Below are 144,179 nucleotides of genomic sequence, written 5' to 3'. Positions count from 1 at the left end.
TGCATCTTAATGGGGAGGGTGCAGCTCTGCTGGGGCAGAAAATGGCTAGAAGGTTGGAGGAGTGTTTAAACTAGGAATGCGGGGCGAGGGTATTCACTTTATAGAAGGGGAATGTAGTGCAGATAGTGACCAGGGCACAAGTAATGAAATTGGGGGTGGTACGGGGGGAAGGGTTAGGACAGTCAATACAGTAAGCAATTGTAGAGCTGTAGGGGGAAAAAGCGCAATAGGGTCTTACCCGGTATAAGTTTTACGTATATATGTATGCATCTTCATGAATGTTTTTATGTATACATATGTTTATTTATTCATATATATGTATATATATATATATATATATATATACATATATATGTATATATTTTTCCCTTTTTAATACCCCCCTCTTCATTTATGTGTTGTTTCATTAACACTCATTGTCTTTTATACCATTTTATATCAACCTATAATATTACATATAATTTTAATATCATGACAGCCCTGTATTTATTCATGTTTTTATCATATGCTTCTATTGCGTTTTTATCTATTCCTTTCTCTTTCCTCCAGCTTATTGTCTACACATCCCCAACACCTTCATTTGAATCACTGTAGATTTTACTCTATAGTATTCCATGTTTTGTTTTTTTATTTTTCCATACTCATTTGTGTGCTTTCGTGCACTATAAGGAAGCAATTATTTTTCTTCGATTGTTTAACGTAGGTGCAGTAAGTTTATTTTTCACGGGTATGAACTCCTGCACTTCTTACTGTTTCGAACTCACATCACCCCATCATGCACACGCTCTAGCAGTCCTCTCTCTTTCACAGGGAACCGCTCCTCTTCTCTACCTGCTGAGCACAGGTGTAGTGAGCTTTTTTTCCCACGGTTATGATTTTTCATTACCTTTCAGTCTATTAAACTCTTGTCACCTTCCCCACGCATACGCTTTAACAATTTTCCCGTTCTATAGAACCGCTCCATAGTGGAGTGGATTCTTTGCCCTTAAATATCAATTACTTTTAATCTAGCGATTCCCTATACACCACTAATATTTTTTTGTATGTATGTATGTATGTATATATATATATATATATATATATATAAGTGTGTATATATGTATATATATGTATATAATTTTTTCTTGCAACTCAAGTTTAATAATAAAAAAGTTTTTTGTTTTTTTTTTTTTCTCTTCCTGTCCCTCTCACATGTAAATATGCCGTTTTTATATATTCAAAAGACACATAAGAGAGATTTATTTTAGCAAATATGCACTTTCTATGTATTTTAATTCCACCACCTTGTGCCTGTTCCACATATTATTTATGTTCACTTTCCCCAAGTACAAATCCACAGTAACCATATTCCTGTTTAGTGTAGAGGTTTGGCCTCCGTGCTATCACCTACATTTTCTGGGTTCGCACACCATCTGCTTTTCTTTTACCCTCGTCCCCACTTTTTTCTTTTTATACTCTTTTATTAAATAACACGCAATAATTATTATTTTTATGTTTTTTATTGATCCTTCACTGATCCACTAATTTTCTCCTTGAGATGTTCATGTTATTTCACGGTAATTCCTTCGGTTCATTTGTGCTGATTTAATGTGTGCTTTCCCCTTTTTTTTTTTTTTTTTTTTTTTTCTCTTCTCCATGCGGCGCTGAGTCATCGGCTCTGAGTCATATGGGCTGTTCACTTTTCAAATGCATATGTGGCTACTCGTCTTCCTTTATATAGGCTCTGTTGCCCCTTTTTTGTAATATGATTTATTTTCCTGAGGAAGGAGACGGAGATGTCTCTGAAACGCGTAGAATTATGAAATAAAGGAAATCTTTTTCATCTACAACATCAGTGGTTTTTAGCGCGGCATTTAAACCGGTTTTCTCTTTACCTGACCTATATTTTAAATACAGTAAGCAGGAATACAGGTACAGAGTCATACGTAACGTGCATGTACACTAATGCCCGAAGCCTCACAAATAAGGTGGAGGAATTACAATTAATATTGTTGGAAGAAAATTATGATATAGTGGGGATATCAGAGACATGGCTGGATGAGAGCTATGACTGGGCTGTTAATTTACAGGGTTATAGCCTATTCAGGAATGACCGCACAAATAAGCGAGGGGGAGGTGTGTGTCTATATGTAAAATCATCCTTAAAACCCATCCTGCGTGACAACATATGTGAGGGTACTGAGAATGTAGAGTCCCTATGGGTGGAGATAAGGGGGGGAGAATGAATAATAAAATACTGATAGGGGTGTGTTATAAGACGCCAAATATTATGGAAGAGGTAGAGAATCTCCTCATAAAGCAAATTGATAAAGCAACGAGTCTCGGAGAGGTAATTATTATGGGGGACTTTAACTATCCTGATATAAATTGGGGAACAGAAACTTGCAGTTCCAGCAAAGGAAATAGATTTTTTGATAACAATGAAAGATAATTACCTTTCACAAATGGTACAGGACCCCACAAGAGGGGGATCACTACTAGACCTTGTACTAATAAATGGGCCAGACCGCATATCAAATATACAAGTTGGGGGTTACTTGGGGAATAGTGATCACAAAATAATAAGTTTTCATGTATTTTTTAGTAAGATGTATAGTAGAGGGGCTACAAGGACACTAAACTTCAGGAAAGCAAATTTTAAACGGTTGAGAGATGATCTTAGTGCAATAAACTGGGATGATGTACTAAGTAATAAAAGTACACAAAGCAAATGGGAGACTTTTATGAGCATCCTGAATAGGGCTTGTGCAGAAAATATACCCTATGGGAGCAAACATGCTAGAAATAGGAGGAAACCCCTATGGCTAAATAGAGCTGTAAGGGAAGCAATAAAAGAAAAACAGAAAGCCTTAAAAGAATTAAAGAGGGTAGGTAGTGATGAGGCATTATATAATTATAGAAAATTAAATAAAATATGTAAGAAGCACATTAAGTTAGCTAAGTTTGAGACAGAGAGACTCATTGCGAGAGAAAGTAAAAATAATCCTAAAATATTCTTTAACTACATAAACAGTAAAAAACTGAAAAGCGATAGTGTTGGCCCCCTTAAAAATAGTCTTGGTGAAATGGTGGAAGGGGATGAGGGTAAAGCCAGCCTGTTGAATGACTTTTTTTCTACGGTTTTTATACAAGAAAATGCCATGGCAGATGACATGACCAGTGATACCATAAATTCACCCTTGAATATTACCTGCTTAACCCAGCAGGAAGTACGCCGCCGCCTCGAAATCACTAAGGTTGACAAATCTCCGGGCCCGGATGGCATACACCCCAGAGTACTACAGGAATTGAGTTCTGTGATAGATAGACCATTATTTTTAATCTTCTCAGATTCCTTAATAACAGGGTCAGTACCGCAGGACTGGCGCATAGCAAATGTGGTGCCAATATTCAAAAAGGGGACAAAAACTGAGCCGGGAAATTATAGGCCGGTAAGTTTAACCTCTACGGTTGGTAAAATCCTTGAGGGTTTCTTGAGAGATGCTATACTGGAGTATCTCAAGAAAAATAACCTTATGACAGAGTATCAACATGGGTTTATGAGGGATCGATCCTGTCAAACTAATTTGATCAGCTTCTCTGAAGAGGTAAGTTCAAGCCTGGACCAGGGAAATGCAGTGGATGTTGTGTATATGGACTTTTCAAAAGCTTTTGATACGGTGCCACACAAAAGGTTGGTACATAAAATGAGAATAATGGGGATAGGGGAAAATATGTGTAACTGGGTTAAAAATTGGCTCAGTGATAGGAAACAAAGGGTGGTTATTAATGGTACGTACTCGGACTGGGTCTCAGTTCATAGTGGGGTACCACAGGGGTCAGTATTGGGCCCGCTTCTTTTCAACATATTTATAAATGACCTTGTTGGGGGCATGCGGAGTAGAATTTCAATATTTGCAGATGATACTAAACTCTGCAGGGTAATCAATACAGAGGAGGATAATTTTATATTAGAGGGAGATTTATGTAAATTGGAGGATTGGGCTGAGAAGTGGCAATTGAAGTTTAATGTAGATAAATGTAAGGTCATGCACTTGGGTAGAGGAAATAACATTTATGATTATGTACTTAATTGTAGAACACTGGGTAAAACAGACACAGAAAAAGACTTGGGTGTATGGGTGGATGGTAAACTTCACTTTAGTGGACAGTGTCAGGCAACTGCTGCCAGGGCTAATAAAATAATGGGATGTATTAAAAGAGGTATAAGTGTTCATGAAAAAAATATAGTTCTACCTCTGTACAAGTCACTAGTGCGACTGCACTTAGAATACTGTGTACAATTCTGGTCACCGATATATAAGAAGGACATAGCTGAACTGGAGAGGGTCCAGAGAAGAGCGACCAAGATTATTAGAGGAATGGGTGGGCTGCAATACCAAGACAGGTTATTAAACTTGGAGTTATTTAGTTTGGAAAAACGAAGGCTTAGGGGGGATCTAATCACAATGTATAAATATATGAGGGGACAGTACAGAGACCTTTCCAAAGATCTTTTTACACCTAGGCCTGCGACTGGAACACGGGGGCATCCGCTACGTCTTGAGGAAAGAAAGTTTAATCATAATCACAGACGAGGATTCTTTACTGTACGAGCAGTGAGACTATGGAACTCTCTGCCGCATGATGTTGTAATGAGTGATTCACTACTAACATTTAAGCAGAGCCTGGATGCCTTTCTTGAAAAATTTAATATTACCAGTTATGTATATTAGATTTTATGACAGGGTATTGATCCAGGGAACTAGTCTGATTGCCGGATGTGGAGTCAGGAAGGAAGTTTTTTCCCCATTGGAACTTGTTTGCCACATTGGGTTTTTTTTGCCTTCCTCTGGATCAACATGTTAGGCTACGGGTTGAACTAGATGGACTTAGAGTCTCCCTTCAACCTTAAAAACTATGATACTATGATACTATGATATAAAATGACTTCATGTTATATGGCTATCTTCATTTTGTTCCTAAGGCCCTGTGCGCACTTGCCGGATTTTACTGTGGATTTCCTGCGGTTTTGCTGCATGTTTCGCTGCAGAAAATGTTCATAACTAGTGTTGAGCGAGTATGCTTGTCACTACTCGGTACTCGCACGAGTATCACTGTACTCGGGCTACTCGGCGGGGACCGAGTAATCTCGCGATACTCGTGCTGTACTCGTGGTCTTCATCCCTGCATGTTGGCGCTCTTTTGAGAGCCAGCCCTCATGCAGGGATTGGCTGGCAGACCACTGCAATGCCACAGCCCTGTTAGTTGTGGAATTGCAGTGATTGGCCGGCCTGCACAGCGTGACCGAGCCTTTATACCGGCGGGCGCCATCCAGACAGTCAGTGCAAGGAGAGTGTTGCTGCTTCAGGGAAAGGTTTGCGGCCCTTTATAGTTATTTCCGTAGCAGGGCTGCAAACAGTGTGACCAGAAGTCCTTCTCAGGACTATTGTAGTTGTATACCGGCAGGCAGGGTATAGCCAGGTCGGAGTACAGGAGCAGAGTCCTTCTCAGGACTATTGTTGCTGTATACAGGCAGGGCAGGCAGGGTATAGGCAGGTCGGAATACAGGCTAGTGACCAGAAGAGTCCTTCTCAGGACTATTGTAGCTGTATACAGGCAGGCAGGCAGGGTATATAGCCATTCCTAGTGGTGACCGTATACCAGCCTTCATCATATCTGGGGCTGGTGTACACAGTCTAAAACAGTCCTGATAGTGTCAGACTTCTCAGTAATTGTCGCTCCTAAAAACCTGTTAGGTTCTTAGTGCGTCCGTGCTTGCATTTAAAAACCGCACGTGTGTGCCTGTCGGTGGCAGCGTACAGGTGCACGTTTTGCACAAACTAGTATATAAAGCACAAGTCTAGTGAATAATACACGTCAGTCAGCAGTGTCTGATAGTGTCAAACTTCTCAGTAATTGTCGCTCCTAAAAACCTGTTAGGTTCTTAGTGCGTCCGTGCTTGCATTTAAAAACCGCACGTGTGTGCCTGTCGGTGGCAGCGTACAGGTGCACATTTTGCACAAACTAGTATATAACGCACAAGTCAAGTGAATAATACACGTCAGCAGTGTCTGATAGTGTCAAACTTCTCAGTAATTGTCGCTCCTAAAAACCTGTTAGGTTGTTATTGCGTCCGTGCTTGCATTTAAAAACCGCACGTGTGTGGCAGTCGGTGGCAGCGTACAGGTGCACTTGTGTGCATTTTGCACAAACTAGTATATAACGCACAAGTCTAGTGAATAATACACGTCAGCAGTGTCTGATAGTGTCAAACTTCTCAGTAATTGTCGCTCTTAAAAACCTGTTAGGTTGTTATTGCGTCCGTGCTTGCATTTAAAAACCGCACGTGTGTGGCAGTCGGTGGCAGCGTACAGGTGCACTTGTGTGCATTTTGCACAAACTAGTATATAACGCACAAGTCTAGTGAATAATACACGTCAGCAGTGTCTGATAGTGTCAAACTTCTCAGTAATTGTCGCTCCTAAAAACCTGTTAGGTTCTTATTGCGCCCGTGCTTGCATTTAAAAACTGCACGTGTGTGGCTGTCGGTGGCAGTGTACAGGTGCACTTGTGTGCGTTTTTCACAAACTAGTATATAACGCACAAGTCTAGTGAATAATACACGTCAGCAGTGTCTGATAGTGTCAAACTTCTCAGTAATTGTCGCTCCTAAAAACCTGTTAGGTTCTTATTGCGTCCGTGCTTGCATTTAAAAACCGCATGTGTGTGGCAGTCGGTGGCAGCGTACAGGTGCACTTGTGTGCGTTTTTCACAAACTAGTATATAACGCACAAGTCTAGTGAATAATACACGTCAGCAGTGTCTGATAGTGTCAACCTTCTCAGTAATTGTCGCTCCTAAAAACCTCTTAGGTTCTTATTGCGTCCGTGCTTGCATTTAAAAACCGCACGTGTGTGGAAGTCGGTGGCAGCGTACAGGTGCACTTGTATGCGTTTTTCACAAACTAGTATATAACGCACAAGTCTAGTGAATAATACACGTCAGCAGTGTCTGATAGTGTCAAACTTCTCAGTAATTGTCGCTCCTAAAAACCTGTTAGGTTCTTGTTGCATCTGTGCTTGCATTTAAAAACCGCATGTGTGTGGCAGTCGGTGGCAGCGTCAGGCTCCACATTGTCCCTGGATAGAGACGTGCATGATGGCCTGCAAACCTGAAGTGCCCATTGTAAGGAAGTGGGTCTATTGTAGTATAGCCCTTAGGCAGGGCAGCCAAAAATTGGGAGGCTCCACATTGTCCCTGGATAGAGACATGCATGAGGGCCTGGAAACCTGAAGTGCCCATTGTAAGGAAGTGGGTCTATTGTAGTATAGCCCTTTGGCAGGGCAGCCAAAAATTGGGAGGCTCCACATTGTCCCTGGATAGAAACGAGCATGAGGGCCTCAAAACATTGTTCCCATTGCAAAGGAGCGGGTCTCCTGTCATTGTAATGCCCATTCTGAAAGAATGGGCGAAAAAATTTGCCACTAAGGGTATACCTGAAACAACGGCCTAACTATTGTAACGGTCATCATGGTGGCGCATGAGGAGAAGGAGGAGCAGTCCAGCGATTAGCCAAAGTCCAGAAGTGTGTACCCATGGGTGAGTGGAGGTACATGGCAAATTCCCGTTACAAACTTTAAATTCCGCTGTCATTTGCTGGTGAAGTCTGGCCCAATCCAACCCTTGTTCATCTTGATCAGAGTCAGCCTGTCAGCATTTTCAGTTGACAAGCGGGTGCGTTTATCTGTAATTATTCCACCTGCGGCACTAAAAACACGCTCTGACAAAACGCTAGCGGCAGGGCAGGCCAGGACTTCTAAGGCGTAGAGAGCCAATTCATGCCACGTGTCCAGCTTGGATACCCAATAATTGTAAGGCACAGAGGAATGTTGGAGTACAGATGTTCGATCTGCAAGGTACTCCTTGAGCATCTGGGCAAACTTAGAATTTCTTGTGGCAATACCCCGCACCTCAGGGGCTGTGGTATGTGAGGGGCTGAGAAAACTGTCCCACATCTTAAAGACTGTTCCCCTACCTCTGGCGGATTGGACTTGTGCCCCTCTTGGCTGTACGCCTTGGTTGTCCACTGATTCCTGACCTATGCCGCTAGCGTTTTGTGAGGGGAATGCTTTGCCTACTTCCGTGACTATGGCCTTCCGGAACTGCTGCATTTTGCCTGACCTCTCCGCCTCGGGAATAAGAGACATAAAGTTCTCCTTGTAGCGTGGGTCTAACAGTGTTACCAACCACTAATGATTGTCGGCCAAGATGTTCTTAACGCAAGGGTCACGAGACAGGCAGCTTACCATAAAGTCAGCCATGTGCGCCAGACTCTTAACAGCCATCACTTCAGTATCCTGACCAACACGATGACTGAACATGCTGTCCTCCTCCTCCTCCTCATCATCTACCCTGTCCTCTGGCCAGCCACGCTGAACCGAGGATATGACTGCATGTCATATCCTCAATTTGGCCGGAGAGTTGCTCCATGTTTTCATCCTCCTCCTCGTCATAGTCCTCCACTGCACGTTGTGATGAGACGAGGCTGGGCTGTGTGTTATCACCCACACCCACTACTGTTTCTTGCTCCAACTCATCGCGCTCCGCATGCAATGCATCATGTTTGTTTTTGAGCAGAGACCATTTTAGAAGGCAGAGAAGCGGTATGGTGACGCTAATAATGTCGTCAACGCTGCTCACCATCTTGGTGGAGTTCTCAAAGTTTTGGCGGATGGTACATAGGTCGGACATCCATCTCCACTCCTCAGGTGTTATGTGTGGAGTTTGACCCATTTCCCGACGGCTTAGGTGATGCAGGTACTCAACAACTGCCCTCTTCTGCTCACATATCCTGACCAACATGTGCAGAGTTGAATTCCAACGCGTGGGGACATCACACGCCAGCCAGTCTATGAGCCGGAAGATGCAAATGGCGCTGAAAGCCGGCAAGGCCGGCTGAAGCAGTAGGTGACTTTCGAAAATGTGCAGACAGGTGGCGAACTTTTACCAGCAGATCAAACAGCTCTGTGTATGACTTTAGAAACCGCTGAACCACGAGGTTGAGCACATGGGCCACGCATGGAACATGTGTCAGCTGGCCTCACCTCAAAGCCGCCACCAGGTTCCGGCCATTGTCACACACGACCTTTCCTGGCTTTAGGTTCTGAGGTGTGAGCCAGTGATCTGCCTGCTGTTTCAGAGCTGTCCACAGCTCTTCTGCATTGTTGGGTTTGTCACCTATGCAGATTAGCTTCAGCACAGCCTGTTGCTGCTTCGCCGAGGCAGTGCTGCAGTGCTTCCAGCTTGGGACTGGTGTGGAGGGTAAAGTGGATGAGGATGCGCAGGAGGAGGAGGAGGCTGAGGAGCATGACATTCCGGAGCTGTAGAGTGTAGGTGAAACCCTGACTGAGGTAGGGCCTGCAAACCTTGGTGTGGGAAGGACGTGTTCCGTCCCTTGCTCAGACTGGGTCCCAGCTTCCACAATATTAACCCAGTGTGCCGTCAACGAGATGTAGCGGCCTTGCCCACAAGCACTTGTCCACGTGTCTGTGGTTAGGTGGACTTTGGCTGAAACAGCATTGTTCAGGGCACGTGTGATGTTTTGTGACACGTGGTTATGCAATACGGGGACGGCACACCGGGAGAAATAGTTGCGGCTGGGGACCGAGTAACGTGGGACAGCTGCCGCCATCAGGTCGCGGAATGCTTCTGTCTCCACCAACCTAAAAGGCAACATTTCCAGCGCAAGCAGTTTCGAAATGTTAGCATTTAGAAGTGTGGCATGTGGGGCGTTGGCAGTGTATTTGCGCCTGCGTTCAAAGGTTTGCTGAATGGATAACTGAACGCTGCGCTGGGACAAGGACGTGCTTGATGATGGTGTTATATCTGCGTGGGCAACTGCAGGTGCAGGGCCGGAGGAGGCTTGTTCGCGGGCAGCATGGAAAGGGGATTGGCTCGCATGCACAACAAGCGAAGACACAGCAGTGACATCAGCAAGCACTGCTCCTCGACTCTGTTGTACATCCCACAAAGTCGGGTGCTTGGCTGACATGTGCCTGATCATGCTGGTGGTGGTCAGGCTGCTAGTTTTGGTACCCCTGCTGATGCTGGCACGGCAGGTGTTGCAAATGGCCTTTTTAGAATCAACTGGAGCCAACTTAAAAAACTGCCAGACTCGGGAAGACCTAACATTTGTACAGGCACCTTGTGTCGTGTTGTTGTTCCGGGGAACGGTTGCCTGACTTCTGCCTGGAGCCACCACCCTGCTTCTTACTGCCTGTTGGGATGCTACGCCTCCCTCCCCCTGTGCACTGCTGTCCTCGCTCTGCATATCCTCCTGCCAGGTTGGGTCAGTTACTGGATCATCCACCACGTCGTCTTCCTCTTCCGCACCTTGCTCCTCCTCCTGACTTCCTGACAATTGTGTCTCATCATCGTCCACCCCTTGTTGAGACACATTGCCAACTTCGTGAGAACGTGGCTGCTCAAATATTTCGGCATCTGTACATACGATCATTATCATTAGCATTATCCGCTATCCAACTAACAACCTGTTGACACTGGTCTTGGTTCAAGAGCGGTGTACTGCTGCGGTCCCCAAGAATTTGGGACAGGATGTGCGAGCGAGTAGATGTGGCCCTCGTGGACAACGTGGAGCCTCCCAATTTTTGGCTGCCCTGCCTAAGGGCTATACTACAATAGACCCACTTCCTTACAATGGGCACTTCAGGTTTACAGGCCATCATGCACGTCACTATCCAGGGACAATGTGGAGCCTCCCAATTTTTGGCTGCCCTGCCAAAGGGCTATACTACAATAGACCCACTTCCTTACAATGGGCACTTCTGATTTACAGGCCATCATGCACGTCTCTATCCAGGGACAATGTGGAGCCTCCCAATTTTTGGCTGCCCTGCCTAAGGGCTATACTACAATAGACCCACTTCCTTACAATGGGCACTTCAGGTTTACAGGCCATCATGCACGTCTCTATCCAGGGACAATGTGGAGCCTCCCAATTTTTGGCTGCCCTGAGAAAGGGCTATACTAAAATAGACCCACTTCCTTACAATGGGCACTTCTGGTTTACAGGCCATCATGCACGTCTCTATCCAGGGACAATGTGGAGCCTCCCAATTTTTGGCTGCCCTGCCAAAGGGCTATACTACAATAGACCCACTTCCTTACAATGGGCACTTCTGGTTTACAGGCCATCATGCACGTCTCTATCCAGGGACAATGTGGAGCCTCCCAATTTTTGGCTGCCCTGCATAAGGGCTATACTACAACAGACCCACTTCCTTACAATGGCCACTTCTGGTTTACAGGCCATCATGCACGTCTCTATCCAGGGACAATGTGGAGCCTCCCAATTTTTGGCTGCCCTGCCAAAGGGCTATACTACAATAGACCCACTTCCTTACAATGGGCACTTCTGGTTTACAGGCCATCATGCACGTCTCTATCCAGGGACAATGTGGTGCCTCCCAATTTTTGGCTGCCCTGCCAAAGGGCTATACTACAATAGACCCACTTCCTTACAATGGGCACATCTGGTTTACAGGCCATCATGCACGTCTCTATCCAGGGACAATGTGGAGCCTCCCAATTTTTGGCTGCCCTGCCTAAGGGCTATACTACAATAGACCCACTTCCTTACAATGGGCACTTCAGGTTTACAGGCCCTCATGCACGTCTCTATCCAAGGACAATGTGGAGCCTCCCAATTTTTGGCTGCCCTGCCTAAGGGCTATACTACAATAGACCCACTTCCTTACAATGGGCACTTCAGGTTTACAGGCCCTCATGCACGTCTGTATGCAGGGGCATTGGTGAACCTCACAATTTTGGACTGCCCTGGCAAAGGAAAATACTACAAAGACTCACTTCCTCAAAATGGGCACATTAGACTCAAGAGGCCTTCATGTACGTCTCTTCTCAGGGACATCGGAGTGCCACACAATGTTTTCACGTAAAATCTTTCATGTAATCTCCAAAAGTAACATACACCAGCTCTATCTCACTATTGGGTATGTGCCCTTAACATTTCCGCCATGAAAATTCATTTTGGTGTCATTTTTGAAGGTTTTCTGGTGAGTCCGTAAAAATGGCGTAAAACGCGGACAAAATTGTTCACAGCTGTGACTTTTGAGTGATAAATGCTTCAAGGGGTCTTCCCCATGCTATTGCCATGTCATTTGAGCACTCTTCTGAGACTTTTGTGACATTTTTACGGTTTCTACATGCTGCCGGGGGGTCATTTTATAAAAATACTCGGGTCTCCCATAGGATAACATTGGTCTCGTTGCTCGGGCCGAGTACACGAGTATCTTGGGATGCTCGGCCCGAGCCTCGAGCACCCGAGCTTTTTAGTACTCGCTCATTACTATTCATAACATCTCTGCAGTGATTCACCAGCAAATCCTATGGGAAAAAACAATTGCATGTCACTTCTTTTCCGCAGATAGCTGCGGGATTTCACTCCATTGACTGTAATGTAATTGTGAAATTCCGCAGGGAATAACACAGGTAGCAAATTCTGTGCAGATCATTGCGTTTTCCTGCGTTATTCCCTGCGGTATTTTGCATTTTCGGGACATAATGTTCATTACTGCGCTACGTTTTACAAGGAAATGATGTCATTATGACAGGAAGAGGACGCGGAGCAGAGAGTAAACACACATATCACACTCACACACAGACACAGACATATAGAATACACATATAATCAAACGTACATATAAAAATAAAAAAAAACAAAAAACGTGTCCTCTGCCGTATTTTTAATGTCCAGCCTAGGTGAACACACAACGGCGGCCCGGTATTCTCAGGCTGGGGAGGGCGAGGGCCAGGGTTAATGCCCCCCCCCCTCCTGCAGCCGAGAATATCAGACCGCAGCTGCCCCGAGAGTGTTGCATCCATTATGTGACAGTCCCAGAGTGTCCCCAGCTCTTCCAGATTGCCATGATGCAGTGGCAATCCAGGTAATTACAAGTTAATGGGAGCGGATTGCTGCCACTAAGTCCAGGCTTAATCATGGCAGTGTCTATGAGACAGCTTTCATGATTAACCCGTAAGTAAAGTGAATAGACACATAGACCGAAAAATCCTTTATTTTAAATAAAAAAGCAAAAAAGCCCCCTCTTTCACCCTTTTATTAACCCCTCCCAACACACAGCTCCGGCGTAATCCACGCAGGTCCCACGATGCTTGCAGACTGCTGCAGCCGCGTCTAACACACTGTACTGAATGCAGCCTCGTAACGAGCCTGCAGAGGTAACCAGAGGTCATTTCTCACGGTCGGTAATGTGAACACACTACCGCTCGTGAGAACTGCAGTGTGTCTTTGGTGCCCTGGACAAGCCAGGTCGTCACAGGTACTACACCAACACACCCTACATCCCGGCTAGGCACACCGAAGCCAAACACAAATCCTTGTTGCCTTCCTCCAGGGGCTGATGTCCACACCAGGGGGTGGGCCAGGCGGTTGGTCCCGCCCACCGAGGAGTTCACAGTCCTGGAGGCGGGAAAAGGAGTCAGATGAGTGAGAGAGAGTGAAGTGGTAGGAGAGGAGACTTACCGTGTCCGGGTGTGTGGCCCGGGCACCCAGCAAGTTGGCAGACGGTGGTGACCGTCTGCAGGAGAGGCTGATTGAAGTGAACCGTACGGACCGGGGACAGGCGGTGGCCCGCCGGTACCAGATCGGGGAGCGAAGAGAAGCCAGCACCATTCGGCAGGGCTTACGGACACCCCGACCAGGCTAGGAGTCACCGTAAAAACGGTCAAATCCGTTAGCGAAGGGAACCTCCGGGGTTTCCCAGCAGCCAAGACCCGATTGAAGGCAAGCGCTCACACCGTAAAGGGAAACACAGTCACCGCCAAGGCTACAGTTCCCAGGGCCAGAGCCTGCGGGCAAAAGGGGCTCCCACAGCATCCATCCAAGCTGGGGAGTGGGTTACCGGTGGGAAGCCATTGGAACCGTAAACACAACACAGGTGCAGAGAAAGGCAGTCACCATCAACCTACCAGGAGGAGAACAACCGCAGCCGCCTGTGGGACCCGTCCATCCAGCCATTTGTTTGACCAGAGACTCGGTGTGAATTACTGGCTGAGTCAGTACCACCGTGCTGTGCGGCACAGCGCTGCCCCCGCGACCCTGCACCTCACCAGGCCCCGTAACCCGCCTGTTACCCCCAAACCCTCACCGGGGCCCCGGGACAACCAACCCCCTACCCACGGAGGGGAGAACCAACATCCAAGCTGCTCCCTGTCATCGCTCCCGGGATCCCCGTCCAGAGCAGCGGTGGTGTCACAACTTCACCACAACCGTGGGTGGCGTCACGGACAATATCCCCAAACCACACACCACCCCCCTTTCACTCATGGGCGAGGAATGCCGCTCGAGTCCCCGGGATCCGGCCCACCGCTCGAGCCACCACCGAGCAGCAGCATCAGCAGTAGCCGGACCCGAGCAGTGGGTGAGCGCAGCATCCCCTCCTCCGCCCGCGACAACTTGGCGTCACAAACAGGATCTTACCGCTCTGCCGTCTGGTAGAGGTGCGCCTTGTGACCGCCGGAGGTGTCCGGCCGAAAAATTTGAGAAGCCGCCATTTTGGGCGCGAAAAGTCCCCTCTCGAGCGTCTTCCCGAGTAGTGGAGGCGCAAAAGCTGAAACCCCGCCCCTGTAGAGGAGGAGCCGGAAAAAGACTAAGGGGGACGCGGATGGAGAGATGGCGGCGTCCTTGAATTGGAGCACGGGAGTACCCGCCACCGGGGCGTCTAAGCTCTGGGGGAACCGAGGAGGAGTAGCATTTGAAGACTGCGGTCCGGGTGAGCTCCCCGCCGGGACCGCTGTGTGGCTGGAGCAGGAGCTGGGCCGATTCTGCTTGAAGGTGAGGGTGCAGAGACTGCAGCAGCTGCTGGATTGGAAGGCGGAGATGCGCAGAATGGTTGCCGCAGTGGGGGCCCGTGAGCAAGGGGCCACTGCAGCCGTGCCGCGTCGCGATCAGTCCACCCAAACTCCAGAACCAGCCCTGATTGCATGGGAGCCGGGGGCCAGCACCGCAGCCGGAGGTCCAGAGAGAATGCCGCTGATGGAGGAGGGGGTCCCGAGTACGCTGCCCCCGCCACCATTCCTAACGGCCGTCAGTGGTTCTGGGCTGAACTGCCTATGGAAGGAGAACCCAATGTACTGCCCGGTCCCCGAGTGGGCCGACCCCCTGCGGTGGTACGCATCTCGAGTCCCCGGGATCCGGCCCAGAGCTCGAGCCACCACCGAGCAGCAGCAGTAGCCGGACCCGAGCAGTGGGTGAGCGCAGCGTCCCCTCCTCCGCCCGCGACATGTCCTCACAGGGACTCTATCTATTGATTGATCTGTCCTCTATCTATTGATTATCTATCCCTCTATCTATCTATACATCTATATATCTATATATCTATCCATTATCTATCTACCTATCTATCTCAGAAGGAAATTACCGTATTTTTCGCTTTATAAGACGCACCTGATTATAAGACGCACCCCCAAATTTGGTGAAGGAATAGAGAATTTTTTAATAAATGCGGTCCGTCTTATAATGCCAGTGTCCGTCTAACAAATAATATAGGGTATATGTCCCTCATAGCCCCCTCATCCTAAAATTAGCCCCCTTAATCTGGATATGGCCACCTTATATTGAACACGTCCCCCAGTGATGCCACATTTCCGCTATGGCTGGCACACATCCTCTATGGCAGGCAGACAGGCCCACTGTGGCAGGCAGACAGGGCCACTGTGGCAGGCAGACAGGGCCACTGTGGCAGGCAGACAGGCCCACTGTGGCAGGCAGACAGGGCCACTGTGGCAGGCAGACAGGGCCACTGTGGCAGGCAGACAGGGCCACTGTGGCACGCAGACAGGGCCACTGTGGCAGGCAGACAGGGCCACTGTGGCAGGCAGGCAGGGCCACTGTGGCAGGCAGACAGGCCCATTGTGGCAGGCAGATAGGGCCACTGTGGCAGGCAGACAGGGCCACTGTGGCAGGCAGACAGGGCCACTGTGGTAGGCAGACAGGCCCATTGTGGCAGGCAGATAGGGCCACTGTGGCAGGCAGACAGGGCCACTGTGGCAGGCAGACAGGGCCACTGTGGCAGGCAGACAGGCCCATTGTGGCATGCAGATAGGGCCACTGTGGCAGGCAGACAGGCCCACTGGGGCAGGCAGACAGGGCCACTGTGGCAGGCAGACAGGGCCACTGTGGCAGGCAGACAGGGCCACTGTGGCAGGCACACATCACCCTCTGTTACATATCGCCCCCATGTTGCTGCTTTTAGTATAATAAACTCTTTACCTTCTGCAGCACAGTCCTGTCTCGTGTGTCCCTCCTTGGGGTTGAACTCCTCCTGTCTCCTGCACTTCCTACTTCCTAGTTCTAGTGGAGGTCATGTGATCGGAACAGCAGAGAGAGATATCTCTGCATGCCTAATCACAGCCAGCAGGAGGGAGACGGGCAGACGCTGGAGGAGGTGAGTAAAGAGTTTATTATTTTACTATGGGCAGCACGGGAGGCCATATCTAACACAGGGGGAGGGGGGTTCCTGTGCAATCAAAGGTAAGCACAGGCAGATAATATGCACAGCTCTCCCAGCCCATCAGCGCAATGCAGTTTCAGCACCACGCTTCTGATGGACAGCGGCTGTGCATATTATATGAGCGGGAGCAGGAGATCAAACGCTGCCGCTCCCAGCCCCAAGCAGTCCCCAGCACCGCTCCAGAGCTGCCCGCACCTCCACTGGACTCTGTATATATATATATATACATATATATATATACACCCCCCCTCCCGTATATTCGGATTATAAGACGCACCCCCTACTTTCCCCCAAAATTTGGGGGAACAAAAGTGCGTCTTATAAAGCGAAAAATACGGTAGCTTTTTTTTTTTTTTTTTTTTTTCAATGTGCTTTATTGCATTGAATGCATTAAACACATGTACCAACCCGCAGAAAAACCGCACCAAAAGCGCAACAAAATGCTTGTGGATTTTGGTGCGTTTTTTTGCGTTTTTTTTCCGCAGGTGCGGAAGTCTTTCAGAGCCTGTGGAATTTTCTGAAGAAAATTCCATTTTCTAGTGCATTTTCTAGTTTCTAGTTTCTCATACAGTTTGGTATATGGAAACTTGGCAGTCTTCATTTTGTTGTCTGTGATTGTCTAAAAATACCGGATGTCTTGTGATGTGAATACCTCTGTATAGTACATAATGTGACAACTGATAGCCGCACTGTATAGATGTGACATGGAGACTGCTCTGTTTTTGTTGCATTTTATTTATGTTCAATGTTTATATTTGATGAACATAATGAACATAATAAGAAATGTATCACTGATGTGCCCATAACAGTGCGGGATTACATAGACAGAACTGCCAGGACTGATGCAACAAGTGACGCACGGCTATTGGCATACATGATTTTCGATGGCACTTTGCAGTCCTGCAGTATTGTAATTAGCATTTTTATGGTGTGACAACAGATTGTGCGTGTATGGAGCACAGAAGCGTCTAATTTCCATTACAGATCCGGTATATGTAGGGTTTGGTATCTCATGCCAGACTTCAGGTTGTTTACCATTCATGTATTTTAGCATATGACCTGCTCAGCTATACTTCTTTTGTGAAATTGTTGGTATCATACAGTATATAACAAAAGTGAGTACACCTTTCACATTTTTGTAAGTATTTTATTATATATTTTCATGGGACAACACTGAAGATATGATATTTTGATACAATGTACAGTAGTCAGTGTGCAACTTGTATAACAGTGTAAATTTGGTGTGTCCTCTAAATAACTCAACACATGCCATTTATGTCTAAACCACTGGCAAAAAAGTGAGTACACCCCTAAATGAAAATTGCCAAATAGTGCCCAGTTAGCCATTTTTCCTCCCCAGTGTCATGCGACTCATTAGTGTTACAAAGTCTCAAGTGTGAATGGTAAGCAGGGAGGTTAAGTTTGGTCTTATCAATCATACACTCTATCTTACTGGTCACTGGAAGTTCAACATGGCACCTCATGGCAAAGATTTCTTTGAGGATTTGAAAAAAAATAATTTTTGCTCAACATAAAAATTGCCTAGGCTATAAAAAGATTGCCAACACCCTGAAACTGAGCTGCAGCACGAAGGTCAAGACCATACAGCAGTTTAACAAGACAGCTTCTGCTCAGAATAGGCCTCGGCATAGTTGACCAAAGAAGTTGAGTGCATGTGCTCAGCATCATATCTAGAGGTTGTGACGCGCCCACGGGGCTTAGGGCTACTCATTACCGGGTCAGTGGTATTTGGGGTTGCTGTGAATAGCCTGACCTGGCTCCGTGGCTCCATCAGTGTCAATAAAAGGTACAAGGTGACCAGTATAGGGGATGATGGGGGTTTGCTTTGCAGTGCCACCCGTGGTATGCGGCCAACGATCAGCCGCTGCTGCGAAATGTTGCTCTCCTCTGGGGTGGATGGTAACGCAGCTCAGATGGTCGGCCCCAGGGAGGATAATAGTGGAAGATAGCGGCCATTGGCGCCGGAGCACGGGGAAACGGCAATGGCAAGATGACACCAGGACTGCGGACAGAGTTCTTTTCCTCATGATCAGGTCGTCACCCTTGGAATGCTGGCTTCTGCCGTGATGGGCCCCAGCTGATCCAAGATGATTCAGAGGCCACCACCGGTATTGTGAAGCTATGAGACTTTCCTGCCTTATGCTCTGTAGTGTGGATCCCCGTGGCGTGAAGCTACTTATGGACCCCAGTGTCCTTGGGTTTTGTTCCCATCTGTTAGGGCCAGGTGGACGGGCAGACCCAGGAGGTGGATCCACTGGGCTGAACACCTCACCGAGGGCAAGGTGCCCGGTAGCCGGAGCACTAGCAGGACAGTCCGTTCAGAGGAGTGGAGTGAAGAAGTCCCTGGGACCACGGGGTCTCTGATGGTAGTCCGGGTGACGGAGCTCAGGTTCGGAGGCCGAGATGACGTCAGGCAGAGTCCGGAACCAATGGAGCGAGAAGGCGGGTCACCACAGGGATCAGAGATGGTAGGAACTGACGGGATGGCAGATCGTCACCGTTCGGGGTTCGGGGATCGTCAGGACCGGTTGGCGAAGCAGGAACGGCTCTACGAGAGAGATAGGTGAGTATATCACAAGACACAAGGAGACCTGACTCCTAGCTTAGAAAACACGAAGAACAGGCCCCGCCCACTTGGAAAGGATCCCCCTATATACCCAGTACCTGATCCTTCAATATCCTGTTGGAGGACACTGGCCCTTTAAGAAAGGGTCAATGACCGCGCGCGCGCCCTAATGCGCATGCGCGAGGCCCGGGTGCCAGAAGCCAGGGCAGGGAGTGGTGAACAGGAGGCAGGAGAGCCGGGCTGGAGCAAAGCTGCCGACGGGCGCCGGGAGCGGGGACCGGGCCGCCTGGGGACCGCAGGTGATGGGGCCTGGAGGCTGTGGAGCGGGGGACGCCTGACAGAGGAGCCGGGGAGCGAGGCAGGGAAGCCGGGGAGTGTGGCAGGGGAGCCGGGGAGCGAGGCAGGGGAGCCGGAGAGCGCGGCAGGGGAGCCGAGAAGCGAGGCAGGGGACCCGGGGAGCGTGACACCATTCCATCTGCAGGCAGCGCGAATCAGATGTGGAGCCGACCATGGTCTTGACTCCTGACTCTATGTGCTACTGTGCCCCGGGACCTTTGTGGTGGGCAATGGGACATGAAATCCCCCTTCTCTGCAGATTCTGATGGTGGAACATCGAATGTATGCCACTCAGGGTCTGCACCCTGACTGTGCCGGTCCCGAAGGGGCTGTTAGGCTCACCCCTCAGCTACCGTGTTGCTCCTCTGTCTCTCCAGCTCACTCGGTAAAGTCTTGCTTATTCCAGTCTGTCCGGTCCTAACTAAGGAAGCTCTGAAGCACTCTCCTTAGCAGCCGAGTTTCTGCGAGTCCCTGGATGTTATGGTACTCTTCTCCTTCTCCCTCCAAGGAAGATCTAAAGCACTTTCCTTAGCTGGTCTTTCTGAGGAAGCTCCAAAGCACTCTCCTTAGCATCCTTCTTATTCCAGTTCCCAGACTATTCTGAAGGAAAAGTCTGCATCTTCTCTCACTTCCCTCATGCTGCCCCCACCTTCCTGATGACTCACTAGTGCTGGGGAAGTCCCGTTGCTATGGTGACCACCTCTAACCCAGTTCCAGTGGGAAAGCACCTGAGCTGTGTGTGTTGTGTAAGTAAACACCAGTGGTTAACCTCTTCCTTACCCGGGATGAGTACTGCACCTTAAGTGAGATACAATATCTTTTGGCGACAGCCTCAGAAGCGCCACAGTTGTCTTTTCAAAATAGATTTATGATTTCTGCCAGCATTGTTGCAGAGGACAAAGGGTTGTTTAGTCAGACTGTCAATGCTGAGATCATACTGCATCAAATTAGTCTTGGGTGTCATCCCATAAGGAGGCCTCTTCTAAAGATGATGCACAAGAAAGCCCAGAAACAGTTTGCTGAAAACAAGCAGAGTAAGCACAAGGATTACTGGAACCATGCCCTGTGATGGATTACTGATGAGACCAAGATAAACTTATTTGGTTCAGGTGGTGTCAAGCATGTGTAGTGGCAACCAGGGGAGGAGTACAAAGACAAGTGTGTCTTGCCTACAGTCAAGCATTGTGGTGGACGTGTCATGGTGTAAAGCTGCATGAGTGCTGCCAGCTGTTGGAAGCAACATTTAATTGGGAAAATCATGAATGCCAACATGTACTGTCACATAAGAAGTAGAGCTTGATCCCTGTACTTGAGAATATGGATCACAGGGCAGTATTCCAACATGATAACGACCCCAAACATACCTCTAAGATGATGACTGCCTTGCTGAAAAAACTTAGGATAAAGGTGCTAGAGTGGTTAATCATGTCTCCAGACTATACCATATTGAACATCTGTGGAGAATCCTCAAACAAAAGGCAGAGGAAAGCAAGGTCTCTAACATCCACCAGCTCTGTGATGTTGTTATGGAGGAGCGGAAGAGGATTCCAGTGGCTCCTATGAAGCTCTAATGAACTCCATGCCCAAGAAAGTTAAGGCAGTGATTGAAAATAATGGTGACCACACAAAATATTGACACTTTTGGCACAATTTGTTCATTTTCACATTAGGGTTGCATTCACTTTTGGTACCAGCAGTTTAGACATTAATCGCTGTGTGTTATTTAGAGGGCACTCCAAATTTACACTGTTACAAGCTGTACACTGACTACTTTGCATTGTATCAAAGTGTCATATTTTCAGTGCTATGAAATGATATAATTAAATATTTACAAAAATGTGAGGGGTGTACTTCCTTTTGTGAATATTGTATATGATGTGAAATATACATTGATTCTTCTCATACCTTTTGTGTTATCATTGCCTTTATTTAATGTTGCATATGTTGCCATGAAGTCTTCACTTTTCACATCTCTGCAGAGGTAATAATAATGCTAGAAAGAAGGGAAGGGGTTATTTAGGTCTGGCAGATTGTCAGCTTCAAATAAGAAATGCTAATGGGATCAATAATAAATGGCAATTAGTTAAGAGATGACATGTTGCTTTATGTCACAAATCGACATTATACCATAAAGACGTCTGCCCTTTCAATTTGCATAATAGAGAACAAAAAAAAATAACCATTTAACATCTAATTCAGCAATTCTTTTCTTACTTTTAGCACTGAAGATATGAGAAAAAAACAATGTATCCGCCACGGTCACAGTGATATCCAATGTCATTTTCATTTAGAAATTATGTGCCAGTATGCAAAAATATAGAAAACTAAACATGAGGCTCTAACATTCTGATCAGACTGTATCAAGCCCACTGATATGCAAAAAACCACAGATATAAGACAGGGGGAAATGTCTAGCATAATCATGTCTATTTCTAAATTATTCCCTCTCTATGTAGTGGATAAAATAGGTTAGAAAAACTCCATTAGTACAATTATTTAGAAATGCGTGTAAAGAAATACACACACAAGGAGTGCTACATTCAAAGTGTATAAATGTTTTTATTAATTACAAGAAATTCACAAACAAAATTACATTAAAAACATCATCAAATTACAAGAATGATTGTTTTAGGGGACTCTAGAAAGGGGGAGGAGAAGCCGCCTACGCGATACGCGCGTGCAGGACGGGTTGGTACTGTTCCATCGTGCCCAGCTACTAGATTTCTGACTGTCTCTTCCCATGGGTGAGTTTGACGCATAGGGCACTTAACCCTTCACTATTGAATGTATTCATTTTTTCAATGAACCACCCATAGAACATCTTTTTGTGCTTTCAGCCCAGGCTAGTCATAGCTATATTTAACACTGAAGCACCATATTCATATATAAAAGACAGCTTCTTTTATTGACCATCTTTACATTCAGTACTGAACACTTTGTGATCCTCCCCCTTTCTAGAGTCTCCTAAAACAATCATTCTTGTAATTTGATGATGTTTTTAATGTAATTTTGTTTGTGAATTTCTTGTAATTAACTCCTTGTGTGTGTATTTCTTTACACGCATTTCTAAATAATTGTATCAAGTCCACTACCTAGTCACTGTAAACCTCACAGTGGGTCCCTAGTCTTAAAGGTGCCACACCTCGCGCCAATCATCACTGTCATGACAGTGCACTAGCAAGATGGGTGACCTGATAACCCAAAGCCCCCATGCTGCAAGGCTATGTCCCCATGGCATGAGCAAACGTGAATGGTAAAGTCCATGTCTGAGTTGAAATGCTGTTTGTATGCTGAATAAAGCTTGTTATAAGGCTGCAGCACAGCCAATCAACAAGCTTTCAGCATGGGAAAGATACCTGGATGCTGCTGGGAACAAAATAACATTTTTAAAAAATGATGTAGGGTCACACCTATTTTTGAAAACCAGCAAAGGTAAAGCAGACAGCTTGGTGCTGTTATAATTAGGCTGGGAAGGCCTATGACTATGTGGCCTTTCTCATCCTAGAAATAGCAGCCTGCAGCCATCCCAGAAGTGCTGTATCCATTGCCTGGCTCTGCCCTGGTGACAATATAAGTAATATTTTGCAATTGATGTCAGCTATGAATTGAAAGCTGACATGTAACCCATTGTTCATCAATTTATTAATTAAAAAAAATTCTCGAAATTCCAATGTAATTCAATAGTGTAATGTCCCATGACGTCCATCACATCCTATGGAGCCTCGTTCTGAGAACAAGACTCCATAGGTCATTCTCAGTCAATAGCAGGCACAGAATGTCTCACGCTCATGGCTTGGATTACATCAGAACCTCAATGATTTTTTAAAATTAATAAATTGATGAACAAGGGACTGTGAGAGAGTCTTTATTCAAATAAACTATTTACTATTTTTTCCAGTGTGTGTATATTTTAACTGTACACTTACTGGTTTAGTAATGGGGGTGTCTAATAAATACCTCTCCATTACTAACCCCTGGGATTGAAGCTAGCTGTCAATTCACAGCTGCCATCAACCTCAAAAGTATTATCCAATTGCCACTGTAGCAGGGCAATCAGGAAGAGCCAGGCAAAGTGCCAGAATTGGGGCATCTAATGGATGCGCTACTTCAGGTGCAGTTGCAGGCTGTTATTTTTAGGCTGGAAAGGGTAAATAGCCATGAGCCTTCATAGTCGGAGAATACCATCCCTCAGCTAACTGCATTACCTTGACTGGTTATCAAAAATAGGGAGTACCTCATGTCATTTTATAAAATGATTTATTTATAAATAAAAAAAATGTAAAAATATGTCATGGAATGCCCTTTGCTTTTAATAACCAGCCAAGGTAAAGCAGACAGCTGAGGGCTGCAGCCTGCTGCTTTCTGCTTTCCCTTGGCTTTTTACCAAAAATAGGCGTGACCCCAAGTCATTTTGTATTTCCTATCCATATTTGTTTGCAGGGCAATTGTCCTGCTCTTAACCCTATTTTGCTTTCTTTTGCAGCCCCCTAACCCTTGCTATGATCATTTTACTGTACCAAAGTTTGTGTCCCCATTGACTTATATAGGGTGTGGAGTCCAGGGTCAAGTTCGGGTCAATTCCAGGTACCAAACCAACCTTTTAACTAAAGTCCAGCCAAACCATGAAAACCCCCAAAACACAGGTCCGCTCATCCCTACTCATGACTTCAGGCCACACCATTCCACAAGAAGAAAGTACCAAAAACTCACATTTCACTTATTCTCAGATTGAGCTGAGATAAAAATACAGCAGGTGGTCCAAGTAAAACAAAAAAACTGATGAGACAATAATGCAAAATGACAGAATTGTTGAGACATGGACCGCACATCTAAAAATCAAGAAGGGTTCTTGCTCTGAATTGACAGTCTTAGAAAATGTTGAAGGTGGGTTTTTTAGATCTATTAACTCGATGGTGGTCCTCTGTTGTGGCCACTGTTTCTGTGGTGTTGTGCTTGTTCAGTGGTATGGCATGGAATCATGGGTACTCAGCCGCACAGTATGCGTTCTGTAGGTAACCAGATCCCCCACCCTGCTAGTGCAATATATCTGTGGTGATGGTTGGATCATGGTGCCCGACTTTTAAGGTCAGGGACCCACTGAGAGGTTCACCGTGACACGGTAGTGGGTGTTATATAGTCTATTCATAATACTTCATGTTTAGTTCAGATTACTGTTGGATGTTATATAGGGACAACCCTGAAAAATCGTATCAAAGACAGTCTAATGTCAAGCACTTTTAATTTCTGCTCATATTTTGGTTTCTATTTTGCATGTGAAATTATTTTGGTTCAATAAAATCTATTCTAAGGTGAAGCATTTTTTTCAGATATGTAGATTACTGTTTTCTTAATGTGGCCAGTATATTTCCTATACCTTATAATAATGTTGCTGCTCCATGGAAACTATTCGTGCTACAGAAAAACTATATATATTTTTGAAATCAGGACAAAAAGTTGATTCAGAAAAGAACAAAGTCACCTGCAATGATTACAAAACAATATTTTTTGTAGATCTGTGTAATAGTTCTGGAACACAACATATCACAGTAATTCTAAGAAAGAGGGTAAATTTGAGTTAATTAAATTTGCATTTATGAAAATATCAGAAATTTGGTGAAAATTTGAGAAAATTCGCAATTTTTTAATTTGAATTTATTTAACCTTTACCCCTTCACCCCGCGATCCCTTCTTTTGTTTTTCCCCTTCCTCTGAGAGCTGTAGCTTTTTATTTTTCCATCAGTCTTACCATATGAGGGCTTGTTTTTTGTAGGAAATTTTATACTATTAAATAAAACCACGAGTTTTACCATATAATGTACTGGAAAACGGCAAAAAAATTCCAAGTCTGGAAAAATTGCAAAGACTTGTTTTTGGATTATTTTATTCACTGTGTTCATTATATGGTAAAACTGATGTGTCAGGTTGATGCGTCAGGTTGGTATGAGTTCGTAGACACTAAACATGTATAGGTTTATGGCCCCGTCACACTAAGCAACATCGCTAGCAACATCGCTGCTAACGAACAACTTTTGTGACGTTGCTAGCGATGTTGCTGTGTGTGACATCCAGCAACAACCTGGCCCCTGCTGTGAGGTCGTTGGTTGTTGCTGAATGTCCTGGGCCATTTCTTAGTTGTTGCTGTCCTGCTGTGAAGCACAGATCGCTGTGTGTGACAGCGAGACAGCAACAACTAAATGTGCAGGCAGCAGGAGCCGGCTTCTGCGGAGGCTGGTAACCAATGTAAACATCGGGTAACCAAGAAGCCCTGTCCTTGGTTACCCGATATTTACCTTTGTTACCAGCCTCCTCCGCTCTCACTGTCAGTGCCGGCTCCTGCTCTGTGCACATGTAGCTGCAGGACACATTGGGTTAATTAACCCGATGTGTGCTGTAGCTAGGAGAGCAGGGAGCCAGCGCTAAGCAGTGTGCGCTGCTCCCTGCTCTGTGCACATTTAGCTGCAGCACACATCGGGTAATTAACCCGATGTGTGCTGTAACTAGGAGAGCAGGGAGCAGCGCTCAGTGTGCGCTGCTCCCTGTTCTCTGCACGTGTAGCTCCGTGCACTGGTAACCAAGGTAAATATCGGGTTGGTTACCCGATATTTACCTTAGTTACCAAGCGCAGCATCGCTTCAGTGCGTCGCTGCTGGCTGGGGGCTGGTCACTGGTTGCTGGTGAGCTCACCAGCAACTCGTGTAGCGACGCTCCAGCGATCCCTGCCAGGTCAGGTTGCTGGTGGGATCGCTGGAGCGTCGCAGTGTGACATCTCACCAGCAACCTCCTAGCAACTTACCAGCGATCCCTATCGTTGTTGGGATCGCTGGTAAGTTGCTTAGTGTGACTGGACCTTTACTCTTATCTAAGGGCCTCTTTAGGCCATCTTCGTCCTCCTTCTGAAGCCTGTGTGCATGACGCATCTACTACATACACACTTGCCGATCCCACGCATGCGCACTACAATATTTTGATCTGCCCTGAGATCAAAGTGCGCCTGCTCAGGACCTGAATGCCGGCGAGTGTGTATGACGTCAGACACGTCATGCACTGCGGCTTCAGAAGATGGAGGACGAAGATGGCCGAAAGAGGAGGCGCCGGCACCAAAGGACGAAGACGCCCATTTGAGCGACATCCACCGCAGCGACCGATTTAGGTGAGTATTATAAAGTGTTTTTTATGTTCTACACAGCGACCTGGGCTCTTATATACAGCATGTTAGAATGCTGTATATAAGAGCCCACTGGTGGTGGGCACAGCTTATAGGGCAAAAAATTCGTGACAGGTTCCCTTTAAATAGATTGCGGCTGCCATTTCACATTTGAGGAGCCCTTGAGGTTCCAAAACAGCAGAAAAAAATGACCCCATTTTGGAAGCTGCATCCTTTTAGGAATTCATCTAGGGGTGTAGTAAATATTTTGAAACCACGGGTGATTCACAGGATTTTCCAGCATTGGGAGGTAAATATGAAAAATTACAGTATGTTGTTTTCAATTTTCACAGGGGTGATAGGAAAAAAAATGCCACCCACCCCCCCTTATTTATTACGCTGTTTACTTGGAACCCAGCAGTAACTACTGTTTGGGCACATGGCAGGGCTTGGAAGACAAGGTGATATATCAGTGTAAAGCCTCACTTAGATGTCTGTGATGCATGAATGTCTGAATGAAGCGTTACTTCATTATCTGCACTGTTACTGGCTAATGAATTCCGTATATTGAAGTAGAAGGTGCAGAGCCAGTGATATAGTGATCTCTTCTGATGTGCTTTTCTGACACATTAGCAAACTCTCATTCAGAGGTATCTGCATCACAAAAATCTGAACGGGGCTTTACATCAGTGTTTAGAGCACATCAGCGTGATGATTACATGGCTTCCAACACTTTGGTGGTGAGAACATGTTCGCAGCATGGTATCATACTTTTAATGGCAGGCTATTCACTTGTTCTCAGCTGAAGAAGTCACAACCGTAGCACTGTACTCACCGCTCAGAGCAGATCCGCAATGGTGACTTCTTAAAGCTGTGAGAAAAGGTCAGTAGGCTGGCATTAGTAATTTTACAACCAGGCTGACAAATAGTTCACACTTCTGATGATTGGTGCCCAGATCTTTTGTCACTGCTGTAAGGGTGCCTTCACACTTTAGCGATGCAGCAGCGATCCGACCAGCGATCTGACCTGGTCAGGATCGCTGCTGCATCGCTACATGGTCGCTGGTGAGCTGTCAAACTGGCAGATCTCACCAGCGACCAGTGACCAGCCCCCAGCCAGCAGCGACGTGCAAGCGACGCTGCGCTTGCACGGAGCCGGCGTCTGGAAGCTGCGGACACTGGTAACTAAGGTAAACATCGGGTATGGTTACCCGATGTTTACATTAGTTACCAGCGCACACCGCTTAACTTTGCTCTCCTAGCTACAGTACACATCGGGTTAATTAACCCGATGTGTAATGCAGCTACATGTGCAGAGAGCAGGGAGCCGCGCACACTGTTTAGCGCTGGCTCCTTGCTCTCCTAGCTACAGTACACATCGGGTTAATTAACCCGATGTGTAATGCAGCTACATGTGCAGAGAGCCGGAGCCGGCAGCACAGGCAGCGTGAGAGCTGCGGAGGCTGGTAACTAAGGTAAATATCAGGTAACCACCTTGGTTACCCGATGTTTATCTTGGATACAGCTTACCGCAGCTGCCAGACGCCGGCTCCTGCTCCCTGCTCGCTTCATTTGTCGCTCTCTCGCTGTCACACACAGCGATCTGTGTGTCACAGTGGGAGAGCGCCTTTAAAGAAAACGAACCAGGGCTGTGTGTAACGAGCAGCGATCTCGCAGCAGGGGCCAGATCGCTGCTCAGTGTCACACACAGCGAGATCGCTAATGAGGTCACTGCTGCGTCACAAAAAGCGTGACTCAGCAGCGATCTCGGCAGCGAGCTCGCTGTGTGTGAAGCACCCCTAAGTAGCAGTTGCGGGTGGGGGGGCAGAATCAATAAATGGAAATGTAAACAGCTCTCCGTAGTGTCAGAGTGTGGGCTCAATTGTCTACTAGGACTCGCTATGGTGAGAGGAAGGAGCCCCAGGGTGAGGATTATGAGGTCCATACTCTTGACTAGTGCAGGGCTTTGCTTTTAGGTTGCAGCAGCAGTATGACTATAGAAGGACTTTTTTGCAATACACCCTGCCTATATGCCTGCTCTAATCCCAAACTATCTCAGAGCAAAGTACTGTAATGCACAGGTGCGAGGAAAGGTCAAAGACCGCCCGTGCCTGCGCACTACAATACTTTGAGCTGCCCTCAACAGGGTAGATCAAAATGCACTTGCACAGAAACGCCATTGAGGCCTCTGTGTGGATGACATAGGATGCATCATCCACACTGAGCTGAGAAGGAGGACGGCGATGGACGAAAGAGAGATGCCAGACCTAAGACCAGCGACACCCATCAGACCCAACCGCCCCTAGGTGAGTATAATAAAGGTGTTTTTTACGTTGTACAGAGGGGCCTTGGCACTTATATACAGCATTCTAGAATACTGTATATACAGGCTTACCTGTGGCGGCCACAGCTTATAAGAGAAAATCCAGGTGATAGGTTTCCTTTAAGATTAATCCCTTTAGGAAAATATTCAGCCTATTTTAGTAAATGTTTTCAGGGATCCCTCTACATTTAATGTATTTCAGGTGGCTTCTGTCCTCTATGTCTGCTGTTTTGGTTCCAAAGGATTTAATTTCGTCTCATATCTTCCTGAGAAAATGCAAAAATGGTATGATTTTCTGAGAATTCGTTGATTTTCGATTCCCAGTGCTCCAGTTTTTAAATTATTTCTTCCACTGAAGTGTGAACATGGTTAAATTGGGCAGCCATGTCTGTGTTAAGAGAAATTTTAAGGATCCATGAAAAAAAATTTGAAAAATTATCTGATTTTCATCAAGAAAACCTGGACAATTTTCATCTGTATTGTCATCTGTATTCAACCATGTGCAATCCTTCTGTCCGTTTATGACATCCATGTTGGATCCCTATTTACTGTATACATCAACATTTTAAAATGTGCATGCTCAAATGCAGTTTCCTAGGTTTATAATGGCAATGTATTTGTAAAAAAAAATTGGATGCAGTACGGATGATACTTTTAGATTCTGATTTCTTTTGCGCACCCATAAACTTGCATGGGTAGGTCTTATCAAAAATACAAGACAACAGAGCATGTCGAGATTTTTTCACATTGACAATCAGTCAACCTGAGAGACCCTGATATCGGAGATATGTTACTTATTAGACTGTGTACATATTTTTTCAATGCAATAGGTGTTTTATCAGCAGGACAGTATCACTATCTGACTAGGTCACATGCGCCTCCTGATACCCCCATCATTCTCAGTACTAATAAGCAGCTCACTTTCAATGGACAATGTACACAGAGAGCTGTGGTGTGGGCAGGGTTAGCTTTCTGAGCTGTGATACATGCTACATATAAAAACTTTGATTGTCTCACAGCTGCAGCGCCAATTAAACTAAGTGACACATCGCTGGAATCTCTTTTCCTACATTATGCTGTTCTCAGATGACAGCAAAAACCTGGAGACAGATTCCCTTTAAGCAGCTTGAGATAGAAACTCACATAAAGTGGTTGTCCACTACTAGGACAATTCCATTTGATTCCACATGTTTCCCCATATAAAATAATAAAGACTATACTAGCCTCCTGTACCGGTGCAATTCCAGCGGTGTCGGAGAGTACGGTACCGGGGCTCACGTGGGGTTGTGATGTCATGGTAACCCTGGGTACAATCAGCATCGGCTTCCTTCTCCCCGCCTTTGCACCAAACAAGTTAAAGGGAACCTGTAAAGTAATTTATGTGTTCTAACCTACAAGCAGGGTGATGTGTGGCCTAGAAACCCCTTCCTACCCATGCCTGTGTTATAATATTGTGTAATAGGATTTTATAAAAAAAAAGTTTTATAACTTACATGTTCCCTATGTAGATGAGCAAAGGGTCTAGTCCCCTGGGCGTCGCATTGTCCCGTGGGCATTTGCATGCGTTCCATGGTATCACGCCTCTGTGGGCGAGATGCCATGGATTTACATGAGTGACGTCACCATCAGCTCCTGAAGATCCCCCACTTACCATTCCCACAGCCTTGTTATCCGGGTGCTTGCTTGTCGGTTTCACAAGTGTACTGCGCATGCTCAGAAGACTCCTGATGTTCCGACCATGCCGGACACCCGGATAAGAAGGCTGTGCGAATGAGAAGTGTGCATGCGCGGGATCTCAAGGAGCTGACGGAGACGTCGCTCATGTAATTCCATGGTATCACACCCACAGGAGCGTGATACCATGGAACACATGCAAACGCACACGGGATGATGCAACGCCCAGGGGACTAGACCCTCTGCTCATTTACATAGGGAACATGTAAGTTATAAAACATTTTTTATAAAATCATATTCCACAATATTACAGCACAGGCATGGGTAGGAAGGGTTGACTAGGCCACACATCACCCTGCTTGTAGGTTAGAACACATATAGGACCTGACAGGTTCCCTTTAATCAACAGGAAGTGAGCGCTGAGCCTGCACTCACTTCCTGTTGTCTGTTTGGTCCGAATGTGGGGAGAAGGAAGTCGGCACTGATTGGACGCGAGGCTCATGTGACGTCACAACCCTATGTGAGCCCTGGGAACTTGAGTCCTGATACCGCCGGTATGGGAGGTGAGTATAGGCGTTATTATTTTACCTGAGGAAACATGTGGAATCAGAAGAGGTTATCTTAGTAGTGGACAACCCCTTTAAGGATTCTAAGGCATGCATGGCACTGTGATCTCTCAGGTGCCAGGCTGGATACTACCTATGAAACAAACAGGCTACGTTCACACAAGAGTATATTTGGTCTGAGTGCTGTCTGTGAAAAAAACAAACTGACAACAATGTGATTCCATAGCACTGTTCAGATGACAGATTTTTTTTAAAGAATGAATGTTCAAAACTGCTCAGATTTTGCATGAGACCCAAGTCTATGGATGAGCAAAAAACCTCTGTCATAGGAATGAACTAGCATCCGAAATGTAAGGATCCATCTCAGCTCCTCCAGAGGAAGCAGTGTTCGGTCTTATTGCCATCATATAGATGAATGTAGTGGGATCTACACAGGCTTGTGCCACCTTCATTACACCAGCCTAGAGCTCCAGCCCTGAAACTTCAAAGGATTAGTCTGGATTTAGCACATTTCCAAGGATCGCACACAAGGAGACTTGTACTTTTCCCAGAATTTTCTCCAGAGGGGGGAGAGAGGGAGGAGATAATAGGACTCTGCCCAGGTCAGCAGAGCTCGGCACAGCACATGTGGCAGAGGAGCTGCTCTGTTTATACCCAGATCTGTCTGCAGGAGGGGGCAGAGCGCTGTCACCAGAGCAGTCATGGATCGCCGGCCATAGGGAGGCGATCACACTGCGCACAGCCGAGGACCGACCCCGGGACACGACACATGGCGATCGGGCTGCACACAGCAGCCCGCAGGGAGGAGGGCAGGGCAGGCAGCCCGGCGGCCGTGGGTCAGAGGCGCTCCACCTGCAGCACCTGAGGAGCCCCGGAGCCGGCAGCATGTTCTGCACCAAGCTCAAAGACCTGAAGCTGTCGGGGGAATGCCCCTTCTCCATGCTGACCCAGAGCCAGGGATCAGAGGAGGCGTACGAGGAGGTGCCGGCCAGTGCCGCAGCTGCTGCAGCACCCATCTGTACTGACAGCGCTGTCCGGCAGAGGAGACTGCCCGAGGAGCCGCAGAGGAAGAGCAGCCGCACCAGGGTCTATCTGCACACTTTAGCGGAGAGCATCCGCAAGTTACTCTTCCCCGAGGTAATGGCAGTGTGTGCGTGTGAAGCCCGGACCTCAGGTGTGGTGACGGGCGAATGGCGCAACTTTGCCTCTGTCAGATATGTCGCACAGGATTTTATAAGCTAAAGACAACTAACATAACCCACAATTGTCCTCAGCTGCTCGTCACTTTTATGCACTTGTAATGTAACAGATTGCCACTTACTGTGAGGTGTCAGAGCTGGGAAATGTGACGGATTACTTACTGTATGTGATATAGGACAGGTCATTACAGTATGTGGGGGGGGGCATAAGGCTGGACCTTTATTGTGGGGACATAAAGCTGGACCTTTATTGTGGGGGCATAAAGCTGGACCTTTATTGTGGGGGCATAAAGCTGGACCTTTATTGGGGGGCACAAAGCTGGACCTTTATTGTGGGGGCATAAAGCTGGACCTTTATTGTGGGGGCATAAAGCTGGACCTTTATTGTGGGGGCATAAAGCTGGACCTTTATTGTGGGGGCATAAAGCTGGACCTTTATTGTGGGGGCATAAAGCTGGACCTTTATTGTGGGGGCATAAAGCTGGACCTTTATTGTGGGGGCATAAAGCTGGACCTTTATTGTGGGGACATAAAGCTGGACCTTTATTGTGGGGGCATAAAGCTGGACCTTTATTGTGGGGGCATAAAGCTGGACCTTTTTTGGGGGACTGGACCTTTGTGGGGGGGAATAAAGCTGGAACTTTATTGTGGGGACATAAAGCTGGACCTTTATTGGGGGGGCTGGACCTTTATTGGGTTCACATAAAGCTTGACCTTTATTTGGGGGAGCTGGACTTTTGTGGGGTGGGTTATAAAGCTGGACCTTTATTGTGGGGACATAAAGCTGGACCTTTATTGGGGGAACTGGACCTTTGTGGGGGGGAGGCATAACGCTGGATCTTTATTGGGGGGAGCTGGACCTTTGTGGGGGGGTTATAAAGCTGGACCTTTTATTGTGGGGACATAAAGCTGGACCTTCATTGGGGGAACTGGACCTTTGTGGGGGGGCATAACGCTAGACCTTTATTGGGGGGAGCTGGACCTTTGTGGGGGGGCATAAAGCTGGACCTTTATTGTGGGGACATAAAGCTGGACCTTTATTGGGGTAACTGGACCTTTGTGGGGGGGCATAATGCTGGACCTTTATTGGGGGGAGCTGGACCTTTGTGGGGGGGGGGCATAAAGCAGGACCTTTATTGGAGGGAGCTGGACCTTTATTGGGGAGCATGAAGCTGGACCTTTATTAGGGGGGCTGGACCTTTGTGAGGGGCCATAAAGCTGGACCTTTATTGGAGGGGGAGGGGTGCAAAAAGCTAGACCTTTATTGGGGGACATAAAGCTGGATTTTTATTGCGGCGACATAAAGCTGGACCTTTATTGGAAGATATAAAGCTGGACCTTTATGTGGGGATGACGTAAAGCTAGACCTTTGTGTGGGGAGGACATAAAGCTGGACCTTTGTGTGTGGGGTGGTACATAAAGCTGGATCTTTATTGGAAGACATAAAGCTGGACATTTGTGTAGGAGGTACATAAAGCTAACCTTTGCGTGTGGGGTACATAAAGCTGGATCTTTATCTGGGCAGATCTTTGTATGTATTGGGGGGAGCATAAAGATGGATTTTAGTGGGGGGATGGATATAAGGCTGGACCTTTGTAGGGAGGGGGGACATAAAGCTGGACCTTTGTGACTGGGTGAGGGGATATAAAGCTGGACCTTTGTGAGGAGGGGGATATAAATCTGGTTCATTGAGGGGAGGAGGATATAAAGCTGGATCATTGTGGAGAGGGGGATATAAAGCTAGACCTTTGTGACTGAGTGAGGGGACATAAAGATGGACCTTTGTGGGAGGGGGACATAAAGCTGGCACCACTGCAGGGCACTGAACATTTAATATAGTCACGTGTGAATAGTCAGTGTGCATTGGATAACATTTATTAAAACTTAAAACTAGTGCAAGAAGTGGAGCAGTTGCCCATAGCAACCAGTAAGGTTACCACTTTCATTTAAGAAATAAGAGGTGAATATTTACAGCTGGGTGGTTGCTACTGGCAACTGCTCCACTTTGCACTTGCGGCAGTTATGATAACTCTCATATATTTTTACATATATACGGTATATAGATATATCATACACATGTATATTTCCTGTATACCGTACGATGACTTAACCACACGCCCCATTTCTTATAAGGACTAAGATAAAAAAAAATTGTAATGTCCCCCATGTGGCTAAACAAATGACGCCATTTTCAGACACTTCCTTGATATTTACCATTCTTGTTAGGATGGAGCGTAGATTATAAGTCGCAAAGTTGACCAATGTCTGAATTATACACTATTATCAATAATAATCTATAAATAATGATATGAATATAATATTTGTGCTGTAAGAATTGAGCAACATTTCAAAGCTTAAGATAAACCATAACCTGGTGGCTGTGACCTCCAGTGTACGGTATTGTACATGAATCCATATAAAGGCCGTATCAGTAGGATCATTTCCTTGCGCACTAGCTCTGCTGACAGCTCGCTGTACGGACACTTGGCAATCTTCTTGTTGTTGTGACGTGTCTGTGATTTCAATGTCTCCGGATTGTGCAGTGATATCTATAGATGTGACATGGAGACTGCTCTGTTTTTGTTGCATTTTATTTACGTTCCATGTTTATATTTGATGAGCATAATAAGAAGCGTATCACCAATGTGCCCATAACAGTGCGGGATTACACACAAATGCCAGGACTGACGCAACAAGTGACGCACGGCTGTTGGCACACTTTGTTTTCGATGTCACTTTGCAGTCCTGCAGTATTGTAATTAGCATTTTTATGGTGTGACAACAGATTGTGCGTGTATGGAGCACAGAAGCGTCTAATTTCCATCACACATCCGGTATATGTGGGGTTTATCTCTGGTATCTCATGCCGGACTGCCGTCTTTTGCCATACACGAATACCTACTCAGTTATACTTCTATCTTACCTTACTTGTGTCCTTCAATGCTATATTTTATATTTTTATGATACATTGATTCTTCTTCCTTTTCTGTTATCATTGCTTTTATTCACTGTTCCATATGTGACCAATGCAGAGGGATGGAGTCATGCAGGTCTGGCAGCTTCACATAAGAAATGTTAATGGGATCAATGATAAATGGGAGCTAGCGAAGAGATGACATGGTGCTTTGTATGGCACAAATTGACATTATACCGTATGCGTAAGCAGGCCTACCCATTCAATTTACATAATAAAGAGCACTTAAAATCAAAGACGTAATAATCAGTAAATAAAGTAATTTACAATCATTATCAGTAATTCAATTGTTACTATTCGTGCTGAGGATATGGATGAAAACGATGTGGCTTCTATGAGCCACGTTGAGACTAAGGGGTGCTTTGCACGTTGCGACATCGCTTCTGCGATATCGTCGGGGTAAAATCGAAAGTGACGCACATCCGGCGCTGGTAATGACGTTGCAACGTGTAAAGCCTAGAAGCACCGATAAATGATCGCAAAAGCGTCGTAAATCGGTGATCTATGCAGGTCGGATATTTCCATAATATCGCTGCAGCGACAGGTACGATGTTGTTCCTTGTTCCTGCTGCAGTACACATCGCTGTGTATGAAGCCGCAGGAGCGAGGAACATCTCCTTACCTGCCTCCAGCGGCTATGCGGAAGGCAGGAGGTGGGCGGGATGTTTACATCCCGCTCATCTCCGCCCCTCCGCTTCTATTGGCCGCCTACCGAGTGATGTCACTGTGACGCTGCATGACCCGCCCCCTAGCAAGGAGGCGGGTCGCCGGCCAGAGCGACGTCGCAGGGCAGGTAAGTGCGTGTGAAGCTGCCGTAGCGATAATGTTCGCTACGGCAGCTATCATAAGATATCGCATGTGCGACGGGGCGGGGACTATCGCGCTCGGCATCGCTACCATCGGCTAGTGATGTCGCAGCGTGCAAAGTACCCCTAAGAGCTACGTTGGGCCAGAAACGCGTTACCACTACCTGTCTTGTATCAGTTTATAATTTTTCTCCACCTACCTTCTTGTTTTTATGCCTTTTTGCATTGAATAAATTTAATTTTTTTTAACATATTTATGCTAGTAATATTTCTACTTTTGGATTCTTCCATGGGCACAGTGATGGCCAATGTATTTGTTATGTTCCTGAATATCCAGTCTCCCTAATTAGTGATATTACCCAATGCTAGATTGCTGAATGGTTGATTTGTCCCTCTCGAATCTGTAAAAGAACGGGTGTCAACCCCCGTAATGATCACCTAATTTTCCCAACAAATAAACCAATAAATACATTTTTAAAAAAAACCTATGCTGCTAACATGCCCAATTGTTATCCATTTGTAATCGGTCCTGTTTAAAAAAACAAAAAAAACTGGATCCTTGAAAAAAGTAGCAAATACAGCTGTAAAATGAAAACATTGGTTAGAATCAACTTTCCATAAACTTCATTGTTAAAGAAAAAAGAAAAAACAAAAAAAAACAACAGATCCAGTTGCTGTATTTTTTTTTTTTGTTTGGGCAAAAATGTTGTGCAGAGTTTGTTTTTTGTTGCAGATATGCAAATTGCCTCTTCAGATAGGAAGAGGGCTTGACTTCTAGCACCATCTATTGGAAGTAGCAATCCTAAAGGGTACTTTACACGCTGCGATATCGGTACCGATATCGCTAGCAAGAGTACCCGCCCCCGACGGTTGTGCGTCACGGACAAATCGCTGCCCGTGGTGCACAACATCGCTAACACCTGTCACATGGACTTACCTTCCCTGCGACGTCGCCCTGGCCGGCGAACTGCCTCCTTTCTAAGGGGGCGGTTTGTGCGGCATCACAGCGACGTCACACGGCAGCCGTCCAATAGAAGCGGAGGGGCGGAGATGAGCGGGCGGAATATCCCGCCCACCTCCTTCCTTCTTTTCCGGTGGACACAGGTAAGGAGATGTTCGTCGTTTCTGCGGTGTCACATGTAGCGATGTGTGCTGCCGCAGGAACGACGAACAACATTGTACCTGCAGCAGCAACGATATTAAGGAAAGGAGCGACGTGTCAATGATCAACGATTTTTGACGTTTTTGCGATCGTTGATCGTCGCTCCTTGGTGTCACACGCTGCGATGTCGCTAACGGCGCCGGATGTGCGTCACCAACGACGTGACCCCGACGATATATCGTTAGCGATGTCGCAGCGTGTAAAGCACCCTTAAAAGTCAACATCGACCCCTTAACGAGTCTTACCGCATGACTTAGGATATAAGCCAAACCAGAATCTCAATTTACAGAAATGGTGTTTTTGGGTATTGCTCCTCATCAGTACAAAGTAGGAGATCTGATTTGGCTAAGCACCGACAAAGAGCAATACCCCAAAACATGAAGTCTGCAAATTGAGATTCTGGCTTGGCTTATATTCCAAGGCGGGCTTTGCACGTTGCGACATCGCAAGCCGATGCTGCAATGTCGCACGTGATAGTCCCCGCCCCTGTCGCCGGTACGATATCTTGTGATAGCTGGCGTAGCGAAAATTATCGCTATGCCAGCTTCACATGCACTCACCTGCCCTGCGACCGTCGCTCTGGCCGGCGACCCGCCTCCTTCCTAAGGGGGCGGGTCGTGCAGCGTCATAGCGACATCACACGGCAGGCGGCTAATAGCGGCGGAGGGGCGGAGATGAGCAGGATGTAAACATCCCGCCCACCTCCTTCCTTCCGTAGAGCCGCCGGCGGCAGGTAAGGTGAAGTTCCTTGCTCCTGCGGCGTAACACACAGTGATGTGTGCTGCCGCAGGAACGAGGAACTACATCGTACCTGTCGCGGCAGCATAATTATGGAAAAGTCAGAGCCTGCACCGATGATACGATAACGACGCTTTTGCACTCGTTAATCGTATTATCTAGAATTTACACACAACGATGTCGAAAGTGACGCCGGATGTGCGTCACTTTCGATTTGACCCCACCGACATCGCACGTGCGATGTTGCAACGTGCAAAGCTGCCCTTAAGCTGGGTTTACACACTGCAACATCGCAAAGGACATCGCTGTAACATCACCGGTTTGGTGACGCAATAGCGACCTCCCTAAGTCTCTGCTAAGTCTCTGGTGAGCGTTCAAACAGGCAAACCTGGCCAACAACGCAACAGCGATCCGGACCTGCAGAGCGACCTAGCTGGTTGTTGGGGACGTTGATAAGCAGCCTTTTGAAAGGGAAGTTGCTAACAAAGTCGCTGCAAAGTCTTCACACACTGAAACTTCATGCTGCACAGCGGGGAACAAAGGACCTAGGAATGGTCCTGAACGATTTGTAACGATTACAACTTCACAGCAGGGGCCGGGTCGCTGATAGGTTTCACACACTGGAACATCGCAAACAACATCGCTATTGCGTCACAAAACCGGTGACGTTACAGCGATGTCGTTTGAGATGTTGCAGTGTGTAAACCCAGCTTAAGTCATATGGCACAACTCGTTTAAGGGTTGATATTGACTTTTAGGATTGCTACTTCCAATGTTAGCACTAGGGTTTAAGTCCTCTTCCTCTTCGAAGAGTCAGTTTGCATATTTCATTTCCCAGAGGCGCATGCAAGGTGTTTAAGTCTTCTCATACTGGCATGTTATTCTCCACATGGACAAATCTTATCCCTTTGATGCAGATAGCAACTGGAAAGGTTCTGTAGAGACATTTTATGCCACTTTTGTTTCCAATTATATGAATTGTAATTGCACATTTTATTTACTTTTTTATCAACCCAAAACGGATCCAAAAATAAAAATCACTACTGCACATGTGACTGAGAAAAAATCTGAGCAAAAAATTCTCTTTTAATAAGTATGTTGGGCATAGAGGATGTATTTAAATACTTACCCTTGTCTTCTCCAGCTTCCACCACCAACTTTCCAATCATCTTCTGAACCAGTTGACCACAATTCAGACTAGTCACCTAACATAAGATTTTCTGTGTAGCCCGGAAGTCACTTTCTCAATATAAGTCTATGAGAGCCTCGATGTGATTCTTGTAGGCTTAGATTGGGAAGGCAATTAGTGGTCCACACAGGAAACGCTAAGTTGATTCACGGTCACAAGGTGTAGAAGAGGATTGAAACGTTTGAGGGAAATTGGAGACAACAGCGCTCAGGAATTATTTAAACATATCCACCCTCCAGTAAATACTTAGTAATAGGGGATTAGAGAATATAATGTTTGCTGGGAGCACTTTTTTATTCAGAATATCCAGGCACAGAGAAAATATTCTTTATTTTATCATAGTCTCTTCTAAAAGCCACTTTCACAACTCAACTGATATAACTGCATCAGCGAATTCCAGACATCCTCATTTCAGTGTCTGAGATAATGTCACTGTATTTGACAGAACATTGGGAATATACAATATGAAATGTGTGTAGGTGTTGGGTAAGGGTCTTGTGGCTTTTCTACAAATACATTGCTCAGTCACCGTTTCCTTCCTTGGTGTGTTTCTGATCTGTTTGACAGCTGAAGGAGGACCTATAGATGACCTGTCATCTCTGGTGACCCTTCCCATCCTTTATCTCTGATATCTTACTTTCTTTCATTCCAAATATAATGGCCCCAATTCATTAACACTGGCATTTCATATGTCGGAATGGGTATGTCGGAATGAGAAGCGCAGGCCATTAAGATGTGCGCAGGGCGCACAACTTATCAGTGGCATACGCCTACATCTTATCATTGGCATATGCCGACATCTTATCAGTAAAAATATAACTCTGGCACACCGGATATGAATATGAGATGTCCCAAATAAGGAGTATGGGAAACTTGCTTTCTTTAGTGTTGCTTTAATGTATAAAAGTTAATAATAAAACAGATACAGTCCATTCAGTCCGACGTTTCGGCCTTCAAAATGTGTCCTTCATCAGGGATAAAATTATCTATATGAATAAGGCAAAATGAGAGATATTCATATCTAGCAAAAAATTATAAAAGAAAACTGTACACCGTGTGCAGAATTATTAGTCAAGTTGTATTTTAGAGGATCTTTTTTGTTATTGATCACCAACTACGTTCTCAATCAACCCAATAGACTCATAAATATCAAAGCTTAATATTTTTGGAAGTTGGAGTGTTTTTTTTTTAGATTTGGCTACCTAAAGGTGACTTTATACGCTATGAGATCGCTAAAGCGATCTCGTTGGGGGTCACGGAATTTGTGACGCGTATCCGGCCGCTTTAGCAATGTCGTTGTGTGTGACACCTATGAGCGATTTTGAATCGTTGCAAAAACAGTCAAAATCGCTCATCGGTGAAATCCCCCCCTCTTCTCAATTATCGTTGCTGCTGCAGTAACGATGTTGTTTGTCGTTCCTGCAGCAGCACGCATAGCTGTGTGTGACGCCGCTGGAACGACAAACATCTCCTTACCTGCGTCCACCGGAAAAGGAGGAAGGAAGGAGGTGGGCGGCATGTTCCGGCCGCTTATCTCATCCCCTCCTTTTCTATTGGGCAGCGATTCAGTGATGCTGCTGTGACGCTGAACGAACCGCCCCCTTAGAAAGGAGGCAGTTTGCCGGTCACATCGACGTCGCAGAGCAGGTATGTGCGTGTGACGCTGCCGTAGCGATAATGTTCGTTACGGCAGCGATCACCACATATCGTGCCACCGATGGGGGCGGATGCTATCGCACGCGACATTGCTAGCCGATGCTAGCGATGTCGCAGCGTGTAAAGGGGCCTTTAGGAGGATATCTGTATGTGCAGGTAACTATTACTTTGCAGAATTATTAGGCAACTTAAAAACCAAATATATTCCCATCTCACTTGTTTATTTTCATCCGGTAAACCAATATAACTGCACAAAATTTAGAAATAAACATTTCTGACATGCAAAAACAAAACCCCAAAAAATTAGTGACCAATATAGCCACCTTTATGATGACACTCAACAGCCTACCATCCATTTATTCTGTCAGTTGCTTGATTATTTACAATCAACATTGCGTGCAGCAGCCACCACAGCCTCCCAGACACTGTTCCGAGAGGTGTACTGTTTTCCCTCCCTGTAGATCTCACATTTAATGAGGGACCACAGGTTCTCTATGGGGTTCAGATTAGGTGAACAAGATGGCCATGTCATTATTTTTTCATCTTTTAGACCTTTACTGGCCAGTCACGCTGTGAAGTATTTGGATGCATGTGATGGAGCATTGTCCTGCATAAAAATCATGTTTTTCTTGAACGATACCGACTTCTTCCTGTACCACTACTTGAAGAAGTTGTCTTCCAGAAACTGGCAGTAGGTCTGGGAGTTGAACTTTACTCCAACCTCAACCCAAAAAGGTCCCACAAGTTCATCTTTGATAATACCAGCCAATACCAGTACCCCACCTCCACCTCGCTGGCATCTGAGTCGGAGTGGAGCTCTCTGCCCTTTAGTGATCCAGCCTCTGGCCCATCCACCTGGCCCATCAAGAGTCACTCTCATTTCATCAGTCCATAAAACCCGGATCTTTCCCTGCACATGTCTGCTGATCTGACCAGTTGACATGTACCTCTAAAAGCTGCAGGTGGATCGGAGCTCTACCCATAGCTGTTAACCAGTTAAATCCCGCTGTCAGTCTCTGACAGCAGGATTTAACACCCGCCGATGTGAAGCGTGTCATTTCCCACTCCCATCGATGTCCTCGTGACATGATCGCAGGGCGTTGATGGGTTGTCATGACAGCCAGCTGATAACCCCTCTGTCATAACGAACTTCCCTGCGCATGCTATCGACGAACTTGCGTTCATAAAAGATGATTAATTTTGGTGTACAGAGAAGTGCTGAAGTATTGCTCTGTACAGCACAAGTGATCATAAAATTGCAGCTTCAAGTCCCCTAAGGGGATTAATAAATACAATAAAAAGTGAGAATTTTTTTTTAAAAAAATTAAGAAAACACAAAAGTTCAAATCATCCCCTTTTGCCCAATTTGAAAATAAAACAAAAAAATCCACATATTTGGTATCGCTGCATTCATAAATGTCCGATCTATCAAAATATAAAATAAATTAGTCCGATTGATAAACAGCTTAACGAAAAAAACCCAAAAAAGACAGAATTACATCTTTTCGGCCACTGCAACATTATAATAAAAGAAAACATTTTGCATCAACTAAAATATGGTATCAGTAAAATTGTCAGCTCCTAAGCTCAGAAATTAAGCCCTCACACCAGGGCATTGGATTCAGTAAGCCAAACCTCCGATTCAGACTCCTCAGGTTCCCTGATTCCGACTCCACGACTCCGACTCCCTCATACATGACTCATGTTTGTGATAAATGTGCTATAAGAAAATGGTTACATCAGATCGTTAATCGTAGTTATGATACAATAATCAAGCTGTTTAGACAGAAAATAAAATATATTTATTGGAATACAAGTTTATAACACAAAATAGTTTAATAAATTGTAAATAGACAATACACTATGCAATAAATGGGGAAAAACAGTTTTCAACAAAAATGTGTGGAATAGGGCAGTCTATAAATTTGTTTGAGAAATAGAATTGCCTCCATCAGATCCTCCTTCATAGATGACCTCAAATCTGACCTAATTAATTTAAGGCTAGAGAACAACCTCTCTACACTAACTTGGGTTGGGGCAACGCAGTGACCACATGGGCAACATCTCTAATAATCTCAGGGTATAAAGGAATTGCCTCATGCACAGTCAGTTTTGATGAACGGTTGAACTCTTCTACTTCTATGAGAGCAAGTGAAACATTTTGCTGAAATATGGTCAATCTGTTTGCTTTGGGAGTGGAATTTTTTTCCCTGCGGCAACACTTTGCTGCTCCATATTGTCCAAATACTTTTCATAATTAAACTCCTCATCTGATGAGGGTGAAGATACGGCAGTAGTAGCACTGGCAGGATCCAACTCCTCTAGCCCTTGGCAGTCCTGTAGCCCACTCATCCTAACTGCTACCTCTGTCAGAGCTTCTTTTCCTTTAGTAAGCTGGTGATCATCCAGCAATATACAATGAGTTGGGTCCACATACACAGCTGCTAGAAGAATTTTATTTTCTAATAGCAGTGTCTCTTTCCATTTCATTGAAGCACCAATGCCATCTGCGATTAAACCTCCTCTTTGGGACAGGCAGAACAGCAGGTTTTTCCACTCCTTTATCAAAATGGCGAGAGGCAATTCCTTCAATTCAACTACCTGTGTCCTTTGACCTTCATTTAGTGTTACCTGAGGGTTGGCCATGTCTACAAGAAAGTGTTTCAGCTCAAGCAATCACTCAATCATTAAAAAGTTCTGCCCCACCGAGTGGCTTGACTGAAAATTGCCCCTTTTTCACAGCACGTCCCTTCAAGATGGAATCAATTTTAGGGCTTCTAACAGCAATAACCAATTTCCGCACTTTGCCAATCAGAGTTCCAGCATGACCCTCTTGCAGACTATCTCTTATCGCCATCTGAATCGTATGCACAACACAGCGCATGTGATAAATAGGAAAGAGATGTGAAGCAGCTTCAACAAGATCATCTAACTCTAAAGGATCATTTTACTGTTTATTGAAAGTTTAGACTAAAAGCCTAGATCCTTTGATCAGGAATAGAACAGACATTTATAGGACATTTTATAACTTTTCCAAATTCTTATGAAAAAATATTCATCACATACTGCATTGAACCGCTGTACCCAATTTATGATATATTTTAAGAGTCAGAGTCGGTCTATTTTATACTGACTCCAACTCTGACTCCACCAAAATGGACTCCAACTCCACGACTCCACGACTCCACAGCCCTACCTCACTCAGCCCCAGATCCCAAACATGAATACGTTATGGTTTTCGGAAAATGGAGTCAAAAGCAAAACTTTGCTTGTACTAACTTCGGAATTTTTTTCACCAATTAAATAAAAGAAAAACTATATATGGTATTTACGTACTCGTACTGACCTGGAGGTCAATTTACCATATACTGAATGTAGCTAATGCACCCACCAAAAAACATCCTGGAATCACACTGTTTTTGCAGTTTCACCGTACTTGGAATTTTTTCCCCATTTCTTAGTACACTATATGGTAAAATTGATGGTTTCATTGAAAAGTACAACTTGTCCTGCAACAAAAATTCCCTCATATGTCTATGTTGACAGAAAAAAAGTTATGGCTCTTGGAAGAAGGGGAGGAAAAACTAAAATTAAAAACGGAAAATAAACAGGTGTTGAAGGGGTAAAAGAATGTAAATCATCCATGTAGCGGCCATACCATTCAATACACATCAGAAATAGATTTGCCAATTTTCCATTCACATACAGTGTATATATACATATATATATATATATATATATATATATATATATATATACACACACACACACCGTGTGAAGAATTATTAGGCAAGTTGTATTTAAAGGATTTTTTTTATTATTGATCAACAACTATGTTCTCAATCAGCCCAAAAGACTCATAAATATCAAAGCTTAATATTTTTGGAAGTTGGAGTGGTTTTTTTTAGATTTGGCTATCTTAGGAGGATATCTGTTTTTGCAGGTAACTATTACTGTGCAGAATTATTAGGCAACTTAATAAAAACTAAATATATTCCCATCTCACTTGTTTATTTTCACCAGGAAAACCAATATAACTGCACAAAATTTAGAAATAAACATTTCTGACATGCAAAAACAAAACCCCAAAATATTAGGGACCAATATAACCACCTTTCTTTATGTGACCCTCAACAGCCTACCATCCATAGATTCTGTCAGTTGCATGATCTGTTTACGATCAACATTGCGTGCAGCAGCCACCACGGCCTCCCAGACACTGTTCCGAGAGGTGTACTGTTTTCCCTCCCTGTAGATCTCACATTTTATGAGGGACCACAGGTTCTCTATTGGGTTCAGATCAGGTGAACAAGGGGGCCATGTCATTATTTTTTCATCTCTTAGACCTTTACTGGCCAGACAATCTGTGGCGTAATTGGATGCATGTGATGGAGCATTGTCCTGCATGAAAATCATGTTTTTCTTGAACGATACCAACTTCTTCCTCTACCACTGCTTGTAGAAGTTGTCTTGAAGAAACTGGCAGTAGGTGTGGGAGTTGAGCTTCACTCCATCCTCAACCCGAAAAGGTCCCACAAGTTCATCTTTGATGATACCAGCCCATACCAGTACCCCACCTCCACCTTGCTGGCATCTGAGTTGGAGTGGAGCTCTTTGCCCTTTACTGATCCAGCCTCTGGCCCATCTATCTGGCCCATCAAGAGTCACTCTCATTTCATCTGTCCATAATATCTTTGAAAAATCAGTCTTAAGATATTTCTTGGCCCAGTCTTGACCTTTTATCTTATGTTTCTTGTTCAAAGGTGGTCGTTTTTCAGCCTTCCTTACCCTGGCCATGTCCCTGAGTATGGCACACCTTGTGCTTTTTGATACTCCAGTAACGTTGCAGCTCTGAAATATGGCAAAACTGGTGGCAAATGGCATCTTGGCAGCTTCACGCTTGATTTTCCTCAATTCATGGGCAGTTATTTTGCGCCTTTTTTACACAACACGCTTCTTGCGAGCCTGTTGGCTATTTGCCATGAAATGCTTGATAGTTCGGTGATCACGCTTCAAAGGTTTGGCAATTTTAAGACAGCTGCATCCTTCTGCAAGACATCCCACAATTTTGGACTTTTCAGAGCCCGTCAAATCTCTCTTCTGACCCATTTTGCCAAAGGAAAGGAAGTTGCCTAATAATTAAGCACACCGTATATAGGGTGTTGATGTCATTACACCATACCCCTCCTCATTACAGAGATGCACATCACCTTAATTGGTAGTTGGCTCTCAAGCCTATACAGCTTGGAGTAGGACAACTTGTATACAAAGTATCATGTGATCAAAATACTCATTTGCCTAATAATTCTATATATATATGGAAAATTGGCAAATCTATTCTGATTGTATATATACATATATACAGTACAGACCAAAAGTTTGGACACACTTTCTTATTCAAAGAGTTTTCTTTATTTTCATGACTCTGAAAATTGTAGATTCACATTGAAGGCATCAAAACTATGAGTAACACACGTGGAATGAAATATTTAACAAAAAAGTGTGAAACAACTGAAAATATGTCTTATATTCTAGGTTCTTCAAAGTAGCTAACTTTTGCTTTGATTACTGTTTTTCACACTCTTGGCATTCTCTTGATGAGCTTCAAGAGGTAGTCACCGGAAATGGTCTTCCAACAGTCTTGAAGGAGTTCCCAGAGATGCTTAGCACTTTTTCGCCCTTTTGCTTTCACTCTGCAGTTCAGCTCACCCCAAACTATCTCGATTGGGTTCAGGTCTGGTGATTGTGGAGGCCAGGTCATCTGGCGTAGTACCCCATCACTCTCCTTCTTAATCAAATAGCCCTTACACAGCCTGGAGGTTTGTTTGGGGTCATTGTCCTGTTGAAAAATAAATGATGATCCAACTAAACGCAAACCGAATGGAATAGCATGCCGCTGCAAGATGCTATGGTAGCCATGCAGATTCAGTATGCCTTCAATTTTAAAAAAATCCCCAACAGTGTCACCAGCAAAGCGCCCCCACACCATCACACCTCCTCCTTCATGCTTCACGGTGGGAACCAGGCATGTAGAGTCCATCCGTTCACCTTTTCTGCGTCGCACAAAGACACGGTGGTTGGATCCAAAGATCTCAAATTTGGACTCATCAGACCAAAGCACAGATTTCCATTGGTCTAATGTCCATTCCTTGTGTTCTTTAGCCCAAACAAGTCTCTTCTGCTTGTTGCCTGTCCTTAGCAGTGGTTTTCTAGCAGCTATTTTACCATGAAGGCCTGCTGCACAAAGTCTCCTCTTAACAGTTGTTCTAGAGATGTGTCTGCTGCTAGAACTCTGTGTGGCATTGACCTGGTCTCTAATCTGAGCTGCTGTTAGCCTGCGATTTCTAAGGCTGGTGACTTGGATAAACTTATCCTCCGCAGCAGAGGTGACTCTTGGTCTTCCTTTCCTGGGGCGGTCCTCATGTGAGCCAATTTTTTTGTAGCGTTTGATGGTTTTTGCCACTGCACTTGGGGACACTTTCAAAGTTTTCCCAATTTTTCAGACTGACTGACCTTCATTTCTTTACTTAGCTGCTTTTTTCTTGCCATAATACAAATTTGAACAGTCTATTCAGTAGGACTATCAGCTGTGAATCCACCAGACTTCTGCAAAACACAACTGATGGTCCCAGACCCATTTATAAGGCAAGAAACCCCACTTATTAAACCTGACAGGGCACACCTGTGAAGTGAAAACCATTTCCAGTGACTACCTCTTGAAGCTCATCAAGAGAATGCCAAGAGTGTGCATAGCAGTAATCAAAGCAAAAGCTGGCTGCTTTGAAGAACTTAGAATACAAGACATGTTTTCAGTTGTTTCACACTTTTTTGTTAAGTATTTCATTCCACATGTGTTAATTCATAGGTTTGATGCCTTCAATGTGAATCTACAATTTTCAGAGTCATGAAAATAAAGAAAACACTTTGAATGAGAAGGTGTGTCCAAACTTTTGGTCTGTATATATTTTTATATATATATATATATATATATATATATATATATATATATATATATATATATGAGAATTTCAGCCTCATTGATGTTCCAGAAATCTGGAGCTAAAATTCATGGTTAAGCTGGATAAAACAATATTGCAACAAATAAAAATTAGCATGGCGTAGATAGTATCGTAAATCTATACAAAAATAATTTTCAACAAGGAACTATTCTTGTACTTCGATCGTTGCTTCACATGGAATGATGGTGTACAGTGATGTCACCATCTGCTGTAATCTATGTATATTGTTTTGACCATATTCTGTCTGTGCTGGGTGCATTGATTAGAATGGAAGTAATAATTAGATAGGTGGTACCAAATTCCAGGACCAAAGGTTTCCCAGCAGGACATTTCACAGAGCATCACACTGCTCTCATAGGCTTACCTTATTCCCAAAGTGCATCCTGGTGTTATCACTGCTCCAAGTAAGTTATTCAATAAATAAAATAACATACATTTAAATATTAAAAACTTTTCTAAATACTTTATATATAATAAAATGGTATGCTTTATCTACTGCACTCTGTCAGGATTCCTAAATGGCAACTATCATCAATGACAACCCATCCTAGAGGACAGACTGCGTGAAGCACGAGACCTAAAACAGAGGTTACATAAGAGCAGCGTCCTATCAGGAATCATGAACTCTCATTCCTCTGTTCAGTCTTTCTGACAGGACACTTGAGTGGACTGGATTAACGGAGAAGAACACCTTTCTGTAGCTGACAATGACCATCCAGCTCAGTCAGCCTGACAGGTTTAGTGCATCTGACTCGTGCTTCACGCAGTCTGTCCTACTTTGTGTCCTCGCAGTTGCCATGTTTAAAATCCTTACAGAGTACAGTAGATAAAGCATACAACCACTTTTATTTATGCTACAGTGTTATTAAGTATTGGCTTGGTTCAGACAGGTTATTTGTTTTAATATTACGACTGATCAGTGTATATAAAATTGTCTGCTTCGGTAAATCTTTCCTGATTTAAAAATACTAATTAACAAGCTCTTGTTTGCTTCAATTTTCTTCTGACAATAAACAGTAAAGTCATCTCACAGCAAATTATCCAGTTTGTTAATTACTTTGCCTGTCTTGTTAAGAAAATAATGATGTTAATATTTGCATATATTTCTCCTGAACAACATATTTGACTGTACAGGAATGATACCAAAAAAATATTATTCATTAGTGCAGTATAATATCATTGTGTAGATTATTTGCAACTAAATTCAAACTATAGTTTATTAATTAGTCATACCGTATTAGGTGTCGTTCTTATGTCCATTTTTCATGTACATGTTCTAATGTTTTTCACGGTTAGAACATGTATTCATTATAGTTTATGGGGCTGTTCACGTGACGATGGTTTTTTTTTTGTGGATTGTGTGTTTATAGCATGAGCTCGGATTAAAGGAGTTGTCCACTACTAAGACAATGCCTTCTGATTCCACGTTTCCTCCAGGTAAAATAAAAAATGGGATGTATTCCATCTGTCTAGATTTTGGCGGTTGGTGACTGTTCACATTAAGTCATCAGGCTTTGTCCACAGGCTATTTACTTCATGCAGCATTTGCTTGGACCTGTCCCGCCCACAGCCATGACTCAGTCATAGGTATGGGATTGAAATAGACCAGGTGAGTGCTGCTAAGAGCAGTTCTACTATTCATATGTGAGGCCGTATGGCACATTTTATAAAAATATTTTAGTGTAGGACTGCCTCAAATGAGATTTGCCGTGACGTGGCGAGGCAGCTCAAGAAATTGCAATTTTTTGCCAAAAATCTCAAAATTTTTATAAGTACAGTTTGGAATGTTTAGTGCTGAAGTGCACATTTGGTGCTGGCTTTTTGTTTTTTCTTCATGTATTCATTATAGTTTATGGGGCTGTTCACGTGGCGATGTTTTTTTTTGTGGATTGTGTGTTTATAGCATGAGCTAAGACAATGCCTTCTGATTCCACGTTTCCTCCAGGTAAAATAAAAAATTGTAAACTCACCTTTGTACTTGCACCATTCCAGTGGTATCGGGACTCACATTCCCGGTGCTCACGTGATGTTGGGGCATCACAGCAGCCTTGCTTTCAATCACCACTGACTTCTTTCCCCCATCTTCAGACAAATGAGTTAATGAACAGGAAGCTGTCGCTTACTTCCTGTTGATTACTCCTGTGTCCAAAGCGGGGAGAAAGAAGCTACCGGTGATTGGATGCAAGGCTTGCTTGACGTCACAACGTCACGTGAGCACCGGGAGCATGAGTCCCGATATTGCTGGAACCGCATTGGCACAGGAGGTGAGCATAGGCTTTTTATTTAACCTGGGGAAGACGTGGAATCTGAAGAAATTAGTAGTGAAACAACCAATTTAAAATCTGATGTAGAAATATGGTAGAGTAGACACTTGGTTGTGGTTTCTGAAGACTACGTGTTAGGGCCAGGTGGACGGGCAGACCCAGGAGGTGGATCCACTGGGCTGAACACCTCACCAAAGGCAAGGTGTCCGGTAGCCGGAGCACTACAGGTAGCAGGACAGTCCGTTCAAAGGGGTGGAGTGTAGAAGTCCCTGGGACCACGGAGTCACTGAAGGTAGTCCGGGTGACGGAGCTCAGGTCCGGAGGCCGAGATGTTGTCAGGCAGAGTCCGGAACCGACGGAGCGAGAAGACGGGTCACCACAGGGATCAGAGATGGTATGTACTGACGGGATGGCGGACAGTCACCGTTCGGGGTTCGGGAATCGTCAGGACCGGATGGCGAGGCAGGAGCGGCTCTAGGAGAGAGATAGGTAAGTATACCAGAAGACACAAGGAGACCTGACTCCTAGCTTAGCAAAACACGAAGAACAGGCCCCGCCCACTTGGAAAGGATCCCCCTATATACCCAGTACCTGATCCTTCAATATCCTGTTGGAGGACACTGGCCCTTTAAGAAAGGGTCAATGACCGCGCGCGCGCCCTAATGCGCAAGCGCGAGGCCCGGGTGCCAGAAGCCAGGGCAGGAAGTGGTGAACAGGAGGCAGGAGAGCCGGGCTGGAGCAAAGCTGCCAACGGGCGCCGGGAGCGGGGACCAGGCCGCCTAGGGACCGCAGGTGATGGGGCCTGGAGGCTGTGGAGCGGGGGACGCCTGACAGAGGAGCCGGGGAGCAAGGCAGGGAAGCCGGGGAGCGAGGCAGGGAAGCCAGGGAGCGTGGCAGGGGAGCCAGGGAGCGAGGCAGGGGAGCCGGAGAGCGTGACAGGGGACCCGGGGAGCGTGACAGTACCCCCTCCCCCACGCCCCCCTCCCCGCAATCGGGACAGGAAGGCACGTATCAGGGGAGTACCCACATTCTCCCAGGGTTCCCAGGACCTATCCTCAGGACCATACCCTGCCCAGTCCACCAGGAAGAACTGTCGGCCCCGTACGGTTTTCATGGCCACGATATCCCTTACCGCATAGATGTCATCATCAGCAATAGGAGGAGGAGCAGAACTGGCAGCAGCGGAGAAGGGACCAAGGACAACCGGCTTGAGCAGGGAGACGTGGAAGGAGTTGGGTATTCTCATCGTGGCCGGGAGCTGCAGCTTGTAGGAGACCTCATTTATTTTGCTGAGGACTTTAAACGGCCCGATGTAGCGAGGGCCCAGCTTGTATGATGGTAGCTTCAATCGGACGTACTTGGAAGCAAGCCAGACCAGATCTCCTGGAGAGAAACACGGAGGATCCAGACGCCTCTTGTCTGCGTGTCTCTTCATCCGCAGAGAAGCACGTCCAAGGGACGTCTTGACAGAGTCCCAAATTGTTGTAAAGTCACGGACTACAGCATCAGCGGCAGGGACATCCGAGGAAGAGGATACAGGTAATGGGACGGAAGGCTGAAGTCCGTAAACGACATGGAAGGGAGACCTGGAGGAGGACTCACTGACGTGGTGGTTATGGGAGAATTCAGCCCAAGGAAGAAGCGTGGACCAGTCGTCGTGATGGGCGTTGACGTAGTGACGTAAGAAGGAGGTCAAGATCTGATTGACTTGTTCCACTTGGCCATTCGACTGAGGATGGTAGGCTGAAGAAAAGTCCAGAGTCACTCCCAGATGTTTGCAGAGAGCCCTCCAGAATCGGGAGGTGAACTGAGTTCCTCTGTCGGACACAATGTGTGATGGAAAGCCATGCAAGCGGAAGATGTGTTGTATATAGGCGTCAGCGAGTTCCTGGGCAGAGGGCAGTTCAGCCATAGGGACGAAATGAGCCATTTTGGAGAACCGATCCACCACGACCCATATGACTGTGTGTCCGGAGGACAGAGGCAAGTCCGTAATAAAGTCCATTGCAATGTGTTGCCACGGAATGGAGGGTATAGGCAGAGGCAGAAGACGGCCATATGGCAGGTGTTTGGGCGTCTTGTTCCTGGCACAAGAGGAGCAGGCTGAGACAAAAGAAGCGACGTCCGTGCGAAGGGATGGCCACCAGTAGTGACGTACAATTGTACTCCATGTTTTCTTCTGACCAGCATGGCCGGCTATTTTCGAGGCATGGCCCCAGTGCAACACTTTTTGCCTGTCAGTCTCAGAGACATAGGCCTTCCCGGGCGGTATCTGGGCCAGGGTGACAGGGGCCACCGGAATGATTTTACTAGGGCAGATGATGGGCTGGGATGTCTCCTCCTCCTGCTCCATGGGCATGAATGACCTGGACAAGGCGTCTGCTCGTACATTCTTGTCCGCGGGTCGAAAATGAAGCTGAAAATCGAACCTGGCAAAGAACAAGGACCACCTGGCTTGCCGTGGGTTCAGTCGCTGAGCGGACCGCAGGTATTCCAGGTTCTTGTGGTCCGTGTAAATGATCACGGGGTACACTGCTCCCTCCAGAAGGTAGCGCCATTCCTCCAGAGCCAGTTTGACTGCCAATAGCTCTCGGTCACCGATGGTGTAGTTGCGTTCAGGCGCTGAGAAGCTCTTGGAGTAGAAACCGCAAGTAACCATCTTCCCGGAGGAGGACTTCTGCATGAGCACTGCTCCGGCTCCCGAGGAGGAGGCATCCACCTCCAAGGTGAACTGTCGGTTTAACTCAGCACGGTGGAGCACAGGGGAGGAAGCAAATGCCTGTTTCAGGGAGCCAAACGCGGCGTCGGCCGCAGGTGACCAGTCCTTTGGATTAGCCCCCTTCTTGGTCAAGGCGGAGAGAGGTGCAGTCAGAGCAGAGAAGTGAGGGATGAACTGACGGTAATAGTTTGCGAATCCCAGAAAGCGTTGGATTGCCTTCAGTTCGGAAGGAGGGGGCCAGTTGAGAATGGAAGAGACCTTCTCCGGGTCCATCTGCAGACCGGTATCGGAGATTACGTAACCCAGGAAGGGAAGAGAGGACTGCTCGAAGACACACTTCTCGTACTTGGCGTACAGACGATTCTCTCTCAGTCTTTGTAGTACCAGCTGCACGTTCTCTCTGTGGGTCTGGAGGTCCGGAGAGAAGACCAGGATATCATCAAGATACACCACCACACAGACGTAGAGAAGGTCCCGGAACACGTCGTTCACCAATTCCTGAAAGACTGCTGGTGCGTTACACAGGCCGAAGGGCATCACACAGTATTCATAGTGCCCATCGCGAGTATTGAACGCGGTCTTCCATTCGTCCCCAGAGTGGATGCGGACCAGGTTGTAGGCACCCCGAAGATCCAACTTGGTAAACACACGAGCTCCTCTAAGCCGATCAAACAATTCGGGGATGAGCGGCAGGGGGTATTTATTTTTCACGGTGATTTGGTTCAATCCCCGGTAGTCAATGCATGGGCGTAGGTCGCCCTCTTTCTTCTTAACGAAGAAGAAGCCTGCTCCAGCAGGAGAGGAGGATCTCCGAATGAATCCCCTTGCCAGGTTCTCCGTGATGTGGGTAGACATGGCCCTTGTTTCAGCAGGAGACAGCGGATATATCCGTCCTCGAGGTGGTGTAGTTCCCGGAAGTAGGTCGATGGCACAGTCGTAAGGACGATGTGGCGGCAGTACCTCTGACTCCTTTTTATCAAAGACGTCCGCGAAGGACCAATAGGCCGAGGGCAGTCCCGGTAGGCCGAGGTCGTCGGATTGGCTGTATAGTCTTCAGACAGTTCTCGTGGCAAGAGGAGCCCTATCGGGTGATTTCACCAGTACCCCAGCTGACTGACGGTTTGTGTGTCCGTAACCAGGGGAGTCCCAGCAGGATTTGATGAGACATGTGTGGGAGGACGTAGAGAGCGATGTTCTCGGTGTGCAGGGCACCGATACGTAGTTTCACCGGCTTGGTGATCCACGAGATGGTGTCAGAGAGGGGTCTCCCATCTACAGAGGCAATCACGAGGGGTTTGTCGAGTGGAGTAACAGGCACCTGGTACTTGTCCACCGTGGCCTGCTGGATGAAATTGCCTGCTGCCCCGGAATCGAGGTATGCCTCGGCCGTGAACCGCGTCTTTCCCGTTGTCACTTGAACAGTCCACGTTACCGGGTCTGAGAGAGTCCCAGCACCAAGGGTGGCCTCTCCTACCAGCCCTAGGCTTTGGCGTTTCCCAGCCTCTCTGGACAGCAGCGTAGAAGGTGTGTGCCCTCTCCGCAGTAGAAGCAGAGGCCCTTGGCGAGCCGTTCTGCTCGGCGTTGTTCTGACTGCCGCAAACGGTCAATCTGCATGGGCTCGTGGACAGAGACACCAGACGACGTTGACTGAAGTACAGCGGGCTTCTGCGGAGGAGAGGAATGCCGTATCGGACGTCTCTCACGGGACACCTCTTTGGATCGTTCCTGGAATCTGAGGTCCACGCGGGTGGCTAGTGCGATCAGGGCATCCAGAGTAGAAGGAACATCGCGGCCTGCCAGCTCGTCCTTAATACGACTGGAGAGTCCTTCCCAGAAGGCGGCGGTGAGGGCTTCATTGTTCCACCCCAATTCTGAGGCCAAAGTGCGGAAGCGGATGGCATACTGCCCCACCGTCATGGTCCCCTGACGTAGCCTGAGGAGTGATGAGGCGGATGCGGCGGCACGTCCGGGTTCGTCAAAGGTGGTTCTAAACGCCTGCAGGAAGTCCTGGATGTTAGTGGTTACAGGGTCCTCCTTTTCCCACAAGGGGTTCATCCAGGCCAGTGCCTCACCCTCTAGATGGGACATCACAAACGCCACCTTGGCTTGGTCGGAGGCAAACAGGTGCGGAAGCAGCTTGAAATGGAGGGAGCACTGGTTTAAGAATCCTCTGCAGGTCTTGGGATCTCCGGCATATCGGGGTGGAGAGGCCAAGCGGAGTTTAGAAGCTTCCGAGGGAGCCGCCACGGGAACCGTGACCGTGGACTGTGCAGTGGTAACCTGAGATGCCAGGGACGTGGCAGTTGCTTGCAGCGTGTTCAGGCGGGTATCCACCGAGGTCATGAAGGCCAGCATGCGGGACTGAGTCTCGCGCTGTCGTCCGAGTTCCTTCTGCAAGTTGCCCAGCTGGGCCGCTAGTGCTTCGGCGGGATCCATGGCCTGTTCTTACTGTTAGGGCCAGGTGGACGGGCAGACCCAGTAGGTGGATCCACTGGGCTGAACACCTCACCGACGGCAAGGTGTCCGGTAGCCGGAGCACTACAGGTAGCAGGACAGTCCGTTCAAAGGGGTGGAGTGTAGAAGTCCCTGGGACCACGGAGTCACTGAAGGTAGTCCGGGTGACGGAGCTCAGGTTCGGAGGCCGAGATGTTGTCAGGCAGAGTCCGGAACCGACGGAGCGAGAAGACGGGTCACCACAGGGATCAGAGATGGTATGGACTGACGGGATGGCGGACAGTCACCGTTCGGGGTTTGGGAATCGTCAGGACCGGATGGCGAGGCACGAGCGGCTCTAGGAGAGAGATAGGTAAGTATACCAGAAGACACAAGGAGACCTGACTCCTAGCTCAGCAAAACACGAAGTACAGGCCCTGCCCACTTGGAAAGGATCCCCCTATATACCCAGTACCTGATCCTTCAATATCCTGTTGGAGGACACTGGCCCTTTAAGAAAGGGTCAATGACCGCGTGCGCGCCCTAATGCGCATGCGCGAGGCCCGGGTGCCAGAAGCCAGGGCAGGGAGCAGTGAACAGGAGGCAGGAGAGCCGGGCTGGAGCAAAGCTGCCGACGGGCGCCGGGAGCGGGGACCGGGCCGCCTGGGGACCGCAGGTGATGGGGCCTGGAGGCTGTGGAGCGGGGGACGCCTGACAGAGGAGCCGGGGAGCGAGGCAGGGAAGCCGGGGAGCGAGGCAGGGAAGCCGGGGAGCGTGGCAGGGGAGCCGGGGAGCGAGGCAGGGGAGCCGGAGAGCGTGACAGGGGACCCGGGGAGCGTGACACTACGGTAGGTGACAGGTTCTCTTCACATTTTTTATTTGCTACTGTGAGACTGGCCAGATTGTAAACTGTGGCCGAGAGTCAATTCAAACACATCTACACAATAAATCATCGGCTTGGCGCTGGCATTGTTTCAGTCATCGCTCTGCTCATAATGAGTGGCGGCTGTAACCATGCCCCGGCATGGACGGATAGAGCTGGCTATCAGTCAGAACTGGGGGAGTGGTTAAAGCTGCCAGTCTCCATGCACAGAGCAATAACTAAAGCCACTCCGGAGCCACCCCCATGACTGAAAGCTCGAGGCTTCCAGGAGGAATAAAGTTAATTTCCTCCCGGCAATTGGGTTCTCAGTGTGGGTGCTGGGCAGCTTCAGAATGTTATAAACTTGCAGATAACCCCATATCTGCAGGATAATAGCAATTTTTTTTATATGACCGGTTCCTTTCACCTTTCAAAAAGTCATAAATCAGCATAAAAAACATTTGGAAGTAAAGATAGAAGGCATACAGAGCCTGCTCTCACAACAAGCTCACTGACAGATTTCTGTATCTACTGTAATGCATAGTCTTTAAATGAGACAAGTGGTTAGATGTTAAGCTGGTCTCAGGAAAATCCGCTGGTCCAGTCTCTGCCCTTTCACAGTATTTTACAAAAGTGAGTACACCCCTCACACTTTTGTAAATATTTTATTATATCTTTTAATAGGACAACACTGAAGATGTGACAATTTGATACAATGTAAAGTAGTCAGTGTACAGCTTGTATAACAGTATAAATTTGGTGTGTCCTCTAAATAACTCAACACACAGCCATTAACGCCAAAACCGCTGGAAACAAAAGTGAGTACGTCCTTCGGTGAAAATGGCAAAATTGTGCCAAAGTGTCAATATTTTGTGTGGCAACCATTATTTTCAATCACTGCCTTAACTCTCTTAGGCATGGAGTTCGGTAAAGCATTACAGAAGCCATTGGAATCCTCTTCCATCCGCCAACAACATCACGGATTTGGTGGATGCTAGAGATCTTGTGCTCCTCCACCTTCTGTTTGAGGAGACCCCACAGATTCTCAATAAGATTTAGGTCTGGATACATGCTTGACTAGTCCAGCACCTTTACCCTTAGTTCCTTTAGCAAGGTATTGGTCGTCTTGGAGGTGTACTTGGGGTGGGGTCATTATCATTTTGGACTACTGCTCTGCAGCCCAGTTTTTTAAGAGACAGGATCATGTTCTGCTTTAATATGTGACAGTATATGTTGGCATTCTTGGTTCCCTCAATAAGCTGTAGCTCCTCACAGCTAACAACATTTGTGCAGCCCCAAAGCATAATACTCCTACCACCATGCTTGACTGTAGGCAAGACACTTGTTTTTGTACTCCTCACCTGGTTGCCGCTACACACGCTGACACATCTGTACCAAATATGTTTATCTGGGTCTCATGAGACCACAGGACATGGTTCCAGTAATCCATGTCCTTAGTCTACTTGTCTTCAGCAAACTGTTTGCGGGCTTAGTTGTGCATCATCTTTAGTAGAAATTTCCATTTAGGACAAAAGTTATACAGACCAATTTGATGCAGTGTGCGGTGTATGATCTGAGCACTGACTGACTGACTCCCATTTTCAGTGACCAGTAAGAGATAGTTTGGCCATTTTCACTTAGGGGTGTACTCACTTTTGTTGCCAGTGGTTTAGTCATTAATCGTTGTGTGTTTAGTTGTTTAGAGGACACACCAAATTTACACTGTTATACAAGCTGTACACTGACTATTATATATTGTATCAAAGTGTCATATCTTCAGTGTTGTCCCATGAAAAGATATAAATTATTTACAAAAATGTGAAGGATGTACTCACTTTTGTGATTTACTAAATACATTATATGCTTTAACGGTCACATACAAATACTTTAACGGTCACATACAAAGAGCAGTATAAAGAGCTTTGTTATACAGACTGTAGGCATGTATAGAAACATACAACACTAACATTACAACTTATGACTCCCATAACTTGTGTCTTTGTGGCCGTAAAGTTGCAAATTAGATGGTAAGCTATGCAAGAATTTGTGAAAATAAAAAGGACAAAAATGAGAACAAAATATTCTATATTTTCATTTCTTTTTAGATTGATGATTATTTCCCTCACTATTGTGTAGCTTATTTGCATTATTCTCTTCTTTTGCAGTTTGAGAGGCTGAATCTTGCTCTTCAAAGAACAATTGCAAGACACAAGACAAAATACACAACCAACAGGTAAGCTTTAATTTCTTATATTTGTTTTCTTTACTATTTCATATAGCAATAAAGGAATTTCAGGCATTAGTGTCAATGTTCAAGGCTTCACCGTGCATCTGCTGTTCTCTAGTGTTTTGTCGTAGACAGCCGGGATAAAAATAGTCATGTGTAAGTCCTCTTAATTCTCCGAATGATGACCTGCCTTTCAAAACCATCTGAGCTAAAACTAATCATATTAAAAAGAGGCCAGCATGTTGAGTGCTTGCAATATTTTGCAGCTGCTTCAACCATTTGCCATTCTCTATGAGCATTATTGTGGAGCTAATGAAATAAATAAAAATGAACATGATGATTTTTTTTTTATATACCGTATTTTTCGCTTTATAAGACGCACCGGAATATAAGACGCACCCCAAACTTAGACATAAAAAAAGGTAAAAAAAAGAAAAATGGGGTCCGTCTTATACTCCGGTGTTCTCTTACCGGAGGGGGGCAGCAGTGGTGGTGAAGCGGGGTCACAGGAGGCACAGGTTGTGCTGGCAGGCGCGGCAGGTCAGTGGCAGCGGGGTCCGTGGTTGCAGGTGCCGTGGCATCCGTGGTTGCAGGCGCGGTGGCTTCCGCGGTGGCAGGATCCGTGGGGTCCGTGGTGGCGGCAGCAGCCGTGGCGGGTGAGCCGTGCAGCAGGCCGGTGCAGTGAGTGTCCGCGGTCCCGGTTCAGTGGTGGCGGCGGCGGGGGCGACTGCTCAGTGGTGGCAGGGACTGCTCAGTGGTGGAGTGTGTCCGCGGTCCCGGTTCAGTGGTGGCAGCGGCGGCGACGGCTCAGTGGTGGGAGTGGCGGCGACGGCTCAGTGGTGGGAGCGGCGGCGACGGCTCTGTGGTGGGAGTGGCGGCGACGGCTCAGTGGTGGGAGCGGCGGCAATTGCTCCGTGGTGGCAGCGGCAGGGACTGCTCAGTGGTGGAGTGTGTCCGCGGTCCCGGTTCAGTGGTGGCAGCGGCGGCGACGGCTCAGTGGTGGGAGCGGCGGCGACGGCTCAGTGGTGGGAGCGGCGGCGACGGCTCAGTGGTGGAGTGTGTCCGCGGTCCCGATTCAAGTAATGGCGCCCGGAGCGACGCATGCGCAGATGGAGCTCTCATCCAAGAGCTCCACCGGCGCCATCATTTGAAAGTGGGACCGCGGGCAACTGGTAAGCTGCACAGCCGCCCGCCCCGCATGCACAGAGTGGCAGCCAGCAGGCTGCCCGCCCACCCTGCGTACAAGCCGCCGGGTACCTGTGCTTGCGTGCGGTGGCAGCCGGGTACCCATGGCTGTGTGCGGGCGGCAGCTGGGTGACTGTGTGAGGGCGGCAGCCGGGTACCTGTGTGAGGGCGGCAGCTGGCTGCCGCCCGCACAGGCACCCGACTGCCGCTCGCACACAGCACCCGGCTGCCGCCCGCACACAGCCATGGGTACCCGTCTGCCACCGCATGCAAGCACAGGTACCCGGCTGCCGACCCCACACAGCACCTGCTGCCGCCCGCACACAGCCACGGGTACCCGGCTGCCGGTGCACGCAAGTACAGGTACCCGGCCGCTTGCATGCAGCCACAGGCACCCAGCCGCCCAATCGCCTCAGACAGGACCCCCCCCCCGGTACCACTTTATAAGACGCACCCCCCATTTCCCTCCCAAAACTTGGGGAGGAAAAGTGCGTCTTATAAAGCGAAAAATACGGTACCTCTGTAAAAAAGAGTGGTTTGTGATTTGTGGTATGTTAAGAGTGAAAGCCATCATTTTACTTCCACTTCTCCATCTCTCTCGTTCTCTCTCTCATATATATATATATATATATATATATAATATACCGTATTTTTCGCTTTATAAGACGCACCTGATTATAAGACGCACCCCCAAATATGGTGAAGGAAAATAGATTTTTTTTTTAATGTTAAATGGGGTCCATCTTATAATGCCAGTGTCCGTCTGACAAATCATATAGGGTATATGTCCCTCATAGCCCCCCATCCTAAAATTAGCCCCCCTTAATCTGGATATGGCCCCCTTATATTGAATATACCCCCCTTATGCTGGGACACGTCCACCTGTGCTGCCGATGGCCCATATAGACGGCACACCTCCCCTGTATTTGATATGGCCCCCATACTGCTGCCCATGGCCACTATAGATGGTACATCTCCCCTGTGTTTGATATGGCCCCCATACTGCTGCCCATGGCTACTATAGATGGCACATCTCCCCTGTGTTTGATATGGCCCCCATACTGCTGCCCATAGCTACTATAGATGGCACACCTCCCCTGTGTTAGATATGCCCCCATACTGCTGCCCATAATAAAATAAAACACTTTCCTTACATTTTCAGCGCTGTCCCTCCTCGTGTGTCCCTCCTTGCAGTTGAGCTCCGGCTTCCTCCACTTCCTGGTTCTTGCTGCCGGTCATGTGATTGGCACGGCAGAGTGATATCATCTCTGTGTGCCTGATCACAGACAGCAGCAGCAGGAGACTGGGAGATCAGCGCTGGAGGTAAGTAAAGCTTTTTTTATTTTACTATGGGCAGCAGTATGGGGGCCATATCTAACACAGGGGGGATCATGTGCGATCAAAGGGAGCACAGGCAGATATAATATGCGCCCCTGCCTCAGCCCATCAGCGCGATGCGGTTTCAGCACCACGCTGATGGACAGCGGCTGTGCATATTTTATGAGCAGGAGATCTAACGCTGCCGCCCGCAGCTTTCACCTGCCCCTAGCACCACTCCAGAGCGGACCCTGCAGTGTATATATATACAGTATATATATATATATATATATATATATATATACACACCCCCTGTATATTCGGTTTATAAGACGCACCCCCTACTTTCCCCTAAAATTTGGGGGAACAAAAGTGCGTCTTATAAAGCGAAAAATACAGCTTATACTAGCTGTACCCTGCCACGCTTCGCTGTAATACATTCTCGTTTACCGGATAAGAAATGAAGTAGAAGATATGTTTCCAGCAAGAGTTTAATTTGTCAACACTTTTGGGTATACAATATTTTTAGTTTTACCATCGGCTGCGCAGATAAAAGGATTGTCTGGTTTGCCAACCTTAGAACATGTAACATACAATTGTCCATGACTGAAGCAATCCGTATGTGAATATAGACCACACAATTCTAAAAATTGACCCTGAGCTTTGTTGATAGTAATTGCAAGAAACCGTCTTCCCAGATGGCAATAGTATCATAGTATCATAGTTTTTAAGGTTGAAGGGAGACTCTAAGTCCATCTAGTTCAACCCGTAGCCTAACATGTTGATCCAGAGAAAGGCAAAAAAAACCCCCAATGTGGCAAACAAGTTCCAATGGGGAAAAATTTCCTTCCTGACTCCACATCCGGCAATCAGACTAGTTCCCTGGATCAATACCCTGTCATAAAATCTAATATACATAACTGGTAATATTAAATTTTTCAAGAAAGGCATCCAGGCTCTGCTTAAATGTTAGTAGTGAATCACTCATTACAACATCATGCGGCAGAGAGTTCCATAGTCTCACTGCTCGTACAGTAAAGAATCCTCGTCTGTGATTATGATTAAACCTTCTTTCCTCAAGACGTAGCGGATGCCCCCGTGTTCCAGTCGCAGGCCTAGGTGTAAAAAGATCTTTGGAAAGGTCTCTGTACTGTCCCCTCATATATTTATACATTGTGATTAGATCCCCCCTAAGCCTTCGTTTTTCCAAACCAAATAACCCCAAGTTTAATAACCTGTCTTCGTATTGCAGCCCACCCATTCCTCTAATAATCTTGGTCGCTCTTCTCTGCACCCTCTCCAGTTCAGCTATGTCCTTCTTATATATCGGTGACCAGAATTGTACACAGTATTCTAAGTGCGGTCGCACTAGTGACTTGTACAGAGGTAGAACTATATTTTTTTCATGAACACTTATACCTCTTTTAATACATCCCATTATTTTATTAGCCCTGGCAGCAGCTGCCTGACACTGGCCACTAAAGTGAAGTTTACCATCCACCCATACACCCAAGTCTTTTTCTGTGTCTGTTTTACCCAGTGTTCTACAATTAAGTACATAATCATAAATGTTATTTCCTCTACCCAAGTGCATGACCTTACATTTATCTACATTAAACTTCAATTGCCACTTCTCAGCCCAATCCTCCAATTTACATAAATCTCCCTGTAATATAAAATTATCCTCCTCTGTATTGATTACCCTGCAGAGTTTAGTATCATCTGCAAATATTGAAATTCTACTCCGCATGCCCCCAACAAGGTGATTTATAAATATGTTGAAAAGAAGCGGGCCCAATACTGACCCTTGTGGTACCCCACTATGAACTGAGACCCAGTCCGAGTACGTACCATTAATAACCACCCTTTGTTTCCTATCACTGAGCCAGTTTTTAACCCAGTTACACATATTTTCCCCTATCCCCATTATTCTCATTTTATGTACCAACCTTTTGTGTGGCACCGTATCAAAAGCTTTTGAAAAGTCCATATACACAACATCCACTGCATTTCCCTGGTCCAGACTTGAACTTACCTCTTCATAGAAGCTGATCAAATTTGTTTGACAGGATCGATCCCTCATAAACCCATGTTGATACTCTGTCATAAGGTTATTTTTCTTGAGATACTCCAGTATAGCATCTCTCAAGAAACCCTCAAGGATTTTACCAACCGTAGAGGTTAAACTTACCGGCCTATAATTTCCCGGCTCAGTTTTTGTCCCCTTTTTGAATATTGGCACCACATTTGCTATGCGCCAGTCCTGCGGTACCGACCCTGTTATTAAGGAATCTGAGAAGATTAAAAATAATGGTCTATCTATCACAGAACTCAATTCCTGTAGTACTCTGGGGTGTATGCCATCCGGGCCCGGAGATTTGTCAACCTTATTGATTTCGAGGCGGCGGCGTACTTCCTGCTGGGTTAAGCAGGTAATATTCAAGGGTGAATTTATGGTATCACTGGTCATGTCATCTGCCATGGCATTTTCTTGTATAAAAACCGTAGAAAAAAAGTCATTCAGCAGGTTGGCTTTACCCTCATCCCCTTCCACCATTTCACCAAGACTATTTTTAAGGGGGCCAACACTATCGCTTTTCAGTTTTTTACTGTTTATGTAGTTAAAGAATATTTTAGGATTATTTTTACTTTCTCTCGCAATGAGTCTCTCTGTCTCAAACTTAGCTAACTTAATTTGCTTTTTACATATTTTATTTAATTTTCTATAATTATATAATGCCTCATCACTACCTACCCTCTTTAATTCTTTTAAGCCTTTCTGTTTTTCTTTTATTGCTTCCCTTACAGCTCTATTTAGCCATAGGGGTTTCCTCCTATTTCTAGCATGTTTGTTCCCATAGGGTATATTTTCTGCACAAGCCCTATTCAGGATGCTCATAAAAGTCTCCCATTTGCTTTGTGTACTTTTATTACTTAGTACATCATCCCAGTTTATTGCACTAAGATCATCTCTCAACCGTTTAAAATTTGCTTTCCTGAAGTTTAGTGTCCTTGTAGCCCCTCTACTAGACATCTAGACAATAACGTGAAACAAAATCTGTGAGGGGACGGTCATTTTTTTGACTATTGAGTGAGTGAGAAAACGAGTGTCATTTTCAACTGTTGGTGTTGTTGATCAGCTGTAGCAAGTTTTCGCCTCGCTCCCAACATATAACATTTTTTTCCATTCCAGTCACAGAAACAAAAACTGTGATGCGACGGTCATATTTTAGACAATCATCTGTCAATTGTGTGAGTGAGAAAATGACCGTCATTTTGCATCGCTATACTGTTGGTGTTGTTTCGCCTTCGTTCCAACCACAGAGCGCAGTTGTTAGTCTACCGTGAACAGTTGAAATGTTCCGCGGTTGCGCGCATGCAGTTGAAATTTTCCGCAGTTGCGCACATGCGTGAATATCGATGACCCAACATATAGTGTGGTTGTTAGTCTACCATGACTAGTTGAAATTTTCTGCGTTTGCGCGCATGTGTGGATCACGATGAGTAGACCGAAACACTTGCGGGGTTCGGGGGGACATTGTGTCAAAATTTGACAACAATCGGTCCGGAACTTTCTGAAATAAGCGGATCTTTACAAACGCACGTAAGGTTTTAATATATATATATATATATATATATATATACGGTACATACACACACAGCGGATGAAGTAGATATTAAACATGTCATTAATTTTCTAAGTTAATATATTTCTAAGGCTAGTATTGAAATGAATTTCTCACCTGGTGGTGGTAATAATCTAATCTGCACAGTCAAAGAAATCAATCCATAGATGTCCATAAATTTAGTTATGTGTTATAATGAGAAATGTCACAGGGAGAAAGTATTGAACATATGAAGACAGCAAGGTGCAAAAAGCCATGGAAAGCCATTAGACCAGCTGAAATGTATCAGTAATTACAAAGCAATCCTGTCACTTAGTGAAAAATAATATCATCTGGTTCCACTGATGGCCTATAAAAAGTTGTTTCATTACAAAGGTGAAACACAAGAAAATCTCATAATGGGTAAAACCAGTGAGCTGTCTCAAGATCATCACAACCTTATTGTTGTAAAACACATTGATGGCATTGGTTACAGAATAATTTCTAAACTACTGAAGGTTCACTTGAACACAGTTGGGGACATAATCCGATAGTGGAAAGAACATAATTTCACCATAAATCAGCCATGACCAATTGCTCCCTGCAAGATTTCAGACAGAGTGAAAAGAATTATCAGAAAAATTGTCCAAGAGCCAAGAATCATCTATGGAGAGCTACAGAAATCATTAAGCCCTGGTGTTGGTAATGGAGAGGCATCCATCACCCCATTACTAGGCCACAGGGGTCACCCCATTACTAGGCCAGTAAGTAAAAAAGAAAACAAACAAAAATAGTTTAAAAAAAAATTACTCCAGATTCTTTCCCTGGTTCATCAATTTATTAATCAAAAAAACAAAAACAGTTCTGACGTAGTCCAGAGAATCCGACGTAGTCCACAAATGGAACACTGAAAAACATAAAATGAGAAGAACAAAAGCAAGAGACTGCCCCTCATTCACAAATTTATTAGAAATCAAAATTCCCATGCAGGCCCAATGTTCCCAAACTCCGACAATCAAAGGCTTATGTGCCTCAGAATGAGGCTCCATAGGCTCTGAGCAGTAGCCATTTCAGGCTCATGCTGGACTCCTCGACACTCAGCGACTATGATGAGCGATGATGTTAATAACTTTATTGTATCAGACTGCAGGGTTCTGAATACAAATATACCTCACGTTACTGTGTATATATGTGTGTATGTATATAATATATATATAATATATATATATAATATATATATATATATTAGTACAGACCCAAAGTTTGGACACACCTTCCCATCTCTAGAACAACTATTAAGAGGAGACTTTGTGCAGCAGGCCTTCATGGTAAAACAGCTGCTAGGAAACCACTGCTAAGGACAGGCAACAAGCAGAAGAGACTTGTTTGGGCTAAAGAACACAAGTTATGGACATTAGACAAGTGGAAATCTGTGCTTTGGTCAGCAGCACGCTATTCCATCCGGTTTGCGTTTAGTTGGACCATAATTTATTTTTCAACAGGACAATGACCCCAAACACACCTCCAGGCTGTGTAAGGGCTATTTGACTAAGAATGAGAGTGATGGGTGCTATGCTAGATAACTTGGCCTCTTTGAATGAGAAGGTGTGTCCAAACTTTTGATCTGTACTGTATTTACACTACACTTCAGAAGTTTAGGGTCACTTAGATATTTCCTTATTTTTGAAAGAAAAGCAATTTTTTTTTCAATGAAGCTAACATTAAATTAAACAGAAATACACTCTATACATTGTTAATGAGGAATGACTATTCTAGCTGCAAAAAAAAATTGTTTAAAAGAACTGAGAGTCCTCAGTGGTTGATACCTTTTAATGGCTAACTGAAAAGATGGTAATAATTGCAAGCTTTCCAGACTACGCAGGTCTCTTCATCAGGCATGGTATAACACAAAATCTGAAGAGTCACATATTTATACACAACAGGACTTAGAATAGTGCAGTAAAAAAAACAAGTTATATAAAACAGAACCATCTCTATGGCAAGGGGGCAAACTGTTGTGGCCATAAATTTTTCTGCAGTTCAGTGTGAAAGTTTTATTGTCCTTTGATAAGGGTCTGGTCCAGGGCTGTGGCATGCTCGGATGGTAAGAGGAGCACATCTTTTAACTGATGTAAAAAGACATGAATCCACGAGACACATTCATTCCTACTCTGAATGTGTCAAAGGTCATCATAAGTTTGTACTCCCATAGTCTCAGACTATGGGAGTAAAAACTTATGATGACCTTTGACACATTCAGAGTAGGAATGAATGTGTCTCATGGATTTATGTCTTTTTACATCAGTTAAAAGATGTGCTCCTCTGACCATCCCAGCATGCCACAGCCCTGGACCAGACCCTTATCAAAGGACAATAAAACTTTCACACTGAACTGCAGAAAAATTTATGGCCACAACAGTTTGCCCCCTTGCCATAGAGATGGTTCTGTTTTATATAACTTGTTTTTTTTTTTTTGTTTTTTTTTTTGCTGCACTATTCTAAGTCCTGTTGTGTATAAATATGTGACTCTTCAGATTTTGTGTTATACCATGCCTGATGAAGAGACCTGAGTAGTCTCGAAAGCTTGCAATTATTACCATCTTTTCAGTTAGCCATTAAAAGGTATCAACCACTGAGGACTCTCAGTTCTTTTAAACAATTTTTTTATCTCTACTGGCTAAAGGCTCTGTCACACACAGAGATAAATCTGCGGCAGATCTGTGGTTGCAGTGAAATTGTGGACAATCAGTGCCAGGTTTGTGGCTTTGTCCAAATGGAACAATATGTCCATGATTTCACTGCAACCACAGATCTGCCAAAGATTTATCTCTATGTGTGACGGGGCCTTTACACGGTACAAAGATATATTTTACTTGTATTCTAGCTGCAAACGTCTGGTTTTGAATGCAATATCTAAATAGGTGTTTAGAGACCCATTTCCAACAACCACCACTTCAGTTTTCTAATGGTTGATTGTGTTTGCTTTCTGTGTTAGAGGGATAATGAATGTTTAGAAATCCCTTGAAAACCCTTGTGCAAGTATGTTAGCACAGCTGAAAACAGTTTTGCTGATTAGAGAAGCTATAAAACTGACCTTCCTTTGAGCTAGTTGAGAATCGGGAGCATTACATTTGTTGGTTCCATTAAACTCTCAAAATGGCTAGAAAAAAGAGAACTTTCATGTGAAATTCAACCGTCTACTCATGTTCTTAGAAATGAAGGATATTCCATGCGAGAATTTGCAAAGAAACTGAAGATTTCCTACAATGGTGTGTACTATTCCTATCAGAGGAGAGCACAAACAGGCTCTAACCAGAGTAGAAAAAGAAGTGGGAGGCCCCGCTGCACAACTGAGCAACAAGACAAGTATATTAGAGTCTTTAGTTTGAGAAATCTACACCTCACAGATCATCAACTGGCAGCTTCTTTAAATAGTACCCCAAAACTCCAGTGGCAACGTCTACAATGAAGAGGCGACTCCGGGATGCTGGCCTTCAGGGTAGAGTGGCAAAGAAAAAGCCATATCTGAGACTGGCTAATAAAAGGAAAAGATTAATATGGGCAACAGAACAGACATTGGACAGAGGAAGATTGGAAAAAGTGTTCTGGACAGACAAATCGAAGTTTGAGTTGTTTAGATCACACAGTAGAACATTTGTGAGATGCAAAACTCCTGAAAAGATGCTGGAAGAGTGCCTGATGCCATCTGTCAAGCATGGTGGAGGTAATGTGATGGTCTGGGGTTGCTTTGGTGGTGGTAAAGTGGGAGATTTGCACAATGTAAAAGGGATTTTGAATAATGAAAGCTATCACTCCATTTTGCACCACCATGCCCTGTGGACAGTGCTTGATTGGAGCCAATTTCATCCTGCAACAGGACAATGACCCAAAGCACACCTCCAAATTATGCATGAACTATTTAGGGAAGAAGCAGGAAACTGGTATTCTATCTGTAATGGAGTGGACAGCCCATTCACCAGATCTAAACCCTATTGAGCTGTTGTGGGAGCTGCTTGACCGTAAGGTGCACAAAAAGTGACCATCAAGCCAATCAAACTTGTGGGAGGGGGGGGGGAGCATGGGTTGAAATATCTCCTGATTACCGCAGAAAATTAACAGCTAGAATGCCAAAGGTCTGCAAAGCTGGAATTGCTGCAAAGAAGCATTCTGTGACGAAAGCAAAGTCTGAAGGAGAAAATTATTATTTCAAGTAAAAATCATTATTTCTAACCTAGACAATGTCTGGACTATATTTTCTATTCATTATACATTTAATTTTTCATGGAAAAGACAAAATTGGACACACCTTCTCATCTCTAGAGCAACTGTTAAGAGGAGACTTTGTGTCGCAGGCCTTCATGGTAAAATCGCTGCTAGGAAACCACTGCTAAGGACAGGCAACAAGCAGAAGAGACTTGTTTGGGCTAAAGAACACAAGGAATGGACATTAGACCAGTGGAAATCTGTGCTTTGGTCTGAAGAGTCCAAATTTGAGATCTTTGGATCCAACCACCGTGTCTTTGTAGAAAAGGAGAACGGATGGACTCTACATGTCTAGTTCCCACCGTGAAGCATGGAGGAGGAGGTGTGATGGTGTGGGGGTGCCTTGCTGGTGACACTGTTGGGGATTTATTCAAAATTGAAGGTATACAGAACCAGCATGCCTACCACAGCATCTTGCAGCGGCATGCTATTCCATCCGGTTTGCGTTTAGTTGGACCATCATTTATTTTTCAACAGGACAATGACCCCAAACACACCTCCAGGCTGTGTAAGGGCTATTTGACTAAGAAGGAGAGTGATGGGGTGCTACGCCAGATGACCTGGCCTCCACAGTCACCAGACCTGAACCCAATCGAGATGGTTTAGGGTGAGCTGGACTGCAGAGTGAAGACAAAAGAGCCAACAAGTGCTAAGCATCTCTGGGAACTCCTTCAAGACTGTTGGAAGACCATTTCCAGTGACTATCTCTTGAAGCCCATCAAGAGAATGCCAAGAGTGTGCAAAGCAGTAATCAAAGCAAAAGGTTGCCACTTTGAAGGACCTAGAATATAAGACATGTTTTCAGTTGATTCACACTTTTTTAGGTATTTCATTGCACATGTGTTAATTCATAGTTTTGATGCCTTCAATGTGAATCTACAGTTTTCAGAGTCCTGAAAATAAAGAAAACTCTTTGAATGAGGTGTGTCCAAACTTTTGGTCTGTACTGTGTATGTATGTATGTATGTATGTATGTATGTATGTATAAAAAGCCCAAATGTCCCGGTTTTCTATTAGGTGACTAACAAAGCAATCTGCCTGCCGATTCACACCGATGTCCGCATTTTTGACGTTATCACACAAGTGAAATGAAGGTGCCAGGAAAAACTGATGCAAGATGTTGATTCAGATAGCTTACAGAATTAAAGCACTGTTCAAGTGTCAGTTTCTTAAAGAATACATCGATCATGTTTTGAATAGATGTTGGTGTAAAAGCAATCAAACTTTGCAACAAAGGCATAAAAATAGCATGCGTGACTTTGTTGTACTTGGGACATGCATTTGAAAGAATTGTCCAGTGTTTTAGAATCTCTTCATCAGAAGTCACCTGTTTTTATCATGGTTTTAATTTTTATATATTGAGATGCTGGTAATTATACCTAGTATTCTTGTAGTAAATAGTCTCAAATTTCTATGGATATGTTACATATACCCAAACTAATATATAAGGCCTAAAACCTGCTTACATTACAGTCAATGGAGCTAGGAGCTACAGGTTATTAATAGGAGCTGTGATTGGTTGCTATAGGCAATGAAGGACATTCATAGTATAAGAAGCTTATGTGTCAGGTAATATGATTTCGGTGGAGAAAGAGACAGAGAGACAGACACAGACTGAGAGACAGACAGACACGAGAGACAGACTGACACGAGAGAAAGAGACAGACACAGAAAGAGAGAGATACAGACAGGGAGAGTGGGAGAGAGACAGAAAGACACTTGATTACTATCCCGGGCAACGCCTGGTACTAAAGCTAGTAAAATATACACTAGAAGCCCAGATTTATAAAAAGTAAGTTTTTTTTAGCTTAAATGTCAGCTAAGTTCTTAAGATTATGACATATTTAATATCTCATTTGATATATTTTTTCAACATACATCACTGTCTTTAACCTCTTTTTCACATCTAACAATGTTTTAACATATCGCAGTGATTTTGAGACTGTTTTTTTATGACATATTATATTTTATAATGACAAATTTAGCTCAATAGGTTTTTATTTATATACTTTGACTGATTATCCCTTTAATCACACCACACAAAGTAGTAAATAAATAACATTTATCTCGTGTCTGATTTACATCAGCACCATCTGTAAAATGTTCTTTTATTTAGTTACAATGTTAGAAGCTTTAAAATTGTAGCAGTAATTTTTCATTTTTTCAAGGAAATTTACAAAAGTTATTTTTTTTAGGGACCGATTCACTTTTGAAGTGACTTTGGAGGAGCTACTGTATATATTGGAAACCCCCAAAGGGATACCCATTTTAAAAACAAAATATTAAAAATAGCTGCTTTTAAGGAATTAATGAAAGTGGCAATACAGGAAACAAAAGTGTTATTTTTACCACTTAAATGTTGCTAACTTTTCAACAGGACCCTATAGCCGATAGACTCAATCACGATCTCGGGATGCTGATTAGCTTTAGCTGGTGCTAAAGAGGAGCCCTCACACTCTGATAACCATATAGATACTATAGTCACTATTAACAACAGCTTCTAAGGGGTTATATGACCATAGTCCATGTAAGCACCGATCGTAGTGTACAGCTGACAGCTGCTGCATTTTCACCCATTGGAGGATGCTATTCACTTATATCTCAGGTCAGTTTCAAAGGGAATCTGTGACCCTTTTAGGCCCTGTGCGCACTTACCGTTTTTTGCCGCGGATTTCCTGCGGTTTTGCTGCATGTTTCGCTGCATGAAATGTTCATAACATCTCTGCAGTGATTCACCAGCAAATCCTATGGGAAAAAAAATGCTGTGCGCACTATGCGGATTTTGACAGCTGCATGTTTTGCTGCGGGATTCCTGTCATTTCTTTTCCGCATGTCGCTGCGGCATTTCACTCCATTGACTGCAATGTAATTGGGAAATCCCGCAGGGAATAAAGCAGGTAGCAAATTCTGTGCGGTTCATTGCGTTTTCCTGCGGTATTCCCTGCGGTATTTCGCGTCTTTCGGGACATAATGTTCATCACTGCCTGCGGTTTGCAGGGAAGTGATGTCATTATGACAGGAAGAGGAAGCGGAACAGAGAGTAAACACAGACACAGATCACACTCACACACAGACACAGACATATAGAATACACATAGAAATCAAACGGACATATAAAAAAAAAAAAAACGCGGGCTCCGCTGTATTTTTACCGTCCAGCCGAGGTAAACACACAGCGACGGCCCAGTATTCTCAGGCTGGGGAGGGCGAGGGCCAGGGTTAATATCCCCCCCCCTTCTGCAGCCGAGAATATAATAATAATAATAATTTTATTCATTTATATAGCGCTATTAATTCCACAGCGCTTTACATACATTGGCAACACTGTCCCCATTGGAGCTCACAATCTAGAGACCCTATCTGTATGTCTTTGGAGTGTGGGAGGAAACCGGAGTACCCGGAGTAAACCCACGCAAACACGGGGAGAACATACAAACTCCTTGCAGATGGTGTATCAGCCCTCAGCTGCCCCCGGACTGTCGCATCCATTATGCGGCAGTCCCAGAGTGTCCCCGGCTCTTCCAGATTGCCGTGATGCGGTGGCAATCAGGGTAATAATGAGTTAATGGCAGCGCATCGCCGCCACTAAGTCCAGGCTTTAATCATGGCAGTGTCTATGAGACAGCTTACATGATTTACCCGTAAGTAAAGTGAATAAACAAATCAAAAAATCCTTTATTTTAAATAAAACACAAACCCCTCTTTCACCCCTTTATTAACCCCCCTCAAACACACAGCTCCGGCGTAATCCACCGAGGTCCCATGTCGTTTGCAGACTGATCCAGCCGCTACTGACACTGTACTGAAGGCAGCCTCGTAACGAGACAGCAGTGGTAATTACAGGTCATTTCTCACGGCCGGTGATGTGAACACACTACCGCTCGGGAGAAATGCAGTGTGTTGATTGATCTGTCCTCTATCTATCTATCTATCTATCTGTCTATTCTTCTATCTATTCTTCTGTCTATTTATCTATCTATCTACTATCTATCTCAGAAGGAAATTACTTTTTTTTTCCACCAATGTGCTTTATTGCATTGAATTAATTAAAACACATGTACCAACCCGCGGCAAAACTGCGGCAATACCACAGTAAAACTGCGGCAAACCGCATGCGGTTTTCGGGTGCGGTTTGCCGTGGTTTTTTACCGCGGGTGCGGATATCTATCAGACCCTGCGGAATTTTCTTAAGAAAATTCTGTTTTCCAGTGCACACAGGGCCTTAAGGTTTTTGTGTTATTAATAGGGGCAAACAGGTTATATACAGCTAAAATTAGTCATACTTGTATGCCTCATGGATTATGGTTTGTTCAGTAAAAATCATCTTTTATAGCTTCAAGTTTTCAGTCTATGGGGTAGGTGCTGCTGGGAAAATAACCGTGCCTCCAGTCTTCATTATACAAAATGTCTCCTTTCCTTCTCTTCAGTGTTCCTTTGACATCAGGTACGCGGCTGGAAATCCCGTGCTTTTGCATTCTGCCTGCTCTTGCAGTTTCTCCTCTGTACTGTTCCACCCTTTTGTGGGGACTATCTTCAATTTTGATGTGCTCAGGCGCCTGAGGGTCACTGTATCATCCGGTCACAGTGATGTCTAGTGCACAGTAAAGGTGAATTCCCCACTTCCGCCTCCCTGCCTGCAGACAATATGGTTTCCTTAGCCCTAGTTTAATCAGATCCTGCTAACTATCTTGCGTTCACAATTAATGTATGCATACAGTGCCCACAGAAGGGCGGAACAGTGAAGAGGGGAGATGGCAGTCAGAATGCGCATACACGAGATTTCCAACCGCGCACCTGAAATGACAGGGACACTGAAGAGAAGGGGAGGAAAAATCTTGTATAATGAAGACCCTAGGCAGGCTTATCTTCTTGGCTAGGCAGGAAACTAGCTCAGTTTTTTCCTAGTGTCAGCAGGGAGGCTGACATGTCTGGACTGAGCTCCACCAGAGGTGCCTCAGGCCAGCTTATTTTTACTTTTTATTTTGTTTTTCTTTTCTTATTCATTCTATTTTTGATAGGGGTAATACCAGGGTGCCTTGCCACCCTCGTTCGCCCCGTGTATGGGCAGAGGAAACCTGGCGTGCACAAGCCATTAGTCTTCCCTCGCGCCCAAGTGGTCGGGTCTGCGTACCCCTCCAGGCTCCCTGGAAGCACCTCACACCAAGGTAGCTCCAGAGGGCTAGCAGAGCCGAGGACCTGCTTCAGCCTTGAGCCGAAGATGCGTCCCCGAGATCCCCGCATCCCAGGACTGACGCGTCTTCAGACGGAGCCAGGAGCAGGTAGGGAGACGACGAGTCATCTGTCCCCTGCATCCAAACCGCCGCCTGAAAAGGCGCCGGTGGGGTGATGCAGGCCGTGATCCCGGGGAAGCATCATTAATTTAGCTCCCCGCGTCGGCCTGCATTCTAGCAACGCCCCCTCTCACTGCTCTAGAAGCTGCTCCCTCAAGTGGGCCGTCTCTCCCCTCCATGCTGCAAGAGAACACTGGACGCCATTACATGTGGGGAGCAGACACTGGTGAGATCGCCTCCTTGACTCTGCGATTCTGCAGCACTATATACCTCTCTGCTCGGTGGTATATCTCTGTCTTTCTAGCGGTGTGTGTCTGCTGGCTGGCGGTGTATATCAGCTTTTAGCAGTATATACTAACTGTGCCTGTAGGTATATACCGACTGTTTGACAGGGTGTGCTACTTTACTCGGTATACACCGGCTCTGCATAGCAGTCATTTATAATACTGCTAGCAGCTCCTCACCCACAGCAGTCCCTTTATAATACTGCTAGAGGCTCACTGTACTTATTGTGGAACTGTTGCTGACATGCGTAACCGCAAGGGTGATAAAGCTTCCCAGGCATCCTCTATGGACCTGTACTATGCTTGTACCACCTGTGGACGCTCGTTTTCTAATGGCTGAAGCTATTCACTATGCCGTGGCTGCGATGCCCCTACTACCGTGTCACAACACCCTCCGCTGCCGGACCAGGAGGTCGTGCAGTCTGTGGATTTGGCTGCGGCCACTATCCAGGCAGTACCCCAGTCTGATGACGTTACTCCTGCCTGGGCTCTTCTAATGTCTAAAGAGGTTAGATGACCTGGCCGCTCAGATATCCCAGCCTTCCACAGGCTCTCACAGCCTCCCCCCCGGCTCAGCTCCCCCAGGGGAGCCCGCCTCCGTCTGGTGTCTCGTTCCCAGTACGTAAAAAGGCTGTCTCCAAAAGGCGCCATTGCGACCGTTACATCTCGTCCGACTCGGACGATGATCAGTCTGACTCAGGTTCCGTGACCTTTAGTAGTCACGATTCCCGAGACTCTGACTCTGGTTCAGATGTCCCTTCTGAGTCTAGACATATGGAAGACACATTAATTTCGGCTGTCAATCACTCTGTCGATTTCTGATCAGCCTTCGGACCCGACTTCTCAGTCGGCAATCAAGCGGGCCAAGAAGCCTCCTAAGTCCTTTGCCCAGGATCCGATTTTTCATCAAATCATATCTAAATGGTGGGATCACCCTGATAGGAGGTTTAATAAAAAATCCTCCACGTCATTCGCTTAACCCTTTCCATCGGAACTGGTTAAGTTCCGGTCAGTACCCCCCGTTGTGGATCCGCCAGTATCCAGGCTGGCTAAACACACGGTTATGTCTGTCTCAGACACCGCGTCTCTCAAGGACTCATCCGACCGCGCAGTTGATGCTGCGGTCAAATCTATTTTCCAGGCTTCAGGCTCCTCTCTGCGCCCCGTTTGCCTTGACATGGGTGGCGAGAGCTATGAGTGTGTGGAGTGGGAACTTGCGCAAGTTGCTTCACTCTTGCAATATTCCTTCAGAGGCTCTTGAGATCCTTGATTTGTTCTCTCTAGCCTCTAATTACTTGCTTCACGGCTTCTTAGATGCAGCTAGTTTGTCAGCCCTAACGGCAGCCAACGCTGTTTTTGCCCACAGAGTCCTGTGGCTAAAGATATGGAACGCAGACAGTGCCTCCAAGAAATCCCTGTCCACACTCCCCTTCCAGGGTCTTCGTCTGTTTGGAGAATCCCTGGACAAGCTTATATCTGAGATGATGGGTGGTAAAAGTACCATTCTACCACAAAAGAGGCCTGTATCCAAAAATTTTAAAAAGTCTTCTTGGCGCAGGCAGTCCTTTCGGCCCGCCCCCCAAAAACCATCACAGGGGTCGTCGCAACACTCAGATCGGGGATCCGGTCCCTCAAGGGACTCTTCCTGGCGTTCCCACTCCAGGCAATCTAAACCCAAGAGACCTCGCCCCGCGAAGACCCCTTCAGCATGACACCGGGTACCCCTCAGAGCCGACTCCTGTTGGAGGGCGGCTTCTGCTTTTTCGGGATATCTGGCTAGACCATACTCACGATGCTTAGATTCGAGAAATCGTCACCTCAGGTTACAAGATCGATTTCCATTCCCTACCGGCCAACAGGTTTCTGCGTTCTCGGCTTCCAAAGTCCACAACGCAAAGCCAGGCCTTATGTCAGGCCATAGCCTCTGTGCAAAAAACAAACGTTATCATTCCAGTGACCCTGGAACAGCGCGGCAAAGGTTTCTATTCAAACCTCTTTGTCATCCCCAAAAAAGATGGCTCTGTCCGTCCTATCCTGGACCTCAAAAGGCTAAACAGGTCCGTACGGATTCGGACCTTCCGAATGGAGTCATTGAGAGCAGTACTAGCTGCTATGGAACCGGGAGAATTCCTAGCTTCCATAGACATTCAAGATGCTTATTTACACATTCCCATATGTGTATCACATCAACGGTTCCTTCATTTCGCCGTAGGACACCATCATTTCCAATTCAGGGCCCTTCCCCTTGGACTGGCTACTGCGCCTCGGGTCTTCACAAAGGTCATGGCAGCCGTCATGTCAATTTTACACTCCAGAGGCGTCCTGGTCGTTTCCTATTTGGACGACCTACTTATAAAAGGGAGCTCTCCAAGTTTTCTCAGAAAGCGTGCAAATTTGCCCAGACACGCTCTCAAGGCTAGGGTGGCTTCTCAACTTCAACAAGTCATCCCTCATTCCTCATCAGCGCATTACCTTTTTAGGTATGCTGATAGACACGGTTCAGGCCCGGGGTTTTTCTTCCAGAAGACAAGAGGTCTTCCCTGATCCGGGCCGCCCAATCCCTCCGCTCCCGCCGTTACACATCCCTCCGGAGTGGGATGAGAGTGTTAGGCAAGATGGTAGCAGTCATGGAAGCCGTGTCGTTTACCCAATTCCATTTGCGCCCTCTACAACTGGATCTTCAGTCCTCTTGGGACAAGAATTCAGCCTCTCTAGACCGGTCAGTCCGCTTATCTCGGACTGCGCTCAGCTCCCTCGTCTGGTGGACTCAGGTCTCATCCCTATCTCAGGGGAAGTCCTTCTGCCCTGTCCACTGGCACGTAGTCACGACAGATGCCAGCCTGTTAGGCTGGGGGGGCGGTGTTTCTCCACCACACTGCTCACGGACGCTGGTATCACCCCGAGCGATCCCTTCATATCAACGTTCTGGAGATCAGGGCCATATCTCTGGCCCTTCAGACCTTTCAACCCTTTCTTCTGGGCCTCCCGGTTTGGATCCAGTCAGACAATGCCACGGCTGTGGCTTACGTCAACCGTCAGGGAGGAACTCGCAGCAGGGTAGCGATGAAAGAAGTCTCCAGGATTCTTCTTTGGGCAGAGATGCACATTCCCATTATTTCAGCTGTCCATATTCCGGGGATAGACAACTGGGCCGCAGACTTTCTCAGCAGGCAAGGTCTAGCGGCAGGGGAATGGTCCCTCCACGACGAGGTGTTCCATCAGATCACTCTTCGTTGGGGGCTCCCAGATGTGGACCTCATGGCGTCTCGGCTAAGCGCCAAAGTACATCCCTTCGTATCCCGGTCGAGAGACCCGCTAGCGCTCGGCTCCGACACTCTAGTCCTCCCGTGGTCGCAGTTTCACCTGCTATACGTTTTACTTCTGTTCCCTCTCATTCCGAGAGTAATCAAGAAAATTAAAGCGGAGGGAATCCCGGTGATCCTCGTGGCCCCGGACTGGCCCAGAAGAGCCTGGTTTCCAGAGCTCCTCCACCTTCTCGGCGACACTCCCTGGCGTCTTCCCGGCCGCCCAGATCTTCTGTCGCAAGGTCCAATATTCCACCAGAATACAGCACAGCTGCATTTGACGGCGTGGCGCTTGAATCCTTGATTCTAGCCAAGTCTCATCTTCTTCCAGGGTAATTCATACCGTGCTTAATGCTCGCAAGCCTTCCTCCGCCAGCATTTATCACAGGACCTGGAAGAACTATCTGTCCTGGTGTGACCATCATAATCGGTCGCCCCTTACCTTTTCAATCCCTAATGTTCTTGCCTTTTTGCAAAATGGTCTGGACTCGGGTCTTGCTCTCAATACCCTTAAAGGAGAAGTTTCTGCCTTGTCAATTTTTTTCCAGAAGCAGCTGGCTTCTCGCCCTCAGGTCCGTACCTTTCTTCAAGGGGTGGCGTATTTGGTCCCCCCTTATCATCACCCCTTAGATCCCTGGGATCTGAATTTGGTTCTCGGAGCTCTTCAGCTTCCTCCTTTCGAACCCTTGAGATCTCTTCAACAGCTGTCTTGGAAAGTTGCCTTTTTAGTCGCTATTACCTCTATCAGGCGAGTGTCCGAACTGGCAGCTCTGTCCTGTCGCTCACCTTACCTGATATTCCATCTTGATAAGGTGGTCCTTCGGCCTTCCCCCGCCTTCCTTCCGAAGGTCGTATCCTCTTTCCAGCTGAACGAGGACATTGTGTTGCCATCATTCTGCCCGGCCCCGGTCCACTCCTTTGAGAAAGCCCTTCACACTCTCGATCTGGTCAGGGCTCTGCGGAGCTACATCTCCAGAACAGCGCCGTTGCGCAAGTCCAATGCCCTTTTTGTCCTCTCAGAAGGACACAAAAAGGGCGACCGGGCTTCCAAATCCACGATTTCTCGATGGATCAGGACTGCCATCTGTGAGGCATATAACAGAAAGCACAAGAGAGAGGTGTTCAACGCGTTTCTGGAGCATCTGCCCCCTTCATCAGGACCACCAGGAATAGAAATAACATCCAATCTGATTGGATGTTATTTCTATTCCTGGTGGTCCTGATGAAGGGGGCAGATGCTCCAGAAACGCGTCGACCTGAATGACAATAAAGTGACACTAATCTGAACATCCTCTGAAGTGATCTATTGGCGCGGCATTGAACACCTCTCTCTTGTGCTTTCTGTTATCTACCGGTTTTGGTGGCTGCAGCCCTGGATCTTTGATATATGCGATTATAGTAGTTGTGGCTCCTCACAACTATAATTGGTGAGTAGTTTTACTCCCCCCTCCCCACCCCTCACATATTGGGGTAAGACCCTATTGCGCTTGTTTTTCCACAGCTGTTTTCTCCATCTGTGAGGCATACAAAGCACAAGGTGTCGTTCCCCCTCAATCTGTGCAGGCCCACTCTACACGAGCAGTGGGTGCCTCCTGGGCTATCCGCCATCAGGCTTCGGCGGCCCAACTTTGCAAGGCCGCTACCTGGTCCAGTGTGCACATGTTTACAAAATTCTACAGAATGCATACGCATGCATCCGCGGATGCTGCTCTTGGAAGACAAGTCGTTCAGGTGGCAGTGGCCCATTTATAAGTGGCCACTGCTCGATTTGTTGACAGTGTTGATATGTGTTCACTGCAGTTGCAGTTGTTAGTCAGCTCTTAGTCTGATGTTATACACTATTAATAGTTCAGTTCCCACCCAGGGACTGCTTTGGGACGTCCCACTGTCTGTGTCCCCAATGAAATGAAAAGGCGAGAAAGGAAATGACATTTTTGTGTACTCACTGTAAAATGTCTTCCTTGGAGCCTTTCATTGGGGGACACAGCTCCCGCCCTTGTGGTTTTGGTTGTCCTTCTCCTACTGCTTTTACACCAAACTGAGCTAGTTTCCTGCCTAGCTAGGGTATATGCTGTGGGGGGAGGAGCTAACACTTTTGCAAATCTAGTGTCAAGCCTCCCTGGAGACACCATAATACCCACTGTCTGTGTCCCCCAATGAAAGGCTCAAAGGAAGACATTTTACGGTGAGTACACAAAAATGTCATTTTTTCTTGCCTCATAACATAATAGCATGGGGCTGCATTATGTCTCAATTACTTGTCCCTGTTTCATATGCTGTCCATTTCTTAGCGGATGCCACATGCACATATTCTAGTCTATTGATGTCTTCACACACCCTTTTTTGCGGGCTGATGACATTCACAGCTTTAGAATTGATTAAACCATTTCCATGCCCATGGGAGGCAATTATTGATAGACTAACACTTCAAAGAGAAATTAGATGGATATTTACTCACTCTGCAGTGCCACAAGGATCAAGTATATATCTCTGATTTTCTACATTAGTGTGCATTATCTGTGACTTTCCTACAGTAAGTGTCCATTAAACGGAACCCTGTCATGTCCCCTGCATAGCAGTGTGGGTACAGATGTTCTTTCCTAACCCTTTGTTGTATGTACACCATTAATGCTGTAGTATTTGAAGAATTTACGTGTACTATGCAGCTTTCTATACAGTGTGTCCACCCATATTCAGTCCACCGCCATTAACATGAGAACGGCGGCACCTATAGACATAGAAGTGGTGTCTCGGTATAGTAAAGTAGCCATGCGCTACGCAATGAAAGCACCTATAGCGCCACCTGGTGGAAAACAACGGAGTTAGCATTTTTATCTCAAAAACTGAACGAGATAGAGAAAAAAAGTGAATTACAAAGTTGTAGGGCATCATCAATTCAATATAAATCGACACCTTGCATACAGAAATGCTACGATTAGAACATGTAAAACTCACAAGACTGCGGACGTGAAGCGATACCTCATGGAGACCTTCCTACAAGTCATTGGGTATGGTAGCTGCGTGGAGTGGCCTCCACGCTCACTTCACCTGACCCCATTGGACTTATTTCTGTGAGGTTACATCAAACAGCAGGTGTGTGTCGCCCTGGTAAAACCAGGTAGTCACAGAAAGAGTTAATCCTCCTTGGCAGCTACACAATCCCCACACAGATGAACAGCACCCAATCAAGCCCTACTCACCCCCTCCCAAGGAAAAGGGAGGGGGCGAGAGGAGTTAAGCAAGTGACAGAGCAGAATTTAGTTCAGCTGTGCTGTAGTCAGTGGAACGCTGACAGGGGAAGCTTGCAGCTCCCCGGAGAAAGTGGCAGCTGGGGTTGGAGCCCTGGACTACCGGACTAGGTGGCTGTGAGGGCCACAGGCGACGGAGATCCGGCAGCAGGAAACCTGAGGCGACCGGGACAGGGTTGTAGCCCGCCGGTGCCGGGAGAGGGACCCAATCCGGAGGCCGTTCAAACGGACTAGTCCAGACAAGAGAGAGACAGACAGAGAGTGTGGAAGGAAGGGCCCCTGGCTGTACATCTGGGTGTGGGACCTGAAGACACCCGCCAACGGTGACCGGCCATTTGGCAAGTTGGTTTACAAAAGACTATGTGTTTTCTGGCCACACACATCAGCCTAGCTTCATCCAACACCAAGACGAGCGAACTTTGAGTTTCCTGCTCCCTGCAATCCCTGCCACCACCACAACTCCCAATTGGGCCCCGGGACTACAACTCCCCTACCCGTGGAGGGGATCCCACCTTGCTGCCCCACACCATCAGTCCTGTGCACGGTCCCCAGAGGCAGCGGCGGTGCCACCATCTCATCACCGCAACTCACGGGTGGTGTCACAGACAATCCCCCTTTACATATTCCCCTTTTGTTGTGGAGCCTGGGATCACAGCAAAATAGCCTACTGTATAGGTGGTGAGAGCTATGATCTTCCATCTCACACTTTTTTTCAACAGAACCCGCTTAGTTAAAGGGGTTGTCCACTACCCAGACAACCCATTCTCCATCCTTGTGTTTCCCCCTTGTATTAATACTAACACTTATACTCACCTCCGGTGCTGGCGACGTTACAGCGGTGTCCGCACTGCTTTTCCCAGGGCTCACATGAAATTGTAATGTAATATGATCCCTGCAGTCAAATCAGTGGCCTCATCACTCTCCCCTCCTTCAGACATATCACTTACATCTGGAGGAAGTGAGAGAACAGCTTCCTCCGGATGTTGGGGTTTCTACTTTACTAATCCCTCATGACTCATGAGCTCTTAAAATTCAATATAGCGGATAGAAGTAATTCCAGAAAAAATTGTGCTCCAGAAACCAAATGGCACCGCTTCCTTTCTTGGTCCTGCTGTATGCCAAAATAATAGTGTATGGACAAATATAGGGTAAAATTGTCTTATACCTTGCTCAGATTACCTCTTGAGCAAAAAAAAATGATAAATAGATATTTTTAATAGACATAATTTATGGTGTTAAAGTGTACACTAAACTCAGATGAATTATTTGTAGGGAGTAGTTTTCCTGTACTCAGAAGTTAAGTAACAGATTTTTGGTGATTTTTCTTCTATTACTCTTGGTGAATATTAAAAAAGTTTGGGCTCAAACAACATTTTAATAGAAAAAAAAATAAGAATTTTTGGAACTCAGGAGCATAAAAATGACATCATGTGCTCTGGTCTCATGAATCAAAAAGTGAAGTATATGGTGGTAGAAGAATGCAGTTTGTTCAATGAAAGGCTGGAGAGAGGTACAATAACAGTTGTCTGCAGACAACAGTGAACCATGGTGGTGGGTCCTTGCAAGTTTATAGCTGCATTTCAGCAAATGGAGTTAGGCATTACCGGTGCTCTCAAAGTGGAGAAATACAGGCAGATACATGTCCAACATGCAATACCATCAGGGTGACTTCAGATTGCATCCAGGAATCTGCAGAAGGACAAAGACCCCAAACCTACACAAATGTTATTAATATCTATCTTCAACGTAACAAATAACAAGGGGTCTTGAAAGTAATGATATAGTTTCCTGGTCTCATACATGAAGAGACAGAAGGTTTTGCACAAGGACTACATCCTAAGATGATCCGTGGTTAGTAGTGATGGGCGAACCCGAACTGTAACATTCGAGATACGTGCACCAACCCAGACACGGAGTTCTATCCGGATTTGTCCACCTAGGCAATAAAAAAAAAAAAAAAGGAAAAAGAAATAAAATAGGGAATAAACAGTGTGTGTCATTCCAGGCAATCAGACACGCTGTCACACAGGGTGGGACGTAGTCGGACTGCAACCAATCAGAGATGCTGGGACTGCCAGTGGGTGGTGGAAGCAGTGACTATGTATGAGGGTTAATGAGCAGCCCTGGAAGTAGTGTTACAGCTGCACAGGAGGCTTGGTAAGTGTTAACTCCCCTGCTTTAATCCCCTAGCCCTTTCTACCACCATTTTAAAGTACAATATAGACTTATATGGGTATCGGCATCTGAGCAGATATTCGGATTAATTCCGGTCCCGAAATGTTTTAGTTTTTTTTTATAACCCTCTAAGCGGTTAGTTCTCCAAGATGTTTGAATCAACTTCCATGCCAAGTTCCTTCAAAACTGTGATCGTGTTCCTAGAAGTAATGATACTTTAAATTATCTTTTGTATATTCACTTTAATTTGTTAATTGATAAAAATAAAGTATTAACACTTATATTTTTAAAAACTTTCTTACTTTACTGCATTTTTTCCACACCTGCCTAAAAGTTTTTCACAGAACTGTATGTGTAGAGTGAGGATGTTTGGAGCAGGCTCATGAGCTAAGCCTACATATATATGGGTGCAAGGTCTGATCACTGCTGTTTAACCACCTAAATTCTTCTGTCACTCTTTGACAGCCACTTTTAAGTTGTGATCTTGGGTGGGCATGCATCCTGATTTCCATGCAGTCATTGGTTACCAATGGATTGCCTTCAATCGTAGGTCCTATTGAAGGCTCCTATTACTGCCATCCTTGTTCTCCTATGAAGCTCTGCCTATGGCCACCACCTGCTTCCAACTTAAAGCTCTGGTTGGGTTTCATAGGATATTTGTCAATTTCACTACATATTGCAATACTGATTTATTGCATTTAGTTTAAGCTATCTAACAATTCAGTTCCCACAGGTGGACTACAAAAGTTGTAACAGGTATTAAAGTTTTTAAAAATTGTTATATAATAAAACATAACTTTGAATCACTTAACTTTTCCCAATAAAGAAATAAAACAATTAAAAACATTTGGTATCACCACATCCGAAAAAGTATTTTAGCCATACCTCCCCACCAGGAGTGGATGTATCATTGCAGCAATCTGTGTAGCCGCACTGGGGCCCAAGAAGTGAGGGGGCCCATTTCTACCTGCAAAGGAGGTGGAATTGGGCATTATGATGACTTTTGAACTGCATAGGGTCCCTATATACTGTTTTTGAATGGGGGGCGCTATTCTGCCTGTGTTCGCCAGTGCTCCCCACATCTTTTACCAAATAAAAAAAAAAATGCAAGTTTGGTATCTCCAAAATTGCAATGAACTGGGGAATCTTTTTGGCAGGTAATTTTTATCACACCTCCAACGCCATAAAAACAGAACCCTAAAAAATAGCAAAATTGCATCTTTTGCACCACTTCCATCCTACTTGGATTTTTTTTTTCATTATATTACACGGGAAAATGAATGGTGTTGTTCTAACCTTCAACGTATTGCACACAAAAAACCCCAAGAACTCAAATAGCGGTTGATGGAAAAATTAAAAGGACATCACATCGCTCTTGGAAGAAGTGGATGGAAAAAAAATAAAAACTAAAATTCGCCCAGTTGGGAATGGATTAATTATACTATAAATAGTGGCTTTGATGTCTAAAAGGCCAGCTTCATGCATTACATATATTACTTTCCTTTTTTAGGGGGCCAAAAGAAACATGACAAAAATTCCAGAAAAGCATAGCATTTTATTTATTTATTTCAAAAGATAAGTGAGATATACCAGTTTGAGCAAAGCAATACAAGTACGCGGCACGAAGAGTTACAGTTTCAGCCGAGGGCTGAATACACAATAAATGAGCAATTCCTAACTAAATATCAATTACTGTTACTTGTGCAGTGATACAATAGAATAGCTCGACGCAGTCACGTTCAGATTTGTCATCTGTTCATTGTTCTGAATGTAATTACATCTTATTGTTCTGTCTACAGATCTGCTTGTGTTACTTTCAAGCTGCCTGCTTTACCAGTGTGTGGAAAAACTGGTGAGAAAGATGATTTTGAGAAAATTGTTATAGACCAATCAAGTGCTGCAGGTATTCTTAATTTTTCTTTACTTTCTTAATCAAAATATACTAATCGCCAATAGACATTTTACTTTGGCTTATGTATGCATGGGCTGATGGATGTGGTGACTAGTGCTGCTAGAATTTTCTACGCTTTGCTAACTGGAATCCGGCTGATCCTGGCCACACATTTACATGTAATTTGCATTAATTTGCATAGATAAGCTTCATTGTGCATTGTTTCATTTCATAGGAGAACATGAATAGCATCAGTTATAGGGGCACGTGCTATGACTATTATTATAATTATGACTAATTATTTGTCTCATGAAGACAATCCATGTACATCATTGGGGGTGTTCTCCACATCGGAACCCCCACAATTAGCCAGAACTAATTCCAACTGAGTGTCTCCCATTATGGCTGGCTTCATATTAGATATCAGTAATTTTTCATTTATGCAAAGAAAAAAAGATAGTAATGTCATCAGTATTTTTCATCCGATTTCATCAGTGTTTGGTCCGTGCGACGGTTTTTACCATCAGTGTATCACCAGTGAATTTCACATATGAAAAAAAAAAAATGTCAAATATTCTCCTATTGATTGCAATGTACATCACGGAGAACACTCAGTTGGGACACTAATGCCATCCATGAACTGTCCATGATTTTCATATACCCATGGATTTGTATGGGTAATTTTGATTCAAGATGTCAAGCAAACATGGACATGTTTCCGCAAAAAAACCCAGCTCCATAGATATTGTATATACATGAAAACCACTGATAGAACACGTAGATGGAAGAACAGACATCTGAATGAGGCCTTACATGTACACTGTGTGCAGAATTATTAGGCAAGTTGTATTTTAAAGGATTTTTTTTATTATTGATCAACAACTATGTTCTCAATCAACCCAAAAGACTCATAAATATCAAAGCTTAATATTTTTGGAAGTTGGAATTTTTTTTTTTTTTAGATTTGGCTATCTTAGGAGGATATCTGTTTGTGCAGGTAACTATTACTGTGCAGAAATATTAGACAAATTATTAAAAACCAAATATATTTCCATGTTACTTGTTTATTTTCACCAGGTAAACCAATATAACTGCACAAAATTTAGAAATAAACATTTCTTACAAGCAAAAACAAAACCCACAAAAATTAGTGACCAATATAGTCACCTTTCTTTATGATGACACTCAACAGCCTACCATCCATAGATTCTGTCAGTTGCTTGATCTGTTTACGATCAACATTGTGTGCAGCAGCCACCACAGCCTCTCAGACACTGTTCTGAAAAGTATACTGTTTTCCCTCCCTGCAGATCTCACATTTTATGAGGGACCACAGGTTCTCTATTGGGTTCAGATCAGGTGAGCAATGGGGCCATGTCAGTATTTTTTCATCTTTTAGTCCTTTACTAGCCAGCCACACTGTGGAGTAGTTGGATGCATGTGATGGAGCATTGTCCTGCATGAAAATCATGTTTTTCTTGAACAATACCGACTTCTTCCTGTACCACTGCCTGAAGAACTTGTCTTCCAGAAACTGGCAGTAGGTCTGGCAGTTGAGCTTCACTCCATCCTCAACCCGAAAAGGTCCCACAAGTTCATTTTTGATGATACCAGCCTATACCAGTACCCCACCTCCACCTTGCTGGTGTCTGAGTCAGAGTGGAGCTCTCTGCCCTTTACTGATCCAGCCTCTGGCTCATACATCTGGCCCATAAAGAGTCACTCTCATTTCATCAGTCCATAAAAGCTTTGAAAAATCAGTCCTAAGATATTTCTTGGCCCAGTCTTGACGTTTTATCTTATGTTTCTTGTTCATAGGTGGTCGTTTTTCAGCCTTCCTTACCTTGGCCATGTCCCTGAGTATGTCATACCTTGAGCTTTTTGATACTCCAATAACGTTGCAGCTCTGAAACATGGCCAAACTGGTGGCAAATGGCATCTTGGCAGCTTCACGCTTGATTTTCCTCAATTCATGGGCAGTTATTTTTTTTTGCCCAACACGCTTCTTGCGAACCTGTTGGCTATTTGCCATGAAACACTTGATTGTTCGGTGATCACGCTTCAAAAGTTTGGCAATTTCAAGACTGCTGCATCCCTCTGCAAGACATCTCACAATTTTGGACTTTTCAAAGCCCGTCAAATCTCTTCTGACCCATTTTGCCAAAGGGAAGGAAGTTGCCTAATAATTAAGCACACCTTATATAGGGTATTGATGTCATTACACCACACCCCTCCTCATTACAGAGATCCACATCACCTGATTTACTTAATTAGTAGTTGGCTCTCAAGACTATACAACTTGGAATAGGACAACATGTATAAAAATTACCATGTGATCAAAATACTCATTTGCCTAATAATTCTGCACACAGTGTATTCATCTGAATAGTTATAGAAGGGGGTCCATTACAATGTATAGCTGCCACATCGATTTAAAGATGAGAAAAAAGGCTTTTTCAAATTACCTTCTGTTGCCAATTCTGCCTGTGAGTGGCATTATCACTGTGAGCGGCACCCCATCACATCACCCAGGCCACAGCAGCCTCTGATGTCCGGTGAGGTCATGTCAAGTTCTGTACTTGGAAGTTGACCCAACATCACCAAGGTGCGACCCAGTCTTCCTGAGTGACTAGGTTGTGGATGGAGTTTCACCACTGTCACAGTCCCTGTGGGCGTGCTAACATGCTATTGAATGCGCAGCATCAGAGGATCATCTCACTAACCTCTCCGGATGCCATTGCCGCCCAACAATGGATTTCAGCTCAGTGCGCATGACCCCGGAGTTTCAGCTATGTGCACTATGAAGCCGGGTGTACGCGTCCTGGCTTCAAACTGAAGTAGTGCGTATGACCTTAACATCTGTCTTTCTGAGCTCTCTCATTTGATTTGATTCTCACATTCTGATGACAAGACCTTTGCGTTGACCCAATAAAAGGTTCAAACACCATATCACTACACGATCAGACTGGCGGAGCTAAACGTTCACTGATCAGAAAATATTCACCTATCATTTATCAGACTATTCACAGTAGTAGAGCGTTCAGTGTGCACAGGCTGCCATTGTTCTCAGAAGCATGAGTCCTGTTTACATGCTGCCGAGGACGATCTTTTCTGCAAAACAAAAGACCATTTCATCCAATGTGTATTGTGCTTGTTCATCAGCTTATCGACAGCTTGTTTACACTGTAAGATAATCATTAGTGATGACCGAACTGCTCAGTGTTTGGTAAACCTTATGAGCATTTTGATGCTCGGTTGCTCAGTACTGGTTTACAGTGTATGATGGAAGTCAATGGGGAACTTGAGTATTTTTCCAAAAAAATGCTCGAGTTCCCCATTGACTTCCATTATACTCAGTAAACGAGTACTGAGCACTCGAGCATCAAAATGCTTTACTGAGCACCCAAACACTGAGCAGTTCGCTCATCCCTACAGCCTAGGTCATGTGATGTGGACTGCGCGGACAGCGATAGCGTTGCTCACGAGCAGAATTCACAACAGAAAGTAATTGGATAAAGCCTTCTTTCTCAGTTTTAAATTGATGTGGCCACTATACATTGAGGTGGACCACCTCTTTAACATGTAATATACCAAGAAAATATCAGGCAATCAGGTTGATCAAGGGTATATGCAGCGAGACCTGAGGCAATGAGCTGATCAGGCTAGGTATTGCATTCTTACTGGAAATAGTCTTAAAATTTATACCACTTTTACTTTACTCTGTTTCAATCCAAATGTCCAGGATGCTGAACATTGCTAGCTAGATAATATAAGTGTAACAAGTTATTGGACTAGAGATGCATGTACTCTGAAATATTATCGTTAATGTGCGTTTTTAAGAACTCTCATTTCATCATTATTAGGGATGAGCGAACTGGTCAGTGTATGGGTGCTCGATAAGCCTTATGAGCATTTTGATGCTTGAGTGCTCAGTACTCGTTTACTGAGTATAATGGAAGTCAATGGGGAACTCAAGCATTTTTCTGGAAAAATACTCAAGTTCCCCTTTGACTTCCATTATACACTACAAACCAGTACTGAGCACCCGAGCATCAAAATGCTCATAAGGTTTACCGAGCACCCAAACACTGAGCAGTTCGGTCATCACTAATGATTATCTTACAGTGTAAACAAGCTGCCCATCACCTGATGAACAAGCACAATACACATTGGATGGAATGATCTTTTGTTTTACTGAAAAGATCATCCTTTGCAGCGTATTGTCCTGTTTAAACAGGACTCATGCTTCTGAGAACAATGGCAGCCTGTGCGCACTGAACGCTCTACTACTGTGAATAGTCTGATAAATGATAGGTGAATATTTTACGATCAGTGAACGTTTAGCTCCGCCAGTCTGATCGTGTACGGGATTGGTTGTAAAATGTCTGTGATGCCACCCACGGTGTGTGGTGAGATGTAGCACCACCGCTGCCGTTGAGGGGCTCCCGGGGACGTTGGGCTGGCAGCTGGATGTTAACCCCTCCGTGGGCAGGGATGGATGTCCCGGGGCTTAGTGTCTCTATATTGAGGATGGTGAGTGCAGGGGCCAGTGCCCCCGGCCAGGCCGGGGGATGTTACTCACGGTCGAATAAAGCACACAAGTCCTGTGGTAAACCAAGGTGATGGTGGCCGGCTGCCGCAGACGGGTGTATCTGATCCCACACCTGGGTTGGTAGTCAAAGTCTCTCTCCTCTGCACTCAGTGTGTTGTAGGTAGGACTTCCCGGTGTGAAACACGGGATTCTGCTCCCGGTCCTTTGGTTGGGAGCCGTGCCCGTCTTACGCTGACCCTTGGGATCTACGGGCCCTGGCGGTGGCCCTATCCCTCTCTGTGGGTGGTTGTCTACTTTTCGGGACTTAGGTTGGGACAGGACCTAAAATCCTGCCCTCAATTGGTTAATTAGCTAGGCCGTCTGTGCCGGTCCTGGCTTCAGGGTCCAAGTACCCCCTCTGTGCACACGATTTCCTAGTCGGTTCTCCGGTGTCAGTACCGGCGGGCTCCAACCCTGTCCCGATCCACGTCGGATCTCCGGCAGCCGTCTTCATGTCTCCTGCAGACTCGGCTACCATCTGCCACATAGCCAAGGTGTCAGGGCTCCGACCCTGGCACTTGTCAGCTGGCACCTCCACTCCAAACTTCACCTTCAATGAATCTGACTCTTTTTCCCACCCCGGGCTCTCCAGACCACTAGGTGGGCGTTCAATATCTGTCTGGTCCCGCCCACTGGTGTGTCCGTCCTTCCCTGAGGGGGGTGACTAGGGTTTCAGGTCGGCTGATTTAACCCTTCGTGGGATGGGTGTTATGCTGGGGCCTAGATGTACAACTACCTGGTTTTCCAGGGCGCTACAGTGTTAGAACCTTTTATTGGCTCTACGCAAAGGTCTTGTCATCAGAATGGGAGAATCAAATCAAATGAGAGGAGCTCAGAAAAAGACAGATGAAAAAAAATGTCCTAGACTTTCTTTTTGGACTTTTGGACTGTCAGAACAAACTCACTGCTGGAGTCTCAGTTATAGAGATTGGCTACTTTCCCTTGTTAGTGCAGTCTTCCTCACACACTGACCAGCACTTCTGTCCATACAATGGCTGCTTGTGGAGGAGCGTGTGAAATACGTCACGTGGGAAAACTGCTTTTTTTTTATTGGACGAGGCCAATGGACTGGTCTGCTCACATGCTCCACCACCAGCAGCCATCGTTTGAGAGAAGTGCTGTAAAGTCTGTGAGGAAAGCTGCACTAACAAAAGAAAGTACCGTAGTCAACCTCTTTACCTGAGAATCCATCACTGAGCTCGTTTGTAAATTTTATCCGTCTTTCTCTGAGCTCTTTTCAACTGCTTTCAGGCCTCAAACTACAATAAAATTGAATGTGCAGGGAAAAAGCCAAATGGTGCAACATTTTTAATGAAACTCAATTAGCCAACATACATGTATTTAAGTAAAATAATAAAATTGTCCTCCAAAAGTTATCCAAGCTCTTTAACACTAGAACTACTGGACTCGTGACACCTTTATAGAAATACATGGTGCAAAGTAGTCAAAATGACTACCTCAGTAGTTCTAGTGTTAAATATGCTGATCTTTATTTTGTACTAGATTATCAATTTTTGGATGAATAAATTGTTTTATTTTCAGTAGACAGCCTTTTTCTATTTGTCTAATTATGAATTTGAATGGTTGTACTCACTTTTAGGGATGAATGGTCACTGCCATGCTTGGCTGCTCAGCACTCATTAAGAGCAGTTTGATGCTCAGATGGGCAGGGCTCCAGCACCTGAGTATAATAGAAGTCAATGGGGGACTCAAGCATTTTTACAGATTTCCCAGAAAAATGCTCGAGTCCTTCATTGACTTCCATTATACTCGGGTGCTCGAGCCCCGCCTAACTGAGCATCTAACTGCTCTTAACGAGTAGTAGTGCTCGCTCATCCATAGCAATGGGTAGGGATGAGCGGACTCGTGGAAGTTCGGTTCAATGGGTTCAGCAGGGCTTTAGATAAAGTTCAGTTTGGGATGCAGACCTGACCTGAACCCCAGTGTAAGTCACTAATTGGGTAGTTCAAGTCTCCACCCACATGCAGCCAGTCATGAACCAAACACTTCCGGAGGCAAGTGGGTGCGGTTTTTCCATTTTTTTTTGTTTGGGGCACACTACATCCGATCACACTGTTGTTACCCCCAGTGCAAGCCGTTTAAACACTGCAAGCAGCTTGCACTGGGCTGAGCACCGAGCGTACCTGAGCACATCGATGCTCACGCGAGTCGTTTGTAAACATAAAGCCCTTGAATTCCGAATCCAAATTCTGGGGGTTTTTTTGTAACACAGCTCATTACTCCATCAGGCCTCGCGCATCTGAGTTTGAAAATACTTGAGGTTTCCATTGACTTCCATACTCTGTACCCAAGTCAGGTTGGAGCCCCCGATGCTTGATCAAATAATGAGCACTGTGAGCACGCTTGCTCATCACTACTCATAACTACTCGCTACATTTAGAAATGTAAGGCTAGCCAAAATATCTTTTTCTGGGGGTTTGACAAGCCAGAATTGTGGCTTTAGCTTGTCTTCCGGCTGACTTCATTATGCTAATGAGTTCATTATTTTGGTCATGACCATCTTTTCTAATTGTTGATCCATATTAAGGTTATAGTCTTATTAATGATACGTTGTTCTCATTCTAGGTATCCCTATAGATGATGTGAAAGCATCTCTCGGTGAAGAACTGTTCAAAATATGTTACGAAGAGGATGAGCATGTTTTGGAAGTTGTTGGAGGGACGTTAAAAGACTTTTTGAATAGTTTTAGCACGCACCTGAAGCAGTGCGGAGAGTCCCGAACACACGAAGATGGCAGTGGTCTGCAAGAAGGATCAATTCTGTGCCTTGAAAAAGATCCAGATTTTCTAAATGTATATTACTTCTTTCCTAACAACATTACTACACTGATTCTACCTGGAATAATTAAGGCAGCAGCATATACTTTATATGAAACTGAGGTGGAAGTGAAGTTGGTCCCACAACGTGTCAATGATGGGAATGACTTTATTAAGGAGCCTTATATATTGTATTCTGTGCAGGTTAACAACACAAAACCTTCTTTATCTCCATGCAAACCACAATCATACGTCGTTATTTCAGCCTCCATCTTTTGCAAGACTTTTCCTTTTCATTTCATGTTTGATACAGACATGAATATGTTACAAGTTGGTGATGGAGTCAAGAAACTACTCAACCGAAAGGAAATTCCAGGAAAATCAAATTTTGAGGAATACTTTGAAATCCTTTCTCCAAAGATCAGCGGTACCTTCAGCGGGATCATGACTATGTTAAATATGCAGTTCACTATAAGAATTAAACGATGGGACAACGCAATTGAGAATTCATCAAAGGTGAAGAGATTAGATATAATTTACAATGTTATGTTGACTTTGGTCTGGCAAATTATCACTAACATTTTTAGCTATTTGATAGAAGCATAGCAATTATAGTGAGACCTAATCTTCATAATAAGGTTGAACCCAAAATGGCAGCAAATTTAAAGTAGATTTATTATTATTTTCATGATATGCTGTTCATATGGGATTTATGTCATAGTAGACATTTAAAAAAAGTAATTCATTTGTTTGTCCCTTGATGGAGGGAGGTATTTGAGAGCCCCACCAATATGGCAGTCTATGTACTACAGTTCTAAGTGCTATGTAGTTTTACAGTTTTATATCTGATACTAATAAGAAAAGAAAGCTGTGTTTATAGATTTTTCCATTTATCTATCGCTTTTCAATTAAAGCACCACTCAAGCAGATTTTTTTATCTCACCGTTGGAGTTGTAAAATCCATGTTCCCTGCCCCTAGTATTATACTTACCATCCACCGTGTTCTGCTCTTACCAGCACCACTACATTTCTGTTCTGCAATGTTGTGACCGCAGCTTCTGACTGACCGGAAGTCAGAACTAACAGTCACAATCTCTCAATGTAAGTCAATGAGAGCCTCATTCCGGCAATCACGAAGATGACCTGAGAGGCACGGAGAACAGAATAAGATGGCACCTGGTAAGTATATGGGTGTTGTAGCTGTTCTGTTTTGTCACAAGTCAGCTTATGGGATCACCAGGGAGGTCCTCTGAATTAGGCCTCTTCAGACCTAATCAAGATCGAGCGCTCGGAGAAAAGACCTGCATTCATGTGAGCATGATCAATTTTCTGTTTATTCAGCCATGGTACAGTTTATTTATACCATTTACAGATCAATGTGATATTGCAAAAATGGCTTCTAGCTGGACTTTACAAGTTGCTCATATGACCTTTAAGTTTTAGCAAAACAAAAATGTAGAGTCATGCTTATGAGATAAGAAGAAGATAAGAAGAACATTTAGAGACAATAATAATCCTTGAGCTTGTCCCTAATTCCGAAGGCTCCATACAAGTAAAATATATCTTTGTACCGTGTTAGCCAGTAGAGATAAAAAAATTGTTTAAAAGAACAGAGTCCTCAGTGGTTGATACCTTTTAATGGCTAACTGAAAAGATGGTAATAATTGCAAGCTTTCGAGACTACTCAGGTCTCTTCATCAGGCATGGTATAACACAAAATCTGAAGAGTCACATATTTATACACAACAGGACTTAGAATAGTGCAGTAAAAAAAAAACAAAAAAAAAAAAAAACAAGTTATATGAAACAGAACTATCACTATGGCAGGGGGGCAGCTCCATAATGACTATGAACTACCATCAGATATACTTACTAATGGAACAATAAAATATCTTTAATAAAGAAATAGAGAAACTATTAACCCTTCTATATCAATTTCCCCCTTTTGTAAATGGTATAACTTTCACTACATTGTCAGTAGGCGTCCAAACGGGAGCTGCTGGCTCATGGGCCTAGTACCCATGAGGGGTCTTACTACCACTTCACCCATCCACCCTCAGTGTGGACACCTACTTCCGGTCAGCAGGGAGTAATATACTTTAACCCCTTCACGACTGGTGATGTATATTTACGTCATTGACCCCGTCCATCGGTGCCCCCATTACGTGATCACAGGGCGCCGATAGGATGTCATGACAGTAAGGGGTCAGCTGATGACCCCCGTGGGGGTAATCACTATCTTCCTGTGAATGCCAGCTGCGAGCTAGCATGCATAGTAAATTGTGGGTTTTTCTGCTATGCAGAGCTACACGCCCACAGCCGAGTAACAACATGCTGAGAGGGCCGACTAGGCAGGGAATTTAGATAGGTAGATACAACTGCTGGTGGTTATGAGGGCACAGGGGACCTGTCAGATTTCCTTTAAAAAAAATCTAAAAATACTCAAAAGTTCAAATCGCCCACCTTTTGCCTCATTAAAAATAAAACAATTAAAAAACTAAAAATGCACATATTTGGCCTGCTTCAGAAATGTCCGATCTAACAAAATATAAAATAAATTAATCTGATTATAATGAGAAAAACACAAAAACTCCAGAATTATGGTTTTTGAGTCACCTCAACATTGCAATAATATGCAATGAAAGGAGATCAAAACATTGAATCTACTACAAAATGGTATCAGTAAAAATTTCAGCTCAGGACACCAAAAATAAGCCATCTTATGGCTCCAGATCCCAAAAAATCAGAATGTTACAGGTCTTGGAAAATTGCCAGAAAAGCTAATTTTATTTTGTCAATTTTCTGAATTTTTTGAACCACTTAAATAAACTATAGAAGTTCGGTATCTACGTACTCGTACTGACCTGGGGAATTATTCTGCCAGGTTAGTTTTAAATAAAAATTATAAAAAACATTGTGGAATTGGACAATTTTTTTTGAAATTTCACACTTGGAATTTTTTATACTGTTTTCCAGTTCAATAGAGGGCAGAATGAATGGTGTCATTCAAAAGTACAAACCATGCCGCAAAAAAACAAACCTTCATATGGCTATTTTAGTGAAAAATAAAAACATTATGGCTGTTGGAAGAAGGGGAGGAAAAAAGTAAAATGGAAAATGGCCGGGGTTAAAAAGGTTAACATTTCTAACAGTAAAGGGTGCTTTACACGTTGCGACATCGCTAGCGATAGCACCCACCCCCGTCGGTAACACGATATGTGGTGATCGCTGCCATAGCAAACATTATCGCTACAGCAGCGTCACATGCACATACCTGTGCAGCGACGTCACTGTGACGGCCGAACAATCCCTCCCTCAAGGGGGAGGTGCATTCGGCGTCACAGCAACGTCACTAAGCGGCCGGCCAATAGAAGCGGAGGGGCGGAGATGAGCGGGACGTAACATCCCGCCCACCTCCTTCCTCCCGCATTGCCGGTGGAGGCAGGTAAGGAGATGTTCGTCATTCCTGCGGTGTCACACATAGCTATGTGTGCTGCCACAGGAACAACGAAGAACATCGTACCTGCAGCAGCAACGATATTAAGGAAATGAGCGACGTGTCAACGAGCAATAATTTTTCACGTTTTTGTGCTCGTTAATTGTCGCTCATTTGTGTTACACACTGCGATGTCGGTAACGGCGCCTGATGTGCGTCACTACCGACGTGACTCCGACGATATATCGTTACCGATATTGCAGCATGTAAAGCCCCCTTAACTATCCAGTTTTTACCTACAGTTAGGCATATAGGTAATATACTGTAAGTGTATTCTATAATTCCATGCAAAAGTAATACGGCTTTGCTGAATTTCACGGTTCATCGCAGTACTTATCATTAAAACCATAATTCAGCACCTCATTAGATTTGATACACAAAGACTGTAATGAAATGTGACAGGTTTAAGGTTTTTTTATTTTTAAGCAGTAAAGGTTATTTTTTCCTCTCATTGGATTTTTTTAAAAGTGTATGCAGGTTTTGGAGAGAGATAAAATTTATTAAATGAATTTATAATTTTCTGTGACTGAATATGCTAATATTTTTCTCACTTGAAAATAAACTTTTTAGATTCACATTCCTGTTTCTGACGGAACAGAATATTCCCCAGACAAGTGATTATTTGTCTCTCGGCAGAAATCACTTCTGAAAAGCTGATGGCATTTCACTTGACATGTTAAGATAGGATATAACGCAGCGCCTGATGAAACTGTATGTCACATCATTAACTGCGCTGACTTACTATCTATTACTTTTTATGGTTAAGGAACAGTTCTGGTCAGAACCCCCAAAAATCACTTAGCGTTTGTATGTGTTCCTCCTGTGTTTTCTATTAATCAGATGTTCCTAAATTATTGCAGCTAATGGTGAACATTTATATATAAAAATCCTTGTTTATGCCACAAATGAAGGCAAATCCTCTGTCTGTGTCATGTAGAGACCGACACACTGATTTCTGTATTCTTTCTGTTACATGTTGGTATCCTGTAGTTTTTCCAGAAGCTTACACTTTATCAGATGCAATATTGACTTGGTATTCATAAGCGGCTAGCCCTCCCTGCCCTAAAAACTCTGGTTGTCAGTAACGATGAGTGAGCATGTTCGATACTCAATTGAGCATCGGGGTGCTTGGGTACGCTCAGTGCTCGGCCAAGTATCACGGATGCTCGGAAGTGTCGTTCGTGAAACATCCAACACAAAGAGCTGGCTCCCTTCAGTCACTGATGGGAACAGGTACCCCAGTGAGAGCCACTTCCAGTCTCTGAATGGCTCTCACTGGGGGTAAAAACAAAGTTTTGCTGGCTGTATGTTGGCGGAGAGCCGAACTGCCCAATAATTGACTTCCATTATACTCGTTACTGGAGTCAAGCCTGTCAGAGCATCCAACTGATCTTAATGAGTAACAAGCACTCGCATATTTTAGTGCTTGGCTTATCACTGATTGTTAGCTTTCTCACTGATTGGGCTCATGCACATGACTGTATTTTTGGACTGAGTTCAGTCCATCAAAACATTGGATCGTACTCGGACAAATTCACTCGGACAGTGAAGCAGTGCACATGTCCGAAAATCACAGCATACACAATTTGCCTCCAAGAAGCGAATGGCACTCAGCAATTTAAGTCTAGGAGTCCGTGAAACAAAAATTGTGATGACAGTCTGTTTTTCATGGGTTGACAGAATGGAGAAGATGGAAAAACTTTTTTTATATACTTCTCCACATCCTAAAAAACAGATCCTGCACTGAACAAACTTGAATCAGACTCACACCATAGTCTAATAAGAATGACCATTTATGGATCATAGTTCACACAACTGTGTTTTCTCCACCCAAGAAAAATAGTCCAATTATGTTAATCAGACTCTGATCCGAGTTTGATCATAGTGGGATCTGTTTTACTTGCATGTGGAGAATAAAATAAAAAAGTTCTCCATCTTCTCCATTATGTCCATCCATGAAAATTGGCCTGCACTTTGATGGTTTGATTTTTTTTTCACAGACTCATAGACTTGAATGGTCGATTGACATCTGATTCTTGGAGCCAAATTGTTCATGTTGTGATTTTTTTTTTTCCCTCTCACAAAAATACGGTTATCTAAATGAGCTCTTACTGTGCATATATCCTTTAGTGCTGTACATAAATAGTTTTTAGTCACATAAGTTCTTGTTCATATTGCAGATCACAACCAAATTTGCCTGTCTCATGTACCCACGCACACTTACATTTTTATTTGTTCAGTGTTTCATCCACATTTGTAATTTAAAGTCAAAAGTGGAAGATCGAGAGAGAAAAACTATTAGGATGTGTTGCAGGTCAGAAGTAGCCAGTTATTGCTCTTATTTTATTCATACTTTTCTCCAAATTATTCTGTTTTTTTGTTTCTTTTTACTCCTGCAGAGATATGGGCTTTTTTATTTAATGCTAAATTTTATGATCTTTGCCAAGGTGATGTGGCTCACAGGGTAATGTGTAATTAGTGATGGGTGAGTGTGCTGACACTGCTCGTTACTCGGTCGAGAGTTTCCGACGTGATACCGAGTATATTGGAAGTCAATGGGAAATGTACAAATTGTCTCTCCAGTAAAGGAGACAAACTCTAGCACAGCGCCACCTATTGGAAGTAGCGATCCTAAAAGTCACAAGTGGATTTTCGACAATCCTTTGCAATATGACTCAGGATATATAAGCCAGATCAGAATCCCAATTTGCAGACACGGTGTTTCGGGGTGCTTGCCCCTCGTCAGTGCAAAGTATGGGGGTGTCTGATCTGGCTCATGAGAAAGCTATGTGGGGACCACGGGGGAACACTATTCTCCTTAAGGAGACTTTGCAAGCCAGTCTGGCTGCCAGGTAAGGGGACTTATAGCTGCAATGCCCCTAAAATTCCACGGGGGAACACTATTCTCCTTAAGGAGACTTTGCAAGCCAGTCTGGCTGCCAGGTAAGGGGACTTATAGCTGCAATGCCCCTCTGGGAAATATTCAAATTGTCTCTCCAGTAAAGGAGACAAACTCTAGCACAGCGCCACCTATTGGAAGTAGCGATCCTAAAAGTCACAAGTGGATTTTCGACAATCCTTTGCAATATGACTCAGGATATATAAGCCAGATCAGAATCCCAATTTGCAGACACGGTGTTTCGGGGTGCTTGCCCCTCGTCAGTGCAAAGTATGGGGGTGTCTGATCTGGCTCATGAGAAAGCTATGTGGGGACCACGGGGGAACACTATTCTCCTTAAGGAGACTTTGCAAGCCAGTCTGGCTGCCAGGTAAGGGGACTTATAGCTGCAATGCCCCTAAAATTCCACGGGGGAACACTATTCTCCTTAAGGAGACTTTGCAAGCCAGTCTGGCTGCCAGGTAAGGGGACTTATAGCTGCAATGCCCCTCTGGGAAATATTCAAATTGTCTCTCCAGTAAAGGAGACAAACTCTAGCACAGCGCCACCTATTGGAAGTAGCGATCCTAAAAGTCACAAGTGGATTTTCGACAATCCTTTGCAATATGACTCAGGATATATAAGCCAGATCAGAATCCCAATTTGCAGACACGGTGTTTCGGGGTGCTTGCCCCTCGTCAGTGCAAAGTATGGGGGTGTCTGATCTGGCTCATGAGAAAGCTATGTGGGGACCACGGGGGAACACTATTCTCCTTAAGGAGACTTTGCAAGCCAGTCTGGCTGCCAGGTAAGGGGACTTATAGCTGCAATGCCCCTAAAATTCCACGGGGGAACACTATTCTCCTTAAGGAGACTTTGCAAGCCAGTCTGGCTGCCAGGTAAGGGGACTTATAGCTGCAATGCCCCTCTGGGAAATATTCAAATTGTCTCTCCAGTAAAGGAGACAAACTCTAGCACAGCGCCACCTATTGGAAGTAGCGATCCTAAAAGTCACAAGTGGATTTTCGACAATCCTTTGCAATATGACTCAGGATATATAAGCCAGATCAGAATCCCAATATGCAGACACGGTGTTTCGGGGTGCTTGCCCCTCGTCAGTGCAAAGTATGGGGGTGTCTGATCTGGCTCATGAGAAAGCTATGTGGGGACCACGGGGGAACACTATTCTCCTTAAGGAGACTTTGCAAGCCAGTCTGGCTGCCAGGTAAGGGGACTTATAGCTGCAATGCCCCTAAAATTCCACGGGGGAACACTATTCTCCTTAAGGAGACTTTGCAAGCCAGTCTGGCTGCCAGGTAAGGGGACTTATAGCTGCAATGCCCCTCTGGGAAATATTCAAATTGTCTCTCCAGTAAAGGAGACAAACTCTAGCACAGCGCCACCTATTGGAAGTAGCGATCCTAAAAGTCACAAGTGGATTTTCGACAATCCTTTGCAATATGACTCAGGATATATAAGCCAGATCAGAATCCCAATTTGCAGACACGGTGTTTCGGGGTGCTTGCCCCTCGTCAGTGCAAAGTATGGGGGTGTCTGATCTGGCTCATGAGAAAGCTATGTGGGGACCACGGGGGAACACTATTCTCCTTAAGGAGACTTTGCAAGCCAGTCTGGCTGCCAGGTAAGGGGACTTATAGCTGCAATGCCCCTAAAATTCCACGGGGGAACACTATTCTCCTTAAGGAGACTTTGCAAGCCAGTCTGGCTGCCAGGTAAGGGGACTTATAGCTGCAATGCCCCTCTGGGAAATATTCAAATTGTCTCTCCAGTAAAGGAGACAAACTCTAGCACAGCGCCACCTATTGGAAGTAGCGATCCTAAAAGTCACAAGTGGATTTTCGACAATCCTTTGCAATATGACTCAGGATATATAAGCCAGATCAGAATCCCAATTTGCAGACACGGTGTTTCGGGGTGCTTGCCCCTCGTCAGTGCAAAGTATGGGGGTGTCTGATCTGGCTCATGAGAAAGCTATGTGGGGACCACGGGGGAACACTATTCTCCTTAAGGAGACTTTGCAAGCCAGTCTGGCTGCCAGGTAAGGGGACTTATAGCTGCAATGCCCCTAAAATTCCACGGGGGAACACTATTCTCCTTAAGGAGACTTTGCAAGCCAGTCTGGCTGCCAGGTAAGGGGACTTATAGCTGCAATGCCCCTCTGGGAAATATTCAAATTGTCTCTCCAGTAAAGGAGACAAACTCTAGCACAGCGCCACCTATTGAAAGTAGCGATCCTAAAAGTCACAAGTGGATTTTCGACAATCCTTTGCAATATGACTCAGGATATATAAGCCAGATCAGAATCCCAATTTGCAGACACGGTGTTTCGGGGTGCTTGCCCCTCGTCAGTGCAAAGTATGGGGGTGTCTGATCTGGCTCATGAGAAAGCTATGTGGGGACCACGGGGGAACACTATTCTCCTTAAGGAGACTTTGCAAGCCAGTCTGGCTGCCAGGTAAGGGGACTTATAGCTGCAATGCCCCTAAAATTCCACGGGGGAACACTATTCTCCTTAAGGAGACTTTGCAAGCCAGTCTGGCTGCCAGGTAAGGGGACTTATAGCTGCAATGCCCCTCTGGGAAATATTCAAATTGTCTCTCCAGTAAAGGAGACAAACTCTAGCACAGCGCCACCTATTGGAAGTAGCGATCCTAAAAGTCACAAGTGGATTTTCGACAATCCTTTGCAATATGACTCAGGATATATAAGCCAGATCAGAATCCCAATTTGCAGACACGGTGTTTCGGGGTGCTTGCCCCTCGTCAGTGCAAAGTATGGGGGTGTCTGATCTGGCTCATGAGAAAGCTATGTGGGGACCACGGGGGAACACTATTCTCCTTAAGGAGACTTTGCAAGCCAGTCTGGCTGCCAGGTAAGGGGACTTATAGCTGCAATGCCCCTAAAATTCCACGGGGGAACACTATTCTCCTTAAGGAGACTTTGCAAGCCAGTCTGGCTGCCAGGTAAGGGGACTTATAGCTGCAATGCCCCTCTGGGAAATATTCAAATTGTCTCTCCAGTAAAGGAGACAAACTCTAGCACAGCGCCACCTATTGGAAGTAGCGATCCTAAAAGTCACAAGTGGATTTTCGACAATCCTTTGCAATATGACTCAGGATATATAAGCCAGATCAGAATCCCAATTTGCAGACACGGTGTTTCGGGGTGCTTGCCCCTCGTCAGTGCAAAGTATGGGGGTGTCTGATCTGGCTCATGAGAAAGCTATGTGGGGACCACGGGGGAACACTATTCTCCTTAAGGAGACTTTGCAAGCCAGTCTGGCTGCCAGGTAAGGGGACTTATAGCTGCAATGCCCCTAAAATTCCACGGGGGAACACTATTCTCCTTAAGGAGACTTTGCAAGCCAGTCTGGCTGCCAGGTAAGGGGACTTATAGCTGCAATGCCCCTCTGGGAAATATTCAAATTGTCTCTCCAGTAAAGGAGACAAACTCTAGCACAGCGCCACCTATTGGAAGTAGCGATCCTAAAAGTCACAAGTGGATTTTCGACAATCCTTTGCAATATGACTCAGGATATATAAGCCAGATCAGAATCCCAATTTGCAGACACGGTGTTTCGGGGTGCTTGCCCCTCGTCAGTGCAAAGTATGGGGGTGTCTGATCTGGCTCATGAGAAAGCTATGTGGGGACCACGGGGGAACACTATTCTCCTTAAGGAGACTTTGCAAGCCAGTCTGGCTGCCAGGTAAGGGGACTTATAGCTGCAATGCCCCTAAAATTCCACGGGGGAACACTATTCTCCTTAAGGAGACTTTGCAAGCCAGTCTGGCTGCCAGGTAAGGGGACTTATAGCTGCAATGCCCCTCTGGGAAATATTCAAATTGTCTCTCCAGTAAAGGAGACAAACTCTAGCACAGCGCCACCTATTGGAAGTAGCGATCCTAAAAGTCACAAGTGGATTTTCGACAATCCTTTGCAATATGACTCAGGATATATAAGCCAGATCAGAATCCCAATTTGCAGACACGGTGTTTCGGGGTGCTTGCCCCTCGTCAGTGCAAAGTATGGGGGTGTCTGATCTGGCTCATGAGAAAGCTATGTGGGGACCACGGGGGAACACTATTCTCCTTAAGGAGACTTTGCAAGCCAGTCTGGCTGCCAGGTAAGGGGACTTATAGCTGCAATGCCCCTAAAATTCCACGGGGGAACACTATTCTCCTTAAGGAGACTTTGCAAGCCAGTCTGGCTGCCAGGTAAGGGGACTTATAGCTGCAATGCCCCTCTGGGAAATATTCAAATTGTCTCTCCAGTAAAGGAGACAAACTCTAGCACAGCGCCACCTATTGGAAGTAGCGATCCTAAAAGTCACAAGTGGATTTTCGACAATCCTTTGCAATATGACTCAGGATATATAAGCCAGATCAGAATCCCAATTTGCAAATGTAAGCATTTTCAAACTCAGATGCAGAGTAATGAGTAGTGGTGAACACGCTTGCCCATCACTAGTAATTATGTAAAGCACTGTGAAGATACAACCGCAGGGAACAACTGCCCCATGGGAAAAGACAATAAAAATTACCACTAATTAAAAAGGTCCATATCTCTTGAACGCTTTAACCCCTTCAGCCCCCAGCCTGTTTTCACCTTAAAGACCTGGCCATTTTTTACATTTCTGACCAGTGTCACTTTGACAGGTTATAACTCTGGAACGCTTCAACGGATCCTGGCAATTCTGAGAATGTTTTTTCGTGACATATTGTACTTCATGTCAATGGTAAATTTAGGCCGATATTTTTTGCGTTTATTTGTGAAAATTTTGGAAATTTGGCGAAAATTTTGAAAATTTTGCAATTTTCAAAATTTGAAATTTTATGCCCATAAATCTGTGAGATATGTCACACAAAATAGTTACTAAATAACATTTCCCACTTGTCTGCTTTACACCAGCGCAATTTTCGAAACAAATTTTTTTTCCGTTAGGAAGTTAGAGGGGTTCAAAGTTCATCAGCAATTTTTCATTTTTCCAACAAAATTTACAAAAAAAATTTTTTAGGTACCACATCACATTTGGAGTGACTTTGAGAGACCTAGGTGACAGAAAATACCCAAAAGTGACCCCATTCTAAAATCTGCACCCCTCACACTGCTCAGAACTACATCCAAAAAGTTTATTAACCCTTTAGGAGCTTTACAGCAACCAAAGCAATGTGGAAGGAAAAAAATGAAAATTTTACTTTTTTACACAAAAATGTTACTTTAGCCATAAAATTTAGCATTTTCACAAGGGTATCAGGAAAAATGCACCATAAAATTAATTGTGCAATTTCTCCTGCGTACACCGATATTTCATATGTGGGGGAAATCAATTGTTTGGGCGCACGGCAAGGCTCGGAAGAGATGGAGCATCATTTGAATTTTTGAAAGCAAAATTGTCTGGAATAATTAGCAGATGCAATGTTGCGTTTGGAGACCCCCTGAGGTGCCTAAACAATGGAGCTCCCCCACAAGTGACCCCATTTTGGAAACTAGACCCCTCATGGAATTTATCTAGATGTTTATTGAGAACTTTGAACCTCTGGGGGCTTCACAAAAGTTAATAACTTTGAGCCGTGAAAATAAAAAAAAAAAATTACCACGAAATTGTTACTTCAACCAGGTAGCTTTTTTTTCCACAAGCGTATCAGGAAAAATTGCAACATAAAATGTATTGTGAATTTTCTCCTGAGTACACAGATACCTCATATGTGGTGGAAATCAAATGTTTGGGCGCACAGCAGGGCTCGGAAGGCAAGGAGCGACATTTGACTTTTCAAACGCAAAATTGTCTGGAATCGTTAGTGGATGCCATGTTGTGTTTGGAGACCCCCTGAGGTGCCTAAACATTAAAGCTCCCCCACAAGTGACCCCATTTTGGAAACTAGACCCCTCATTGAATTTATCTAGATGTTTACTGAACACTTTGAACCCCTGGAGGCTTCACAAAAGTTTAGAATGTTCAGCCGTGAAAATATATATATTTTTTTTTACCATGAAATTGTTATTTCAACCAGGTAGCTTTTTTTTCCACAAGGGTATCAGAAAAAAATGCACCATAAAATGTATTGTGCAATTTCTCCTGAGTACACAGATACCTCATATGTGGTGGAAAGTAATTGTCTGGGCACACGGCGGGGCTCAGAAGAGAAGGAGCGCCATTTCACATCAAAATTGGTTAGAATTATTAGCGTACGCCATGTTGCGTATGGAGACCCGCTGAGGTGCCTAAACAATGGAGCTCCCCTACAAGTGACCTCATTTTGGAAACTAGACCCCCATGGCATAAATCTACATGGGTAATGAGCACTTTGAACCCTCACGTGCTTCATACATTGAGGCATAAAAACAAAAAAGTACTTTTTTTTCCCACAAAAATGTTATTTTAGGCTCAATTTTTTAATTTTTACAGGGGTATCAGGATAAAATGGACCGCAAAATTTGTTGGGCAATTTGTTCTGAGTACGCTGATACCTCATATGTGGCAGAAAACCACTGTTTGGGCGTGCGGCAGAGCTCCAGAGGGAAGGAGCGTCATTTGACTTTTTAAATGGAAAATTAGCTGGAATTGTTAGCCCCACCATGTTGCGTTTGGAGATCCCCCTGATGTGCCCAAACAGTGGAGCTCCCCCACATGTGACCCCATGTTGAAAACTAGACCCCCCCTATACAAAGAAATATTAGTTTGGCAAAATAAAAAATACAGACGTCAGTAAAAAAAAAAAATATATATATATTATATAATGAGCGCCTGCAACTGACACTAAAGCAAGTGCCACACGTGAGAGCAATGCACAAATCTTGCATCGCATCACCCGACACAGCCGCACACTCCTGTCTGGAAGAGAGCGACCGTGCCGGATGATGCGGAGTGAGGCTTGTGCATCGCTCTCACATGTGGCACTGGGCTGACCCTTACAATATTCAGTAAAAAATACTGTAGTTGACGATTACTACAGTATAATTTTACTGGCCCTACACTAAGTTTATTTGTATTTCTTTCTTAGTTTACATAAAAAAAATTAGGATGAATGCACGGATGTGCAAAAACCACTTTTGATCTAACGGCAAGTCCTCTTAAACACTTACCCGCTTGGGCTTTTAAAGAAATTCTAACTTTATCCTAATAGCTTTAGTATGCTTTCTATATATTCCATATTTGATCTCCATCAGCGGCCCTTAGGACCAGTGGCTATTGATGAATCTGATCATTCTTTTAGGCCGGTCTCACACTTGCAAGTGCCTCGTGTGTATCTCGCGCGAGTCTCGCGTTGCATCACCCGGCTCAGACTCACACTCTCCTCACAGAAGCAGGTTGGTTGCATGCATCTCTATGCAGCTGAGACGCTCTTGTGAGGAGAGTGTGAGTCCGTTACGGTGTGAGATAGACGCGAGGCAATCGCAATTGTGATACTGGCCTTAGAGATGATTACATACGAATAAATGTAAACAAATCAATTCTTATAAGGTTGTGCATTTAGTAATCACTCCTCTACAGTTATTGAAGATTATTTTTTTAATGCTTTTAATGCTCAGACCCTTGGAAAATTTCTTTAGGCATCAATATTATTTTATTCTCTAGGACTTCCCGTATTGTTTGGAATCATCTCTTGCCTAATATGATTTTGTTAAGTGACCTTCAAAGAAAGACTTACTAAGGCAATATTTGACGATGTTTTACCTATGTCAGGTGCTGCTTATTTATTCAGAATCCAAGGTCTGATCCACAAGTATTGGATCAAGAGTGTAAGGGGCACTTTGCACACTATGACATCGCAGGTGCGATGTCAGTGGGGTCAAATTGAAAGTGACACACATCCGGCGTCGCAGGCAATATCATAGTGTGTAAAGCCTTTATGATACGATTAACGAGCGTAAAATCGTCATAATCGTATCATCGGTGTAGCGTCCATCATTTCCATAATTTGGAAATGACTGATGTTACGATGTTGTTCCTTGTTCCTGCGGCAGCACACATCGCTGTGTGTGAAGCCTCAGGAGCGAGGAACATCTCCTACCTGCGTCCTGCGGCTCACGCCGGCTATGCGGAAGGAAGGAAGAGGGTGGGATGTTTACATCCCGCTCATCTCCGCCCCTCCGCTTCTATTGGCCGCCTGCCGTGTGACGTCGGTATGAGGCCGCACGACCCGCCCCCTTAATAAGGAGGCGGGTCGCCGGCCAGAGCGACGTCGCAGGGCAGGTGAGTGCATGTGAAGCTGCCGTAGCGATAATGTTCGCTACGCCAGCTATCACCATGATATCGCACCTGCGACGGGGGAGGGGGGACTATCGTGCTCGGCATCGCAAGCATCGGCTTGCGATGTCGTAGTGTGCAAAGTGCCCCTTAGATTTATAATGCAATACATGCTGATTGAATTTTCAGAAATGCTACATGTAGATGGAGTTTTTGAAGACCCAAATTACATATTGTGAACTGCAAATTGTAGCAAAGTCTGCATCACATCCTTCATGTTGGATTGTAGCCTTTTACAAAACAAAGCATGAATTTAATGGTTACATGGTTCTATGAAGTCTACAGGATTTGTGTTCTGTGTAGTGTTCATACTCAGGGAACAGGGTTGACATATCGTGTGCATAGTCATACTGCAGGCAACAGGGCAGTATAATAAACTATGCAGACACATAACAACTAAGAGTTTGTGGATGGAACATTCCTAGTAACTTACCTACACAATTTATAAAATAACTAGGGATGAACGAATACCTCAAATATTCGGGTTTGCGAATATTTCCCAAATAGGTCGCCGCTATGTGAATATTCGATGTGCAATGTAAGTCTATGGGAAGCCCGAATAGTTCCGAATAGTTGTTATTCGGGGTTTCCCATAGACTTACATTGCACATCGAATATTCCTGAATAGTCGAATAGCGGCAATTTATTCAGCAAATAATCGCGAAGCCGAATATTTGAGGTATTCGATCATCCCTAAAAATTACACGTTCGTGTGTACAAGCTACCATGATGTTAATAATTGTCTAGTTTGGCTCTAACTAATCAGTTTCAAAATAGATGTCATAATGGATGGCATTGATAAAAAATAAGATGCACTGTTAAGTTACTGATTTACTAAGCAGTTTCACAGTTTTGAAATTTCACTTTCTTTTTGGTTAGATGTGCAAAAATCTTACACCAGTTCTAGTCAGCTCTGCCTATATTTTGTTAGAGCTTAGTCGGGATGGGGTATAGACGAGTGAGGCAAACATATTAATTATAATTTATGACCAAAAAGTGGCATAAATTAGGACAGAAATGTACTCCGACACTTTTCATAGAAACTGATCATAGAATTGTAGAATTGGAAGAGAACTCAAGGGACATTTGGTCCAACCCCCTGCGACTGCAGGTTTTCCTAAATCATCTCAGCTACATGTTTATCCAGCTTTTGCTTGAAGATTTCCATTGATGTACATACAGCTCACTACCTCCCATGGCAGCTTGCTCCACTCTGACACCCTCAATGTCAGAAAGTTTTTCCTAATGTCTAATCTCTATCTCCTTCCTTTTAGTTTCATCCCATTGAGTCTTTTACTTCATTGTGCTAATGAGAATAGGGTAGTTTTTTCTGGACTCTGAAAACCTTTCAGATATTCATAAACCGCTATTAAGTCTCCTCCTTTCTGTAGGATTAACATAAAAGAAAAATAAATACAAAACCAGACTATATTTTATGCATCGTGAAATTGGCAACGCTGTGACGTGATCACTGTGAGACGATGGTTGCCATGGTAGCACAGGGTCATGTGATGACTCCTGAAGCTATCATGGCTCACTTCCTGTTTCACCCGACCGAGTGCTGCCAGTAACAAGAGGGGAAAATTTCTGGTGATCACAGCTGTGTAGCTGTGATCAACAGAAGTGCACAAGTGACAAGACTGCTGATCCTTATAGTCCCCTAGGGAAACTAGTAAAATAAAAATAAAGTAAAAAAAAAGTTTTAAAAAACTTAAAAGTTCTAATCACTCCCATTCGCCCCATTGTAAATTAAAGGGTTGGAAAAATATACACGCATTTGGTATCACCGCATTCAGAAATGCTTGCTCTATCAAAATATAAAGTCAATTTATCTGATCGGTAAACTGTGTAGCGTCAAAAAAATTCAAAATGCCAAAATTACGTTTTTTGGTTGCCACAAATTTTGTGCAAAATGCAATAACAAACGATCAAAACTTAGCATCTGCACAAAAATGGTACCATTAAAATTGTCAGCTTGAGACACAAAAAATAAGCCATCACTTAGCCATAGATCCCAAAAAATGAGAACACTACGGGTCGCGGAAAATGGCACAAAAAGTGTGCCACTTTTTTTGGACAAACTTCAGATTTTTTTTAACACCTTAGATAACAGTAAACTTATACATGTTTGATATCTACGAACTTATACAGACCTGAGGAATCATATTGACACATATTTACCATATAGTGACCACAGTGAATAAAATATCCCAAAACCAATCATACAATTGCACTTTTTTGCAATTTTTTCACACTTAGAATTTTTTTTTGCAGTTTTCCAGTACACTATATGGTAACACTTATGGTTTCATTTAAAAGTACAACTCATCCTGCCAAAAACAAGCCCTCATGTGGCAAGATGGACTGCAAAATAAAAAAGGTATGGCTCTCAGAAGAAGGGGAACAAAAAAAACAAAAAAAAATGAAAAATCGGCTGGTAGTGTAGGGGTTAAAATAGCTTTCCAATTGGGCTGTAAAAGGAAGGTGGAGAGTACCTTAAAAAGGTTGTCCATTACTTATCATTGATCTTTTATCTGTTGGATACGTCATCAATGTCTGATCGGCTGGGTTCCGTCATCTGGCAACCTCGCCGATCAGCTCTTCTCAGTGCCGCCACCGGCAGCCTGTGGCCGGAAATGCTCAGTTCCTTAGCTGCTCCGTCTTCTGATAATGGCACCAGCCGAGTACGGCACTTCTGCTTTCTATTCAAATCAATAGAAGGCTGATGTGCTATACCTGTCTGCGGACACTATCAGAAGACTGAGCAGGTCCTGACCTGAGCATTTCCAGCCACAGGCTGCCACCACCAGCACCGATAACTGCTAATCAGCGGGGGTGCTAGGCATAGAACCCCGATCGATCATACATTGATGATCTATTCTAACAATTAGCCATCAATGTTAAAGTAGGGGTCAGCCTCTTTAAGCTTATGACATCTCCTGTAAGGTACCCAAATGCCCAAGTTCCTATTACAGTTAGTTGAAATTGTTAATATGCTCCAAATTTATCTCCTAAAACATAATTAAGTTTCAGGAAGCCGCGTCGCATGTCAGTTTACACGGAGAAGAAGCACAGTGGGCATAGGATTCTGTAAATCCAGTCCACTGTGCATCTACTGTACAACACAGTGTTTTGGACACAGTGAAAACACACTGCATTGGACAGTAGAAGCACAGTTGATGGGATTTTTAGAAATCCCATGCCCACTGTGCTTTTTTCATCAGCGTAAACTGACATGTGGCGCGGCTTCCCAAGCAACAGCATGTCAACTTCATGCTTGCGGAGACGTGAGTGTTCTCAATGAGGAGAACACAATAAAAGTCTACAGCACCCTGAACCCTAATCATGGGCATGGACACTGCTTTTTTCCCATGGTGAACACTCGCGTCTTCGCAAGAGGAATGACACTGCATCTAGAATGCAGTATCATCCGGATCGTGGAAACATAGCATTATAGTAATTTAAAACTGTAATACTTTAAAGTGTTTGTTTTTCTCTTCCGCAGTCACAGTCAATGAATCTGAAAGGCCAGATGATCTATGTTTTTGAATCAAGCTCTATTTTGTTCTTGGGATCCCCCTGTGTAGATAGACTAGAAGACTTCACAGGGCGAGGTCTCTACCTGTCAGATATTCCTATCCACAATGCTCTGAGAGATGTGGTGCTAATTGGAGAACAGGCCAGAGCTCAAGATGGACTGAAAAAGCGATTAGGAAAGCTGAAGGCTACCCTAGAATGTGCGCACCAAGCTTTAGAAGAGGAGAAAAAGAAAACTGTTGACCTTTTGTTCTCAATCTTTCCTGGTGAAGTTGCCCAGCAGCTGTGGCAAGGACAGACTGTGAATGCCAAGAAGTTTAACATCGTGACCATGCTTTTCTCTGATATTGTGGGCTTCACTGCAATATGTTCTCATTGTTCACCCATGCAAGTTATCACCATGCTGAATGAACTGTACACACTCTTTGATTTCCAATGTGGAGAACTGGATGTCTACAAGGTAATACTTTGGTCGTATTTTTACTGTGAAAGAATGATTTTTGGTCTCATGATCAGTTTGCATCGAAATAGGTCTATTTAATATTGCTGGATCTTTTTATTCTCTGGTTATTTTTTCGATCTCTATTTTTCTTTATGTACTGTCTAAAAATAAGTAATAAGATTATTTTGATATATGTATCCAAGTACAAAGTTATCAGATGGCCACAAACAAAACTCTGTGAGGCAAGGTGCCGAAGGCTGTATTTCACAGTCCATATACGGACCACAATGGACGGACTATCTATAGGTTTCCCGATAACAACTTACATCTTCATAAGAATATAGGATATTGGTCCATGCATTCTGATCCATATAGGGGAGCGACTAAAATTTGGCTACAATAATCCCACCTAAGTCAGAGTAGAGAGCTGCTATGAAGGAAGACCTCCCAATCTATCGGCTCCACTGCCCTTCTAGGATTTGGTTGTTTATTAATTTCAATTGCAGTGCTTGAGTAGCTATCAAATGAATCTGTTTTAATTACCTTTATTTTTTGCAAATTAAACCCAGACACTGAGTTAAATTCTTTTTCATTTTTAAAATGTTGTCCTGTTTTCTGTATAATTGTAGGATTGGCCATCGTACTGATAGGATAATGATATTAAAAGCAGTCAGACCATAAAAACCTTTTTTTAGATTGCTTGTGCTATTTAGCACTCAGTAATTTGAGCTTTAGCTTTCCCTGCCACCGAACATTGATTGTCAGAGTTCTCTGCATATACAATCAAACACATCACTGCAGACTGGACTGTATAGTCCAATACCCAGCAATTTTCCGCATGAATGATTTTCTAATTAATAGAACCCTACCATGATGCTCACCGGGTGTCAGGATGATTGCTTGCATAACTGTGATGGCCAGGATGCAGTGGCGTCTCTCCTCGCTCAAAAGTGGACAGTTTCTGATCTTGTTTTCTGCTCTCCTGTATATTCGATTTTTTTATTGATTTATTTAAAAAAAAAAAAAACAAAAAAAAACCTGCCATATGGTCCTAGATTATGGACCTTTTTATTTAGTACAATTTTTATGGTCTTTACTAAGGAGATGATTCACAAAGGGTAATAATTAGGGATGATCAAATACTTTGATTTTTCGGCTTCGCGAATATTTTCCGAATACCTCACCGCTATTCGACTATTCGCGAATATTCGATGCGTAAGGTAAGTCTATGGGAAACCCGAATAACAACTATTTGGAACTATTCGGGCTTCCCATAGACTTACATTGCGCATCGAATAGTCGAATAGCGGCGAGGTATTCGGAAAATATTCGCGAAGCCGAATAATCAAAGTATTTGATCATCCCTTATAATAATGCAGAGGATCCTAGAGGCACGACCCCAGGAAATTCTGTGACTTGTAAAAACCATAAAAATTAGCAGAACATAAAAATGCCTGTAATTTTGAAACAAAATGTAATTTAAGATAAATAAAAAGTAATTCTCATGGGAGCAACAGAAATAAAATAGGAGCAAAAACTAGTCACTTCTGACTTGATGATAGGTCCTCTTTAACGTGATTTCTGTAAGGCTAGCATTCTTATTACACATTCCCCTGGAAATGATGCTGGATTTTGTATAGAATTTTTCTCGGTTATCATTTCCTTACAATAAGCATGCAAAACAATGTATGTGATAGAAATACATAATCACATAGACACCTAGGGTTTTCCATGCAGTGATCTGCTGAACTATTACTATTTCATCAAAGATAACATTCTAAAAATGAGGAAAGGATGGCTGTGAAGGGAGAAGCACACATTTAGGGAAAACCATACTATAGGAGAATGAGATCTGTTCTGCTCACCTGGGGTGGTTGTGTCAGACAGAACCACTGTAAAGGTTTCGAATGCCAGTTGGCTGAACAACTTATCCTGAAAGATTTACCAAAACAGGATAAAACACCTTTATAACTTGGCTGCGCTGGTGGAACCGACAAGTGTTGCTTGCTATTTACTTGCTCAAAATGCCAATACAAAATCGAAACGCATAGTAGACAATAAAGAATGTCCAACGATTACCACAGCAAGACTTCTTTCCACCAGTGCAGCCAACTTATAAACGCTTTTCTATCCTTCTTTGATAACATTGTAAGAATGGCATACTTCTAAATGAAATGGATCCCATATCATAATGAACCTGGCGTATTACTGTTGATTTTGTAGAAATAGAAACAAAGCCCTTATGGAACCTCGTCATGTATTTAGGGAATTACATAAAAAAATCTCCTAAAACATAATGTTCTGAGATGCCTGTTTTTTCAGGACTGCTACATCTTCAATTTAATGTATTGAAAACTTATGAATATTTGCATATGGTACATTAAAGCAAGTATTGACAGTGAACTATTTTAATTTTCTAGGTGGAAACTATTGGTGACGCTTACTGTGTGGCTGGGGGACTCCATAAGGATAGTGAGACTCATGCCTTTCAAGTTGCTCTGATGGCTTTAAAAATGATGGAGCTCTCAGATAAAGTCATGTCTCCTCATGGTGAACAAATAAAGGTCAGTTACAATGAAGACACTTATAAGTCATTGAGATATCTTCTTTCAATTTCTTAATGAACTTCTTATCTCACCTCACTATATTATGAATCCAGTTATGTGGCATCCTTATACATCTGTCCTACCTTTGTTCATTTATGGAGATACTTCGAGTGTCTGTTGGTCAATGTATGGTACCTTCCTGAGGCACTGTATTTTCCCATGGGATCAATGTTTCAACAATAACCGTTGTTTTAATTTTTATATTATAAATGAATAGTACACATGGAAATAAGCAATTCATCTTATCAGAGAAATGTGCTTCTATCTCAGTCAGCACACACGGCGAGTAATACAGAGCGAGTGGAATGCGATAAAAAATCGCATTCCACTCGGACCAATATTACTCAATGGGGCAGCTCCCATGAGCGATTATTTTCTCAGCCTTAATCGGACTGAGAAAACAGTCGCAGCACGCTGCAGGTGCAATGCGATTCTATTTCAGTTGCACCCATTCAAGTCTATGGGGCAAGTGCAATTCTCACATCAGCCAACAACGAAGGAGATGGGGAAATAAATCCCTCCCCTTTGCAGCGGTGACCCCCTCCGCAGCGCTGGCCCTCCCCTCTGCAGCTGTGGTCTGCACGATCGGACCACAGTCACATGACACTCGGTCCCTGCTGTGCTGCGAGTGTGTGCCGAGTGTCATGCAAGGACTCGCACAAATCCTTGTGTGGCCTCAGCCTTAGAGGCACACTGCATTATTATTTAGACCTAAAAAGCTATATTGCAATCTTTATTTCAGTAGAGGAAAATCACTTACAGACATCTGCTCAGAATTATAATGAAAAGTAGTTTTCTAGGGGTTGTTAGTCAAAGAAAAGAAGAGGGACAGTATATATCATGCATGTTGAAACTTAAAATATGTAAAAGGAAATCGGGTCTAGATAAACTTTTGGAGAGATTTCATTTGATCAAAATTTTAAGAAAACAACTTTGTTTAGGCAACATGTCTGAGATTTAAATGTAAAAAAAAAGATAACCAGCTCACCGCTCTGCTCAGCGCATGGATCCAGGCTCTATGATAGTAATGCAAGTGCAATCCAAAGATTGCAGATGATCCAGCACTTTCATAAAAAAATATTTTTTTTTGAAAATTTAAAACATGTCGAACATGGCACAATCAGAGGAGAAACATCCCAAAGATTAGACAACTATGGTTGACGCATTTTGAAATAACACATCTTAACAGTCTTTCCTGTGGGACGTTTTTCCTCAGATTGTATCAAGTTGGACATGTTTCATAGGGAATCAACCAGCAGAATTTTCATATATAAAGTAAAGCCAGTGCTATAATGTTGCTTGAATGCTGATTCTAACCATACCTTTTGTTCAGAGATTGGATGTTTTATTTCAGAAATATGTGCAAGTAAAATTCGAGCAAAGCATTCCTATACGGTTGAAAGGTGCAACAGGGGTGGGAATACGTGGGTTGGGTCCTGCTTTCTATTCCTGCCCCTGTCTGCTTCCATGGGCTTCCTCTCCCTGTTGCCGTCATAGATGTTAATTCCAGCGCGAGAGCAGTATCATTTGTAAATATTGTGCGGCTCATGTTCTTCTGGGTGCAGTCACAACAAGATCGGAGGATGCAAGGGCGCATGTGCCGCCCTCGCATAGCGCATATGACAGTCTGATGCAGGAAGGCAGAGTGTCACACAAAGCACTGGAGATAGCGCTATGCATAGGTTCTGACTCCGACGCCATCTTAGTGAAACGTTTTCTGCAGCACTTACAAATGTTACTACGCACGTTGCGGAATTAACATCTATGACGGCAACAGGGGGAGGAAGGTCATGCAGGCAGACAGGGGCAGGAATAGATAGCAAGACTCGTCCAGCATATTTCTCCCCCGTTGCACCTGTCAATCAAAATCAATGCATTGCTGAAACTTTATTTGCTCATATTTTTTAAATAAAATATCCAATCTCTAAACAAAAAGGTATTCTTACATTCAGCATCCTAGCGCCAGTATAGCACTGGCTTTACTTTATACATAAAAATACGGCTGGTTGGTTCTCTTTAGTATTTCAATTTAAAATCTGTTTTTATGAAATTGTATCATATTACTGCGATTTACTGCTATTTTATTACTAAATGTTATACAACTGTAATATAAAGTATTAGTAGTTTTCTTTGTGTTTCCATTTTTCTTTTATAGATGCGTATAGGGCTCCACTCGGGTTCAGTATTTGCTGGTGTTGTTGGTGTAAGAATGCCTCGTTACTGCCTTTTTGGAAATAATGTCACACTTGCCAATAAGTTTGAATCTTGCAGTATACCAAGGAACATTAACATTAGTCCGACAACATATAGGTAAGCTTGTCTGTCTGTCTGTAATTCAGTAAATACCTGGATGCTGATAGTAGCCATGATACCAGATATTCTATATTGTTGGTTGGTCACAGAAATGTACTTGATACATGCCTGGTATTGGTTCTTTTTCGCAAAAAAAGACCAAAATAAAAGTCCATATGAAATTCTTTTTTAACCTTTTCACGAACTTTGATGTACTTATTTGTCATGGTCTGGAAGGGGTTCCCAACCTATGACGTATGGATATGTCATGGTGATCATGTGGGGCACAGGAGCTGTACCAACACCATTGCCATTGGAGCTCGACTTAAGTGATAGCTGAGCCAGAAGCAGTGTCTGTGATCGCAGCATTTATGAGGTTGTGAGAGATATACGCTCTTTCTTCAACCCAGTAAGGACCCCCACAACATTATCACGGGGTCCCGACCATTGCAATGACATCCAGAGGTCGAATAAGAAAAAATGGTGTCACTTGTGGGGAGCTTCCCCTATTTAAACACTTAGCTCTTCAAATGTGACATGGCGTCCGCTATCTATTCCAGTTAACTTTGCATTTTAAAGGTCAAATGATGCTCCTTCAATTCTGAGTCCTGCCGTGTGCTCAAACAGTAGTTTTACGGCACATATAGGGTACCTGCGTACTCAAGAGAAATTGGACAACAAATTTTATGATCAACTTTCTCCTTTTACTCTTTTAAAAATCAAAAATTTGGGGCTAAATAAACATTTTATGGGAAAAATGTATTTTCACTGTTTTAAAATTCAGTGAAGCACCCATTGGGTCAAGGTGCTCAGCACACATCTAGCTACATTTTTTGAGGGGTAATCACTTAGTGACTCCCCTAAAGAAACCACTAAAATGCCATATGTCTTAAAAACTTCATTTTATTAAATCATTTAAAATCCATGACAGTATATGTGTTACGGTTGCTGCGAGCACTGAAGACTATGTCCAGATTTCTTGCTACTGCACATGTGCGAGCGCTGGAGACTAAGTCCAGATTTCTTGCTACTGCACATGTGCGAGCGCTGGAGACTAAGTCCAGATTTCTTGCTACTGCACATGTGCGAGCGCTGGAGACTAAGTCCTATATTGGAGCCATTGCACATGTGCGGGTGACATCATCGCTGACACGAGGTCACATGTCTCTGACACCTTCTATGCCGATTGGTCGCTGGTCATGTGCTTGTGATGCCTTGCTCGGTGATAGGCCAGCATGACGTCACTCCTGTCGTTCTGGCAGCGGATTGGCTCTGGTGTCCTCCATCTTGGATGAGGCACAGAGTCTATATAAGACCCTGACACATGCCGCATGGCGCTCAGTCCTCTTGGTTCATGCATAAGAGTAGACGCTCTGTGCGCGTTCCTCTAGGCATTCCTCTGTCTATGCTAGGTGAGCGCTACCGGCAGGGTAGCATTCTTATACCTTACAGCTTCGGCTGCTGTCTGTATCCTTACCTCTTAGGGGAGCGGACATAGGCAGGTGCCTGAGGCACATGGTCTGGCTGGGCCTTGTGGTTCGACTCGTAGGTGGACGTTGCCGCTAGGGTAACGTTCCTTATACTGCGTCTGGCAGTTGTTCGTATCCTCGCACACTAGGGGAGCGAACAGAGGTAGGAGCTTTGTGCGGCTTACGCTGCTGTTCGTCTCTTTTGCACCACTAGAAGAGCGGACCTAGGCAGGTGCCATATCTAGTGGTTCGTGTCCTCGCACACTAGTGGAGCGAACGCAGGTAGGAGCTTTGTGCGGCTTACGCTGCTGTTCGTCTCTTTTGCACCACTAGAAGAGCGGACCTAGGTAGGTGCCATTTCGCACACATTGCCTTTGTCTCTGTGAATATTAACAGAGATCATTCCACACACCCTCCAAGTAAGGGAGGAATTGCTTTACTTTCTTATTATATCCTTCTGTGAGTTAACAGAGGTATTGCACTCTGCCATAGTCTGCAGCAGAGTCTTTGCACGGTGGACCCTGACTGTCTGGTACTCATTTAGGTTATTATCAGACAGCCCCCCGTAACAATATGTTTGGCAAAAAATTAGGGCAGTAGAAATCGCAAGTGCAATTGCGATATCTACTGCCCTAATTTTTTGCCAAACATATACTGTCATGGATTTTAAATAATTTAATAAAATGAAGTTTTTAAGACATATGGCATTTTAGTGGTTTCTTTAGGGGAGTCACTAAGTGATTATCTAGATATGATGTCGTCTGGACAATGATAGAATGTGGTACCTGTGGTATGTCAAATTTTTTGAGGGGTGTAGTTTAAAAAATGGGGTCACTTGTGTTGGACGTTTTCATTGTATAGGCACATCATGAGCTCTGCAGACACAACAGGATGTCCATTAACAATTCCAGACAATTCTGTGCTCCTAAAGTCAAATAGCGCTCTTTCCTTTCCGAGCCCTGCCGTGTGCCCAAACAGTAGTTTTCCACCACATATGGGGTTTCAACATACTCAGGAGAGATTTTACAACAACTAGGAAAAAATAATGTATGGTCTATGCTCTCAAAAATGCAAAATTCAAGGCTAAACAATATTTTTGTTGGAAAAAGTAAAATTTCCATTTTTTCCTTCCACATTGGTTTAATTTCTATAAAGCACCTAAAGGGTTAATAAACTTCTTAATCATGGTTTTGAGAACTTTGAGGGGTGTAGCTTTTAAAATGGTGTCACTTTTGGGTATTTTCTGTCACTTAGCCCTCTCAAAGTCACTTCAAATGTGATGTGGTTCCTAAAAAAAATTGGTTTAGTAAATTTTGTTGGAAAAATTAGAAATTGCTGCTAATCTTAAAACCCTTCTAACTTCCTCACAAAAAAAAATCAAATTTTAAAATGATGCTGATGTAAAGTATATACACGTGGCAAATGTTATTTATTACCAATTTTGTGTGATATAACTATCTGCTTTAAGGGCATAACAATTCAAAGTTCGAAAATTTCAAGTATTCACATGTTGTGAAATTTTAAATATTTTGATAAATAAAAGCAAATCATACTAACCAAAATTTAACACTAACATAAAGTACAATATGTTTCATAAAAACTTTCTCAGAATCACTGGGATATGTTGAAGCGTTCCTAAGTTATTACCACACAAAGTGATACTAAAGATAAACAAAGAAAAAGGAGCTGTTGCGTGCAATTAGAATAATTTATTATGAATAGTAAAAAAGTGTATATATAAAAATGACGTTTAGAGCAAAAATTAGGGAAAATACATTAGAATCCCATGGAACTTACTCCTCCCAGAAGAAGCGGTCCTGTACCGCGAAATGGCCGTCGGAGGTTCCACTCTGGTCTGGCTCCCCTGAACCACCTTTGATTTAGGTAAGCGCCACTATCTGGCCATCTATTTGATATTGGATAGGGCTAATATGACTTATGCTTGTCTCTTATAATTTTGCTATTACAGCCTGTCTTCATTTCAATATGCGTTGTACTTTATAAGCTGATATTTGTGCCTTACCTATGTCACTAACTATTTGGGTTTTAAAATACCCTATTATAATTACTATACTATGTTTGTAACTGTGGTTTATGGGACCCTAATGTATTTTCCCTAATTTTTGCTCTAAATGTCCTTTTTATATATACACTTTTTTTACTATTCATAATAAATTATTCTAATTGCACGCAACAGCTCCTTTTTCTTTGTTTATCTTATATATCTTTGGAGTGTGCTGTCTCTTGGCCATTCTGGAGGGTTAATGTATACCCTTTACCAGTAAGACCTATACGAGACCTTAAGGTTTAACCATGAGGCTCCTTGTTTGGACAAAGTGATACTAGTCAGAATTATAAAAGGTCAAGAAGGGGAAAACAGGCTAGGAGGTAAAGGGGTTAAATATTTAAGCGTAACCGTTGTTTTAATGCTTATTTCATAAATAAATAGTACACATGAAAATAACCAGTAAACTGCCATCTCCTATCCCAGTAATGGGTCTTCACTGAATACAGATTTGACCTCAGAATTGAGAATTTTGATAATGACTGATCAATTTTGGAAGAGAAAGAAGCACATTTTTCTGATAGGATATATTACATAGTTGCCTATTTTCATGTGTGCTATTGAATTATGAAATAAAAATTAAAACAACAGTTACACTTTACGTTTTTTGATTATATTAATTTCCTCATTGGTCTATACTATTAGATTTTGGGAGTGGGCCAGTGGTAAGGGAAAGATCTGTCCTACTAGTTTCAATTAGGCCCCTACTATAAGACCATCAGAAAGAGAAAAGTCACGGATCTAGGTAACTAGAACTATTTACCATAGTCGCATAATAAGGTGGAGATATCAAATACTCCTTCCCCAACCTGACACCCTCACTTTCTTCATTCTCTAAATAGAGAGACTGCTGGGATGTTTGAGTTGCCACTTTAAAAACATTAACTTATTACTATACACTACATATTAATGAATTGTATCATATCTGTTTGTTAACATTGCATAAATTGCGTTCCATTTTTTAATTCTTATTATAAAATATTCTTTCAGCTTGCTTAAAGATTTCAAGGGATTTAGGTTTATACCTCGATCAAGGGAAGATCTTCCACCAAACTTTCCAACTGAAATTCCAGGAATATGTTATTTTCTAGAGGCTTCGGATCAAGACATGTTAACCAAGACTTGGTGCCAAATAAAGCCTGTAGAGGATTCACATTTCACCAAAACAAAATAGACCAATTTTGTCTTTTCATGTTTTGCACCTTGTGTAGCGGTAATTCTTTATATTATACTGTCTTCCCTTATGACATTTTAAAGTAGTATCTCCTTTACAATGTGCTTGTAAATCACAATTTTACTATGTAACTGCACACAAAAATGGGCTCTAGAAATCGATACAGAAACTCTCTCTACGCTAGGTATTCCCATTCAATTTAGAAGTATAAATGTTCGGTGTGGTTGTGTGTCAGCTTGACTTTGGTTAATTGTGGTGTATTTGCGTTATGTTAAGTTTGAACATTTTCAAAATAATTATTTTGTTTGATTTAGATAAAAACAAATATTGTTTCATGTGTATGTTTTTTTCATAAAAGAAAAGTAGCAATGTTACAAATTATAATTTTGATTAGACCACTTTTGTTTCAAATATTAAAAAAAATCCCCTACTTTTTCAGGTAACATATTTGAGCTATCTATTGCTTTAAATTCTTGATGTTGTAAAGTTAATAGTTTTTAAATTTAGGTAAAACTTCATTATTGTTAGTCTCTGTGGTGATCCATATAAAGACTGTAAAAACTGTGTTCCATGCGATCACATCAATTGGATATGTGTTTTGCATTCTGAAAATAAAAATATAAGCATTAATGTATGTAGGGAATAGCGATAAATGAGTGATCCTCTTTCAGGAAACGTTTTTCCTTAGACTCACTCCATTGTAAAATAACACAATGTGCTCTACTTACCCTCATTGGGTCCTTGGTCTCTGTTTCGTGACTGCAGCAGTGATGTCACTTCACTTTAGCAAAGCTGCAGCCAATCACTAAGCTCAAGAACTCTACCGATGTAGACATGCCACTAAGCTCAATGATTGGCTGCTGCACTGTTGATGCAACATCCCTGCTGCAGCCGGACAACAGAGACCGAGCAGATACAGCACTAGACTCAAGCAGGGTAAGTTTTCTGAAAGATGACAACTCCTTAAAGCTTATACACCAAACAGTGAGGACAAATTTATAACGTATAAAGTGCCATACATAATAAAAGTAGACCTCAACTCTAATGAAGAAAAAAACTAAAACAGATATCTTATTTCCACATGGATTATGTAGAGGCCTCAGGTAATCTTATTAGCAGTCAAGATAGTATATATTATATTGTGCACATATTTTACATTGCCTATTAACAAAAAACTTTTAGTTGTTTCCTAACTACTGAAGAAAGTCCTGGGCCATTTATTCTGGACCCTGCTATATTACTCTTTAAATTATTATCCAATGCATCCCTGTATAATAAAAAGCTTATATACAACATTTTTACCATTTTCTTATATTTTAGAAATCACACTTGATGATAATTATGATGATTTTGCATTGGTAATTTTTTTTATTATTTATGTTAAAGATTTTTGTTACATTGTTTTGTACATTCTACGTCTTTGATAAACACTTCATCTGATAATAAAGTGCACATCAGGTTTTAGAGAGCAGAAAAAAATAAGAAAACAATATTTCATACCAGGTAAAGCTTCCCAGATGGTCTAAGGAAGTCGATAGGATTTGTCAATAACTGTTTTAACGTGTTGACCGATTTTCGGATGGTTTGGGATAGATGAAAGGACTAATTTTATATTGTTGTAATATTTTCACACATTTTCAATACTGCTGGTGCAGATTGGGAGGCCTACTGCAGAAAACCCAGTACATATAAAAGCAGACTGTCTTCGAAACCAAATGCAATAATGATAATGTGTGAAAGTTTCTAGATTTAGATTTGACTAAGTAAATAATGAGCAGCAATAGATAATAGAAAACACCCATTACATTTGAAAAATTCCATTTGCCAGGGTATGAGGAAAGTAGCAGCTCAAAGGCATTTTAAAAACTATGCGGTTTTACCATGATCCTGAAACATTTGAGACGGAAAGGGGGCGATCAGGTAGTCAGAGTGCAGATGAGTTATAAAGAGGATGTAGGTGGGCATCAGGCAGTCAAAGTACAGTGGAGCCATGAAAAGAGAGGCGGTAAGTAGCTGGAGCACAAAGAAGCCACTAAGAGAGAAGAGGTGGATATTAGGTAGTCGGAGAACAGAGAAGCCACTAAGAGGGAAGAGAGGGACATTAGGTAACCAGCGCTTAAAGAAGCCACTAAGAGGGAAGAGGTGCGCATCAGATAGTCGTAGCGCAGAAAAGCCAGTAAGTGGAAAGAGATGGACATCGAGTATTTGAAGCACAGAGAAGCCACTAAGAGGGAAGAGGTGGACATCAGGTAGTCGGAAATCAGAGAAGCCACTAAGAGGGAAGAAGTGGTCATCAGGTAATCGGAGCGCAGAGCAGCTGATAAGAGGGAAGAGGTGGACATCAGGTAATCAGAGCGCAGAGAAGCCACTAAGAAGGAAGAGATGGACATCCGGTAATCGGAACTGAGAAAAGTCACTAAGTGGGAAGAGGTGGACATGAGGTAGTCGGAACACAGAGAAGCCACTAAGAAGGAAGAAATGGACATCAGGTAGTTGAAGCGCAGTGAAGCCACTAAGAGGGAAGAGGTAGACATTAAGTAGTTGGAGCGTACAGAAGCCAATCAATAGAGAAACATCTGAGCAGCAGGTGGATGTAGCTTTGAAAACAGAATCACGTGAACTGCCAGACCCCCGAACTGCAGACTATAAGACATAGGTACTTTTTAGCAAGACTTTTTTCTTTTTCCTAAAATAGTTTTTTTTTGCCCCAAAGATACGATACCTTGATTTCAGAAGAAAACTAAAGCATGGATAACTTCAAAGTCTACAATAAGTACAACTTACAATACGATATTTAATCACCGATTCTTTATTCACAAGTGATTTTTCTTTTTTTTAATCTTGTGATATTTATTGCCATTTTCGTGACAAATCCTTCAAAATGGCACACATGGCTTGCTGAATTTTTGTCAGAATTAAAGATGTTTTTTTCTTGTCTTTTACCTTTTTTGAACATTTTTGGAGCAAAAAGTCACATAATCCTTTAAAATGTTGCGAAATAATTTTCATCTGTTAAAAAATAAAATGACATTGTGTACTCTAGCAGGGCACTGGAGTAAAATTGTGACAACATTTAGCGACATTACAAAAGGTCACAAATTATGTATTATCATAGAAACATCTGGACAAGGAAAGCACATTGCCACATTATTGAACAGAGGTGAAGTCACTACTAGAATAATTTTTAGTCCAATAAAAAAGCACAAAGACTATAATGAAGCTGAGCATTAGGCTTCATTCAGATGTATTTGAGTACCATCCATTTTCTCTGTGTTTTTCACAGATTGAACTTGTACCCATTATAGTCTCTGAGGCTATTCATGTGTCATGGAGACATGCCCATTTTTGACCAAGTTGATGCGTATGAGAAAATCACAGACAGTACATGGATGGCATGTTGACATGTTGTCCGTGATTAACATTGCAATGGATAGGACAAGTTCTGCAAAGTATTTCTTCATTTCATACGTGAAAACACTGATGGTAAAAACTGAAACAGTGATAATTAACAGTCTGGTTTTTTTACGTACTACCGGTAGCAATATTACAGACGTCTAAAGGCCGCTTTACATGCTGCGGCATCGCTCGAGCGATCTTTTTGGGGTCACGGAATTTGTGACGCACATCCAGCCGCTTTAGCAATGTCATTGTGTGTGACACCTATGAGCAATTTTGCATCGTCGCAAAAACGTGCAAAATCGCTAATCGGTGACATGCCCCCCTATGCCCAACTATCATTGCTGCTGTGTGTACGATGTAGTTCATCGTTCCTGCGGCAGCACACATCGCTACGTGTGACACCTCAAGAACGAGGAACCTCACCTTACCTGCGGCCACCGGCAATGCGGAAGGAAGGAGGTGGGCGGGATGTTACGTCCCGCTCATCTCCGCCCCTCCATTTCTATTGAGTGTCCGCTTAGTGATGTCGCTGTGACGCCGAATGAACCGCCACCTTAGAAAGGAGGCGGTTCGCCGGTCACAGTGACATTGCTAGGCAGGTAAGTAGTGTGACGGGTCTGAGCGATGTTGTGCGCCACGGGCATCGATTTGCCCGTGTCGCACAACCGATGGGGGTGGGTATCCACGCTAGCAATATCGGTAACGATATCGCAGCGTGAAAAGTGGCCTTTACAGTCAGAAATCAGTAAAGTCATTATCTTTACTTGTCATTTAGGTTAACATAAGGTGATGCCATGTTTTTTACATGTAATTCACCTGGTGTTATTCACAAAGAATCAGAATAAACATTTTTGGCTATGCCCAAGGCCTTTGGACACCCAATGATTCTGCTTGGTTTATAAAATGTAAGTTTATGTATAAGCCTAAGTCCATGCTGTATGTTACCGTACATATATATCTAGAGTATTCAGGAAATACTGAATAATTTAGTAAATATATGACATTGCTTATTGTGTACTGATCCTTACTGTAGTTGCAGTCTGTATTATTGTCCAACACTGATTTTTTTCAGTCGTACTTGGTTATTAGAAAAAAAATTATGGTAAAAAACTCACTCCACAGCATTTGTGAAGCCGGATAACTATGTAATGCTTTTTTAATGCCTGAAACACAGACACTTTCCAAAATGCAGACCCTTCCCAGAAAAAGCTCTGTAAAACTATTTATCATTTCCAGTGATAAAACTCATTTAATGATAGAAGTGCATTTACCAGTCAAGGCCACGGTCACACGTTCAGTATTGGGTCAGTATTTTACCGCAGTATTTGTAGCCAAGCTAGGAATGGGTGAATAATACAGAAGTCATGCCCTTTATTCTATTATATTTTTCCTAAGATTGTTCCACTCCTGGTTTTAACTACAAATACTGAGGTAAAAAACCTCACTAAATACTCAATGTGTGCATGTGGATTTAGGCTGTGTATGGACCATGAGTATTTGGTTAGTTTTTTACCTCAATGTTTGTAAGCCAAAGCCAGCAGTGGGTAAAAAAATGCAGCAATGGTACTGGTGTTTCTATTATACTTATCCTCCGATTTTTCTTCTCCTGGTTTTGGCTATAAATACTAAGGTAAAAAACTCACCAAATACTCACCGTGTGGACGTGATCTAAAGGCCGCTTTACACGCTGCGATATCGATACAGATATCGCTAGCGTGGGTACCCGCCTCCATCTGTTTTGCGACACGGGCAAATCGCTGCCCGTACCGCACAACATCGCCCAGACCCATTACACTACTTACCTGCCCGGCGACGTCGATGTGACCGGCGAACCGCCTCCTTTCTAAGGGGGCGGTTCGTTCAGCGTCATAGCGATGTCACAGTTGCGTCACTGAACCGCCGCCCAATAGAAGGGGAAGGGCAGAGATGAGCAGGACTTAACATCCCGCCCACCTCCTTCCTTCCGCATAGCGGACGGGAGGCAGGTAAGGAGAGGTTCCTCGTTCCTGCGGTGTCACACGGAGCGATGTGTGCTGCCGCAGGAACGAGCAACAACCTCGTTACTGCTGCAGTAACGATTTTTGAGAATGGACCCCCATGTCACCGATGAGCGATTTTGCACGTTTTTGCAACGATGCAAAATCGCTCATAGGTGTCACACGCAACGGCATCACTAATGCGGCCGGATGTGCGTCACCAATTCCGTGACCCCAACGAGTTTGCATTAGCGATGTCGTAGCGTGTAAAGCCCCCTTAAGGCCGTGTGCCCACTATGAGTATTTGGAGAGTTTTTGATGCCATTTTCAGACTTGGAATGATCACTAGCTGCATATAAATATGCCTAATGCAATTTGATTAAAAATTGTATTGCACTCGCACCAATGTTATTCAATGAGGCCGTGCTGAGCTGTTATTTGGCTGAGGAAAAAATTCCAGCATGCTGAGTAAGGCCACGTAAACATCCGAGACTTGCCAATGCAAGTCTATAGGTGGAGATAAAAATGGACAGCACAAGGACCATCCATCTGACACCCGTTTTTTTACAGATACCTTACCATTGTGTAGCATAGAACACTGTAAATAGTCCTGTAGATGATTTAAGAATAATAGCTGCTGACAAAAAAAACACATTGCATACAAATGTCATATGGATGTTAGGTGAGAAGAAAAATCTCACTCTCACATAACAGTCGTGTGACATCTGGAATACCAAACGGATTTCACTTGTCCCACTTTTCTTTATGAAAAAAAAGTTATGGGATTTTTAATATGCAGATATGAACGAACCCTAATCCAAATAGTCACAACACACAAAATGGTTAATAAATAACATTTACCTCCTGTCAGCCTTATCTGTAAAATGTTCTTTATTTTGTTAGGATGTTAGAAGCTTCAAAAGTGAAGCAGCAATTTTTCATTTATTAAAAATTTTTTACAAAACTTATTTTTTTAGGGACCTCTTTAGTTTTGAAGCGACTTTAGCGGACATATATTTTAAATACAGCGCCCCTCAACATATTGAAAACTGCTGTCAGGTGGTTTATTAACGTTTCAGCTGCTTTTTTGGAATTAAAGCAAAGTGCCATGACAGAAAGGAAAAATATTTTTCTTAACCACCTGAATGTTGCTAATTTTTGAACAGGTCATTATGGCCAGTAGACGGTAAGGCCATAATTTGGCCGTGAATTGCCATGGCAACAGTCAGGACCACACAATCATGATTGTAGGATGCCAATGGGTTGAAGAGGCGCCTCCACACTGTTACCCATCTGTCGTAGTCACTATTGACAGCAGCCACTAATGGGTTAAATGGCCATGATCGGTGTCAAAACCAATCATGACTGATGATGTCATAGGGTGTTAGCTAGTTAGTTTACGGCTGAGACTGCTGCATTTTCATCCATTGGGGGATGCTAGTCACTTATATCTCAGGTCAGTTTTATTTCATATTGGTAGTCACTAAGGGGTTACATAAAGCTTCTTTGTTTTTGTTACTGCCTAGTATTTGGTTTTGACAAAATTTGATTGATACAATTCTGTGCAGAATAAATTAATTTTTATTGTGTTTCCGCAGTGGAAATGGACTAAAAACTCATATGCATTTTCTACATACGGGTTTTCCAAATCTAATGTACTTCTATGGGACAGAAAACTCAGCATACCCACAAGAGTAATTGACATATTGCAGATTTGAAACACGCACCGCAGGTTAATTTATGCTGCATTAAAAAAAAGCACGGTGGGCAGGAGATTTCTATAAATCTCATCCACTGGAACAGTAAAGGGTGCTTTATATGCTGCGATATCGCTAACGATATATCGTCGGGGTCACGTCGTTAGTGACGCACATCCGGCGACATCGCGGCGTGTGACACCAATGAGTGACGATCAACGAGCGCAAAAACGTGAAAAATCGTTGCTTGTTAACACGTCGTTCATTTCCTTAATGTCGTTTCTGCTGCAGGTACGATGTTGTTCGTCGTTCCTGCGGCAGCACACATCGCTATGTGTGACACCGCAGGAACAACGAACATATCCTTACCTCCGTCCACCGGCAATGAGGAAGGAAGGAAGGAGGTGGGCGGCATATTCTGGCCCCTCCTCTGCTATTGGATGGCTGCCATGTGATGCCGCACGAACGGCCCCCTTAGAAAGGCGTTGGAACGCCGGCCAGAGCGTCATCGCAGGAAAGGTAAGTCCGTGTGACAGGTGTTAGCGATGTTGTGCACCACGGGCAAATCGCAAGTTGCACAACCGACGGGGGCAGGTACGCTCGCTAGCGATATCGGTACCGATATCGCAGCGTGTAAAGTACCCTTAAGACAGGGGCTGAGTGCTTTCTGCCCGCTGATCTGCACTCTTCTATACATTCTTTTGATTGACTGGCATGGCTCTGATTTACAGCACGCTGTGGGGCTATCGTATATACAAATATACAGTCATGGCCGAAAGTGTAGGCACCCTTGAAATAGTCAACACTAGATACCCTTTGAGTATACTGTAGCGGGCCATGAGCTAAATCATAATGAACAACAACACTGGACAAAAAGTATACGGCCTAAAAATATTAAATTTTATTGACATGAATATTGCAATTACGTTTTGTTATACACGTTTATACTTTTTGTGTGCATTGGATCAAGAGAAAAAAAAAAGGAAATTGGACATAACTTCACAGAGAACCCCCCAAAATGAGACAAATAAGATTTTTGGCACCCTCAACTTAATATTCGGTTGCACACCCTTTGGAATAAATGACTGCAACAAGTCACTTCTTATGACCATCAACAAGCTCCTTACACCCCTCAACTGGATTTTTGGACCACTCTTCTTTTGCAAACTGCTCCAGGTCTCATATTTGAAGGGCACTTTTTCCCAACCGCGATTTTAAGATCTCTCCACAGGCATTCAATGAAATTTAGATCCAGACTCACTGCTGGCCACTTCAGAACTCTCCAGGAATCTGTTTTCATCCATTTCCATGTGCTTCTTAAAGAATGTTTGGTGTCATTATCCTGTTGAAAGACTCATAACCTAGGACGTAAACTCAGCTTTTTAACAGTGGTCGCTACATTGAGACCCAAAATCTTTTGGTAATCTTCTGATTTCATGATGCCTTACACAAAGTCAAGACATCCAGTGCCAGAGGCAGCAAAACAACCCCAAAACATCTTTGAACCTCCACCATACTTGACTGTAGGTAATGTCCTCTTTTCTTTGTAGGCCTCATTCCATTTTTGGTAAACAGTAGAATGATGTGCTTTACCAAAAAGCCCTATCTTGGTCTCATCTGTCTACAAGACACTTTCCTAGAAAGATTTTAGCTTACATACATTTTGACAAACTGCAGTCCAGCTTTTTTATGGCTTTGTGTCAGAGGGATCTCCTGGTCCTCCTCCTATATTTTTTGTTATTTGATGTTGATGGATAGTTTGCGCTGACACTGATGTATCCTGAGCCTGCAGAAAGGCTTGACTTTCTTTGAAACTTAATTGGGTTTTTTTTTCAACCATCTGGACTCTTTTGCATTGCAACCTTTCAGTAACTTTTCTCTGTTGTCCATGTCCATGGAAATTAGCTACAGTGCCATGAGTTGTAAACTTCTTGATTATGTTGCACAACACCGACAAAGGAACACCAAGATCTCTTGAAATTAACTTATAACCTTGAGATTGTTGATATTTTTCAACAATTTTGGTTCTCAAGTCCTAAGACAGTTTTGTTCTCAATGCTTAGTGTGGCACACAAAGACACACAATGCAGACATTGAGTCAACTTCTCTTTTTATCTGGTTTCAGGTATGATTTTCATATTGCCCACACCTTTTACTTGCCACAGGTGATTTTAAATGAGCATCACATGCTTGATACAAAGTTGTATACCCAATATTTTGGAAAGGTGCCAACAATTTTGTCCTGCCCATTTTAGTTTGTTTTGTTGGGAAATTATGTACAATTTGCCATTTTTTTCTCGGTTTGTATTGGAACAACACATTGTGTAAATATGAATAACAAAACGTGTAATTTGAATATTTTTTTTTTTTAATAATTTCAAGGGTGCCAACACTTTCAGGCATGAGTTTATATATACATATAAATGGCAGGCACACTTCAACTCCCAAGCCTGCAGAATTATGAATGCAACTCTGGCCTTTTATATACCCTATAACTATAAAACATATTCACTTGCCAGCTTAAATAATAAACCAATTGTTTTTGGGGCGTTTGTTAGAAAACAATAAACCTATTTCCCCTCATTATTTGTTAATGTAATATATTTTTGTGATCTTATATATTTATAATATTCAACACTTATGTCTACATATACTAATAAATAACTATGTATTTGCATGCTGAAAATAAGTATATTTTATGTGTTTCTTATAAATATTTTTTCTAAAAGAATAATTTATAAATGTTATGATTGGTTAAATATTATCTATGTAGCTGTCTGAGATTATGCATATAGAAATTTAACAAGGTCTTCCTGCTGGTGTTGCCAAAAACAGATAAAATAAGCAGCTTCCATAAAGAATATTTATTTAGGTTACTGTGTTGCTATCGTCTCTTCTATTGTAGCGGTATTTAGTTGAGACGTCTTTGAGCGATTATATAATTTATGTTGCAATTTCTTAATAGATGATGTAATGCTGCAGTGCAGAAAACTCTGTAGAACATGTCACCAAAAACGCGTCAGCACTAATGTCAGCGCCAGAATGTGTTTTCTTTTGTTCCCTGGAATGTACTTGTTACGAGACAAGCATTGGCTTACTGGATGTGAACATCGAGCAATATGTGCTTTGTAGGTTTATGAGGCTCTTGTTTTAAATTTCATATTGTAAACTGTTAATGTCCTAGCAATAAATGTATTTTTTTTTCTACTCCTTACTAGGTTTGTTTTATTAGTATTCTTTGTTTTGATATTTACCACATATCTTTTGTGTATAATTCTAAAAAAAAAGTAACCACAAAATATAAAAATAGATACAAAAATATATATGTATTAGTTCCTCGAAGGGAATCATGCCTGTTTATTGATTTGCTAGTTTGTTACTCTATAAGGTTCATTTGGGATTTCAACTTGGCTACATGGCCTACAGGAAGTCTTAGGTAGTCTAAGGCACGCCTCTCGTCTCATCATCGGTTCACTCCCTCCCATTTAGCTCTGCCTCCTTTGACTGCAGTATATAAATTCAAATCTTCCACAGACTTATCAGGACAAAGTTTATGGAGAGCTGATGATGTGCAGTATATAAAAGGGAAGAATAACTGCCCACACACAGACTGAAAGGGATTTAGTAAAGAGAAGTCTGGACGATCACTTTGGGTAATAGATTTGGATTCCGATTACTACATTTCATGTTCTTATGTGCATAAGAAAAGTTTTTCTGATATTATACATATAGACCATTTGTGGGTTAAAATCCTGTCATTAACACTAGTGATGTGCGAGCATGCTCGGGTTTCTCGGATGCAAATCAGGTTCCAAGTGTAATGGAAGTCAACGGGAAACTTGAGCATTTTTAAACTCCGATGCTCGATCGAGTAACGAGCAGTGTCGAGCACGCTCACTCATCACTTTCTATATCCAACCATATCTGAGAAGTTACAGACACAATGTGTGTATATATACAGTATATCTTTGAATACTCACCATAGACTTAACACTGAGGGCTCAATTCATGATTTTGCCTTCTTTTTACCCCCTTAACGACCCATGACGTACTGGGTACGTCATAGATCGTGTGAGGTTAATCCACACCCCCTGCCGTAGGCAGGTCTCGGCGATCCGCGCACATATCAGCTGTTTTCAACAGCTGACATGTGTGCCTGCTAGTCACGGGTGGAATCGCTTCCACCCGCGACCATTAACCATTTACATCTCACTGCCAAAATCTGGCAGAGAGATGTATATGCGCGCCGCCATGACAGTGACTTACCTTGCCCCCATCGGAAGTCACGTGACATGATCACGTGACTTTCGGTGGTTGACATGGTAGCACAGGGTCAAGTGATGACGCCTGTAGCTAACATGAGTCACTCCCTCTCAATGCCGGAATACAGCCGTCATTGAAAGTAAAGCACCAAATCTGCAGTTCTCAGCTCTGTATCTGTGATCTGCAGATAGGGCAGAGCGATCGGATTGCTTATCGCTATAGCCCCCTAGGAGGACTAGTAAAATAAAAAAAAAAGTTAAAAAAAAGTTTTAAAAAATTAAAAAAAAATAAAAAAAACAAAAAAGTTCAAATCACCCCCCTTTCACCCCATTGAAAATTAAAGGGTTAAAAAAAATAAAAAATATACACATATTTGGTATCACCGCGTTCAGAAATGCCCAATCTATCAAAATAAAAAAATCAATTAATCTGATCAGTAAACGGCGTAGCAGCAAAAAAAATCCAAACGCCAAAATTACGTTTTTTTGGTCGCCGTAAATTTTGCGCAAAATGCAATAAGAGGCGATCATAACGTAGCATCTGCGCAAAAATGGTACCGTTAAAACCGTCAGCTCGAGACACAAAAAATAAGCCAAAACTAAGCCTCAGATCCCAAAAAATGGGAACGCTATGGGTTTTGGAAAATGGCGTAAAACGTGCGCCACTTTTTTTGGACAAGCTTGTGAATTTTTTTAACCCCTTAAATACAAGTAAACCAATTCATGTTTGGTGTCTACAAACTCGCACTGACCTCAGGCATCACAGTGACACATCAATTTTACCATATAGTGAACACGGTGATTAAAATATCCCAAAAAAACTATTGTGCGATCACCTTTTTTTGCAGTTTTTCCGTATTTGGAATTTTTTTGCCGTTTTCCAGTATACTATATGGTAAAACTTATGGTTTCATTTAAAAGTACAACTCGTCCCGCAAAAAATAAGCCCTCATATGGCAAGATTGACAGAAAAATAAAAAAGTTACTGCTCTCGGAAGAAAGTGAGAAAAAAAACAAAACGGAAAAACCCAAAATGCCCGGGGGCTGAAGGAGTTAAAAGTCACTTTTATTTATTTTTTCTTATGGTATCCAAAGAGTGCCAAAAGAAAATATAGAAAAGGGATTTAAAAAAAAAATGCAAATGAATCAGGCTTTCGAGGGGGATTCTGGTGCACGCATTTCATGAACTTTGTACAAATCTAAAAACTTGTCTTTTTTTTGTCTTTAACCTCGCTGAGCTACCTTTAAGCACAATAAATCACATATTTCACAAAATAGCACAAAATCACTAAATCACCGGGGTATAGAAAATTACTCCAAGGAGGGACTGGAGTACATTTGCATTAAACTAAAAGCAACAAGTGATTAACCCTTGTCTGATACCATAGGGTCATTGGGATTCCATGATTGGTACAACTAGAGATTACTTTTTCATAGTGTAAGACTAGGGTTAATCATATCTCATATGGTTTAAACATCTGAAAACTTTAAACTTTGTCCACAGTGGTTAAAAAAACAAAACACGGAAATACATACAGTTTACTTAAATTTACTTAATGGAAACCTGTCACCAGATTTGGTGACTATAAGCTGCGGCCACCACCACCGAGCTCTCATATACAGCGTTCTAAAATACTGTGTATAAAAGCCCAGGCCGCTCTGTATAACGTGACAAACATTTTTATAATCCCCACCTAAGAGGGCGGTCCACTCTGATGGGTGTCGCTGCTCTTGGTCCGGCGCCTCCTCTCTCCTGTCTGGCGCCTCCTCCCTGCTGCGATCTCCGTCCTCCTTCCAAGCTCAGTTTGGATGATGCATCTACATCATCCACACAAGCAGACATTGCGGTCCTTGCCAGGTGCACTTTGATCTGCCCTGCTAAGGACAGATCAAATTACTGTAATGTGCAGGCGTGAGGAAAGGTTAAAGACCGCCCGTGCATGCGCACTACAATACTATGGTAAAATGAAACCAATGCAAGGACAGGAGAGCAGAGCAACAACATGGCTGTCCCAGGGGACAGAGCACCATACCGTCCAGAAGTCGCGACTGTTGCCTGGCTGGAGGAAGAGCTGGACCTACTCTGCATCCAGATGCAGGCCCAGTTCCTTTGTCAAACGGCTGAATGGAGAGATGAGATGCGGAGAATGGTAGTGGCAGTGCGGGCCCAAGAAAAGTAGGCCTTGCATGAGGAACGGCGCCAGGAGAAGGTAGGAGCAAAAACCTCCCTGGCCCCATCGGCTACCCATTTTTTTTATTCTGACCGACCCCCAGGGTCACGGAACCGAGTATCAGCCGCGACTATGACTGTTCCGCGCACCCGGGACCGATTACCACATAGCACTGGGCGTCACACCCCCTCAGATGAATATTATAAAAGTATTTTTTATGTTCTACAAATTGGCCTGGGCTCTTATATACAGTATTCTGGAATGCTGTACTGTATATAAGAGCTCACTGGTGGTGGCTGCAGCTTGTAGTCGCCAAATCTGGTGACAGGGTCTCTTTAAAAAAGGTTCAAATGGAAGGATAAATATAGAGCTACCAAAACAAAAGTGCAAAACGTTAAAAAAGTCTACAAAAAAGGCGCAAATGTAATAATGAAGCCGAACTATGTTTCCATGGCAACACTGCATTTGCAGAGCAGAAAATGTCATCAAAATCTCTTCACAATCCAGACTGAGTTTTTAGATCTATAATTTCTAGCACCAATATCTCAGTATAAAGGGAAATATTAAAAATATTTTTTCTCATTTTATTGTAGTTAAGTATTTATTTGCTTCGGTAAAGGAAACTTTCTTATTAAAAAGCAATGTAATTTATGTGAGAAATGAACACGAGAACAGACCTGAGCTGTTTTAGATCAGCTTTTTAAGGAGTTTATAAGAATCTATTTCGGTTGAAATTGGATCTAGTGAGTATGAGTGGATTCTTTGCTCTAAATTTAAAAGCCAATTTGGTTTATCTGATAATTTATAACATATGTGCATTATTTTTAACAATAAAAATAGCATTTCTCTGCATTATAAAGCTAATCACTGTTATTTCTTTGTCTATTACATTTTTCCATGATTGAAAAAGGGACATTTTGATACCAATTGGGGAAAAACATTCAAATATCCTTCCTTTTCTACTTAGTAGTTACATAACTCTTTTTCATGTATGGTACGTTGTTAGTTGATTCTTGCTGATGACTGAGTATGTAATTGGGGAACCTCTATTGTGCTAAACTGGACAACCACTTTAATCTCATTGGGGCAGATTTACCAATACCATCATTCCAAACTAAAGGTACCGTCACACTAAGCAACGCTCCCGCGATCCCACCAGCAACCTGACCTGGCAGGTATCGCTGGAGCGTCGCTACACGGGTTGCTGGTGAGCTGTCACACAGGCAGATCTCACCAGTGACCAGCCCCCAGTCAGCAGCGACGCGTGTAAGCGATGCTGCGCTTGGTAACTAAGGTAAATATCGGGTAACCAACCCGATATTTACCTTGGTTACCAGCGCACACCACTTAGCACGGGCTCCCTGTTCTCCTAGCCAGAGTACACATCGGGTTAATTACCCGATGTGTAGTCTGGCTATGTGTGCAGGGAGCCGACACTGACAGCTTGACAGCGGCGGACGCTGGTAACGAAGGTAAATATCGGGTAATCAAGGAAAGGGCTTCTTGGTTACCCAATATTTACATTGGTTACCAGCATCCGCAGAAGCCGGCTCCCTGCTCACTGCACATTCAGTTGTTGCTCTGTCGCTGTCACACACAGCGATGTGTGCTTCACAGCGGGAGAGCAACTAAAAAATGGTCCAGGACATTCAGCAACAACCAGCGACCTCACAGCAGGGGCCAGGTTGTTGCTGGATGTCACACACAGCAACATCGCTAGCAAGTCGTGCCTCAGCAGCGATGTTGCTAGCGATGTTGCTTAGTGAGACGTGGCCTTTAGACTAGACAGTCTTAAAATGAGCCAAGCTTTTCAAAATAGTTCATGCTGTTTGATAAATCTAATTTTAACACTGCCTAGTCTTTAATTTATATTACTTAGTAGTTGGTTTACTTTGTGCCAGAAATGTCCTCATTTTTGGTGCATTGTGTCCCACATTACACCACAACCTTTTCTAAGAAGGCTCCTTTCAGTAAGTCATAAATAACATCTAATACACATCTTCAATATAAATGCAGGTTATAAAACACAGTTATTTAAAAAGAATTATGGCAGAATTTTGGAGCTATTAGCTTAATAAATATGCTCCAGAGTTATATCAACTAATAAAATTTACTTTAAAAATGAATGATCTAATTCTATATATAAACATGCAAAAAAACAGTACTGCGTAATCCCGTCGAAACGGCAGCAGCCAGGCAAGCAAAGATCCAAAATCGCGAGAGCAAGTGATGTCAGGCTTAAATCCATAAGCCCCAAACTCATATATAGAAAAAGGGTGTATGACAGAACTCCAGCTGGTGGATAAATAAATCATTTATTCCACCACAAAAAAACAGACAGCAGTGTTTCGACTATAAATGAGTTTAACTCAAGCTGACAGTGAAATAACCTACATATACAGTATAGTTTCAGATGGGAAGATCTATAGGTATATTGTGGTATATCACTTTATGGTATCATTATACATAATTGTCTGATTAATTATATGTAATTTGTTTTACTATTTTAAAGTTCCATAGAGTTACATATTGATTGATCATCTGACACTATGTGGCACTATATATGTAGATTGATTATTTAACTGTGTATGTATAAGACTCATTCAGAGTCAAAACGTGTCATACATTGTTGAGTTCTTAACTCACTGAGTGTCATGGTGACTTCTGACCCTGTTCACACGTCACACTATGGTTTACCTGGTGCTTTTGAATTGCGCAGTCAGTCTCGGGCATCAACCAGTTGTGTGCTTATTAGTGATCAGTCTAGCAGGAGATAATTACAGCTTGCTTGTGGATCACTGCTTGGGTCCCAAGTGACAGGAGGTCTATCACAGCCACCTCCACCCTTTAAAAGTTAGTGGAGCTTGTTCCCCCACGCCAATTATAGCTTCATTTGCGATACCGGTCCTTGTGCTGTGGTGATCTTGTTCTGGTGATCTCCTGTATGTTATTTTGTCTGTTGTGTAAATATTCTCATTGTTTATTTCCTCCTTGATTCTTTATTTACTCCTGAGCATGTATTGTCTTACCTCTGTGTGTGTGTAGCGAGTTTCAGTTTTGTTTTTTCCCTGTCTGTCTATTTGTGTGGGATAAACCCCTCCTGTCCTGGCCCTCCCCAGGTGTTTGGAGAGGGAATATTGACCAGGGCTATTCAGGAGCTAGGTTTAGGAAGGTGGCCCAAACATAATCACAATTAGATGTATCTTTGGGAACAGGGACAGCTAGGACCACCCTAGCCCTAGGGCCAATGTAGGTGCCCTTCTTCCAAGTTACCTTTTCACTCCTCGTGACAAAACATTGCTTTCTGTTTTTTTGCGATGGAATAAAGAATTTATCTACCAGCTAAAGTTCTGTGATACTCCCTTTCTCTATACTTATTCTGTGCAGTTATGGCAAATATTTCTGTTCACTGAATGGACATCAAATAAAAATACAACAGAGAAACAAATGCCATACTTGCCAATAACTGGTCACAACATCAATATTTTGTAAGATGCAGACAGGCCTTCATAATATAATAAGGAGGAGGTAGCACTGGTGAAAAATATTGATTAAGAAACACTCACACACCATCAATGGAGGAGGCACCAGGTTAGTATTATATATGGGGTATTTGTTTCAGTGAATTGCTTTTAATCTTGGGAAGGGACTTGCAAGATGATGAGGAAACGTGATATGGGTTTTGTTCTTGTGTATTTTGGTCAAAATATAACTAATACCTCATGTATTGTTTAATCTTTGCAGGGTACAACAAAACCCTTTAGTTTTAGTGGCGGGAATTGAATGTCTTTCCCTGTACAATGCACTTATAGTGTGCTGGGCACCCCACTTGATCTAATAACATGGACATCACCAATAGGCTATAAGTCAGCATGGTGTGGTGCAGTACATGTATACATGTGACTGGCACTTTATACAAGTCTTATCCGTGTGCATCTATAATATTAGGCAGTCGCCCCACCCATGGATGATAGATGTGACTGGCTGTTTCCTCAGTACTTTGTACCTGTGGTGCCTCCGCATTTATCATCAGTGCCTGTCTGCATCCTGCAGTATATTGGTGATGTGGCCAAATTTTGGTAGGTAAGGACACTTATTTCTGTGAAGACTAATATTTCTATACCAATAAAGAAAATATGGTGTGACAGACTCAAATAAGCAGACCTACAACACTTATATTACTTAAAGAAATCCTGGATGTCTCCAAATGCTATTAAGCCAGAACATATATATATATATATATATATATATATATATATATATATATATATGCAGGTTATAATGCTATTCAGCTACCTTACTAAAAGCATGGCTACCAGATGAAAATTATATTTGAAATTATATTTATTACTCCCGGAAGCCATTGGTTTTCAGCTATAGAGGCACATCTGTGCAGGGCGAGCTGTCAATCAAAGTGTCGTGGTGTGCTTCCTGACTGTGTATTGAGAAGTGACTGAAATTGCACCTCTATGACTGAAGATCGGTGGTGCCCAGGAGGAATGAAGCTCATTTTCTCCCGGTTGTCATGCTTTCACTTAAGGAGACCAAACCAACTTTGAAACACTATTAACATTCAGATTAACCCCAAACCTGCATGTTAATAGTGTTTTGGGGACGAAACAAGTTCCCAGGTATTTAAGAATGTAATAAATATTAAATGTGAGAAAAATTGGGGGAAAAGGAGGCAGATAAAATCTAATAGATATAAAAACATAAATATACTATAAATAGTTGTACTATCATATATAAAACCAAATATGCAGATGGAGAACATATATGGTACACAACCATAAGTAATACACTCCATAATTTCTTGAATATATGTTCATTTAACATAGTTTAAATATTAATTGATAATACCTAACAATTGATCAACAGATGTTCCCAGATAGAAGTGACCACTGAGCTTAGAGTGTCATCAGCAGATTGCAACAGAGATACAGAGAGACTGAAAGAGTCACAGAAAGGCAGAGAAGTGGACATCCTTTGGCACTGATGATAGCTTCAGTTTGAACAATGCCCTTCAGAGCCAGATGATGAATGCCACAGCTCCAGGCACATTTAAGGGAGGTAAGAGGCACCCAAGTGTCATGTCAGACCTTTCAAAACCATTTACATTAGTGTGGTCTGCATGCTATATGACCTGCAAGGGTACCTTACCACACCATCAGGCACAGTTGTCGTCATCTTAAATGAACCAGGGAGCATCTATGCTGGATGAGGAACCAGTGGGCCTCAGTGCTGTTCACTGATGAAAGTTAATTCATGCTGAGTAGAAATGATAGCCGCCAACCATGTTGGAGACATGGTTGGTGGCTAAAAATATCTCTTTCTATCAGGACGATATTACCTTTAGAAAAGAATGGGAGAATGTACAGCAGGAATGCTCCATGCGGTTTTTAGACATTGTCTTAAAAAAGAATGAGCAAGAGCATGTCAAAATTACAAATGAATTACTGCGCTTAAAAAAAGAATTAGAAAACTGCATCTCTTAAGGGTACTTTACACGCTGCGATATCGGTACTGATATCGCTAGCGAGCGTACCCACCCCCTTCGGTTGTGCGACATGGGCAAATCACTGTCCGTGGCGCACAACATCGCTTACAACCGTCACACGGACTTACCTTCCCTGCGACATCGTTCTGGCCGGTGATCCGCCTTCTTTCTAAGGGGGCGGTTCGTGCGGCGTCACAGCGACATCACACGGCAGCCGTCCAATAGAAGCGGAGGGATGAGATGAGTGGGCGGAAGATCCCGCCCACCTCCTTCCTTCCTTCTTTTCCGGTGGACGCAGGTAGGAGATGTTTGTCGTTCCTGCGGTGTCACACATAGCGAAGTGTGGTGCTGCAGAACGACGAACAACATCGTACCTGCAACAGCAACGATATTAAGGAAAGGAGTGACGTGTCAACGATCAGCGATTTTTGACGCTTTTGCGATCGTTGATCGTTGCTCCTTGGTGTCACACGCTATGATGTCACTAACGACGCCGGATGTGCGTCACTAACGACGTGAACCCGACGATATATTGTTAGCGATGTCGCAGCGTGTAAAGCACCCTTAAGGATGCATGGCAATCTTGTCTTACGAAATTGGATAAAAAAATACTTAAATTTCAATTGATGACAAAAGAAAAAAAGAAAGAAAAATTTATAATAGACAAATTTGACTATGATAATCAACAAGTATTTACCGTATTTTTTGCTTTATAAGACGCACCTGATTATAAGACGCACCCCCAAATTTGGTGAAGGAAAAGAGATTTTTTTTTGTTTTAATGTTAAATGGGGTCCATCTTATAATGCCAGTGTCCATCTAACAAATCATATAGGGTATATGTCCCTCATAGCCCCCCATCCTAAAATTAGCCCCCCTTAATCTGGATATGGCCCCCTTATATTGAATATAGCCCCCTTGTGCTGGGACACGTACCCCTGTGCTGCCCATGGCCCGTATAGATGGTACACCTCCCCTGTATTTGATATGGCCCCCATGTGTGCTGCCCATGGCCACTATAGATGGCACATCTCCCCTGTGTTAGATATGCCCCCCATGTATGCTGCCCATGGCCACTATAGATGGCACATCTCCCCTGTGTTAGATATGCCCCCCATGTGTGCTGCCCATGGCCCCTATAGATGGCACATCTCCACTGTTAGATATGCCCCCCATGTGTGCTGCCCATGGCCACTATAGATGGCACATCGCCCCTGTGTTAGATATGCCCCCAGGCTGCTGCTCATAATAAAATAAAACACTCTTTCCTTACCTCCTCAGCGCTGTCCCTCCTCGTGTCTCCCACCTCGCAGTTGAGCTCCGGCTTCCTTACTTCCTGGTTCTTGCAGCTGGTCATGTGATCGGCACAGCAGAGTGATATCTCTGATAGCAGGAGACCAGAGATCAGCGCTGGAGGTTAAGTAATGCTTTTTTTATTTTACTATGGGCAGCAGCGCGGGGGCCATATCTAACACAGGGGGGATCATGTGCGATCAAAGGAGGGCGCAGGCAGGTATAACATGCCCCGCTGCCCCAGCCCCTCAGCGTGATGCAGTTTCAGCACCACACTGCTGGACAGCGGCTGTGCATATTATATTAGATCTCCTGCTCCGGAGATCTAACGCTGCCGCTCGCAGCTTTCCCTGCACCCAGCAGTGCTCCAGAGCGGACCCTGCAGTATATATATATATGTACATCCCCCGTATATTCGGTTTATAAGACGCACCTCCTACTTTCGCCCAAAATTGTGGGGAACAAAAGTGCGTCTTATAAAGCGGAAAAATACGGTACTTGGCAAAGATCCAATTCCAACATTTCTCAAAATAAAAAAATTCCGTCCTCGTAAAAATTTTGAAGAAAGGGAGGGAACAAAAAAGGCGCATGGAACACTGACTCGGACTCTAGCATCACAGAGGAAGCAATATCCTATAAAAAATCAGATTACCAAAAGAACAACAAGCCACTACATCTGCACCCCCTTTGGAAATTACACCAGGAGAGGAAGAGGAAGGAAGACCTACTCCAGGAAAAAGAAAACAAGTCTCCTGGAGGGCATGATAATCCAGAACTCAGATTTTGTTTCAGAAGGATACAAGTTAAATAAGCAACAACTAAATAATGCAGTTAAAATACAGAAACAATTTGTAATTTGACATCACACATGTTAGCAGCTGACATGATCTCCCTGCTGCAAGTAGACTTTTTTAAAGGCTGCAGGAAACTGCACCTCAATAAATTCTACAGAAATCAGAAACAGACAAAAAAGTCCACACTAATAGGTGAAACACAAAGTGCTATGGGTCACCTAGGTTTTATAGGAAACAATGCCGATCTGTCGACCATAAAAATAATACTTTGCTACTTGCCTGACAAATTCACAGGACCCTGTTAAGGAGAACCCTGAGGTGAAAAATGTTCCTCCTTTTAAAAAGTGGTTAAAATCAACCTTTTGTCCCTCAGTTACCCCTGGGAATAGCATAGATCTCTTTCAAGAGCTTGTGGTTAAAGACATAGAAGCAATAAAGTACCCATTATTTGCCACAAATTTAACTATAGGGGAAAAAACTGCCTTAAAAATCATGAAATCTTGGAATGACTCTATAATCCGGAGGGCGGACAAGGGAGGTGCCACTGTTCTATTATCTCGTGAAGCATTTTTAACAGAATCTTTCAGACAACTTCTAGATTGTCTAAATACCATCAATACATACAATGTTTTTTACATATAATTTCAGTGGGCAAGAACTAGAATTTCTGGATGTCAAACTGACTATACAAGCCGGCACGATAATAAGGGACATTTTCAGAAAACCAGCTGAGGTTCGCTCATTATTGCACTTCAATAGTGCACACCCACCCCACACCAGAAAAGCGCTTCCATATGGGCAATTTCTTAGATTAAGAAAAATAATGATTCCAACAAATTCCTACAGCAGGCTCAGGAACTAAAATGTTGTTTAAAAGACCCCTCCTCATTTATTTAAAATGATAATTACAATACATTACATTACATTAATGATTACATATTTAAAATACCCCCTCCTCAGTAATTGATGAAGCCTATGAAAAAGCATTAGAAAAAAAAAAACTGAAAAAACAAAAATGTAGGCAAAATGTGAATTTGCATGTTCCCCCTCTTGGGAGATGTGTATTTCACTTTAGATATTGTCCACTCTTTGATACCATAAAAGCTATGCTGTCTTTCTAAAGGCGGCCGGACCAGCGGACGAGAGCACCCACTGCCCCCCGCGTCTCCACACTGATTACTAAAGATAATGATCTGCAGCCCGCTTAATCCACCTCTCCCGTCGCTATTCCCCAGCCTCACCACTCTGCCAATCCCTTCACTGGCTTCCCATTGCCCAAAGACTCCAGTTCAAAACATTAACCATGACCTACAAAGCCATCCACAACCTGTCTCCTTACATCTGTGACCTAGTCTCCCGGTACCTACCTGCACGCAACCTCAGATCCTCACAAGATCTCCTTCTCTACTCCTCTCTTATCTCCTCTTCCACCAATCGCATACAAGATTTCTCCCATGCCTCCCCCATACTCTGGAATGCTCTACCCCAGCATATCAGACTCTCTCCTACCGTGAAAAGCTTCAAGAGGAACCTGAAGACCCACCTCTTCCAACAAGCCTACAACCTACAATAACCCTCAGTCCAGTATACCACTGCACAACCAGCTCTGTCCTCACCTATTGTACCCTCACCCATTCCCTGTAGACAGTGATCCCTCGCGGGCAGGGTCCTCTCTTCTCCTATACCAGTCTGTTTTGTACTATTAATAATTGTTGTACTAGTTTTTATGTATACCCTTTTTCACATGTAAAGGGCCATGGAATTAATGACGCTATAAAAATAAATAATAATAATAATAATAATCTGCAGACATAGCAACTAATGGTCCGTTAATTTCCTACAGAAGAATTGTAAACCTGGGTGACCTTTCGGTTAAAAACAGATATATAAATATTAGAGAAAAAACTTGGTTAGAGCAAAATAAAGTCCGGGATAATTTTAAGTGTGGAAATTGCCCTTTTTGCATCTATCACTGTACAGAGGAATCGATAGAGATTGGTAAAAAAAAAATTTTGATAAACAATTTCATGTCTTGTAAATCTAAATTTCTGGTGTATATAATTCTCTGCCCCTGTCAGCGATTTCATATTGGAAAAACTTTAAGACCATTGTACGTCAGGTTTCCGGAATATTATAAGTCTTTTTTCTCAGGGATTGGTTCACCCCATTTAATTAGACATATCAGGGACTACCATAATGGCAACCCTGACTGTTTAAAATTTGCAGGAATTGAAAGGGTTAATCCCAGATCAACAGGAGGTGATACTCCTCGTTTTCTGTTTGGCCTCTTTCACTTGTCCGTGAAAAACCAGACACGTTTTTCACGGACGTGTCAGAGGTGCGTTTTGCCCTCCGTGAGCCGTGTTTAAGGGCTACGTGTGTTCTACGTGTGTTATCCGTGATAACACACGGAGAACGAGAAGTTTCTACTCACCTGTCCCTGGCGTTGCTGTCCGTGGTGGTGATCTTCGGTCTCCGGTCCTGCCGACTCCCCGCTGCTGC

The 144,179-nt window shown here is 43.8% G+C and overlaps 1 protein-coding gene across 1 annotated transcript; it reads left to right on the top strand.

Moving 5' to 3' along the window:
• The first annotated feature begins 31,736 nt into the window (after positions 1 to 31,736).
• Positions 31,737 to 130,874, top strand: GUCY1A1 (guanylate cyclase 1 soluble subunit alpha 1). The gene is made up of 8 exons (XM_075347634.1): positions 31,737 to 32,317; positions 58,367 to 58,434; positions 84,901 to 85,004; positions 92,170 to 92,876; positions 110,509 to 111,000; positions 113,403 to 113,546; positions 115,744 to 115,898; positions 120,405 to 130,874. Exons 1-8 carry the CDS (start codon positions 32,066 to 32,068, stop codon positions 120,586 to 120,588), a joined length of 2,106 nt encoding a protein of 701 aa, XP_075203749.1. The 5' UTR covers positions 31,737 to 32,065; the 3' UTR covers positions 120,589 to 130,874.
• Positions 130,875 to 144,179: the final 13,305 nt, after the last annotated feature.

This window comes from Anomaloglossus baeobatrachus, chromosome 1, assembly GCF_048569485.1.
Source record: "Anomaloglossus baeobatrachus isolate aAnoBae1 chromosome 1, aAnoBae1.hap1, whole genome shotgun sequence".
Taxonomy (NCBI): domain Eukaryota; kingdom Metazoa; phylum Chordata; class Amphibia; order Anura; family Aromobatidae; genus Anomaloglossus; species Anomaloglossus baeobatrachus.
The sequence above is the reverse complement of the archived record's forward strand: the minus strand, read 5'-3'. Positions and strand labels throughout refer to the sequence as shown.

What these genes read in the sequence shown, in the direction of transcription:
- GUCY1A1 (XM_075347634.1), top strand. Translation starts at nt 32,066, where the DNA reads ATGTTCTGCACCAAGCTCAAAGACCTGAAGCTGTCGGGGGAATGCCCC. An exon ending in ACAAAATACACAACCAACAG is followed by an intron (nt 58,435 to 84,900) that starts GTAAGCTTTAAT and finishes TTCTGTCTACAG; the next exon opens with ATCTGCTTGTGTTACTTTCA. An exon ending in GAGAACTGGATGTCTACAAG is followed by an intron (nt 111,001 to 113,402) that starts GTAATACTTTGG and finishes TTAATTTTCTAG; the next exon opens with GTGGAAACTATTGGTGACGC.